This window comes from Athene noctua, chromosome 12 (assembly GCF_965140245.1).
Source record: "Athene noctua chromosome 12, bAthNoc1.hap1.1, whole genome shotgun sequence".
NCBI classification, from domain to species: Eukaryota; Metazoa; Chordata; class Aves; order Strigiformes; family Strigidae; genus Athene; species Athene noctua.
Window position 1 is genome coordinate 17,921,550 of NC_134048.1, and position 101,501 is coordinate 18,023,050.

General features: G+C 55.8%; 4 protein-coding genes across 5 annotated transcripts; 2 read left to right on the forward strand and 2 right to left on the reverse strand.

Annotated features, from left to right (window-relative positions):
• Positions 1-19,389: 19,389 nt before the first annotated feature.
• On the forward strand, positions 19,390-22,256 carry ARSI (arylsulfatase family member I). The gene is made up of 2 exons (XM_074916182.1): positions 19,390-19,709; positions 20,855-22,256. The coding sequence occupies exons 1-2, from the start codon at positions 19,390-19,392 to the stop codon at positions 22,254-22,256; spliced, it is 1,722 nt and encodes a 573-aa protein (XP_074772283.1).
• A 6,796-nt stretch (positions 22,257-29,052) lies between these two features.
• On the forward strand, positions 29,053-65,076 carry CAMK2A (calcium/calmodulin dependent protein kinase II alpha). Of its 2 annotated transcripts, XM_074916153.1 has the most exons (19): positions 29,053-29,320; positions 34,961-35,055; positions 39,299-39,358; positions 43,293-43,347; positions 43,672-43,737; positions 45,231-45,303; positions 45,669-45,771; positions 46,079-46,162; positions 46,717-46,811; positions 47,229-47,351; positions 48,143-48,226; positions 49,604-49,646; positions 51,468-51,508; positions 55,791-55,823; positions 56,913-56,961; positions 58,269-58,344; positions 59,171-59,265; positions 59,632-59,869; positions 60,081-65,076. In XM_074916153.1, the coding sequence occupies exons 1-18, from the start codon at positions 29,259-29,261 to the stop codon at positions 59,862-59,864; spliced, it is 1,470 nt and encodes a 489-aa protein (XP_074772254.1). In that variant the 5' UTR covers positions 29,053-29,258; the 3' UTR covers positions 59,865-59,869; positions 60,081-65,076. The 2 variants fall into 2 exon arrangements, with proteins under 2 accessions (XP_074772254.1, XP_074772255.1); XM_074916154.1 differs by lacking the exon at positions 55,791-55,823.
• Positions 65,077-67,482: 2,406 nt separating this feature from the next.
• Positions 67,483-81,755, reverse strand: SLC6A7 (solute carrier family 6 member 7). The gene is made up of 14 exons (XM_074915778.1): positions 81,619-81,755; positions 75,848-76,028; positions 75,012-75,143; positions 74,210-74,444; positions 73,537-73,675; positions 73,113-73,247; positions 72,329-72,432; positions 71,646-71,770; positions 71,143-71,255; positions 70,932-71,063; positions 70,469-70,568; positions 70,012-70,112; positions 69,636-69,803; positions 67,483-68,739 (listed from the first exon to the last, which is right to left on the reverse strand). The coding sequence occupies exons 1-14, from the start codon at positions 81,649-81,651 to the stop codon at positions 68,524-68,526; spliced, it is 1,914 nt and encodes a 637-aa protein (XP_074771879.1). The 5' UTR covers positions 81,652-81,755; the 3' UTR covers positions 67,483-68,523.
• A 6,572-nt stretch (positions 81,756-88,327) lies between these two features.
• CDX1 (caudal type homeobox 1) lies at positions 88,328-100,953 on the reverse strand. The gene is made up of 3 exons (XM_074916208.1): positions 100,527-100,953; positions 88,740-88,885; positions 88,328-88,534 (listed from the first exon to the last, which is right to left on the reverse strand). Exons 1-3 carry the CDS (start codon positions 100,951-100,953, stop codon positions 88,328-88,330), a joined length of 780 nt encoding a protein of 259 aa, XP_074772309.1.
• Positions 100,954-101,501: the final 548 nt, after the last annotated feature.

Consider the following 101,501-nt stretch of genomic DNA (forward strand, 5'->3'; position numbering starts at 1 on the left):
ATCAGCTGGCGGCCTGGTTTGGAGACCTGGTTCTCCTAACTGGAGAGGAAGAGCCAGGTGAAACATCTCGGGGCAGAGAGTGGTGAAGGGTGTTTCCTCGTGAGGCTGCAGACCAGGGCTGAGTGGACAAAGTCAGCCGGGGGCAGAACCTGGGGAAGATGACTTCATGGGCCTCTGCCTGCTGCAGATATATTGATGAAAATATTTGGACCTATTTGACATGGCCTGGAATGGTTTTATATGTCCAGGAACTGTTCTGTTTGCTTTCTTCATCAAAAAATCCCAAATCTTAACACCATACCAAACCTCCTCTGACCCTACCCCTACCTCTACCAGGAATCTGGTGATTACCAGAGGAGCTGCCCTGGCCTCAGGCAGAAAGAAGCAGAGGATCCCTCCTGGGCAAAGAACTTCTCCAAACAAATTTGGAACCATTAAAGGAGCCCTATGTAGTGCAGGGAATTGGAATAGATTTAGATTGTTTAGACTGGTCTGAAGGATGTCGATGCGACGTTTAGCACTGGCGCAGGAGGGATTGGAGGATGGCAAATAACCAGATTAGTGAATCATCAAGATGCCATCAGAAAGACAAAGGGGGTGAGCACAATACAGGTGGACCTCAGTTACAGGCAGGACAGGGCAGCAAAGCCCTGCAGGGCATGGTGGCAGTGTGCTGGGCTGGGTTGGAGGTGTATGGCCAGCTTTTCCACAGCTCTCAGTTCTCTCTGTGCTTTGGGGAAACCAGATGTATTCATTTTCCCTGGTGTCCGGGTACCAAGAGTCCAACAAGCCTCTGCTCAGTTGGGTTGTAAGGCCTCTCCTCTCCCATGACTAAGAACTCACATACTATGGCAAACATAAAGAGTTTGGCTTTGACCAACTTTGGGGGAGCTTGGAGGGGAAGAAGGTAGATGAGCATAGATGGGAGGAAACACATTCAGGAGAGACTGCTCTCAAGAAAGGCAGATAGAGTATGTTAAAGGCCTGAGTGCCCATGGACAAATGGCTTGAAAAAATTACTCCATTTTTTCCCCCAAGTTTCTCTTCACAGGTCCTCTACAGTTCAGGGTCACTTGAGTCCAAAGCTTCATAGCCTCAAATCATGAATACCCTTAGCAAAATGCAGCGTGGGGCTTGGGAGTAACACAACCCACTTGAATGAAGAAATCTGAAAAAAAATAATATGTACGCTGCACCACAATTACAGGTAGAGAAGGTATTTGAGGCGGTTAGTAAACATGCCAAATAATAAATAGAGCTATTCAGTCGGCAAACAGCTGCATGATTATAAATAGGAAAATCTACCCCAGCCCAAAGCCAGCTGAGACCCAACAACATACACTTATTAAGGAGTGATTTTTTGTGTGTGTGCATTTTTTGGAGGGAGGTTGAAAATATTTTGCCCACTCTTTATTTTAGGAAGGTGAAATGTCCCTGGTGGATTTCAAAAGCTAACCTCTTGGGTATGCAATCTCCATGCCAAGACACTGAGTCACGAAGAGATTGGAGGAAGCTGTTTCAAATCCAGACAGGGGATAAAACAGCTGTAATTGAGTAGCCAGATCAGCTCAGTCTGCTAATAACCGCACAGCCCTGTCCCTGCCCTCAGCTGTACAAGCCGAGAGCTTTGCTCGCTGCCACTTTCACATGCTCTTTGGTTATTGCTCGGGGTCAAACTTGTCCACACCTATTCCGTTCTGAATGACTGCTTGTGTCTGGGCCAAACCCAGGTTCAGGGAGCGTGCTTGCAGGCTGGAGAGCACTGTCCTTCCTCCGTTGTGCCCGATGGGAGCTGACAGCCTCTAAGAATGTCTGCTGGACCCTTGGGCTTGCAAGGACACCTTGCTGCTCTGCAAGCTTCAATTCAATGTATTTTTCCACCCACATGTTTTTGGCGTATAGTGCGTTGTAGCAGTGGGGGACACATCTTCCATCGTGGTCTGACCTTTTTGTTTGGTGCATGTGGGGTTACTTATGTCTGTTTGGGGTAGCAGAAGGAGGGACTTTGTGATCCACAGGGATGCCAGGGTGGTACGTAAAACCTGTGGGGCCCAGATACTGGGGGATCACAAGCTGTTTGCCCAAGGGAGTTTCTGTCTCTGGCTCCTGGTCTTTACATCGTGGTGGTGGAGCAGAGACAACAGAAAAGGTGTTCTGCCTGTTTCTCAGCTGGTGTAGCTCCTCGCCTGACCCATTTCATGGCTGCTAATAGCAGCCAGAGTGTGAGCTGCAGGCACATTGCTCAGCTCCAGGGCAGGATCCTCCAGCCAAGGGGTGGGGTGGGGTGGCCAGGGACAGGCCTGTTACTCCTACCAGGTAACTCCAGTGTGTCTCATGACTCAGACCATTGGCTGAAAGTGCAAGCCACATTTAGGAGGATGATTTTCATGGCCCAGTTCAGAAGCTGAGCTGAATTTCCCTGCTCTGAGTGCCCTGCCAAGAGGGCTTCAAGATCTCTCCCTCCTGGAAAGCGCCCCAAGGATGCCACCTGGGCTGAGCAGAAGAAGAGAGTATGGGAGAAGGTGGGGATGGGTCAAGGCAGGGGGAGTGCAAGAAAAAGATGGAAATTAAAGGTGTTAGGGGACAGTGAAGAGAGGAGGTGGGAGCACAGGCAGAGAGGGGGAGCAGTGAAGGGAGACATAGGGACAGAAGAATGGGTTCTCATTTCCAAGGGAATATGAGGCAGGAAAGGGAGGAAGGAAACAAAAGAAAATCTGAGGAAGGATGGAGAAGAGGAAATGACCAAGGAGGAATAAAGCCACCCCCCAGTGTTTAGCTTGGGGGGATTTGTTTGCTGGTTTGACAGCTCTGGGGGTGCGGAGGGAGGGTTGCCAGGTGCCACTCTGCGGGGCTTTGAGTCACCACCAAGATCATCTCTCACCCCACGCCTAGGGATCGCATCCTGGGCTGCAGCCAGGCCCAGGCAGTGCTGGAGGCAAAATTGTCCACAGCCAGTTTCAGTGCCCTCTGCCCAGCAGGGTGGGCTTGGGCTTTGCAAGGACAAGGAGCTGCTTTAGGAACAGTCTGACTCAGGAATCCCGTTTTTTCCTCCCCGCTTTGTTTTGCTGTTCTCTCCCCCCTCCTCCTTTTTCTTTGTCTGCTAATGCACAGCAGATGGGAGGAAATGCCATTTTAAATGCCACAGCATCCTGATGAAATGAGATGGGTTATGGCAATCTCAGATGAATCATGGTATTGTTTTGTGTACATGGCCCGCTGTGGCTCAGCCTCGCTTGGGCAGCTTTCTGCCTCCAATTTTGCAAATACACTCAGAGTCATTTAGGCATCCATGCCAGCCTCGTGGCAGGTGCCCTCCAGGACCTGGGTGTTCAAGTCACATTAATTAATTAACCAGCCGCACTTGTGGAGGCAAAACCGAGCCCACAGTGCTTTACCAGTGGTGAAAACAACAGCTAGCTTTGAAACATCTGGTCCACACTGCCTCTGGGGGCGTGGGGGTTATAAATTACACTCAATTCCCATGTTACGTTCATAGGATTTCCACACAAGGTGGAAGAACAGGATGGAGAGAACCTGACTTGGCACAGCACAGCCCTCCCCATCACCACCATAGCCCTTGGACCTTCTGGAAAGCCGGGCTGTGTCCCCACACATGCCTCTTTCTTGGCCCCATGGCCGGGACAGATCCATGGAGCCAAGGCTGAGGGGGGCTTCTGTGGTGTGGCCACTTGCTGCTGGGGCTTTGCTTAGGGTGATCAGATTATTTCACCTAAACTATTAGGGAAGCATCAAATAATATTGATGCACTCGCTGGCAGTCTGCTGCCAGATGAAAAGGAGCAGCTCAGAAGTGAAAAAAAAAAAATTAAAAAATATATATACGCATATCCCAGCTCTATCACTGAAACTCATAGCAACCCAGCCCTGTTAGTTTTAAACTAATTAATTGTGGGGAAAAAAGTCACCCTTAAGTCTGCAAAATGTAAAGCAGTCTTTTAATTTTGGTAGCTGAAAGAACAGATTTGAGAACTCCAATGAGCAGAAGACGTGACATTAAAATTTGGTTGCAATATGCTTAATTTTAACAGTCTAGATTGGAAGTGTATCGCTGGCTATGTCTAACTGCCTGTGTGTCTACTGGCGTGGCAGTTATTCAGCACTGGCACTGAAGAACTAGTAGCATTGAGCCATTTAATTTCTCATTTTTTTGGTAGTAGATCTAATATACATCAGTGCAGCAAGCAGAAGGGCTGTAATTATTAATCAACCCCCATCCCAGCCCTGCTTTCCCCCAGGCTCTTGCTCTCTCGTTTGTAAGCATATCCCTGTTAAAAGGCCTGGCAGCCTCACGGTGCAGCATGGCCAACACCAACAGCCACAACAGCTCCACTGTGTTTATCCAGATTTCAGCAGCTCTACCTGGGAGGAGAGGGGAAGGGGGCTGTGTTTGCATTCATGAAGCCAGAGGTCTGGGGTATTATTTTTCTCCCGTTGGGCATCCTTTGCTGCTTTAACTTCAGTCGAAAACTGCGGCAGAAAAAGGAGGGGAAGGAGGGAGCGGGGAGAGATGGGGAGTGCTAGTGCTGGGGTCGTGCTACGGCCCTGCACCACGGCTTCTGCCTTTCCAGCATCCTGAGATTTCTCAGCTCAATTCTGACCAGAGCAAAACTCTTGCTCCTGGCTAAGTGGCCCAATATGAGCCTGAGAGAGGAGGAACAACCCCTTGTTCTTCAGCAGTGAGCTGCCCCTCTAGTATAGTTGTGTCCTATGACTTAACGCTGGGAGGCTCCTGCTTGTGCTCCCACGCAAACCAGGAGCATCTTCCCCCCAGCCCTGGGGTCTCTGCCCCACAGTCCCAGGCCGTAACCACCACCTGCAGCCATTTGTTTTTCCCTGAAATCCCACTCTGTGTTGTGTCTGGGAGGCTGGGAAGGAGAGGAAACCTTGGCTGGGCAGGGTGGCTGTGCAGAATGGGTCACCCAGGAGAGGGTACACCATGAGGAGCATCGCTGTGTGGCAGCGTGTCCCGCTGCCCTCTTCTGCTGGTGCTGTCCTGGCATGGGCACAGCCGCGTGCTGATGGTGGAGATGCAGCAATCTGAAAATGGGGAAAAAAAAGCAGAAAAAATAGGTAAAAATTCAGCCCTCTCTTTCCGGGAGTTTCTGCTTTGTACATTAGCATCCCTTCCTGGTCCCCCTCGTGCCTGACCGTGGCTGCTGGGCATGAGGAGAGAACCATTAATGGGCTCTTGATGTGTGTTTATTTCGTTTAGCACATCCTGAGTGCTGTGGTGAGAGCTTTAGAGACATTCGTTATGGTGATTGCTTTCCCTGCTTATGAAGATGGAAAAAGCCACAGTGGTTAAGCGAGGGGAGTGGACAGACGCCAGATGCGTTAGTGCTCTGGGCAGTCCCTGAGGGCCCGTTCGTTAGGTGTTTTGCCTCAGAAGGAGGAGGGTTGTGAAGAGAAGAGCTTCGCTGTGACCTGCACCCCTTGTCCAAGAGGCTGTGGGTTGAGGGTAGACCCTGCAAAGGACATGAGACCCTGCAAGGGTCTACTCTTGTTTGGCGGGGTGCAGTCTGAAGGCAGGGGATACTCGAGTGAGTATCCAACACGAGCCTTGACTCATGCTGCAGTGGTGCCAGCCCTTCCTGATGCTCGCAGCGTGAGCAGACGAGGCTGGGGTGATGGTCCTGCTTACAGCATCCTTGTCCTCCAAAAGCACGAGGCAGCTGCAGACCGAATGCCCTGGCCCTGCCCGGGACAGGCAGCTGCATCAAGGGAGGTGGTTCGCCCAGTGCAGGCAGATGCCTGCTGGTGCCTGCAGTGACATCTCTCCCTCTGGGTCCATTTCAAGGTGGCTTTCCCTCTCATGATGGGGGATTTTTCTGTGAGGTGGTACAAGTGTGAGGTGTGGGAGCCCACTCAAGCAGACCAGTGGGTGTTGCCCCACTCCTTCCAGCACAAGGAGGTCCTTCTCAGAGTGGTCACTCAGTGAAGCACCCTCAAGCCATTGCCTGACCACTCTGCCGGCTCCTGCCAGACAAGGGAGTGGACAGGACAGAAAGCTTGTGCTCCTGGTACCAAAACCTGTCACCTCCTGGGCTTCCCAGGTGGGCTGTGGAGCTTTCTGCCTCTGCTCGGGTGGGACTCAGCCCTACGCTGGCTCCAGCTACATTCTCTAGATTGATGTGACTCTGAAGTACCAGAAAAGCTCAAGTTTCATGCAGGAACAACACGTGCACATGTGCTTGTGTAGAAGTAACATGGGAGAGGACCAGGCTTGGACTTGTGCCAATGTGGACAGCAGAGATGGGATCCTGGAACAAAATTAGTCCCTGCCCTCCCTGAGGAGATAGCACGGCCAGAGATGCCCGTTTATCTGCATACGACAACAATACACAGGAATTGCAAGCAGATTCTTGCCTTATCTTGCTCGAGGGTTATTGCAGTAAAGGGATTTATTTTGGCTTTTCTGCCAAAAAAATGTACGGAGAGATTCCACCAAAGCACATATATATGTTTCCCTTGGAAACAGAAAAAACCCATTATCCAAAAAAGCCCTGCACTGTTATTAATCTCTGGGGTTTTATCCAAGTTTCATTAGGAATCTGGACATACTTGAAATGGCTTTCAGATAAAGCTGAATGAATCTCCTTCTGTCTTAGAGGCTGGTGTGGCCTGATTTCCTAGCTGAGATTTGGGTGGGTTGGGAATTGGGTAGGAGATTTCCAGCCACCTAAACTGGGAAGGAAGGAGTGCCTTAAAGCAACCCAATCTGAATGACTCGCAGACGCTTTCTGTGGCTTGCCGGGAGCGTGGGGGGAGCAGGGCTGTCCCAGTCGAGGGAAGCTCTTCCTTGGTCGATATTTATCCGGATGGGCAAGGAATTGCTCTCAAGACGCGTGTCCCATAGGGCAGGAGAGCTGAGAGAGCCGATCCTCAGGGGGTGAAGAGCTTCCCTGAAGCTCCTGGGAGCAAAAAGCCAAAGCAAGGATGCTGGAGCAAGGAGCAGGCTGAAGTCACTCCCCTGCCTTCCCTGGAGCAGGGGTCCTGGATGTGGCCACCTCAAAGCCACAGCAAGCCTGCCAGCCCTCGTAAGCCACAAGAGGGTGACAAAGTCCCATCCTGTGCTGTGGTGGTCCTGGGCAAACCCAGAGATGTCCCCTGTTAGCAGAGGACAGCAGTCCCCCTTGGAGACTAACCTGGGCTGGGCAACCAGAGGCTTTTGGAAAGACCTTGCTGAAGTCCTAGATGGGAGAGAGCACTGACTGGAAATGTGATCCTGGTGCTGAGAAGCCAGGGACTTTTTTTCTGCCTGGCTTTAGTTAGCATCAGTGTTGGCATCAGCAAAACATTCCTGTTGCCAAAAGAGGGGGGAACTCCCCAAAATTGCTGTAACAGGCAGGGAAAGAAATCTTGCCCTTGCTCCCTGTTGGTGGTCTAATGTGAAACCCACATTTTACAGTAATTTTGGAAAAATTGAGATTTTCTCTGTAACTGTCCCTTGTGCTCACTGGGGAGCTGTGTGGCCAGCTGGCCGCGCACCTCCTGGTACTCCAAAGATGCTGGGGCTTGGGGACATGGTGGAGGAGCCCCCCAAACTCAGACAAGGCTGGGATGGAGGCAGGTCAATGCCACTCCAGGAGCAGCTGCACCACCTGGGATGCAGGGATCCTCCAGCCATTCTCCAGATGCCCAAGATGTCCCCACAGTGCTGGCAGGTGGTGGCCCTGGGCATGTCACACCACACAGGTTGGAGCCTCCTTCATGCCCACGCACTTGGGCTGCCGGTTGTCTTTTGGCCCCTCGGGGAATCTGTGGCCTTCCCTGGGTAAAAGCAGTGGTCCCGGCTGCCTCTTCCCTCTCCTGCCTGACTCCCAGGCTGCAGCATCCCTCCTGCGACGTTGTGTGGGCAGGGAGCACAGGGCTTGTCGCAAGACGATCTTTGCAATTCCGCTGCTAGAGGGACAACCCACGTTTCTGAACAGCAGCCTGAGGCACTATCCAAGACAGAAATTAAAGTGCTCTGGGAGGTTTCCAAGCCGGAGTCTCATCCTCCCCCTGTCCCAGGAGGCCAGGGCAGCGGGTGTGGGCTTGACGGCATCTCCGGCCATGAGCTCCAGCCAGTTCCCTTGTAACTTCATCTGTCGCTGGGATGGGAAGAGCCTGCAGTGCACCAGACAGGAGGGTGGCTCTGCCAACCTCTGATCTTATCTGCCGATGAGAGCAGCTGTCGGGCTGGGAGCTGGCGGAGCCTCCCTGGGAAGGACAGGCAGCCTGGCTGGAGAGCTGGGTCCTCTTTTCCCACGGAGTGTGGCTTCATTTTACGCCTCATTCTGCTGCAGAAGTGTGTGTGTGTGCACCAGTGCATGTACGGATATGGGATATTGGGATGTATTTTTGCCAGTCCCTGCCTCCCATCTGTTTCTTATACTGTTATTGATAGAAAGATGAAGGGAGAAGGGTGCGATTGCACCCTGGGTGCTTCGGGGGGTACCTGTGGGCCAGGGATGTGGGGTGCTGGGGTGCGGCTGTGCAGCATAATGTGAAGGAGAGTGTGTGTCTGGGTAACACAGGCTCTCTTCTTGCAGCTGCAGCTTCTTCACTGAGTTTATACTCCAAGGAGATTCTTCTGTTTTCTCTTTAAATACTAGAAGTAATTAGATGCTGCTTATGAGTAATTGCTTGGACTAAACAGTCTGGTTTCATTTAAGTGGTCAGTATGAAATGCCTCATGATTTTGTAGGGAAAAAAGTAAGAAAGACTCCTTCTCTCTCAGGCTCCCAGGAGCTGCCATGGGGTTAAACCCCACCTTTCCTCACCCACCTGTGACTTTGCTCTGAAGATCTCCCCTAGAGAGGAGGGAGGAAACATCACCTCCCTCTGGAAGGGCGGTGAAGATGGAAGAGGGGCTGGTTTTGCTGAAACCAAGGGAGCCGTGGGGTTCGGTGGGGAACAGCAGATCCTACGCTTACCTACAGTTCCACAGCAACATGCAGAAAGGTTTGCTGGCACTTCCCAAGCCAGAGCTGTGGAAGCCTAAAGCCAATGTTAATGACTGGCTTGCAACACGCTGAATTTTACAGTCCTCAGTGAAAATTGTGACAGTAAATCTGCCTTGGGCTTCAGTCGTTAAGTTGCTCTCAATACCACAAAAATCCCTGCAAATTTTGTGTTGACTTTGGCTGTGTGAACGCTGTGCTCTGTTGCAGTGTTAATGGCAAAGAGATTTTCGAGGCCTTGGACGCGGCGGTGCTGGTTTGGATGAGCCCGCGGTGGGGAGCGGATGGAGGGAACAGGCTCCGTTTGGTGCGTTCAGCACATTTTATCAGCTTATCCGATCCGTAGGCAGATGAAACAGTGCAAGTCAGGCGGGGTGAGAAGAGATTTCCCAACAGGGTAAGCAGGCATTTGGAGGCAGGAGGAGTGTGGGAACTGCAAGGGAGAGGAAGTTTTGAGACCTGGGGCTGGGGAAGGCTCTGTGCCCTCCCTGCCCGCAGACATCTCAGCCTGTGGGGCAGCATCACGCTGACCTGGCCAGGTTCTCCAGCCGTGCCCGGTGTCCCCCTGGACAGGCTCCATATTTGCTGTTCCTCACGCTGCTTCCCTGAATATGGAGTCACAATCTGATGCATCTCAGAGATGAGATGCTGAGGAGCTGGACCAGGGCTGACCTGCGTAACCATTTCCATGTTATCCTTGCAGCCCTGGGTTCTGGTCACCTAGCAACTGTGCATCGGATCGCACAGCAGCATTAAATAAATGGTGTTCGGCAGGACCGTGAACCCTGCCGGGCCCCGCATCCACATCCCCGCAGCTGGAGGCTTGGCTCTGGCAGCTCTGTGGTTGCCAGCCCGCAGCCTATCATGTGCCACCAGGGCAGCTACATAATCTGTGTTCATGCTTCCCCCTTCCCAAATCCCCCCCGTCATCCCAGATTTAAGGCAGTCCTGTGGCACCCGGTGCATTGGGAGTCGCTTTCAGTCTGAGAATCAACTTCTCCCGCGGTGGGATCCCAACCCCACTTTGACTTGTATCCTGGGGCTGATCTACATCCCCTGCTTTCATTTAGCTCAGTGTTTAGGGGAGCTGAATATGGGTTATACCTTTCCATTTATAGTTTTAGCAAAGCAGGATTGGATTTTGTTCCAGTCATTTTTTATCTTGACTAAAATGTCGGTTTTGAAGACCTATTATTAGCAATTTTGTATAGCTTCTGGATTACTGCAGATAATCATGAATCACCCTCTGCAGTATTGATATAGGTACTTTAAGCCTCCCAACAACCACCCTGTAAGTTATGCCTGCGACTGAGAGCAGAAAACCCTCGATGGTAATGGGTGGGCTTGAAATACAGGGACGGCACTCCAGATCTGGCATCTGCAGAGCACATTTATCTGCTGTCCTTGCATGCAACAGGAGTCCTGGTGCACAGGCTGTGGCTCAGCTCCAGCTCCCACCACCAGCCTGGGACTTCGCTTCCAGCCCCTTCCAACCCCTTCCCCACATTTTTCCTGCTTGGTGCCCACATTTCCTTGCAGGATCCCCCAGCACCGGGTTTGGTGATTTCTGTTTGTGTAACCATGTTTCTTTGCTCGATCTGGTGGTTTTACTGGTGCCTGGTGGGCAGCTGCCTGTGCTGGGGTAAATGCAGCTTGCCCTGACCCACAGCTCTGGGAGGAGGCTGCTCCAGGCCTCTCTGCTTTGAAATGAAGTTATTTCCACATATCAATCTCACCCTTTAGAATTTAGCTGCAAATGCAATGTGCTGCCCCTGAAGAATCACTCCTGGAGTTTTCCATTTGAGTGAAATACTCCAGTATGCTCCCCAGTAAATTCAGCTGAGAGAATCTGGTTTTTCTTATTATTTGATTCCATCCGGGAGGGAGGAATCCGAGCTCCAATGTTTAATCCTAGATTTCTCCACTGATGGAGCTAGGAAAGGAACAGCTAGGAAAGGAACCTCTGGTAGGCTTTGGGCATGACCGATGCAGCAGCACAGTCATCCTGGACCTCTTCTCTGCTGGTTTAGGTACAGAAGTCAGAGCGGTCTCTGGGTTTAAACAAGGACCTTCTGGTTTGGGTCATCTTGGAAAGCAATAGCAGCCACAAGGCTGGTGCACTACAAACCCAGGGCAGAGGTGAATGTGAGTGCAGAGTGTTTGAAGCTTCATCCCTTTGTATTTTGCTTTCCACCCCAATAAAACGTCTGCGGGCACCCAGGGCCTTCGAAGAAACTTCAAGGGAGGCAGCACACCCTCTCCTGTTAGCAATGAAGGCTGATGAATAATAGAGTGGACCCACCCCCTCGTGCTTTAATCTGTCATGTTCTATGGAAATTAAGCCTTTCTCTTACAAGAAGGCAATTTGTGCTCTTGGCATCCTCGGCGAGAAAGAGCTCTCATTTCTCCTGCTGGATTATTGATATCTTCTGTATTAAGTAATACAATGTCTAATTGGGCTCTTTGCCTGTTCTGAACCTCTCCCCAGCCAGCACTCAACAGAACAGAGATCTTTGGAGATGGTGGGAGTGGGTGCTGCCAGCACCTGTGCCCAGGGCTTACTGCTGCCTGTGGAGATGGGCTGGGCAGGGGAGAGCCGCAGGCGCCTGGGGTCTGGCTGACTGCGCTCCCTGCCCTCTTCCAGCTCCAGCAGTGTGGTTGTGGCCAGCCTTGATGCAAAACCCTTTGAAATGCCCCTCCTGAGCTTTCTGCCTTTCTCTCCTGCCAAGAGGGAAAACAACCCTTGGTGCTGGGGGAGAAGAAGCCCCTCCATGCCAGCCCCCCCGGAGTGCTGAGGATACACATCCCGGGTAAACAGGCGGCTGTTCGCCCTAATGGGTCACAGGTGTGAGCCCGGCTGGCGCGGGCAGGTGTGTTTTCCTTGTGCTGAGCCGGGGTTATAAACAAGCAGGGTGCTCAGGCTATCCTGCCCTGCCCTGCCCTGCGCTCCCCTGGTGAGAAAGGGCTCCTTGTCCTGGGCAGGCACTCGAGCCAAGCTGGGGAGCACTGGGCTTCATCCTCTTCCTCCTCCTCCATGCCTTGGCTCAGAGCAGCGAGCAGAGCTCCAGGCAGGCATCCTGCCCACTGGCCGTCCCATCTCCTGCCAGCCAAAACCCACCGGCTGCCTTTGAAGAGGTTGCACCTGAAAGGGGAGATGAAATCTAAGGGCAAACAGGATCCATGAGGCTGCCCAGCCTTGGGGAGCGGGTGGCCAGTCCCCAGCTGTGCTGTGGCTTGGGAGGGGAGTCAGCACCCCGGTGGGGCATTAGGAGGAGGTGGAGGGGCTGGGGCTGCTCCCATGGACCCAGGAGCATGCCGGGTCCCGGGGTACCTGCTGGCCACGGCTGCTCCCAGGAGAAGAGCAGCAGCCTTCCCAGGGGCAGTGATGGTGCTTGTCTCATGGGGAGGGGGGAATGGCCCTTGCCTGTCTGAGGGCTCTGCCGAAGGCGCCAGGGTGCAGCCCAGTGTGGCTGTGGGATGGAGGGACATTTGCCAGGTGGGTGCTGGGAAGAATTGCTCTTTCTTCCCCAGCCTGGGTGAGGCTGGAGGTGATGCCAGCATCTTGCATACTTTGAGGATTGAGGAGTTCTGTGTATCCCATGATAAATTGTGTCAGGAATGAAGGTGGGGGAGTCCAAAACCAATAGGCTGGGGAAGCCAATGTCAGGGTCACATGGCAGCACTGCCAGAAACCAGCTATGTTAAATGCTTAAATCCTTCCTTCCGCCACCTTGGGACCTTCTCTGCTTCAAAGAGAGCCCTTGGAGGCCAGGGAACTGCTGACTTTTTTTATATATATATTTTTTTATTAAAGGTCAGTCCTTCTCGAAGGGGTGTGTGTGTGTTGAGGGCAGAGCAGTGCCCACTTCAGGAGCTTGAGCCATGAGAGCCTGATGGGACCTGGCACAAACCCACCCACCCAGCTTTCCATCAAATGCTGCTGCATGCAGGCAGGTTCCTCGCCTCCAGCCTGTCCTGCCTGTGAGACCAGACTCGAGTTACTTCCCCTGACATCCTTCCCAAATCCTGTGGGGATCCATGCCCCAACGCATCCCTGGTTCACATCAACTGGGAACTCTCCAGCCAGACTGCCAGCCATCACGAGAGCCCCAGGGCTCCGTTGGGAAGCTGCAACGGGGAGCGCCTCAATTCCAGGGAGGGGGGGTGGATTTTGGGCTTGGGAAGGGGGGGCAGGACGAGGAGGGGGAGCACCCAGGCGATGTGGAAAGCTTGCCATAAGGCATGGGAAGAAAGGAGCGGTGCCAAACCCATGGGCTCCTCTCCAGCTCTTCAAAGCAAGCACGCCAGTCGTTAGAGAGAGGAGAGGAGAGGAGAAGGCGGCGAGCTGCAGTTTCCCGGGAGGTGGGGAAAGGCAAGGGGAGGAATATTACATGAAGTAGGGGAGCCGATGGACTGAAGTCTCCTGAATGAAGGGGAAGGAAGAAAACAAACGCGAGCAGGAAGGCGTAGAAGTCGTTTCACAGGAGAATTTGCAGAATCATTGAGATGTATCATCGGTGACCAAAAACGGAAGAAAAATTCCTTAGCCTAAGAGATGAACTGCTCTTATTTAGGGTTTTTATTTTGTGTTTTGCTGGTGCTGGGCAATCGGGAGAGGAGGAAGGGGAGCAGCAGTGTTTTGATCAGGAACAAACCCAGGCCAAGCTCAACATGTGTTGTTAGAGGCTATGGTTTACATTAGAAAAGACTCTAATATTGTGCTACGGCTTCTAAGTGCGTTTTGATGATGATTATTATTTTCAACTGCGCAAATGGCATGAAATTCGGGCAGGGTATTGAAAAAAAAAGGCCATTTGGCTCCAAGAACAACATTCACCAGTGCTGCCGAGCCCTTGTCAGAGGGATGGCTGATGCTCTCCTCTCTGCCCCCATAACGTGCTACCCCCCGTGGCTTTGGCATCCTACGTCATGGCTGCTGCTGTCACAGTCCTCATTCCTTTAATGATGATGAGGGTTGCATAAGCAGGAACTGATGTGGATTTGCTGTCTTCTCCTTCCCAGCTTCCAGAGAGTGAATTATGGTGTGTTCAAAAACCTCCAAGTTCCCCCAAATCATGCCCCATCCCTGTAATCTGGTTGGAGGTCTTGCCGCAGTGGTTGCCACTAGAAAATCGGCTTCTATCCGCAGGATCCATGTGGCTGGATGCAGGGAGGTGCTGTGCTTGGGGTGGGGAAAATGAGGTCCTGGAGTGGGAAAATGTGATTTTGGGGACTGGTGGGGAGGAGGCGGGTCTCAGCATTGCCTGGCAGAAATGCTGCCTGCCTGCTGTGCACCAGAGAGGGGAGATGATCCCTGGGAATATCCCTGGAGGATAAGACACCAGGAGAGCAAAGAAAGCTCATGGCAGAGAGAAGACCAGGATAGGACCATGGTCCAGGCCAAGGGCATGATGGCTGAGACCTCTTGGAGGCTACCAAAGTGAGGTGTTTGCCTCGAGCCCCATCCTCTACCAGGCTTGGGACTGGCGATGCCTCCAGCCTCCTTCCTTCCCGTGAATTGCCTGGCTGCCCCCTCCTCTCAGCCTTTTTTCCCCCCTTCTAGACAAAATAACATGCTCTCTCCATTCCTGGGACTGCTCCCTTCTTTTCCAGACTTGCCTAGGCCCTTTCATCATGCCAATAAAACAGTAAATGCATCACACGTTGGCCAGGGAGAGCGGAAACCCTTAAACATCTAAGAGGCGAGAGCGACGTGCTGTGTTTTTTCGAGGCCAGGCTCAGCTCCCCGATGCCCTGTTAGGTCAAATGTCTTGCTCTGAAGAAGGAGAGAAGGGACTTATTAAAAACCTTTCATATTTCTTGTTTTTAAGGTCCCATTTCAGCAGGCCGGAGGCCGAGGCGTGAGTGGGGCTGCCGAGGGGGAAGGGCACCGAGCCGGCGGCGTGCAAACAGATTGTGCAATATTTGCCTTGCACAGAGCTCCCATTGTAAAGCCTGGGAGTTCTGCTTTCAATAATTCCCCTGCCATAATGCCCCATTGATGGTGAGAGAAAGGCAGTATTGAGGGCTGAAGGGTCTCTGACCCCGGGAAGGGTTAAAAAATAAAGAAAAGGAGAGAAAAAAAAAAAGATTTGAGGCTTAGTTTTAAACTTTGCTGTGTGGCCCTCATGGCAGATCGCAGGCGCTGAGAAATATGTGGAGCCTGTTTGCATAACCCCATTTGCAGTGAGTGCTTTCAGAGCCAAAACGCAAGTGCGGCCAGAGCCGGGGGGCGGTGGGGAGAAAAAAGCAGGAAGGGCTGTGATTATTTTCATTCTTGCCCCAGGCCACATAAAATTAATAAATCAAAAAAAAAAAAGAAAAAAAAAAGGTAATATTCAAATATTTGGTTAGACAACCAGCTGTGCAAATGCAAGGAGTTGTGCCGGCTGCAGGGACACGGAGGGACCTGGCACTGGTCAGGGTTTGCTGCCTCACAGGTCATGCCACCAGGTCAAAAAGCACCAAAAAGGAGTATATGATGGTTTTACCCTGGCTGCTTTGTGATTTCTCAGTGTGTGGGGCTTGGTCCCAACTGGAAAGGGTCCGCAGGCTGGACTGGCATCCATGTGGGTGATGCTCTGGGTTGGGGAAGCTCTGTTGGAGTGCAGGTGGGTGATGCTCTGCGCACAGAGCCGCTGCCGGCCCCACAGCCAGCACCCGACTCACCCGACGGGGCTCCCCATCACCTTGAACTGGTAAAACCACTGTGTATCAGACTGGGAGGGAGATTCAGTGTCTTTTGTTGCAACAACTGATGTGACAGGGAGGAGCGGGGCTGTCCTCCCCTGGGCAGAGGCAGGACCGAAGCAGGCAGGGTCCGCTGGCTGGCTCAGCATCCACGGCCAGGCCGGCTGCCAGGGGAAACCTCCCCGTTGTGCAACGTGCTGGAGCTCTCCAAGGAAGCTCTTGGCTCTTGAGACATCTTTGAGCAAGGCTGGATGAGTGACTGCCTTGAATTAGGAGTGGCTGGGGGGGGGGGGATCTGCAGGCCCTGAGTACTTTTTCCATCCCTAGACCTTGTGATGTATTAATCACCCTCAGAGCAGCCGTGCAGCCAGCTTGAATCCTCCTGACCCTGAAAACTCCAGAGTTGTCATTTCTTCCTCCCTTTCCTCCTCCCTCTAAGCCGCTCCCACCTCCTGCCTCCCTGTCAGATGATTTCAGTGGGTCTGGTTTGAGGATTCCATCGCACCCCATTTCTGCTGGGATCTAGAACACTTTGGTGTACCCCTCACTGCTTTTCACCTTTTTATCATTTCTTGGAGGAGAACACAGGCTGAGCCTCCCCCTTCCCTGGGAGGTGTCCCCAGCCAGCTGTCCCCAGACCTTCAGAGCAGGGTCACTGCCAACAAATTCACTATTTATTCACCCTTTGGCTCTTGGAAAAGCTCCCTGAGCTGAGTTAACCCCGCTGTTTCCTCCCCAGACCTGGAGCCAGCTTGGACATGCCACTGATTTCCCTGAGCTGGCTGCCCTGGCCGGGCCACATAAGGTCCCCTCTCTGTGCCAGCATGTGCCCACGTCTCTGCTGTTGGCTCCTTCCCTCCTTTCAACCCTCTAAACTCTGTCCATCGACAGCAAATTAAATTCAGTGTGACTCTTCCAGCCTGTGCTTCCTCTGCCAAAGGTGTGAGCAGGATGCGACCCACCACATGGCTGCAGAAGCTGTTGGAGCAGCAAATCCATGCACTCGGGAAAAGCTCAGCTCTGGTTTTGCTCCTTAGAGGTGACCAATGCATCCCTTCTGCTGCCTCCTCCTGCTCCTCCCTCCCTGATCAATCCTCCAGCCCCAAACAAGACACAGTTTATCAGCAATCTGTGTTGCCTTAAACGTACTTTCTCTGCCGCATCTCAGCCCTGACATCTCCAGTTTCCTCTCTAATCTGTAATACTCATCCAAAGTGACTGTTATTTATTATTTGGAAAGAGCTGTGATTATAATCCCTGGTGATAACTTTGTCTCTGGTCCAAGGTGTGTATGGAGCCATGTTGGCTCCATGTCTCCCTGTGTGGGGCCGCATGCTGGGGAGCCCCAGGTAGCTCAAGGAGGTCACAGAGAGGTCTCCCAGGGCTGCAAGGGTCCATTGGGAACAGTGGAGGAGCACACAGGACCTAGGAGTTGGGGGTCATGCACCATTCCCCGCTTCTATTTTCCTTCAGTCAGGTCCAGATTTTTCCAAGAGGAGGGAATTGTTCAAAACTAAAGATGTCAGAGGAGAAGAGGGAGACATGCAGGAGGCAGGCGAGCAGTGGGAAGGAGCGAGGGGAAGGGAGAAGAGGAGCGGGTGGAAGAAATGAGTGATGAACCCCCGGGATTAATCAAACCTTGGGGAGGGCTCGACCCAGCCCTGCTGTGCTTCTTTGAGTGAGCAGGGGTTTCTGCCAGCAGGGAAAGGCATGGAAAACACCCATCCATCTCTGCCTCCTGCTTCTGTCCCTCCACACCCCTCCCTGTGCTCCTGCAAACCCCCTGAGCCCTGGCTGAAACGGGCTCTCTGCCTGTCCCTGTCCTTGTGCCTGTCCCCTCTGCCTGTGTCTAAAGCCAAGAGGGAGAACCCCACCCGCCCTTTGCCTTTCCTGGGCATCACCCCTGTCCCTGGGAGCCTCATGCTCCCTCCTGCCCACTCCTCCACAGTGCCCGGGGTCCCATGGGGCAGGCTGGCGTGGGGCAGTGGGGAGATATGGGGTGCAGGGGGGCTGGAGGCATCAGGGGGAGGGCAGTACCTGGGGCAGAGTGTGGGGGGAGCCCAGGAAGGGGACCCAGAGAGGGGGATCCAGGAGAGGAGACATGGAGGGGACCTGGCAGAGGGAAGCCTGGGGATGGGGACAATGGGAGGGGGGCCCAGGGCAGGGAGCTGGGAGCCATCTGCCTCGGCTGCTTCTTTGAGCCAGCCCCTGCCTGAGTGCAGGCAGAGACCTCCCAAAGCCCCCAGCGAGCCCCCACCACTGCAGCCCTGCGGTCCAGAAGGCAGGCAGGGTGCACGGGCTGGGGGGTCTGGTGGGGTGCACTGTCTGCTGGGACCCCTTGGCTCCCCATCGGTATGGTGCAAAGAGCCATGGGGCTCAGGTCCTGGCTCTGCCAGGGGTGGATGAACACAGGTGGGTTTGGGCTACCAAAATCCCCCCTCCTGGGCCATGTCCTGCCTTGGGGAAAGTCGAGGGGGTGAGATGCATGCTGGGCATGATGGCTTCCTGATGCCTGAATGGGCCTGTGAAAGGAATTACACAGGAGCATCGTTCATCTCTCCCAAAAGCTCCCCTGAAGCAACAGCACCTGGCCCCTTGTCCCAGTACCCCGCACTCAGACCAGTACCCCTGCATTGGCAGATGTCTCTAGCTCACACCAAACCTTGCCCCTGGCTGGCTGTGGCCACTCCCTGCCTCAGTTTCTCCACCTGGAAAATGAGTGCAGCAGCACCCACCCCACTCTGTAATGCTCTGTGTGCACCTGGGTGGTTTTATTCAACACTGGGGGTGTCCTGACAAGTTTTTGCAGCTTCTGCTTGCCCAGAATTTATTTGGATGGTGATTATGGCAGTGGGGGCAGCTGGCCCCAGCTGGCCCTTTCAGGGACCCAGCCCTCCCTGCTGCTCTCCCCAGCTGGATGCTGCAGGGGCTTCAGCTGAGCATCCCACCAGGCCCCTGGCCCACGTGTCACATGTCTCAGGACAAGCGGGGAGGGAAGAATTGGTGGCTCAGGCAATGCCACGCTTAGGACCCTGCACGCTCTGGGGCTTCCCAGCTTTTTCCTGGAGCTGCTGAGCTGGGAGGGGCCGAGCCTGCGGCTCCCCATAAACCTGGTGGCTTAGCCCACGTCCCAGGCAGATGTTGGGACTCTCTGCCTTGGAGAGGAGGGTGGGAAAAGGAGAGAGAAGTGAAGAGAAGAGCTCGGCACCCCTGGGCTTGAACTTTAGCACCCTCTTCTGCAGGAGTTTGAAGAAAAGGTTCGTCGTTTCCCGAGCGAGCCGTCCAGATAGCTGGGCAGGCGCAGGGCTGGAGTGGAGAAGCCAGCTACTTTCTCCGGCAAGGTTTTTATGGGGTTCTTCATAAAGAACACCGGCGAGAAAACGCCAAGAATCCAGGAAGTGTTTCTAGCACTCGGGACGCTTGGTGAGCGGCTCTGGGGCTGCCGTTAATCACTGCGAGGAGCCCGTCCTGCCGTGCAGATGTGTTTGATTGGAGCGGCGCGAGGGTTATTTTCTTTTAACTGAAGGCAACCCAGCCCCGGAGGATTAAGCTCTTTGTGTGCGCACTAGTGTGCCTTCATGGGAGCTGCTCCCGCAAAACTGGCTGCAGAGGTTTGGGGGACCATCCCCTAGGTCGGGGGACTGTCCTGGAGGAGGGGAGACCTCCTGTTTCTGTGGCTTTGAGACGATGCCGGGACAGTAGCTCCCTTCGCAGGCAGCACAGTGTGCTCCGGGATGGCTGTCTATGCCCTCACGGGCTTCTCGCTCGTCAGCCTGCTCAGCTTTGGCTATTTATCCTGGGACTGGATGAAGCCCAGTTTGGTGGCCGACGTAGCCACGGACCCCATGGAGAAATCGCTGCCTCCCGCCTTCACCAGGCCACCCCACATCATCTTCATTCTGACTGATGACCAGGGCTACCACGACGTTGGGTATCATGGCTCGGATATCCAGACGCCAACGCTGGACAGGCTAGCAGCGGAGGGCGTTAAGCTGGAGAACTACTACATTCAGCCCATCTGCACCCCGTCCCGGAGCCAGCTGATAACTGGCAGGTAAGCCAGAGCCTGCTCACAACCCCACTCATGTTCCTTCTTCTATCCCTTCCTTAGCTCTGAGGGGTTTAACCCCAGCTTGCCACTAGACAGATGCCCCAGTGTATTGGCAGATGGTGGAGGGCCTCCAGAGAAAGGTGTTTTGCTGGCTTTCTCTAGAAGGCTTCCTGGGTAAATGGTTGATTTTCTCATGGGATAAATAATGGCACATAGTAACTACAAAAATGTGGATTCCATTGGGTAATAGATGCCACTTTGGGAGAGGGTGGTCTCTGGCCATGAGGTCCTTCGGTACCAGGCAAGGAGCTGTGTCCCCAGGCAGTCCCGTCACACTGGCCCTTGGGGATTTGCTGCTGGGCTGGGGGGTTGAAGGATCATTCTGCCCTGCGACCTATGAGTCTCTTGGACTGTGCTTTTCCTGCTTGTGTGTTCAGTGCTGCGCTGGCCAGGGCAGGCTGGATGCTGGTCCATCACCCTCTCCCATGGTGGCACAGTCATGTGTCCCATTATCCTGGGCCCTTCTGCCTCTTGGGACAGATGGGGCTGTCCCTGGAGTGGCACTGGGAGGCCAGCACCCACTGTAGGAGACAGATCCCATCAGATCATCTCCTGCTGAGGAGTGGGCCCCAGGGAGGTGCCTGTGGATGTGGTCACCTGCTGCTTGGGGGTGGTGGACCCTGCTGGGGTCCAGGCAAAGGCCTCTCTTTTCTCCTGACAGCTCTGGGGGGGTCCCAGACATCTCCAGGGTATGCAGATCAGGGGAGGACAGGGATGTGTGTGCACCCAGGCGGGGCACTACAAAACCACAAGGATTTCTATGCAACTCTTGCTTGTGCTGCTCAGCCCTGACAGAGCCCAGCCACCTCCTCTGGGTTGGCAATAGTGGGGACAACTGCTGGGGGCATCCTGGGAGAGCAGACCAGGGTTATTTTCAGATGTCTGCTGAGCTCCCTCTCTTTTTTTGTATCTGATTTTGGTGCTTTCGGATGGATGAGGATCTCCGTGTCTCTGTCGTGGAGCTTGCTCCATGGGCTTGGGTGACATGGAGATCTGCATTTGGGGTCTCCAGCACATAAAGTGCTGTCATGTCCTCACCCAGCACTACTTCCCATCACCACTGACTCCTCCTGGCTCTTTCCCAACAGGTACCAGATCCACACAGGGCTGCAGCACTCCATCATCCGCCCTCGGCAGCCCAACTGCCTGCCCCTCGATCAGGTCACCCTGCCACAGAAGCTGCAGGAAGCTGGCTACTCCACGCACATGGTGGGAAAGTGGCACCTTGGCTTCTACAAGAAGGAGTGCCTGCCCACCCGCCGGGGCTTTGACACCTTCCTGGGCTCCCTGACAGGCAACGTGGACTACTACACCTATGACAACTGTGATGGGCCGGGTGTCTGCGGCTACGACCTGCACGAAGGGGAGGACGTGGCTTGGGACCAGAGTGGGAAATACTCCACCTTCCTCTACGCCCAGCGTGTCAGCAAGATCCTGGCATCCCACAGCCCCAAGGAGCCCATCTTCATCTATGTGGCCTTCCAAGCGGTCCACACGCCTCTGCAGTCACCCAAGGAGTACATCTACCGCTACCGCTCCATGGGCAACGTCGCTCGCCGCAAGTATGCCGCCATGGTGACGTGCATGGACGAGGCGGTGAAGAACATCACCTGGGCCCTCAAGAAGTATGGTTATTATGACAACAGTGTGATCGTGTTTTCCACTGACAACGGCGGGCAGACCTTTTCCGGGGGAAGCAACTGGCCACTACGGGGCCGCAAAGGGACGTACTGGGAAGGGGGAGTCCGTGGTATTGGTTTTGTCCACAGTCCCCTGATCAAGCGCAAGCGCCGGACCAGCTGGGCACTGGTTCACATCACAGACTGGTACCCGACTCTAGTCAGCCTGGCCAGGGGCAACCTGAGCAACGTCCCAGGCTTGGATGGCTACAACGTCTGGTCTGCCATCAGCGAGGGCAAGGAGTCGCCGCGAACCGAAATCCTGCACAACATTGACCCGCTGTACAACCACGCCAAGTATGGCTCCTTGGAGGATGGCTTCGGCATCTGGAACACAGCCGTGCAAGCCTCCATCCGGGTTGGGGAGTGGAAGCTCCTCACTGGTGACCCGGGGTACAGTGACTGGATCCCCCCGCAGACCCTGACCAACTTCCCAGGGAGCTGGTGGAACCTGGAGCGTCTCACCGACGGCCTGAGGAAGTCTGTGTGGCTCTTCAACATCACCGCCGACCCCTACGAGCGCTACGACCTCTCAGACCAGCGCCCAGATGTGGTCAGGACCCTCCTGATGAGGTTGGTGCACTACAACCGGACAGCCATCCCGGTGCGGTATCCCGCAGAGAACCCCCGGGCTCACCCGGACTTCAACGGTGGTGCCTGGGGACCTTGGGCCAGCGAGGATGATGCAGAGGAGTGGGAGGGCCTCGGGGAGCCCCTGAAGAGTAGGAACAAGAAGAAGAAGTGCAAGATCTGCAAGCTGCGCTCTTTCTTCCGCAAGCTGAACACCAGGCTCATGTCCAACCGCATCTGATGGGAGATTCCCCCAGCATCGACCCAGCCTGGCCAGGGTGGAGCTCTGGACGGCAGTGCCGCAGGGTGGGAGAGAGGGAGAGGGACGGATGGGGAAGTGGCCATCATCCTCTTGTTTTTTTTGTGCCAGGGTTCACCCCAAAACACTTGTCCTCTCTGGCTGGACAGGAAGGTGGTCCCAATGGGTGAGGAAGGGCGATGTGGACTCAGCTGCGCTGCTTGGCAATGGTGTACAAGTCTGCTGAGCTGGGCTGGCCTGTGCACAGCCCCTTCCAAAGAGAGAGACCCTTTGCTCATGAACTCTGCAGGCAATCACAACCTTTAAGTGTTGGCCATTGCAATGGCAGGAGAAAGTGCAGGACCCTGGGGTGGTGGTGCAGAGGGACTGGCCAGCCTCAGCAGCTCTGCCTGCAGGTTATCCCTCATAATTTCCCTGCATATACATGCTCCTGACCTTCTGCCTGCTGTCAGGCAGCTGCCACCACTGGTCTTGCTCTGGGAACTTGAGGGCCTCCCCCGAACCCAAGACCACAGTGTTTTCCTATTATACCTCTTTGTGGAAGGATGGATTCCTGACCATGGATGTCAGACCTGAGATTGCCAAGTCTGGACTCAGCCTTGCTGCTACAGGGGCCTCATGTGGGGCCTTGGTTTCTCCTCTCCACTGGCTTGAGGGGCCAGGAGCAGCCCTGGTGAGGAACTATGGCCCACAGAGAAATGGTTGGATGCAGGTTTGCCCCAGGCTCTGATGGACTTCCCATGGGTCATTCACCCAGCAGACCCTTTCATCCATCGTTCTGCCTGACCCAACCCCACCTGTCCATGGCTGTAGACACCCATGTTCCTCCCCGTGCATCCTACGCATCCAACCAGCCAACCATCCCTGGCTGCCCCTTCCCAGTGCTGGGGCTGTCCCCGTCCCCACGTCCCTTCTGCTGAACCTGGGGCAGAAGGAAGATCTCAAGGTCTCTGCAGAGACTGCTGTGCTGCTCTGTAGCTGCAGGACTTCGAAGCTGTGGAGGGGGACGGGGACGACTCCTGCTTGCCAGCGCCGCGTCCCCTCGCCGCAGATGGGCACCGCTCTCCCAGCAGCGCACGCGTAGGGGGGGAAACACCTCCCCATCATCCGCCTGCCATGGGGAGCCAGCCCATGCGATTGCCGGGGACCAGCCAGCTCGGGAGCCGGGGCAGCCAGTAAAGCGCCGTGCCCCCACGCCTTCGGCGGGGTGCGAGCGTGCATACGTGTGCTCGAAGGAGAGCTGGCAAGGATGAAAGAGGGTAAATAGCTTTAAAAGCGTTTTGGATGCATGGTGCATTTCCATTTACACAATGTGTTTTACATTTCTCCCCACAGGTTTCTCTTGGTGCAGCGTGTGTAGGCGAAGGCCCTGCTGTGAATTTTGAAAATAGTTATTTTTGTCTCTGGAAAATGAGGCCCGTTAGGACTTGTCAGCTCTTGGATGAGCAGTGTGGGCTTTCTTTTTTTTTTCTTTTTTTTTTTTTTTCTCCTCTTTCTCTCTCTTGCAAAATAACATTCATTTAAAATCTGTCATTGAAAGATGTGACAATTGGCAGCGTGCACGCTGAATACCTTTCAGTGCGTTTTCAAGCCCTGTGTGAGAGAGGGACGGAACGGGAAGAGAATGCAATGACACGTTTGTATTTTTTTTTTCTTACTCTTAGCTGGATTATTTGGGGGAATTGGGATTTTCTATAGAAACAAAGAAAAAAAAAAGCTGACAGCAAGGCAGAATAGAGGAGGCCTCTTGTTGTAGAGATGGGAAAGAGTTTGCAAAGCCAGAGTGTGGCAGCATGTGCACCGGTCCCAGCTGCGCTGCGCACGCCCATCACCGTGCCATCCTGCTGGCCCCCTGCATCTCCACGGGCACGTCCCCTGCAGTGGCATCACAGACAGGTGGCAGAGGGGCACTCAGCTTCTGCATCAGCCCCATCTCCATCCCCAGATCCCTTAGCACGTCGCTCCATGGGGACAGGTCCCCACAGCATCACCCTGGCTGAGGTGAGCCCCAGGAGGATGCTGCACATCCTGGAACTACCTCAACCAGCCTGGTATCCCCGGGTGTGCCCGTTGACAACGGGGCTGCGGCACCAGCTGCCATTTGGCAAAGCCAACCGGTGGCTGAATATAAAGCAACATTTTGCTGAAGAAGAGGAGGCTGCTGCAGGCTGAGCCAGAGCCGGAGGAGGGCAGGGGGTGATGGCTGTGGGGGGCTCCAGCACGAGTCACAGCACAGGGGGAACCAGTGCTGGAGGGAGCGGGAGAGCAGGGCTGGCCATGGGGCGGTGACAAGGATCGGGAAACAGCTTTCATTTCCATATTTATATAAACGCATCCAAGATTAGTCCTTCTTTTATTTTTTTTCTTCAAAAATGGAAATTTCCATGAAAACATGTTTGATTTTTCTCCCTTTACTTTTACTAATATCCCCATGAAAAGGTTCATCTGGTCTTGCTTCATTTCCAGTTTCTGATCTGCTGGGCTGATGCCGGGTTGACGCAGTTAGATTAGCTGTAGTGTTGGATCTGCATTCTTCTTTTTTTTTAATTAAAAAAAGTTGCATTCTGAATTTTTACAAAAAGAAACTGTTGAAGGAAAGTCTTAGTCACCAAAAACAAAGAGGAAAAGTAGGCAGGAGCATCTCTGGGTACTTGGAGAGGGCAGAGCCTCCAGCCTGAGGACAGCAGTTGTCCTTCACCGCTGTTTCCAGTCCCGCTGTATCTAACGGTGGGCTGGGAAGGGCAGGCGGTGGCCCTGCGTGGGCTCCCCATCCTACCACTGCTCTTTAATGGTCTCTGTGGGGAAAAATGCACCAGCGTGTCAAAATCCTGTGTTTTCACACAGTTCAAGTCCCGTGGGAGTGCCTGTGTGCTCTGGCTGCCAAGGGGTTAATGCAGCTGGTGAGATGCTCAGGCGGTGGAGCTCCCTGCACAGCCCTGATGCTGCACCCAGCAGATGTGTTTGCACAGACACGGGCTGAGCGCTCCCCTCCTTCCCAACCACCCTTCAAAGAGCCGTGGCAAGCTGACGGCTGCTCCACACCCCGGGTGGGAGCTGGATGCAGGGTGGGGCCCTGCGGAGGGGATGGGGCAGGGGGGAGCGTCTGGGGCCATCTGGGCTGTGGGCTGGGAGGAGGCGAGAGCAGGGTGGGGTGGAGGGGTAGTGGCGGCCTCTCCTCCATCGGAATGGAGCGATGCCTCCACCCTGCCAGCTGGAGGGAGTCGTGATGGGATGGAGTTGAGATGGGATGGAGATGGGGAAGGGGATAGGATGAGGATGGGATGGGTCAGGCAGGATTGGGGATACCTCAGACCCTCTCTAGCCCCATAGGTTTCATCCTGAGGGAGTAAAAGGGAGAACTTCAGTAGCACGAAAGGGGATGGACATCTCAGCAAACCACCATGGTGGGAGGGTGGCAGGACACGCTGGGCACCTCATGCTGGGGAGAGGGTGCTCTGGACCAGGAGCTGTATCTCAAGACAGACAGTTGCATCCTTTCTCCTCCCAGGGGTCCGAGGATGTGTGGTTTTGCAGAGGTTTCTCCCCACCCAGAGCCAGCACACGATGGCCCCAGGGAGCCACATGGCACCTGCAGAGGGTCCCTAAGTATCCATGGCCACGTGTACAGGAGGGTCCCTGCCCATGAACCCTGGTGTTGGGGAAAGGGTGGCCCTGGGGACACCCTGTCCCAGCCAAAAGCCGTTTCATGTGGCCACACGAGTGAGTACTGGGGTCCGCAGGGACAGGGCACGTTTGCAAACACAACCCTACATGTAAATCAGCTCTGCTTACCATGGTATTTATAATCTTTATCTAAAAATAGCCCCAAATTCAGCTTCCCAGAGGACAGAAACTGAGCATCCCCCAGACCCCAGCTTGCGTGTGAAGCCGTCCCAGTAATTTTGGGATCTCTGCAATATGTAATTCGCAGCCCCACTGGTTGTGCATGCGAGGCACTGGTGAAAGCTCCCTGAGGCCCATGCAAGCCCTGTCCCATGGGAGGAGGGGGACCGTCTGCAGCCCCCTGGGGACACATGGGTCCTCCCCGAGCCCCGTGGAGCAGCTACTCATCCAGTGCATCTGGGGTTTGATGCCAGATCTTGGGTGCCTACGCTGGGGCAGTCCCATGCTGGGATGCAGAAACTAAATATCTGTAGGTAGAGCTGGAGCAGGCGTGGGGAGAGCAAGAGGCATTTCTGGAGAGGCAGGCGGGTGATGGAGAGGAGCTGCTGGGGATGAAGGTCTCCATCAGGCGGCCAGACCCGAGCACGGCAGCAGGAGAGCAGCTTGGCTCTCCAAAGCCCTGCAGGAACAAATCTTGGGGTGGCCAGGAACAGAGACGTTGGCAGAGGTGAGACACCTGAAGAGGATCCTGAGGCCTCTGGGAGAGGGCTGGGACTGCTCCCCTCCCCTGGGAGATGGTGGAAGAGCCCCCAGCCCAGAGAGGGAAGGTCCCGCCAGAGCTCCTGCTCCCCTTGGGTTGTCCCCAGGCACCGTGGAGCTGAGCCACGCAGCAGTTCCTGCTTGGGAAAACATCAGCAGCAAAGCAGAGCATGTTCAGCAACCAGAAGCCTGACACCCCCTCACCCTCCAAAAGGGAAAAATGCTGAGGAAAAAACTGAATAGAGAGGAGGGCAGGAAGGGAGGAACCCTTCCTGGAGAGCTGCGTCTCTGCCAGGCAGGAGAAACCTGGGGAGGGAGGGAGGGACCCCACGGCGGGGTTTGCCATCACCCCCTGCCCTGGGTGAGGGATTTGGAGTGCGGAGGTCAGGGGGGAAGGAAGGGATGGATCCCTCCTCCTGGCCACGGGAGCACTCAGAGTCATGCGTGTGGGGCTGAACACACTTGCCAGCATGGGGGTGGCCGTGGGAAGAGGGGGCAGGTCACATCGCAGCCCCCATGGGGACATGCACGTTAGCACAGGCAGGAGCGAGGTGGTTGCACACAGCTGCCCATGAGCGTTCATGGGTCTCCTGCTTGGCGGGGGCTCTTCCTTCCACCCTTCAGCTCCATGGGGCTGCTGGCGGCTGGCAGCAAAAAGCTGGAGGAGGAGAGAGCTCCTCCGAGCATCCGGCTGCACCAGCCCCCGCATCAGCCCCCCGCCTCCCGGCATGGCCCCGGGGGTGGTGAACGAAGCCCCCTTTCACGTGGGAGCAGGATGGGGAGGGGACATGCACAGGCAGGGAGGCGTTTTGGGGACCAGCGTATCCCCAGGGCACAGATCACGCACGTGCATCCCCCTCACCCCAAGTGAGGGGGCCTGGTGTGCTCTGCCCACGCTGTGGCATGGCCACAGTGGGTCTGGAGGCCATCAGCCCTCGGGGACCGTGGTCCTGTCTCCCCATCCACAGGTGGGAATTGGGTCCCTGCCCTGCTGGATGCAGGGACGCAGGGTGGGGATGAAGGTGGGTAATGGTGCAATTAATGGAAAAGCCATTAGACCTTTCTCCTCCTCCCCCTCTTCTTCCTCACTCCGCCACTTGCTGTCCTCCTCCACTTCCACCTCCTTTCTTCTCTCCCTCTCTCTGCTCCTCCTTCTCTCTCTTCTCTCAAAGATTTCTCCCTATTTTTGTCTGGTTAGAGCCTTTTATTTTCCTTTTAACCCTTCCATGGCAGCCTGAAAGGGAGCTCAATCCATCTCAGCTGTCAAAGGCAATGCCCTCCCAGCCGGCAGTGGGAGCCCCTTCTCCCGGGGTGGTGGTGGCTCCTTCTGCTGGAAAATCATCCAGAAATGGGACAAAAGCTTAGAAGAAAGCTATTGGGGGGGGGGGGGTGTCAGAAGGTGGGAAGGTGCACGGGATGGTGTAGATGAAGGAGAGGGTGCTGGTTCCCCAGTGGGTGCTGCCAGGGGTGCTGGCAGCAAGGTGGGCTTAGAGGGAAACCTCTCCCCTGAGGTCTTGGACCTCATTATTCCACTTCTATGGCCCTTTTTGGTGCTTTCTTATGTTAAACACTGCAGAGGGGCGACCCAGCAGCAAAAAGCCAGAGAAGGAGGGGGGCAGACCTTCCATCTATCCCCACTCTGAAATCCCCCTGCTTTCCACCCTGGTTTGGGCACTGCGGGGAAGCAGCAGGACAGAGCCTTTTTGCTCCCCCTCTAGCTGTACTTTAGGCCAAGCTGCTTGCCCCACAGTGGGGGGAACCCTCGGGTTCTGCTCCCCTAGCAGCCCCGGGGCCCACGGGGAGACCCATCGGACAAAGCAGGAGTGGGGAGCAGCTCCCAGGCACAGCCAGCCCTCCCCTGCAGAGTGATTGGGGCCAGCCCCCCCCCGGGGAGCCTGGCTGATGGCGGGCCAGTCTGGGGACCTGGGGACCTGCCATGGTTTCTCCAGCTTCTCCTGACACACTTCTGCTCCATCCTCCATCTGCTCCCATCCACTGAGACCTGCTGTAGCGCATCCCCTGTCCCACAGCCCCCCATGTCCCCGGAGAGATGCTTCTGTGGGCACCAGCAGGGCCTGTTTGTTTGTTTGTTTGTTTTTTGGGGGGGGGGGGGGGAGAAGGAGTTGCCGGGGTGACAGCATCCTCCTGCAACATGAAAATCATGGTTTCCATGGAAACCCTTTTTGCCCCAATTATTCTACCACTACCACGTCCTTTAATTTGCCTTTAATATTTGCATTTTAGACCTCCCCCACCCCGCAGCAGCCGGGTGACCCCCGGGCAGCCCCCGGGGCCAGGTCCCCAGCAGGGCCCTGGTCCCCATGGGCGGGCGACAGGTTTGGGAAGCAGTTGCCCCGGCAACAGAAACAGGGCGTTTCTGGCAGCGGTGGTCGCCATGGGGACGGGGATGCTGACGAAGGCTTGTGAAGCTGAGAAGACAAATTGCCCTCATCATTATCTCCGGGCTTGTCAATCAAACATATTCCCTTATTTACCTCGGCGAGGAGAGAGCCCCGGGAGCACACAGAGAGGGAGGGAGCAAGAGGAGAGCTACTTGCCCCAAACTCCGCACTGGGGAGGGAGCATTTCCAGCCCCTCGGGATGGCCACCATCACCTGCAATCGCTTCACCGAGGAGTACCAGCTCTTCGAGGAACTGGGCAAGTAAGTTGGAGATGGGGCTGGATGCTCGGAGTGGGGCTGTGCCCCAGCTGGGGAAGAGCTTCCGCAGCACTGGGAACCGCGAGAGACGGGGGAAAGGAGACCGGCATGGAGCAAACGTACTGGGGAGCAGTGAGGGGCACTTGGGTTAGGATGAGGGCTGCCAGTCCCAGCCCTGCCCGCTCTGTCCCTTCCCGAGTTTGGGTGGTGCTGACGGGTGCTCGGCTGGGGGCTCGGGTCACCCCAGGGGGCTGCCCGGGGAGGGGGAGGCTGTCCCCTTTACGGAAAAGCCGCTCCTGAAAGAGGATGCTACTGGCTCCCCCAGGAACTTCTCCAGCTGGGAGGAGGGACGGGACAGCCGAGGAGGGAAGCCAAAGTGGCGGGCGCCCCTCACATTTCTTTAGGGAATTTCTCTGTGCGGATTCACTGGGGTTTGGCTAGTCCTGCAAGAGACCCAGCCTGCCTGGCAGCCCCTGGAGAATCCCGGCGGCTCTTGGACAGACACGGGGTGTCTCCCACCCCTGTCTCTGTCCCAGCGTGAGTGCCCCCCGGGTGAGCCACTGCCTGACCCAGCTCTCCTGCCAGGGAGGGCTCAGCTCAGCAGGTCCAGGTGTCATCGCGTGTGCCTGGATCAGGGGGCATGTGTGTGTGCATATGTGTGCCAACAGAGATGCCTGTGCCCAGCGAGGTGATCTGGGGGGCACTGAACACCCCCGGGGTGCAGCAGGAGATTCCAGGTCCTCCGTGCGGGGCAGAGGGATGCTCTGTGTCTCGCCAAATGTGTGGCTGTGAAACGGGTGCGGAACTGAGCAGGCATGTGCCTGTGTTTTGGTTTCCATGCCTTTTTTTCAGAGCTGGTGTGTAAATGTGGGGCGTGCAGCCACGTTCCCCTCGGAGCGGCGCGGTGGCGGGCTGGGGGTGCCTGTGCTGGGTGGCTGGTGGCAGATGGGTGGCTGTCTCTGTCCGTAGGCACAGGCACTCACTCCAGCCCCGCAGCCCCCGGGCTGGGGGCAGCCTGTGCCTAAACGTGCGCCTGCACGCGTGTGGGTGTGCGAAACGGGGGCGAGGGAGAAAGGAGAGGACAAAAATGGAGAAATAAAGAAGCTGAAAGAGGGGAGGACTTTGTGCCAGGCTGAAAGCTGTTTATATTCCCCAGCCAAACAGGAGGGACTGGGTTGCTGCTCTAAAGTGCAGCTCCTTGGATGCAAGTGAACCCCCCCTGTCCCAGGACATGCGCATCTCATCCATCCCCTCGGCATCAGGGTGGCTGCGAGGGGCTGGCGGGGAGCAGTGGGTCCAGGGAGCAGGTCCCTGCAGCAGGGATGGTCCCAGCTGGCACTGCAGGCAGGGGGATAGGCACCCACCAGGGAGCTGGTGGTAAGGTGGGGTTTGGGACCTGCTTTTTCCAGAGGTTTCTTGGGTTTTCTGGGCTCTGAGGCTCTGTGGTGTTGGTAGGGGGTGGGCAGGAGAGGCAGCAGCTTCTGGGTGCCTGCAGGGAGGCTGCTGGGCCCTGGCTGGGTGGACATAGCTGCAGGGAAGTGGAGGGGAGCTTGCAGGCCAGGCGTGATGGGGGAGGACCAGGAGGGCTCCTGGAGGAGTTTGGGGTGCAAGGTTTTGCTAAGTGGGTGCTGACACAGAGAACTGAGCACCCAGACTTGGGGGCTACCCACACTGCCCAGCATCACAGTATAAAACCACCTCGATAGATGCATTTTAACACGTTCACAATTAAAGGAGCAAAGCTGGCGCAGTGACTTGCCAGCCCCCTGTGAGCATCGCACCTCAGCCCATCTGACCTCCGGGGGTGATGCAGGGGCAGCATGGCTTGGTCGGCAGCTTGGGGCAGCATCCCAGGCTTGGTGCATCCCAGAGCTTTCCCCTCCACTCCGGGGGGCAGGTACCACTTCAGCACTGAGGCATATTCCAGGGTTAGGGGCTTTACCAGGCTGGTCAAGGCACCATGGAGCTGGTTGGGGATTTTCCACCAGGTTGGTTTCCAGCACATCCTGGCACATTCAAAAATCAGCAGTTTCCCATGGGGAAATTTCCGCTTCGTGGGTTTAGAGAGGGAAATCAGGACGAAGCGCCGCACCTCTGCTCTGCTGCGGCAGCTGCTCGCGGTGGGAAGTGGCGTTCCTCCTCCAGAGAGATGCTCCCGGTGCTGGTCAGGGTGCAGGGTGGGCAGCACGGCTCCAACCCACCCCGATTCCGAAAGGGAGCAGCAGCCTGCAGGGGCTTGGAGCAGAAAGGCTCTGTCTTGGGTTTGCTGTCTCCAAAGGACTGGGACGGTCTGCTGGGGGGGACGTGGGGTGTCCCCAAGCCTGGCTGTCAGGAGGGAGGTGCTGGGTGCCAGGCTGCTGCTGCACCCACTGTGCTCCTTTGCCATCTCCTTGGCTGTCACCCATCTTGACACCCAGGCAAGCTGGGGGTTTAAGATGCCACCCACTTAATGGTAGCACCATGATGGGGCTTTGTGGGGGGGCAGAGATTGGGAGGGTGTTCTGCAGAGCCTGCCCCATGGGGCATGAGCCCTTGGTGCATCCCTGCACCTCCTGGGCACAGGGAGGGCATCTGTCCCGAGCTGAGGACACGGAGCTGGGGAAAACCTGCTCCGGTGGCAGCCCTGGCCAAGCCGAGCAAGTGAGGAGCTGCTCTGATCCCCCCCGCCGCCCCATGCTTGCAGGAAGGGACGGGACAAGGGCGGGGGGCAGCGTGAGGGGGGACGGGGAGAGGATCCTGCCCACGGCCCCCTGGAGTAGGACAAACATGAAGTGCAGCTCCATCGGCGCCTCCAAATCCGCCCCCGCGGCAGGTTCAGGGAGAGGCTGGAGACAATTACCGTGCCGAGCGGTACGATCAGCCCCTCCACTCCCAGAGCTGCAGGAGAGGGGTTTTATTAAAAAGGAAAAAAAAAAAAATTAAATATATGGAGGAACAAAAAATCCCCAGCCCACACTCTTCTCTCTAGAAAGGAGATAAAATGCCTTGGAGGAGGAGGAGGTGTTGAAGAGAGGGAGGGTGGCAGCAGCGCAGCCCGGCACTGGCAGGGAAGGTGTGAAAAAGGGAGAAGCGGAGCATCCCGGCGGCAGAGCTGCTGCTCGGGCTGGCGGGGAGAGGCCCTGGGGACAAGGCATGGGGTCATGTCTGGCCCAGGGGACTAAGGGACAGGGGCTGGAGGGCTGAGACACAGCAGTGCCAGGGCTTGGGGCTGGAGGGACAGGCCTGGCTGCAGGGCTGTGGGTCCAGCGTCACCCTAAAATGGCAGCCACTGGGGGGGACATGGACACGGTCCCTACCCATGGCCGTGTGGGACATGCTGTTTTGTCTGAGATGAATGCTCCACCTCTGAGCCAGGCAGAGATGGGGGTCCCCAGCTGCCACCAGGGTGAGGGTCGGACCCATTCAAAGAGCCCTGGGAGGGAGGGGACCCACACCACTGCCCCCAGCCAGGGAACAGGACACACATCTCCTCCCAGAGGGGTTTCTTGCACCAAGATGGGGCTGATCTCCCTGCCTGGCACCCCCTGCACTGCCCCACAAGCCCCTAGTGTTGGGGGAATGCCTGTGTTTGCAGGGCAGGAGATGCTGGATTTAGGTGGACCCAAGGGGGGATTTTTCCCCACATAGGGCTGGGAAGCACAGGAGCAGCCTGGTATGGGGAGCAGAGCCCAGCTGCTGTGAAATGCCCAGTGGGGTCAAACACCCAACATGGAAGGGTCCCAGCCAGTGCAGACCGAGACAGGGATGGGGCTGTGGCAACCATGCTGTACCCCTGGGTGTTCTGCACCCACACCCAGTGCCTTGTGGGCTCACAGGGTCTCGCCTGGGCTTCACGGAGCACAAACAGACATTTGGTTTCTGTTAAAAAAGGCCTGAAGGAGCCAAAAGCCGCGAATGCAGCTGGGGGTGTGAAACCCTGTGCTCCGTGGGTGCAGCGCCTCCCATCCTGCTTCCCACAGCTCCCCCTTCCATGCCGTTCAGTTTAGCTCGAATAAAGGGATGAGCAAGTGGCTATGGGCACTGGGACCAGGAGTGGCTGGGGGTTCCCATGCTCCAGGGGTCCAGGACACCTACGTCCCTCCAACCCCACGTCAGGTCCCGCAGCAAAACCCTGCAGCTGGGGTAGAATCCCCGAGCTGGGGCAGTGGGTGCAGGGGCTTCCCTGCTTGCTGCGCTCACTGCTGCAGATTCTCCTGGCACTGCAAAAGCAAGCACGTGTCTTTAGGAAAAAATTAGAAAAGATGGGTCACAGGGACTCACTGGAGCCCCCAAACCCGGGGCAGTGTGGGGTCCTGATGGGTTGGGGAGAGTGGCACTGCGGGGCTGGCAAAGGGTCCGGTCTCCCCCACCCATGGCAAGCTGGATATGAAGCATTTGGTCTCCTCTTTCCAATTAATCCGCCTCAGACTACAAGGATATTAACAGCTCAGCTCTCCCAGCAGCCAGGATTAAATGGCAGGATGGGGAGGCCGGGAAGCGCCGGGATGCTGTTCCTCAGCTCCTGCCCGGCACGTGCCGCGAGCGATGCTCTGCGCCGCGGCGCTGGGAGCGTGGGCTGCCGGCTCTGCTGGTGCTCCAGCCCCATCCCTCCGCACCCCGCCGCTCGCCTGTTCTCCTAAAGATCACATTCAAACCCAAATTGCCCGTCTCCACCCGCCCCCACCGGTAAAATCAATTATCTGCCGCAGCTCACCAGCCTGCGGCCTTTTATTCCTCAGCAGGGAGCGGGAGCGGGGCGCCAGGGAGCGGGGGGAAGGTGGGGTGGGAGGTGGGATTGCTTTTGATAGTTGTTATTTTAGCGATTGGAAGGGTTTGGCAGGAAAGGCAACCTGGTACAAAGGTTGTGCTCAGCAGGGCTGGAGCGTGAGTGTGTGCCTGTGTGTGTGTGCAGTGCCGCAGCTCCCAGCATCGCGCTGGTGCGCTGTCAGTGCAACAGGCTGCCAGGGCTCAGGGTATGGAGTACGGGGGCAGAGGGGGTTCTTTGGAGCCCCTCCCGTGCCTGTTTGCCTGCCAGACTCCAAGATACTGCTGCACGTTGGCTCACACGTGTGCGAGCCGCAGCAGCATCAGTCCCTGTCCAGCTCGGCTGCAGTGGTCCTTGCTCACAGGGTCCCCTGGGCTGTCCCTGCCTGTGTGACGGTTTCGCAGCTGGGGGGGGGGGGCACCTTGCACCACTCACCTGCACCCACAGCTGATGCTCACACCCGCTTCTGCAAAGTGCTGCTGAGATTGCCAGGGCCAGAGTACGCAAAGCCAGGCACACGCACTGAGGTGAAGTGGCCGAGGGCTGCGTGGCAGCTGCAGCCATCCTGGTGTCTCTCAGGAGCCAGAACCCCAGTAAATCCCGGCCGCTTTTCTCCCTGGGGACAGGCAGGGAGGGAGAGGAGGAAGGGTGCACGATGTGCGGGGTATCCCAGGGGAGCACGGAGAGGCAAATCCTGCACCCATCCCCAGGTCTACCTTTGCTTGTCCCCGTCATTCCCCAAGGACAGTGGTGGAGGGAGGGCAATGGAGAGCCCGCCAAGGCCCTTCCCCAGCCAGCACCCAGCCCCAGCCCCAGCCCTGTGGCTGCCCCTCGTCCCACAGGCACATCGGGGCTGAGCCATGCCCTTCACTTCTCCCTCTGGCTTCTTGTCTTCCCAGGGGCGCTTTCTCCATCGTCCGGAGATGCGTGAAGGTGTTGGCAGGACAAGAGTATGCGGCCAAGATCATCAACACCAAGAAGCTGTCTGCTCGAGGTAGGTGCTGGGGGTATTTTTTGGGGGGGTGAGAGGCGAGCAGGCTTTGCAGAGCGGGGAATTCGTCCCTTCTGCACAGTTCTGGGATGGTGCCTTTGATGTGCATCGACGTGGAGGGTATTTGATGTGCAGTGGGGGACACCCTTATCCCACCCTGTCTCCACTGCAGAACACACTTTGCTCCTTGATGGATGGGGCGAACGTCCAGAGGAGACGTCTTGGTGGCTGCTCACCACATCCCATCCGATTGCCGGGATGCACCCACAGCCCGGCTCTGCCAGGGCTCTGGGGGGATCCCAGACCCCAACCTGCCCAGGGAGCCGTAGGATCCCTTTTCTCTCCCTGAGACCCCCACCACCATCCTACACGCCATGTTGTGGCAAGCAAGTCAAACTGCTGCCAGCCTCAGGCACTGGGTAGCACGGTTATTTTTGGATCATCAACTTCTCTGAGAGGGCCCCCACTGACACCCCCCAACCCCACTTTCAGGGGCTGCAGGTTCCCTTACTTGTGTACTTCTATCAATGAGAAGGGAAGGTCCTTCAAGAGGGAGTTTGATTTCATTTCTACCTGGAGATGGGCTCTCACCCCTCGCTGCCATCTAATTAATTGCACCGGTGGAGCACGTTGGCTGCTTTGCTGCTGGAAGAGGTGCTGGCAGGTCTGTCCTGGCTGTTCCTCGAGGCAAGACTGAGCTGAGCCAGCCCAGAAAAGCTTCAGCCAGCCTTTGCCCTGAGGCAGGGACCCCTCTGCCCCCAGGCATCTGGCAGAGGAGCTGCAATGAGGAGGATGGAGAGGATGGGACAACAGCTGCTGTGTCCCCGGCTCCAGCTTCTCCTGGCTGGGTGCGTCAGGGAGCGCAGGATGGGTGCCAGGAGCGAGCACCCTGCCGGGAGGGTTTAATTAACTCCCTTCTTTGGTTTCTCTCCCTGATGCCACTGCTCACCTCTGAAGGCAAAACTGAAACGCAGAAAACGGTGACAAACTCCTTTCTGACCTCAGATTAAACCAGTGCTTTGCAATCTCCCTCCTGCAGCACTGCCAAAGCAGCACAGTACTGACGCTGAGCCCCCCCAGCTCCCCCCAGAGCCGGCTCCTGCCCCTCCTCAGGGATGTGGACCATTCGCTTCCTCCGAGGCTGAAGACTCCCAGGCTGGGGCAGGGTGTGGGGTGCTGGCTTCGGCACTCGGCTCCTGCCTGCTGGCAGCGAGGTGGGCAGCAAACACCTCCCGGTTTGCAGGGCTGCCCGGAGGAGCAGACTGAGAAGCCTTCCCTCTGCTCCCTCCTGCCTCTGCTCGCCTGCTCCTGCAGTTTGTCCCTCTCCATCCTCTCCTGGGGTTTGCTCTGTCCCTGCAGTGGCTGTGTCTGTCTGACCCCCAGAGAGACCCCACCGGGGTTATTTTCCCTGCTCTGCCAGCTGAAACCACCAGCTGCTTTTGCTAATGGTCTTGAAACCCCCATTTCTCCAATGCTAGCATGGGGGATGGCGTTTCCTCAGGCTGGGAGCAATCCCCAAAGGGGCACAAGGAGCCTCTGTCCCACGGGGATGTGCCACTGGCTGTCACCCGCTAAGGGCAGGAGGGCAGGTGTGCAGGGAGGAGAGGAGGAGGTGAGAGGAGTTGCAAAATCCCCACGGATGCCGAGACATCCTCCTGACTGCCGACATGGGGAACCAGCAGGAGAGAAACTGGTGTTTTTGGTGGACAAACGGGTTTTGGGTCCAGGCAGCAGCTGGGTTTGTGGGGTAGGCGAGGGGCTGCGGCCGTGGCTCACTGTCCCCAGAAGCACTTCGGTGCACGGTGGACGTGCTGTGCCATCCAGAGAGGGGGGACGCTCTGACCCACGGCATCTGCCCCCACAACTTCAGCAGGGCCCCTCTGCCTGAGGGACATCCCCCTGCCACTTTGTCCTTCTGTCCGTCTGCCCCTCGGCCCCACTGCTCTGGCACAGCTGTCCCACCCACACGCAAAGCCCCTGCAAGCCCTGTCAGGGAGATTTGCACAAGTGGGGGGGTCCCCTGCCGGCCTGCAGCCCCGTGCAGGGGTTGTACCCAAACGATGCTCAGAGGAAGCTGCAGACCCGGAGGTGTCTGGGTGCCCCCACGCCCAGCCTGTCCTTGCTGTGCATTCGTGGCTGGGAAGCTCTCCCGAGCAGGACCCACGCAGGCTTAGAAAGAGCAAAGCCCCCGGAGCACAGGCTGCCTTCGCTCCCTGGGCAGTGGGTGGCTCATTGCAGTCAGCTCTTCCCCTTGCATTTTGCAGCTGAGCCCGTGGTACCAGGGGGGCAATGGCTACGCACCCCCAGGACCTTTCCTACCAGGCACTCGCACCCATCTCTGCCCTCCCTTTAAACTCCCTCATCCATTTTCCATTTTGCCTCGTTTTTGCTGGCCTCCCACCCCCTCCCCATTCTGTTTGTGGTTTATCGAACCCCCCCAGCCTCCTGGCATTCCCCGCCAAGCTGCCTGTGCTGGGCTTTGCCTTCGCAGGCGTTTTGGTGGCAACAGATTGTGAGGGTACAAAGAGGGGGACAGCGGCTGGGGGAGCCGCACGATGCTGCTGCTGCAGTGGCTCAGCGGGGAGCTAGAGCTGAGTTGGGTTGCTCATGGCAGGGAAGGGATGGGGCAGCCTCCTGCTCCCCACCAGTGGCCACGCTCCCACCTGTGCAGCCAAAGGCTCAGCTGGCAGCAGCGTACAGACACACAGAGCGGTGTTGGGACTCACTCTGTGCTTGGGGTCGCATTCACTGCCCTTTCCTGTGATCTCTGGCCTCTTCTAAGCAAGCAAAGGAGCTTTACTGGACACCAGCAATTCTGGGCTTCCCCATGGGTCATTTGGCCCCAGCCACCAGGCTGCAGATGGGGAAACTGAGGCAGAGAGTGACAATCAGTGACTCAACTATGATCACTGTCAGGCAGGAGCAGAAGAGGGGGCAGAAAGTAGCTCCTCTGCTCCCCAGAGAAGTGCTTGCCCCACTGGTCACTCTGTTTCTCCATCCTGTCTCTGTCCTCCACTCCACAATGGATTTTGGTTGCAAAAAGCAACAGCCTAAACCCTGACCTCTCCCTGTTGCCCCATCCCACCCTGGGAAGATTGTCACCCATTGGGGAAATGCCGTGGGGAGCTGAATGAGGCCATTGAGACTGTCCCAGCCTTCAGCTCGCAGAGCCCAGCACAGGCTGCAAAACTCGCCCCAAGCCCTGGGGTGACTTGCCCACACCGAGCACCGCAGTCACTGGATGGGTGATACTGAGCCCTGGGGAAGGCTCCAGCCCCTGCAGGGAAGGGACTACATTGCCTTCACATCTCAGCGGTCGGAGACATCCAGGTTTGGTTTGATGCAGAGCGAGACTCTGGGGTGTGAACCAGCAAGGTAACAGTGATAGCGCTGAGAGACAAGCGGCCCTAATTATATCATCGCTTCTCCCGGCTGCTGGGTTCCTGCTAGCACAAAATGCCTCCAGACAAGGCACCTCCATGCAGGGTGGCTGGGCGAGGTATAAGGAAGCAGAAAAGTGCAGAGGCAAGGAAAAAAAAAATCACAATTATTTGAAAATTCATTCTTTTGGCTTAGCTCAACTCGCTTTGCCCAGAGCTACATTGTCTTGTATCCCCCAACCTGGGAAAATCTGAGGAGAGAGACCTGTGTCTCCTGTTGGAGATGGGCATTGGAGCAAAGCCAGGGTTTTGTGATGTTGGAGAGCAAAGACCTGATGTGAAATAGCTGGGAGTGGAGAGGGGGGTGGAGCAGACAGCAATGTTTCAGCTTGACATCTCGTTGCTGGTCAGCTCTGACTGTTCATATTGTACCATTCAGGGGCAGAAATGTCCTTGCTGATTGCCTGTACTTGGCTGAATAAGAGAAAACCAAGCAGGCGCTGCTGGCAGTAATAACTCAAGCAGCTCTGGGATTTCTGGGAGGTGATGGGGACTCGTTCAGCAAAGAGAAGGGAGAGAGGAGGGTGGGGGCTCATCCAGAGCCCAGGACTGCCCATGGCACTGGTGCCTTGGGGCTTGGCTGGGGGCTACATCCGTGCTGGGATAACATCCCTCAGGCCCCAGTGCTGAATGTGTTCCCAAACCCGATAATTCTTTAGCAAAAAAAAAGACAGGTTTGCTCCTTGCCAGCTGCTCTGTTCCCCCAGGTTTCCCATGCCAGCAGCTCCTCCAAGAGAGCATGGCAGGAGCTGAGAGCAGTTTATCCCCTTCTCCAGACCCTAATTTAGGGCTGTTGCCTCTTTCAGATCACCAAAAGCTGGAACGAGAAGCTCGGATCTGCCGCCTCCTGAAGCACCCCAACATCGGTAAGCGTGCCCCTCTCCCTGCTGTGTGCCAGGTGAAGGAAGAACCAGGCAAATCTGCCCGTGCTTCATCCCTGGCTCTGCTGCCCACCTGCCCTCCCATGGCCCGTTGGGGCTGGGGGGTCCCCATCAGTGATTCAGCTCTGCCTGCAGCAGCACTGGCTGTTTGTCCTTCCCTTGCATGCTGGCCACTATCTCGGAGATAGAGAAGGGGCTTGGCAACAGCCTGCCCTGTGTTGATCTGCAGAGCCGTCCCTCTTCTTCCTCACAGGAGGCAGCATCTTCATATGGGGTCATGGGAGGAAAGACCTCTACCGAGCGCGGGGGGATTGAAGTAGATCCTAGCTAACCCACTCGGCCATAGCTCCCTCGGGGGGAAGCAGGGCCCCAGTAGGCTGCAAGGGGCTATTTTTACTCCTCTCCCCCCACCCGGGTGCTGTATTCCTCTGCATGCTCCAAAAAGCGGCTGCAGCTCCGAGCAGCAGCAGCAGCGCAGGGCGTGTAGGAGGAGCGATGGCGGGGGGAAGCGAAGACTTTCCCACCGACCGTCCATCTGAAAGTAGCCTCCTTCGGAAAAGCTGTTTCAGGAAAACTCCCGAGCCCCTGCAAAAGACAAAAATAGGCCAGAAGGAGAGAGAGAGAGGAGGAGAAAAAACTGCAGTAAAAAAAAAAATCCCAAACCCCAGTCTTGAGAGTGATGTTGATGCAGGCTGCCAGTTCCCAGGGATGGTCCGGCAGCGGGAGCAGCGATGAATCCCCTCTCCCCTCCGCTGCACCCTGGGATGTGCCAACCCCGGTGGGATCCTGCAGCTTTTGGGAAAGCATCTGGGGGTAGGACAGGAGCTCTGCAGCCCTCTCATCCCTCAGCTGGCAGCTGGGAGGTTTCCTCTTTGGCTGAGCTCCTCCCTGGACCCCTGGCTGCTTCGGGTGGCCTGGATCCGTCCTTCCCCAGGGAACCGCTGCAGCAGATCCAGGGAGCCAGACCTGGCGCCACTGGGACCAGCCACACAGCTTCTGCCCCATAAATATTTCAGTTTGGAAAAAGCCTGTCAGCCTCCATCTGTTTCAGGCACATGGCTGTGTGACAGGTCTCCCCTGCATTGCCGGGGTGCTGAATGCTGCAGAATCTGGCCACCGTCCTTCCCTCTGCCTCTACTCTGGCAGCACCGATGCCTCACACGGGGGCTGCCCTGCTGGGGTTCCTGCGGGGAGTCCAGCCCCCCCTCCCCGGTCAGAGCGTCAGCTGGGGCCTTTCCTCTGCACCAAAATAGACGTGGGGATTGCTGACACCCGAAGGAAACACGCTGTAAGGTGTGTGAATAGCAAGAAATGCTAAAAACGGAGGAATCCACCCCAGGGTGACTTGCAGCACAGTAGCTGGGCCATGCAGCCAAAGCTCCCCAGGCCCCCAGCTGGGCTCCAGCTTTTCCCTACCTCTGTCTTCCTCCCTTCCCTGTCCATCACCTGCCCGTGGGGCTGGTGGGGTCTCAGGGGACAGAAAACACCTCGTCCTGCAGTCCAGCCTCCCTGTGCCTTTTCCCCCACCCCTGCACCACACCTCGCTGTTTGGCCGTGACCTGCAGAGATGGTGGGCTTCAAGCAACCCTGCCGCATAGGGCTGGAAAGGGTTAACGGCATGAGATCCTAATGAGCCCAATCTCGCTGCTATTTATACCCAGGAGGCTCTTCTCCACCCCCCCACCCCACACCCTCACCCCCCCACTGTTCCTGCTGCCTGGAAACTCGGGCTCGCAGCTTCCCTTGCATGCGGCACAAGCCGGCTAATTACCCACCCAGGCGCTGGAACGGGCTGTGCCGCTGCAGACCAGCCGCTGCCAGGGGCACGGGAAGGCGAAGCAGAAAACCCCTCTCCATCCCTCCCTGGGAGAAGCACCCCAGCTGCCCAGGGGCTTTGCTGGCCCCTCACTCGCTCCCTGTAGCCGGGTGGGTCATTCCCTCTCCCGTGGGAATGCCGTGCTGCGCTGCGATCCTGGAGGAACCAACCTGTGCTTTGCACCGTGCCTGCAGGAGAGGCTTGCCCAGAAAGCCACGCACGGGTAGTCGAGGGCAGGTCCAGGTCCCCACGGCCTTGCTGCACATCCACGGCACCGGGCAATGTATGAGGGAGAGCTGACATTTCCCAGAGTTGTGAGTCCCTGCAGGGAAGTCTTGCTTTATTGGGGAAACTTTGGCTACACCCAGCCCTGGAGTTTTAACGCCAGGTACCCATCATCTTCTGACCCTCCGTCCCAAAGCTGTGTCCCGGTCCTGCCTGGGCTCTTGGCACCGAGATGGAGTGGTTTGGCTGGTGCAGCTCTTTCTGACTATGGTCAGTAACAGATACTTGCAGAACCAGACTATATTTGGAACGGCTGATCCTTCTTATACCTTCTCGGCTCCTGGCAGCCACAGGCACTGGGACTTCCCCAAGCAGGGGATGTATCCGGACCATCTGCTTATAGTTACGCTGGCCCTATCCACACCGAACTCGCCTAATCCCCCTTTGAACAGAGTGGCTTCTGCAGAGTCCCATGCACAATACCCCCAATCCCTCTCGGGTGAGACGGAATGGGAGGAAATATGTTTCTTCCAGCAGAGGAAGGCAGAAAAGCCGGGATCATGTGTCAGAGAAAAACAGGGAGCAGATACTTCTGTCAGAGTGCAGGGATTGTCTATGGAGACCAGCAGTGGGGAAGGATAACCAGGGAGTGAGATGAGAAAATTGCATCACTAGACAAGACCACGAGAGAGACCGAGAGGAAAGGTGCCGTCCAGCTTAACACCCCCCCTCTGCCCCTTGCCCGAGCCAGGGTGAGGTGATGCTGCTGGCAGCTTGCTCTTAGCGGTGGCTGGATCTGCCCGCTGAGCTTGGAGGGAGGGGCAGGACCAGCGCAGTGATGTTTGCTGGCCTGGGAGATAAGAGCGATGCAGCGCGGCGTCTGCACTCAATGTTGGAGCTTGTTATCTCCTCCGGCTCAGACTCAAGGCTGGAGGATGTTTCCATACAGGGCTCAGCTGATTTAGCTGCAGCAAAATGGGTTGGAAGCAAAAACTCCCACAAAATCATTCACTTGAATGTTTCCTTTTCCTCCCTGGTTTCCAAAGATCTCAAAGATGTTGAAAGTTGTATTGAGATGAAAACAGGGGAGCAGAGAGGAAGGGTTAAATATTTACAGCCTCAAAGAAATTAGAGCAAAATGTGGGGGCCAGAGGATGCTGGACCAGTCTTTATTTACACATCCTACCTGTTTCTGTGCCTGTCCCTCGCTGCACATCTGCCTGCTAAGCTGTGAGCAGGGATCTGAGCTTCAGTAACTGGAGCCCAGCTGCAGGGGGGGCAGGTTTGCACCCGAGGGGAGCGGGTGCCCCTCGGCGTGATGAGCAGGGCGAGGTGCCAGCCCTGCAGGAGGAGACAGGGAGAGTGCTTCCTCTGAAGGAAACTCATCCGACAGTGATTCCTGGATATCCCCGACCCAAGACCTCCCAAGGAGAAAAGGAAGGTCACAAGCAGAAAAAAGCCCTGTCGGTGCCAGGGCTGGCAGCCCAGCACCCCAGCTGAGCTCTCCCTGTGCCCGGGCACCTCTCCTGATGGGGCAGAGGACTGGGGGCTCCCATCCCTGCAGCCTGCCCAGCGCCCAAGATAGGCCCAGCAGCTGCTCGGGACCCTGGCCAGGCATCAGCCCCGGGCAGTCCCTGATTTGGATCTGACCTTTGAGCCTTGCACCACTGCCCAAGGCTGGGGCCTTGGCTGCGGTCCCCTGTTGAGCAGGGACCCCCCCGCACCCAGCCAGCAGCAATAGCAAGAGGAGGAGGGAGGAGGAATAGCCCCGCTCTGCCCTTCCCCAGCTCCTGCCTCTGCCCAAAGGGGAGCAAAGGCGTTCCTGGGGAGCAGGGTGAGATCCAGGCATACCCCGTAACCCTTCTGTCTCTGCCGCAGTGAGGCTCCACGACAGCATCTCCGAAGAGGGCCACCACTACCTGATATTTGACCTGTGAGTAATGGTTAAATGCATCTCTTAATCCACCAGCAGCTGCATGCTTCCACCTCGGGGCGATGCACCCTGCACCCCCGCAGCCCCTCTGACCTTTTCCCCATCCTCCACCTCCCCAAGCCCTTCCCGCAGCCTGGGTTTGAACCAAGCGTGGGTCCTCCAAGCTGGGCAGAGGGCAGGTCCCTGCGCTGCACCCCCAATGCTCCCCACCCCGAGCATGACACAGCAGCGTTTTGCAGGGGTTTGCCAGGTCTGGGTGTGCGTAAATCAATCCAGCTCCCTTGCATGAGATGACAGAGCCTGATTCCCCCCATTTTCTTTCAGGGTCACTGGTGGGGAGCTGTTTGAGGACATTGTGGCCAGGGAGTACTACAGTGAAGCGGATGCCAGGTGAGCACAGACACACACCGGGCCATGGAGGGGTCAGCAGTTGTCCCCTTCATCCCTTGGGCTGCTCCCTCCCAGGGTCCTACGCATCTGGCTTTCTGCAGCATAAGCTTCTTCCATGCTGGGAGGTGTTTTACAGCCGCTCCGCAGCGCATACTCATAAAACATATGCACAGTGCAACAAAAACAAAACAAACAAACAAACAAAAAAAGCGCTCTTTTTAACTTTTTAACTCACTCAGCTCCTGTGCCAAGATGTGCCTATGTTACCAGAGGGTTGGTCCCCACCTCGAAGCAGGCAGCTGCCAGCCATCACTCGCAGCGTCCTCCTTCCCCGGGCTGATGGCATAGCCCACAGCTGACCTCTCTGTAAAAGAATTAGGCATCGGGGCTCCCTGGGCTGGCAGGGAGGATGCCCAGCAGCAGGCTGGTGCCCCAGCCAGGAGCGTGATAATACAGACACCCCACAGCCCTCACTCTTTCTTCCCCTTGCAGCTGCATTACAGTCATTTGCAAGCGTTTCTCTGGCATTTACCACTTGAAAGCACTAAGGAGGAGCAGTCAAGACAAGCTGGGTGGGAGGATGTGCTGGAGCTCCGCTCCCTCCCACGCTCCCGCTGGCACTTTCCAGGTACCCTGCAGCAGAGGCAGGGGACTGGGTACCGCTTCAGCCACCTCTTTGGTCCTTGCAGCTCAGCCAGGGGACAGCATTAGCCTCATTTTTTTTGAGGGGACATGATTTGGCTCCCTCCAGTCTCCAGATATCACTGTGCCTCTTGGCTTTGTCCCCAGGATAAGCATAGCCCGTACAAATGTCCAAGGGAGTGGTAAGCTCTAAGCAACCTCTGTCTGCATGGAAATATTCCTTATTTCTAGGCAGAAAACAAACTCATTTAATGGACTGCCTGCACTGAATCCACTTACAACCCATCCACTTACTAGTGTCATACAAATAAAATAAAATACATGTAAATAAAGACCTTCTGCCTTGCACACAGCTGTTTTGGAGCAGAAGTGATCATTGCCTCAGTCTTTTTCTCTTCCTTTCTCATGTATGTAGCTGAGCTGGGGTTTAATGAACTAGAGATAAAGCAAATAGACACAGCAAGAGTCACTTGTGTTAGAGGAGGCCAGGGAAATGGGGCCGAAGTGAAGGTTAGCTCTATGTCTGAGGAGCACATCTGCTCTGCCTGGGTTTGGAGACCAAATCTGGGCTGGCATTGTGACTCCACTGCTGCTCGCCAGCTCATCCCTCAGTGTTACTTCTGTGGGGACCTCATGGCCTCAGTCGTAGCCCCCATGCTCCTGCTCATTGAGACTGGTCTCCATGGGCGTGTGGATTTCGGTGCAGGGGGATGCTGAGCTGTGCTGTAGGGCTGCAGGTGGAAAGTGTGATGGAGAGAGGGGCAGGGAATGTGAAATGCACCTGAGTAGAAGTGTCTGAGGAAACTCTGCCTTGCTGGCCACTTCTGTGAGCTTTCTCCTCTCTCCTGCAGCCACTGCATCCAGCAGATCCTGGAGGCCGTCCTGCACTGCCACCAGATGGGGGTGGTCCACCGGGATCTGAAGGTAGGAGCTGCAGGGGAAGGGCCTGTAGGAGGACGTGGGGACCCCATCTGCGATGCAAAACCCTGTGGAGCAATGCCCAGTGTCCTCCAGGGCAGCTGAAACACAGCGGGGAGGAATGCCACGTAGGAGCTCTTGGGAAGCCACAGATCAAAGATCAGCTCTGGGGTGAAATGACACAAGGGAGAGGGTGTAGAGAGGTCCTTGTAGTCCGTGGTTCTCTAAGAAGCTGTGTGTAGCAGGATAAAACAGTTGGGGAGCACATCCAGAGCCCTGATCTTCCTCAGTGCTGTGCTGGGAAGCCCCCCCATGACAGCAGAGCCCCCAGAGGGCTTTTGCTCCTCTCCAAGCCCCGTCTCTTCCTGCAGCCCGAGAACCTGCTGCTGGCATCCAAGCTGAAGGGTGCTGCCGTCAAGCTGGCTGACTTTGGCCTTGCCATCGAGGTGGAGGGGGACCAACAAGCATGGTTTGGTGAGTAGGACTGGCGCCCTGGTAAGCTAGACAAGCCAGTGGCAGGAGCAGACCCAGGGGAGAAAAGCCTCTTCCAAGTGCTGGAGGTGCACAGCAGAGCACTCCAGCCTTCTGCACCATCCTGGGGTTTGACTGCTGTCACTGGCTCTTGCTCTTTGCTCTGCTCTTGGGAGATACAGAGGTTTCTGGAGGGAGGGTGCCTGTCCTGCCAGCTTGGTGTGTGCCAGGGCCAGGGCTCTCGTGGCAGCTGGCTGGGCACCAGGTGAGCTGTGCGGGGATGTGGTGTGTGATGGGCTATCTGTCCCAGGTTTCGCTGGCACCCCGGGATACCTCTCCCCCGAGGTGCTCCGGAAGGACCCCTATGGCAAAGCTGTGGACCTGTGGGCTTGCGGTAAGTCGGGGCTGAAATGCTGGGAATGGGCTGAGCTGGGCTGCATGGGATGAGCCAGGCTGTCCATGCAGCATGTCCCAAGTCGCAGTCACTGGACATGACTCCTTGAGGTCAGGGTGGAGGATTTACCTGAGAGGTGGCACATTACCCTGGGCCATACCCAGAGTAGTACCCTCCTTCCCAGTCCAGTGGCACCCTCCTCTGAAGGATCATCCCCCCCTGTTATGCATCCAACCCCCCCAGGAAGGGGAGATGCTCTTTCGCCCTGCAGTGCTGGTGGAGTCGGGCAGTGCCTCCGTGTATCTGCAGCTGCAGGGGAGCCCTGATGGGGCACCCGGTTGAGGCTGTGCACAGTGGCTGTCAGAGCCATGTATGTCCCCAGCATGGAGCTGGACCCACCAGCAAGCCTTTTGCTTTTTAACCAGGGAGCAAATCCTCCCATTTCCCTAATTTCTTAGTTTCTCTGCTTGAGTTGGGCCAGTCCCTGGGCTGGGTCTGCTCATACCTCCAGCAATGAACTCTCTCACTGATCACACTTCTCCTCTCCCGGGCAGGTGTCATCCTCTACATCCTGCTGGTCGGGTACCCGCCCTTTTGGGATGAAGACCAGCACAGACTCTACCAGCAGATCAAGGCTGGGGCTTATGATGTGAGTGGGTTTGTCTTGCTCCTCCCTTTCACAGTCTCCCCTCTCTCCTGCTGTCCCTGCCTTGCAGTCTGCTGCCCCAGAAGAGCAACCAGGACAAATTCAGGTAGATGGCAGCAAGTTTCTTTCCTCCGATCTGGTCACAGAGGGTTGGTCAAGCTGCCGTGCCCAGGTTCACACACTGGCATGTTTCAGGTCCACTTTGCAGGACAGATAGATCTTGTCCTGGGCCTCCCACCTTTCTCCCTCCACCCCTGCCCCCCAGTTTTGCAGCTGGCAGCTCTTTCCAGTTGCTACTGTCTCTTCAACCTGTCCTGTGGGCAGGAGCAAAAGGTTGCAGAACCAGCACAAGTGCAAAGAGGCTTCTGCTCCTTCTAATGCTCCCTGAAATCTCTCACCCTGATCCCTTTGCTTTGGCAGTTCCCCTCCCCTGAGTGGGACACAGTGACTCCTGAAGCAAAAGATCTCATCAACAAGATGTTGACCATAAACCCGTCCAAGCGCATCACGGCAGCGGAGGCTCTGAAGCACCCCTGGATATCGGTGAGTTTGGTGGCACTCACTGGTTGGGGTTGAAGGTCTGGAGATGTGGGGGTTTGCAAGGGGGGAACATCTCACTGGGGAGCATGTGTTATCAAACATGCTGTCTGGCTCTTTTCCCCATCCTGGGAAGATGGTTTTCTGGCATGGTTCCTCCCAGTGCTCTCAGAGCAGCCTCTCCCCTGAGGCTTTACAGCAGAGAAAAGCCCAGAGTGTGAATGCAAACACCATGTCCTAAGGGAGCTGGTGATGAGAGGAACACACATGTTCCCAGCCCTGGTGGGGACAGGCTGCTTTCTTGGTGTCACGCTGCGCTGAGGGAGGGTGTTCCTCAGGGATGGTGGGGGCAGGCTTGTGTTTATCCATCCATACACCCCACCAGCAATCCCCTCGCACCTACTGCTGCACCCTGCTGCTCCGGCTGCCGTTCTCACTCTGAATCGGCTCCTAAAGGCAGGAGGAGTCCACGGGCTTAACCCTGGGACCCCACGCCATGTGCAAACCCTGAGCACACTGCTACACACGGCTGGTCGGTCAGTCAAGGGGTTAACGCAGGGGGCAGCCAGCTCTCCCTGCAAACTCCCCCACTGCCAGAGCAGATCCTGCTGACTCCAGAGCAGCAATTTCCCGCTGCCTATTAAAGTTTTATCTGCTGCTGCTGCTGCTGCTGTAGGCAGCTCTGCCCCCTGCCATGGCTGCAGGAGTCCACACACGTGTGCCTGCGGGTGAGAGTGGGGCGGGGGGAGCCCTTTCCCCCTCGGTGCCTGCTCTGATCTGGGTCTCTCTCCTCCCAGCACCGTGCCACCGTGGCATCATGCATGCACAGGCAGGAGACGGTGGACTGTCTGAAGAAGTTCAATGCCCGGAGGAAGCTGAAGGTAACGCTCAAACTCTCCAAGCTGGCTGGAAAATGCATGATCAGGTCATTGGTGGCTTTGTTTCCCATGTGGCAAAGGACAGGGTTGTGTCTCTGGGTCAGTGGTATGGGCGTGACGGACATTTGGGGATCCCCGTTGTGAAGAAGGGAAAATAGACCAAGTTGGGTGGTGGCTGCATCTGCCTGGGGGGTTCCCAAGTGCTTAGAAGAAAGCCACGGTGAAGGAAAGCACTGAGTCACACAGCTGCCCTGGATGCTGGGGTGAGGACTGCCCCACTGGGAGTCAGTGTCAAGAAAGCTCCTCTTTGGGGCAGGTTGTGGATCTGAGTCACACGAGACCCTTTTGCCTGATGACCAAGCCACTTTGCAGCCAAGAGACAAAGCGATCCTTAGACAGGCAAAAAGCTCTGGCTCACTAACACCAGCAGCCCCAGAGGCTTTCCCTTCTTGGATGCTGCTGCGTGCTGCAGCCTGGACCTCCTCAGAAATCACCATCTCCCCAGGCTTCACTGTTAAGCTGGAGCACCTCCATGAAGCACCCATCTCCCGGATGCTGCTCAGCCTCAGCTGGCAGCGCAGCACGGGGAACGGGCTCTGGAAATCGCAATGCCTCCTCCAGAGCTGAGACAGAATGGGACGGTGCGGATCTGTGCCGCAGTCAGAGTCATCAGCGCTCCAGGCCTGAATGCAATGTAGCACAGAGCACTACAGCTGCAGGCTACTAACAAGATTATCAAAGAAAGAAACTGGATATGAACTATTATTACTTTTCAGCTAGACAAGTAATCAAATTAGTTCAGGCATACACTTCGAAATAGTAATCCATTACTGTAAGCAATTAGTCCAAAGTAATCTCATTACACGCTGAGCAACTAGTTAGTGGAGTCAGAGGGGAAGAATTTTTATGAATGTTATTTTGTGGTGGTGATCTTTGCGTGGCTCCCATGAAAAATCCCTGCCCTGCTACTCTTAGCTGGCACAGCTTTAATTGCCATTAAATCCAGTTCCGCTCCCGGTGGCTCCCCTTGCTGCCAGCTGCCGGCCCCGGTCAGTAGAGTCGTGCTACATGTAGGGCAGGGTAGAACGAGACCGAAATGTGCCTCGGGGATATTTAATATCCCTTTAATCTTGGAGGGAAAGGCAGTTTCAGAGAATGCAACCCAACGCCCTAGTGTTGGGGATATGGAGTCAGGTACCAAGGGCTTGCTTTTGATGGCAGGAGGAGAATATCAGCTTGTGGGCCAGTTTCCTTCCAGCGAGGTGGCTGGGGGACAGGTGATGAGCAGGGCTTTCCTTCCCCAGGGCTGGGGGGAGCAGCAGGGGTGCGGGGGGGCTGGGGCCCAGCATGCCCTTTCCTTCTGCCTTCTGTGTCTTTCAGGGAGCCATCCTCACCACCATGCTGGCCACCAGGAACTTCTCCGGTAGGTGCTGTTGCCGGGGCTCATCTCCATGTCTTATAGGGTGCCCAGGGCAAACACATAGTGTCCCTGGAGAGCCGTCTTTGCCTCGGGTGTCACAGGGGCCCGAAATTGCAGCCTGGTGCCTCTAGGGATGGGTGGCATTGGGTGGTGGTCCAGGCCGGGTCATCTGGCACCTCCAGGCTGGCTGCTGGCTTGGGATACAAGAGAAACAGCGTCTGGCTGAGGTGCAGCGGTCCCCAGAGTTTTAGGGCTTTGGGGTTTGTGTGCACCCAACCATCTGGCTTGTGCCAGCGTGGGGATGTGTGTGCTGGGGGCAGCCAGGGCTCAAGGCAGCTGGTTTTGTGTCGTCCTTGGAGATGTTTGTGGCTCAGGGAGAGCATCCTCTGCACCAGGAACATGTTGGAAAGTTCCCTGAGTGCCACTGCAGCCAGATTGCAGCAAGGTCCCTTGGGCATCTCCCTCAGCAGGAGGATGCTGATCCTTCATGGGGCCCCGCGCTCCTCTTGCCTCCCTACGTCCCGAGAGCTGCACAGAGACACAGGAGCATGGCCAGAGCATGACAGCCCAGGCAGTGCACAGGGAGAGGTCTTGCTGCAGCCACAAGCCCCACTGCCCCAGTGCCCTTGCCAAGAGCTGTCCTCTCTGGGGACACCCTGCTGCCTTGGAGCAAGCCTTGCACCTGGGATTTCACAGGCAGGGGTCAGCGGGTCCTGGTGATTCCCAGGCATGGAACCAAAAAGGTACTGGGTGACTGCAGAGCTCATCCACTTGCTCCAGCAGGAGATGGCCCCAGCAGAGGTGCTGCAAGGATGGGACAAGCCAGCCAAGCCCAGCATGCCAGTTCAGTGGGCTGGTGGCAGCTGTTTGGTGTTAGAAGGGTGTTTCGGGGTGCTTCACTGAGGCGCCCCAGGAGTCAGGTGTAGCAGGTGGGAAGGGGGGAGATGGGGGCTGCTGGCCCAGCCAGGTGCCAGGAGAGAGGCTGTGGCCAGGGTTAGTATCTGCATTTGTCGTGGGGGGATCGTGCTGACACTTTTAGCACTTGTGGGCACCGTGTGGCGGGGCTGGAGGAGTCCAACAGCTGGGGGGATCCGGTGTCAGGCCCTGCGCCGGGAGACGCAGCGGACACGAAGCATCAAAGGGCAGGAAATTCAAAAGCATCTCTTGTAGCTCTGCCCGTCCCACGCACAGCCCAGGGGCTCTCCGGAGCACAGTGGGGCTGGTGGGCGATGGGGTCCTGTGTGGGGCTGAGCCCCACTGATCCCACCCTGCTTTGGGTGTGCAGGGGGAGCGGGTTGGCTTGTGCAGCCTGGGGGGCTGGGGCAGTGCTGACGGCGATAGGTGGGCACTGGGGAAGGCGTCTGCTTTTCATCATTGTCAAAATGTGGGCTGCAGCTGTCGGGCCGGCGGGCCGGCAGCACATGATCCCGGCAGCATGGGGCTAAAATTAGAGGGTGGCAGGCGGGCAGCCCATTCCACCACACTGCTGTGCTGTGCTCGGTCGCCAGCACCCCCCAGCCGGAGCCTGCCTGCCGCCAAACAGCCCCGCCGGCCCCCTCCGAGCCACCCCAAGGACTCAGCGTGACGTTAGGCGACGAGTCATGCCCCCAGCTGAGAGCCGCCGGGGTAGGACTGGACAGTACCGGCAAGGTCGCCCCTGAGCTCCCAGGGACTGTACTGGGGGTCACTGGAGAGGGGACAAAACCCACCGGCTGGTCCCACGGGGTCTTGCCGCTCCACTGCCCTGCACCATGCTGCTGATCCTCGGCCTCCTGGTCTTGGTGCCCTGCCTGGCTCTCCTAACCTCCTTCCTCCTCTCTCCAGGAGGCAAAAGTGGTGGCAACAAGAAGAATGATGGCGTGAAGGTAAGCCCCCTCCCCGCCACCCCCTCCTGCCTGCCCCTTCGCTGCTGAGGTGGCGGTGGGGGTCTCCATGCCGTGCCGGCAGTCCCCGCGACACCCTGCGCTTTAAAGGGCAGCTGTTGGCCCGGCTGTCCCAGTGTGTCCCCGTGCCACCAGCTCGGCTCCTGCCAGGGCAGGCAGTGCAGAGGAGGCTTTGCAGGGCGGCGAGCAAAGGGAGTGGGCTGGTGCTGGAGGGGTGCGAGGGGGGAATTCACTGCTGTTTCATTGCCTAAAAAATGTGCTTGCCCCTTGCTGCATCCAGTGTGGGGGAGAGGCTGGACCAGGAGAGGGGACAGGGGACAAGGGGAGGCAGCTTTGCAGCCCAGAGCCATGGCTTCAGCCTGGCAGCAGCCGTCTGATAAGATAGGTGGCTGCATCTTCCACTTGCCCGAGCACACATCCTGCTGCAACTGGTGGGGCTGGTCTCATCCCCCAGCTCCTGTCCCATCCCATTCCCAAGGGCTGGTGTGCTGCTGGGTGGCACAGGGGTGCCTCTAACCCTCTTGGCAGCACTGCTGGCCCCCTGTGCCCAGTGCAGACAAAGCAAGGAAACTTGGTGATGCTTGACAGAGCAAATGGCTTGATGATGCTCTAAAAACAAGCTGGTGCTTGGAGGACCTTGTTTCTTGGACTGCAGAGCTCTCAAGTTCACCTGCCTCTCCGAGGTGGGGCCACAGCTCTTCTCCAGGACAGGGTGGCTCCTAAAAGCAGCAAAATCCTGCTGCCGAGCAGCTGCTTCTGATGATATGAAGATGTGGTGGTTAGCCATGGTTAGTGAGCTCTGTCAAACCCTTCCTGCAGGAGGGAATGGCCCATGTGAGGGTCTTTCTCTCCTTACCAGTTCCCTTCATGATCACTCAGCAGGGGAGAGCTGGTGTGATCACATCTCCCATCCCAGGGCAAGGTGCAAGGTGTCAGGCAGAGCTTTGGAAGCCTGACTGCAGCATGGCTACTCTTCTTCCTCTGGCCCTTTCATAGGGACCCAGCTGTCGGGCTGTGAGGGGCTCAGGGTTTTGGAAGAGCAGAGCCCTCAGCTGGCTTCTTCCCTCCTCAGTCCAAATGGTCAGAGGAGCCAGAGGTCTGGGGATGGCTTGTCTTTCTCCCACTTCTTCCAGACCCAGTGGCTGGGACAGGCCAAGCCTGCAAGTTTTGAGACCAGGCAAACCCTTCAAACCTGGGCTCAGCTACACAAAAGACCATTCTGGCCACACAGCATTATTCTGCAACATGAAGCTGATGGCCTGCATTGCAATGAGAGGACGTTGCTTTGGGCCATGGTGTCACGTGGATGTCACTGTGGATGTGATTGCTAGTTTTGGACAACAGTGCTGGCACAGAGGGGACAGGTCCCATGGGAGTCACAGCAACCCATCTGACAGCCACTGCTGGCCTGTCCTCTGCTGCTCTGAGGTCCCAGCTGCTTCTGGGAGTCACCTGAGAAGTGACACTGCACATAGAGCTGACCTGGTGTGACTTGCTGCAGCACAGGTGAGAGCCATCAGGAGATGTGGTTTTAAGCTGTAGAAGGTGAGACTGGAGGATGGAGAGGCTTCATCAGACACAGTCCTGAATCTGATTTTCTAGCCGAAAGGGTCAGCCTTGAATTTAATCTCTAGAATCACATGGATGGTGTGGTGGTAGAAGACCATTTGCAAGCCCAGGTTCCTAATGATGCTCCCTCTTGGTCTTCAAAGTAGCTTTGAGGGTCAACATTATGCTGGGAAGAGGGGCACTTGCTGTCATAGCAAAATAGCTAGTTTGGGTAAACAGCCTTCTGGCCTATCGCTGAAGCTCAGCAAGGAGTGTCTGGTTTCAGAACAGGATCAGAGAGGCTGGTTTGTATCCCCAGTCCTCAGCCCTTTGCTGGTGGGCCGGGAGCAGTGAGTGAGGCTTCATCCTGAGTGCAGTCTACCAGCCAACACTGAGCTCAAGAGGGTGTACGAGCTCTGGAAAGTGAGTTTGCTTTTCTATCACCCCCTTTCCAACAGGTGGAGGTAAGACAGCCTGGCTAGATGGCCAGGAAGGTAGAGGAGGAGAAGACAAAGTAGAGGAAGGCTCATTCCCAACAGGTTGCTTGTGTTGGCCACCATCAGCGTTACCATTCCCACCTCTCATTCCCCTTCTCAGCCTAGGGGCACTTGCAGCATAACCCTCTCACAGGGGCACAGGGAGGCTGGGTGCTCTGGGCAAAGCTTTAATGGCCACCATGGGCAGCTGGCAAGTGCCGGAGCATCACCAGGTGGCATTCATCTCTTTCCATCCTGCTGGAAAAGCGAGGCAGGAACCTGGAAACCTGCCTTGGGTGGGTGGGTGAGAAGGTGGGAAGGGAACAGTCCTGCCTGCTCAGAGCAGGGCTGCAAGTCAGGCCATGTGGTGTGGTTCATTGTCAGAAGAGTTGGGTCCCCATTTGGAGAATCCTGCTGGACTGACTGTCCCCATGAGAGCAGGAAGGTCCCTTGCACCCAGCCCTGCTGTTCCTGCCCAGAGCTATGCAGGCGGGCAGCAGGTAGCTGGTGTTGCCCTCCAGCCTGCCCGCACAGCCCTCCAGCATCAGGATGGTGCTAGCCCAGGCTCAGAGAGCTCAAAACTCACCTTCCTGAGGAAGTTCTTCCCCTACTAAAAGCATTTACAAGACCAAAAATCCCCCTCAAGCCCAGCTCTGGGGTCTGTGGGAGGTCTTCTGGTCCCAGCAACTGTAATACCTTCACTGCCCTGTGTAGTGTCACATCTCGTTGCATCGTAAACTAATGAAATCACTGCCCCATGTTGCATCCTGTCCCGTCCTAAATTAATGAGCTCACTGCCCCATGTTGCATCCTGTTACTGTATGTCCAGACTCGACGCGGTCACTGCTTTGTGTTGCATTCTGTTGCGTCTGAAATTTCTGCAGTTTTCTGCCCCGTCTCATGTCCTTGGGTAGCAGAAGCTGTCAGCCCTTCCTGCAGACAGCCCAGCTCCAACAGCTCCGTTTCCCATGAAGTTCCTTCTGAAATACCACAGCTCATTCTGCCCTTTAGGACATCTGTTGTTTCAGTGAAGGAGGGGTGAGGATTAACATAGGACCTAGTGAGGGAGGGGAGACCTGCACTGGCAGAGAGGGAAACTTAGTGGTGATGCTGGTGGGAGCCAGTTAGGATGTGAAAGGAGCTATGAGGAGGAATGGATATCAGCAGTTTTGACCTGCAGCCCACCCATGCACCCTCACGGGTCGCTCCATGGACTCTTCCAAGAGATTTGCACTGTGTGTGCGGCTTTTCCATCTGCAGGGCAGGCAGAGCCAGTGCCTCATTAAATACGCTGATAAAACACTTTGTAATTTGGCACTGCAGCTTCTGATTCCTGTGCAGTGGTGTTCCCTGTCGCCTGCTCTGATCCCCTGGGAGCTGGAGGTGGAGAAAGGGCAGGAGGCCAGCATGCACATCCCCCTGTCTCCTGGCTAGATTAAAGATGGAGACAGGGAGAAGAGCACAACAAGGAAGGAGAGTCCAGAAGTAGTTTGGGATTGCAAGCAGAAAAGTGGCTATGGGGTCATCCAACCCAAAAGCCTTAAAGCATAGTGGTAGATGTCAAGGATGGAGATAAATATGTGAATGCGTAAGGTCTTCTCTTTGGAGGAGACTTGTCCTGATTTAAAGCACTGGAGCTGTTCTCAAGACAGCTTCCCACATGGTGTGCCTGCCTTGAGGGGTCCAGTAGCAATAGCCATGCTGGCTTTAAACAAGCCAGCTTAGTACTGGTCTAGGTTCAAAGCTAACTGAGTGCCTCTGCACTAGTCAGCAACATGGCCAGATGCACCCAGAACAACTCCAGAGTCTGTAAACGTCACTATGGCATTCACATCGGGCGCAGGGCTATACAGATGATGGAGCTGCCTTAGCTTTTCAGTTTCTAGCTCTTCCTATGAGCTTGCTGGCCTGGTCACAAAGCTGCCAGAGTGGTCACTGACTCCTAGAGGAGTCCCTTTTGGACTAGCCAGGTCCTTGGGATGAGCAACACCAGAGATTGTGGCAGGTCAGGAGAGAAAGGTGCCAGCAGGAAGGAGGGGAGGGAGCTGGCACGGCACCACCAGCACCGCAGCCAGCGGCATGTCCCTACAGGAGCACCAGGTTGCCGCCCTGCACCTTTCGTTTGCCCCTCCATGAGGACCACGAAGGGTGTCTCAGGAGCTGCTGCCTCTCACGTGCCGCTCTCAGCCTTTCTCACTCTGTGTCTCTTCCTGTTCCATCTCTTCTCCTTGTTTTTCCAGAAAAGAAAGTCCAGTTCCAGCGTTCAGTTAATGGTGAGTGTCCTTCGTCTTCCTCAATGCCGATATTGCTGGGCCTCTCCACATGTTCCAGCTTTCCCCGTTTTTGGAAGTTACCTCGGGGTAGGGAAGAAGGGACACCGGGGTTGGAGGGAACATCCTCAAAGCCGTATCACCCACAAACCCCATTAGCAGGGTTGGTGCAGGCACTTGCTGGCCACCAGCTAGTGGGAAGCCAGCCCTGGTTCTTGCTGATGGGTTCTCATGCCGTTTCTCCCAGTTCTCCTGACTCAGGTCTGCAGGCTGCATCGGTCCAAGGAGCCTTGGAGAAACACCTTCCATGCCTCTGCGGGGACTGTATGGTCATGGGACACCTTGCCAACCTACATCGGGGTATTATGGGTAATACATAAGCAAGGCTCTGCTGGGAAGAGCTAGCAGAGCCATTGCTCTAGCTCCGCTAGCAGAGTCGCCTTGATGGGGCTCCTGGAGAGAGACAGGGGGTCAGTACCCCCCTCCCCCCCAAATCTGTGTAGTGCTCAGCTGTTTCTTGAAAGAGCTGTGTCTCAGCCTTCGGTGGTCCATGTGGGTCTTGGAAGCACTCTGTTTTATTGTACATTTCTCTCCCTACTCTGCGGTCAGTGTGGTCTCTCTCACTCCTGCACAGTCCCCTCTTTCTCATCCCAGCTCCTCCTCGCTGTTTAATTTGTACATCTCTCTCTTTATCGTACAGTCAACATGGTGTCTTCCACCCCTGCACAGCCCCTCTCCCTGCCCCTCCGGCAACGCTCCTAGGAACCCACCAAAACCCCTGGACCTGCCCCCATCTCTGTCCCCACAGGTGTCGGTAGGAAAGGCAGCGCCGTTCCTACGAGACCCTCCACAGCCCAGCTCTTGTGCCCTTGGCTACAAGGAGTGGAGGTCAGGGAGGGCTCTGCCAGTGCTGCCCTAGAGCTGTGGTTGAGGACGGGTTGGACCTGCTGGCGTTTTCCTTGGTTTCTGTCCGTTGGCACAGTCAAGCGCTGTGGGGTCGGACTCGGGGGGCTGTCGATCACACAAGCTCCGTCTGGCACCGGGCAAAGACCCCTCTCACCGTCCCGTCTCTCCTTTCTGTTCTTTGCTCAGGAATCGTCGGAGAGCACCAACACCACCATCGAGGATGAAGACACCAAAGGTACCAGCAGGGGCACGTGGGGAGGTGGGCAGGCTGTTTCGGAGGGGTGACGTGGGGTTGTTAGTCTGGCCACCCCTAATGAGATACTGGCTACGGCAAAACCCACCACCATCGAGCTGCCTCAGGGCCCTTCAGAAGTTGCTTTAACTCCTTAGGTGGTTTCACTGCTAGGTCACTGCCACAAGCAGCTTGGGCACTGTTGGTGAGGAATGGGGGGGCTCCCAAAACCAGGGATGTTCCCTGAAAGCAGGCATGGAAATGGCAGAAATCTGCAGACATAGTAGCCCAGCTGCTCCCTCCTCCAAAATAAATAGCCCTTTGGGAAAAGCCTCCGGAGGAAATCCCTGCCTCCCTCCCGCCTGCCTGCCAGAGCCAGCTTTCTAAGAATAACCCAGGGAATAATTTATCAGTGCTAATTTGTAAAGTCTCTCGACGAAGCGATCTCAGCACAAAGCAAGATGGACTTTGGCCTGATGTGAGAGTTAATGGGAGACTTGTCCTCCTGATGAAGGGCTCCCTGAGAGCAGATGCAGAGGCAGGTGACGCTCAGCAAGTGATGGGGGTCCCTCTCCTCCTTTCTGAATGACTCTCAGGAATGTGATCCCTCTCCTTTTATTAGCCACAATACAAAATAAAAATTAAGTCAAACCAATTTGCATTTGAAGCAGAGCCTTGTTAATAAGCCTGGGGTTACCTCTGACAGCTCCTTCTGCATCCCAGGGAGCCAAACCTGCTCTTACAGCTCAGTCCCTTCTCAGATTATCTGGCAGTGCCCAGAGTCCCTGGCAGCACCTGCACAGTGCCATGCCCTTCACGGGGTCCCTCCTTGTCCCTCCTGGGAAGGCTGCCCACATCACCCACCTGTCCTCCCAGCTGAGACCCTCTTCTCCCATCTCAGAGCAAGGTGAGACCATCTTTGGTCCAGTTTGCTCTGGCTGGCGACTGCTGTGAGTTCATGGGGTAGAAGGTCCCAGCTTGGCAAGGCTTTGCAACCAAGATCAACCTGTGTCAACTTTTGGGACCAGGGCAGCTCACCACTCGGTGATTAACCCTTTTGCTCTTTAGGAAAATACAGGGTTTTTCAGTTTTGCCCTGCCTTTGGGGGTCTTTCCTCTGTGGAGGTGAAGAGCCCTTCCCCACATCTCTCTCCCAAGTTGCTCTTCTGCTTTTTCCCTGGACAGTTTCCAATGTCCCCCAATGTCCTGTGTTCTGTTTCTAATGAGAAAAATATATCTCACCAATATTGCAACACCAGCACTTCTGGTTTGTTTTCTCCTTTTATTTTCTTTTTCTCTTTAAACCAACAGTACGGAAGCAAGAAATCATTAAAGTCACAGAGCAGCTGATCGAAGCAATAAGCAATGGCGACTTTGAGTCCTACACGTGAGTGTCCCCAGCGAGGGTTTGGGCCAGGGTGGGGGCTCAGCCTCCTGGAGCAGGTGCCCTCACTGTGACAATGCATTCTCAGGCGTTTTACTGCTGCTCGGGGCAGGGTGACCAGGTTGACATGGTGGTGGGGCATGGAGACCATCCAAGAGAAGCTAAGGACATCAGTTTCCAAACCTGATGCTTCTTTCACACTAAGATGACTACATATCTCTGGTCTCATTATCATGGATGAGGCCATTTTCTGGTTTGCAGAAAGATGAATAACTGTAAAAGTGATTTATGGTGGAAGAAGGAACATTGCATCCATGGTATCCATTATATCCAGATTGCCACAGGCTGCTTGGAAGCTTTCTACTCACGGTGCTGTTGCTCTTCAGAGTACACTTCTTCTGTGTCTGGGGCCTATTTAATTAGTGATATCTGAGCAAGTGCAGGTCTTCATCCTTGCCTCGGAGAATTGCAACAGGGATATTTTGATCCAGAGCAGAGAATATGAATTTTTCCCTGCTGTTTTTCTCTCTTACGAAGAAGATGGCAGTGTTTTGGGAGGTTTAATTGGAGATGGTGACTGATGGAGAATTCAGCCTGACTCATTGGAGTCCTGGCTGCAGTCAGTGAGCTGGAGGCGAGGTAGGGTGGGCTTCATGCAGAGTGCAGGGATGAGGTCAGATTTCTGCTTGAATTACTTGCTGTTGCAGAGGCTCCTCAGGCTCGGGCTGAGGGAGTTATCCTGAGCATGATCCATTTGGGTTTTGCAGGCTCTCATGCTGGAAGCAGTGAGATAACCTCTCCATTCTGTCTCCCCTTTCTGCCTCCCCAGGAAGATGTGCGACCCTGGGATGACTGCCTTCGAGCCTGAGGCTCTGGGCAACCTTGTGGAAGGCCTGGATTTCCACCGATTCTACTTTGAAAACCGTAAGCAGCCCCCTTGCCTGCCGAGGGACCCTTTCTACCTCCCATGGGCCCGGCTGTGTCTTGATCTCCATCAGCTTGCTGGAGAGAGGAGGGTAAGGGTGGCTTTGGGATTGTCCCTGGCTGATCTGGAAGATCCCAGGAGAAGGTGATTCAAGCCTGGGGCTGGGCTGTATGCAGAGGAGTTGTTTTGATTAGCTGCTTTCTAGGTGGATCCATCCTGAACCCACCCATGTAGCATTTACTCAGCCCCTCCAAGCAGAAAGCCTAACCCAAGCATCTCCCCTTCCCACGTTGCTGCCACCCTGGGCAAGAGCCACTCAAACTCCTTCCCCTGCTTAAAGCCACTTGTACTTGTCCCCTCCCCAGTGTGGTCCCGGAACAGCAAGCCCGTGCACACGACGATTCTGAACCCCCACATCCACCTCATGGGAGACGAGTCTGCCTGCATCGCCTACATCCGCATCACACAGTACGTGGACGCGGGAGGGATCCCTCGCACGGCCCAGTCCGAGGAGACCCGCATCTGGCACCGCCGGGATGGCAAATGGCAAATCGTCCACTTCCACAGATCCGGCGCGCCCTCCGTCCTACCGCAGTAAGCCCTGTGAGGCTCCGGGGATGGGGCAGGGCGGGCAGGGAGGGGACGGTGCGGGCTCCTCGCGGCACTGAGGCTGCAGAGCAGGTGGGATCCCGCCCTGAGGATTCATGGTGGGAAGGAGGTGGCTGATCGCTGTGGGGTGGCAATGGGGAGAGGGACACTCTGCCAAAGGGATGGTTGAAGCAAACTCCTCCTTTTCCCGGTTTGTGTTTTGCAGCTGAAGCGCGGTCCTGCCCGTGTTGGGTTTGTCACTGACTGACTACCAAGGGGAGACCTCCTCTGACATCTTCACCTACGGGACTTTGGCTGTTGGCTCTGCTGCTTGGTTCCTGCTGGAATAACCCCTCGCTTCTCACCGCACACACGCAACAGCCCCGCCGGTGCCACGCAAGCATCCCATCAAACCTCCCCACCCCGCTGGGGCCGTGGCACTGGGCCCCCTTCCTCTGCATGAACCAAGAAAAGAGAAACCATGAACCTAAACCCAAGCATCTGGCCGGTGAGATGACACGTGCCGGGGTAAAGGCCTCCCTCCTCGGCTGCATGGCGTTGGTGGGACTCCCCACTACCCGGCACGTCTCCTGAATTGGGCTCAGGCTCATCATCCGCCTCCATCCCCATCTCTGCTGGGAGCCCCCTGAGGAAGAGGAGGGCAGGGGGGCTATTTTGAGCTGCTCTGTGCTGCACCCCCTCTCTGTGCGCTGGTGGATTTTGCTCTGCTGCTATCAAGGTCCCCATCTGCTGCCGTGGCTCCTGCCTGCTGCCAACCTGAGCTCCCACTTCCCGGCAGCCTCGGCCGGGGAACCGCAATTTAAACCATTTGCAAAGTCCATTTTTGTGAGGAGGGCAGTGTTCGGATGGGTGAGTAAAGGCTATCTGTTTATTTTCCCTTCCCAGGAGCGTAGGCTGGCTCCTTCCCAGGAGAGTGAGTAGGTTCGCACCCTGGCTCCGGGCGGCTGCCACGCTGAGAGGGATGCTCTCCCTCCTTCCTCCCTTCTTTCTCCCTTCGGAGCAGGGACTGGCGAAGCTGGGAGAGGAGGAGAAAGACGACTGCTTCCTAGCCCCGCATCGGCACAGTCGGGAGCCGAGGATCTCCCAGCCATGCCATGGCGGTAGCATCACTCCCATGCACTCCTCCTCACCCACCACCCAGCCTGGATCCTTTGCTCCAGCACCCAGCCCCGCTGAGCACCCACCCCTGCCCCTCGCATGCAGCACCCAGAGCTCCCCTGCGCCCGACTCCCAGGCTGGGACGGGGGCAGCTGAGTTGGCCACTGATTTGGGGTGCAAATCTCCATCCATCACCCACACGACTCCTTCCAGCGACAACAAGGAATGCAAGCTTTATAAAGTAACAAAACTCTGCAGAATCTGATTGTGCTTTGAAGAAAACAAACAAGCCTTTAGCTGTCTTCTACTTTGAGCGCATGCCTTTTTATAGGGAAAAGAAAACAACCTACTGTGTATTTCGTAACTTGATTTTGAGTATTTGCTGAAATGGATCTTTATGTAATAACTAGAAACATTCAACTGTTTAGGGCAGGGAGGGCAGGGGGGATTTTCGGGATTGCTGTTTTTTGTTGCATTTACATTTGGAGAGGGGTTGCACCGCCATGATGCTCCTACCAGGGGTCCCGCGGCTGCCAGCCCCCACCCTGCACCGCGGCTGCTCATCCCATCCCATCCTACAGCACTGGGCGGGCGAAGGCACCCACCTCCAGGGGCTTCCCCCCTCCCTGGGGCACCTTCCCGCACCCCACGGGTCTTCCTGCAGGGCAAACCCAGGTGGTGGCTCTTGGGGAGCCGCTGGGATGTGGCTTTCAAGACAAGAAGACATGGCCGGGAAGGGGAATTTTGGTCTCACCTCTTTTCCGTCAGGTAGAGGTCCGAGAGTGGGTATTTTTCCGGCAATTCTTCCGTTTCTTGTTCCCTTTTTTCCAACTGGAACCTCTTTGCTTGTTGACATGAGACTCCTGCAGCGCTGCTGCCCTGGGGGACTTTCTAGCTGCACTCTCTTCATCTGCATGGCGTTTAACTTTCTATACGGTGCGTGTGTTGAAAAACAAAGAAATGAACAAAAAACCGCTCGTTTTGGACATAAAAAAAAGGAAAAAAAAAGAAAAAAAAAAAGGAAATGTTTTCTCCATGTAAATTCTGAGCGTGTATTTTGCCTTTTCTGTGGTTTTGAATGCTTTGCTCTCTGTCGAGGCAGGGACGGCTGCCGTATGAAATGCAGCTGCATCCTTGCAGACTGCAAAACTATTTTCCCACTGGATGGAGGGGAAGAAATCCAAACTGCTGGGGCATGGACAGGCCCTGAGAAGTGTTTCAGTGTGTTCCGCTGTGCCAGTGGCGCGATGGTTTCTGGCACTGTGTGTAGGAGATGCCTTTTTGGGGGCAAATCCCACAGGTCCTCCATGGGTGCAAATGGGTGTCGCCATGCCCTTGGTGAACCTCTGCTGTTTGACCATGGAGCTGCGTTGGCTTGCAAGAGTTGGCCCCAGAGCAGGAAAATCCATGCAGGGAGAGGATTAGCTTTTAAGGTAGAGTTTGGGTGTTTTTACAGATCTGTTTTTCTTCCTGTAGTCATGTAGTGCTGAAGTTTTTTTCATTTTTAAAAGGAAGGACTCAGCTCTTTCACGGTTCTCTCTCTCCCTCTCCAGAGCTGGCTCTAAAGCCAGCCACGGTGAGTGTCTCATCCACCTCCTGATGCTCAGGCTCTCCAGGTGCCAGGAGTATTTTTGGTGATTGGTATGAGATGGGTAAGGAAGGAGGAGGTCATGGCAGGGCTTTGCATGGGAGCTGTAGCGCAGACGCCATTTCAGTCTGGTTTTGGAGCTGCCACTAACTGTGGACCTCAGGTGGGCTGTGAGGGTGAAGCTGCCTCAGCAGCTGTTACTGGAGAAAAGACTGGGACAGGGGGTGCAGTGGGGTTTGCCAGGGATGACGGATGAGATGCTGGGGTAGATACAATCTCCTTTCATTGAGAGCCCACTTCGGACACTCACTGCTAGGGAGGAACATCTTGGTTTCCAGGAAGGCTTTGAGGTGTCCTCTTGGAGGTGGTTTCTCCTCTTCGAGGTTTCCCTATGGTTATCTCTCCAGGGACAGATTCCTCTGGAGGAAACTGGATGTCTTTGCAGCACCTAAAATGCTCCCAATCCTTTCCAGGGAAAGCAGAGTCTGGGGTTTCAACTCCTTCTAGTCTTCCAGTCAAGCTGAAGCCTGACCAAGGAAGACCCAGCTTCCCAACCTGCCCATGCTGGCAGCATTAAGCACCTGCACTTTAGGGGTCTATTCTGCCTGGTTTCTCTTCCCCACCTCACTCTGCTTCTCCAGAGCAGGTTCCTGTATCCCCAAAGCATCTCTGAGCAAGCACTGATATACCACCATCCTTTCTTTCAGTAGCCATGGTGAACAGCTTCTGTCTCTGTCTTCCTTCACATTTCCTGATTTCTCCTAAACTTGCAAGAAAATGAAAAGAATAATCAATGGCCACCGTCCTCCTTTGGTTCATAGAGCCAGGGATGCTGCTGTTACATCTGTACTTTGAAGCTGTTGGCACTGTCCCTGGCACGTGCTAATTGGCATCACCCCAACAATCCCACCATGGTTCTGGGGATGACAAGATTCAGGGCATGTTCCCAATAAGCAATATGGACAAGACCACCTTGTTGGGATGGAGTTTACCACCATGGACCTCCTGTCCCCATCAGCCTCAAGGCTGGAGAACAGGCTGCAGCACATTTCATTTCCTAGTACAGACAGAGCCTGGCTCACCTGGTTGCCTGGCCGTCTGGGTCAAACCGAACTCAGAAGTCCTCCAAACTGATCATCCCTTCCACCTCCCGCATACCACAGGGAATATCTGAGTGGAAGCACTTGCTGGGGTGGTCTCAGGCCTGCAGCTCCACAGGTGGGCTTGGGAGTCGCCTGTTTTCCCTGTCTGGCTGCCAGGATCCAGCTGCAACATCATAATTTCTCAGGTCTTGCTGGTGCATCTGCTCTGGAAGAAGAAGAGGCTGCTCCTGGGCCTCTGCTCTTTCTGGAGGAGCAGGTGCTCTGCTCCTTGCCCTGGCCGGGCACAGCCAGGAGAGCTGTCTTACCCCCAATTCCGAGTAAATGCCCCCCCTGCCAGGCACCAAACCCCTGTCTGACCCCAAACCTGCTTCGTCTCCCTTTGTCCTCCAGGAGTTGATGCCCCCATGGAGCCCTGGAGGCTGGAGGAGGCAGCAGCAGCCATCTGCTCTCACTTTGAGCTCACAGTCTGCTCTGCAGCCCACGGCAGGGGACTAGCAAACAGCAGTGTCGTGTTTGAGAGGGCAGCCACATAGCCCCATGGACCAAGAGATGTCTGTCAGCAAAAGATCCCATAACCAACTCCTCTGATCATCCCAGGACCTGAGCTAACCCTTCTTCCCCACTGCAAGACACATCTCATGGTGTACACCGCTCTCTTGATGCAAAAACCATCCTCCTGTTAGCAGGGTAGAGACCTGCCATCACCCATTTCCAGGGGTGTAGGTCCCAGCCCATCCGTACCAGACAGGGAAACCCAGACATGAACAGGCTGTGAGAACACTGGAGAAGGGGCTGGTGGCCCCTCTGCCATCCATCCCCCAAAGGCCACCCACCAGCTCCCTGCCCCTTGGCTGAATGTCCTTCCCACCTGCAGGTCGACAGGGAGTGGGAGAGGGGGCGGTGGAGGGGGCTGTGTCGAGCGGCTCCTTCCTTCTTTGGGTTGCTGTCCCTTTTTTCTAACTGTTGCACAATTTTAGGGCTTTTGTAACATTTTTTTGACAAGCAGGGAAAATATGTTAACAGTGGTTTAAGAAAAAAAAATGAGATATCTCTCTCTCTCTCTTATATATTATATATATAAAAAATATATATACTTACAGGAAATCTCTATGGAAATATTTATTTAAGATGATTGCAAAAAATATATTATAATCAAGACTATACCAAGCTTTGTCACATAAGAAAAAATCAGGCCCCGGGGAGGGGTAGCTGCCTGTCCCCTTGTGTCTGTCAGTCCGTACAGTTGCAGCTGAAGCCTTTCTCTTATCTTTTTGTAAGTGCACTCGAACTGTCGAGCAGTGTGACCGTGTTGGATTCAGTGGGAGCTTGATGGGGGGGGAGGGATTGATTTTGTTTCTTTTTCCTTTGTTTTTCTGGAACCTGTGGCTGTGAACAGAATGATCACTGCTCAAATCGGATGCTCTATTTGGGGAGGGCGGCGGGGGGACTGGGAGCGGGGTGGGTGTGGGAGGGAGGGCGAGTGTCAGTTTTATTCTTGGTGTTCAAGTGCAATAAATAGCTACCAACTTCTGAGCATGGAAACGGATGATTCTCCGTCACTGCAGTGACTCAGACCGTCTGCCACCCCCTTGTCCCTCCGTCACCACGCTCTTGTCCTCGAAAGCATCAATGCTGGGATCAAGCCTTGGGCGGTGGCAGCAGGCGCTTTCCTCCTGCCCATGGGATGCTGGTACCCTGGGTGCTGCCTGCCCCTGGCCACCAGCATCCCTGGGGCTTCAGGAGAGCTTGATGTCACCCCCAGACCTGGCTCCTCCCAACCCAGCCCTTTTTCCCAGGGAGAGGGCTCCGCGGGATGCAGGTGTGTGGGGTGCCCCAGGAGCTGCCCGGGGCTGGCTGGGACATGAGGGCTGAGCTGTCTCCCTTGCCCACTGGCCAGCAAGAACAGTTTTGGGGGAGCTGATGCTGCAGAGTGTGGGGCACAGAAACCCCCAGCCGAGCCCAGGATGGGTTTGGGGGGGGGGGCTCCCAGGGGCAGCTGTCACGCTTTGCCCATGTAGGCAGGCTGGTACCCTGGGGGCGGGTTGGGGATGGGCTGCGACAGGCCCTGTCCCTGCCCCGCACACCCCAAGCCCGACTGCTCGCCGGGGTGACCCCCACCACCCCGCCATGTGCCGCGGCCCCAGCAGGTGTCAGCACCGGACCGCTTCGGCCACCGCTGCCACCCCCTTCCCTAGCCCGGGAGGGACAGGACGAGGGGCAGAGACCCAGGCACCCGCAGGACTGCCCCCCTGCCCACCACCACCCGGCTGGGCCGAAGGGTCTTGAGAAAAGCCTGGGAGAAAGCCCTGGGCTCGCCGGGAGAGATGTGGGACACGTCGGGAGGTCAAAGCATCAGGAGTGGGGCTAGTGCCCGGGGGTGAGGGGTGGGTGGCATCGGACCCCAGGCCACATTGCGGGGTACCCACCAGTCCCAGGAGCAGGGTGTGATGCCATGAGTGAGTCCCACACCTCGCCGTGCACAGTCACACATGGCACAAGGGACGTGTCCTCTGGCTGTGCCACTGCCCCAGCACCCGAAAAGCTTTTGCCCTTGGTTTCCCCTCACCGCTGTCAGCTTTGCTCCCCACCACATCCCCGGCATAGTCTCCACTCCATCCTTCCCATTGCTCTGGAATGCAGGATTGTTGGCAGCTGCCAAGGGATGCCCAGAGGATCCCAGGATTACAGGGGGGATTTGGGGAACATGGCAGGACCCCATGCAGATAGGAAAAGGTCAGAGACATGCAGAGACCAGGCCAGCTTGGTCAGCCCAAGGCACCTCCACCTCCATGCCGCAGGAAGGCGTCAGGCTCTCCTGGTTGCTCTGGCACACTGTGGCTGGGTGTGACATCATGAAACTCCCGAGTCTGTCATCCGCTCCATCACACCGTGAAGAACCCCTGTGTGTGCCCCCCCTGAGGCCAGCCCAGCCCGGGCTCCCCGTCCAGCACCCACAGCGATGGCTGGGCAACACCGTGACCTCCCGAGGCCTCCTGCTGGGTAAATAGTGTCAAGGTTAGAGCGAGGGATTCATTGGGGCCATAAATGTTTATGGCAGGCCCTCCCCGTTCCCCAGCCGCCATGGCCTGAACTTTCCATCAGCGACACTTTTATGGTCGGCCTCTAATGATTAACCCGGGGGCTAGCGGCCGAAGGTGCTTTACAGAGTGGTCATGCTGCCAGAGCCTCATTCACCCTGAAAAACTGGGACTGGGGGACCCCTGTCATCCCCACAGGCTGCAGCCATGGTGGGGTATAGCAAGGGGGAGTGGAAAGCCATTGGTGGTCCTGCAGCGAGAAGGAAGATCAAAGCCAGATGGGGAGGGAGATCAGCATTCCTGGGCATGGGGAGGCAGGTGGGCAGAAGGAGAGGGTGTTGGAGCTGGGCCTATGTTCATGGAGGGGCAAAGGCAATAATTAAATGTCCTCCACCATAGGGAAGAGTTGTTAAGGAAAACCACAGCCTCATGCCTAGATTCACCCTGGAGGCTCAGCCTGCAGCACTGGACACAGGTCTGCATGGCCCATCGGGTTAAAATAGCCCAGTGCACCAGGGCTACATGCATAATCCAGATATAAACCCTAATTTTTCTGTTTATCCTGGGTTTTTGGCTTTTACCTGACCAGGACAGAGATATGCAAGACAAAGCCCAGGGGGCCTGTGCCTCCCATCCCTGGAAGCCCCCCTAGATGTGCCCTTCTTGCATGCTGAGGAACCCCCAAATAACCCACGCAGAGGCTGTGTCACACACCACTTTTTAATGGCGAGCTGATGGTACACGGGAGAAAGCGCACACAACACTGGGGTGATGGGGACTGGCAGCATCAGGTCCAAACAGCCCCGTCCCGGAGCTCAGCAGCACCCCCCAGACCGGCAGCACTGGCAGGAGATGAGGTCTCTGGGACATGGGCCCCAGGCTGAGCTACCCCAAAGTCACACGCAGGCACTGAAACCCAACCCTTCGCCTTTCTCTGGGAAAAGCAGCACCCAGGGCTAGGGACAGCCCTTGGATCCCCCTCGGGGATGGACACGGGTCCTCCTTTGGCGCTGGGTCCAGCTGAGACCTGTCCCTGACCTGCACACACGGAGAATGGGCCACCCAGTCTCTTCCCTTCCCTCAGCTTGTCCCAGCCCTGTCAGACACCATGAGGAAGAGCTGCCCTGACCCACTGAGGTCCCTGGAGGACCTACAGGCCTGGAAAGGCCCAAGCTTGTTTGTTTATAAAGCTTTTTTTTTCCACTTCTAATTGTTTTTAACTGCTCATTTCTGAGGTCAGATTTCTTTAGGACACTGATTTGTGCTGGTTGTGCTGGAATACCTCGTGTGCACAGAGCACACACTGATACACACTGTCCTCAGGGCACGGAGGATATTACAGTCCTTTCTTACACGTATTTGTGGATTACTACAGTCCTTTCTCACACGTATTTGTGGGTTATTGGAGTTAAATACACATGATCAGAGAACAGACCGACACCCAACACAGAGGATCTCCTCCTCCTCCCTGCCTCCCACAGCCTGAGCATCCCTGCAGCCCCAGCACCCCTGCGTGGGGAGGGCAGGGCTACAGCTGAGGGTCGGAGCGGTACAGCCCGGACACTTGCACCAGACACTGTCACACAAATGCATGGACTCGTCACACAGCTTGCCACACTGAACAGAAACACCTCGGGGGGACTGGGACGGGCAGTAGCTCCACCCTGGCAGGTCCAGGGCAGTGGTGAGGAGGATGGAAGGGTCAGCAGCCCCTGACTGCTCCCCTAAACCCACTCCCGAGTCGTCCTGAAGTGCTGCAGTGCAACCTGTGCAAATTGGAGGGCGGTGAAACCCCCCCAGCTCCTGGGGTGCTGGGTTCTCTCACATCATGGACTCTTCTTCTTCCTCCTCCTCCATCTCCCGGTCCACCTCGATAGCCGTGTTCTCGTAGCTGGTGATGCCCCCGTATTTCCGCATGTGGACCATCAGTGGCTTGGGGGACTGGCTGCCGGCCAGGCTCGCCACGTACATGCCAGTCCGGTTCTCCTCCAGCGATGGGCCCCAGTCCATGGCGGGCCGGCTGGCTTGCTGGACTCGCTGTGGGGAGACAGGAGGAGACAGCACGGGCACCCTGCACCAGCACCCTCTCTGCTCCCCACCCAGCAGCTCACCACCCCCCACCCCCGGGGGTCGGGGTGCTCTGCCAGCCCTGAGGGACTGAAAGAGCCCCCAGGGAAGATGGGATGGGGCCGAAAGCCCGTCCTGAAACTTTTTGGGAAGGCAGCTCTGTAGAAGTACCCTGCTGTGGTCTGGGGAGGTGTTATGCTCTGCGGGTGCTGGTGGGGTGGGCTTGCAGGAGCTAGGGGCTGTTGTATGTGGTTCCTGGCCATGTCACCATGCCCGTGGCTGTGCCAAGCCAGGTTGTGGCCAGTAAGTACTTCAGCTGGCAAGTTGCTGCCTGGGGAGGGCGGCAAGCTCTGCTGTCTGCTTTTAACAGCCTGGGGAGAGCAGCAAAGCCCAGCCAGGGCTGGGAAGGCTATGGGCAGCCAGCAGCTCCATAACCTGCTCCTGGGTGAAATCTTTCAGCAGAGAGATCCCACCCATGCTGCCTGGGGCTGCCTGCACGGTCCAGCAGCTGCCTTCTTTGCTCTGTCCTTGCTCCTGCAAGGTGCAAAGTCCCACGCACCCACACCTGCCCCACGCTAGGGACAACGTACTTCCCCCCAGGGCAGGGCGTAGCAGGCTTGTTTTGGAGGGGGGATGCCCACTGGGCTGTTCCTTGGGAAGGAGCGTGATGCAGTGGCTACCTGGATGGAAATGCCCTGGGACGTGCCGCTCTCACACCCCATGGGCAGCAAGGAGGGACAGGGACACACACATCCAGGAGAGAGGTTGCAGAAATTGTGGGAGGATACAGGCTCATCAGGGGCTCATGGTCACCCCACACATTTCTGGGGTGCTCCTCAGCAATGCTGGGCCCCAACACCTCCTACCTCCCACAGTGTTCCTTCTTCTCGGAGCACAGCCACCACCATGCCCAAGGGAATCATCAGGAAGGAGAGAACTCCCATGAGGATGCCCAAGACCTCGGCCCAGGTGGGGAAGCGGTAGCTGCCGTACTCGGAGGGCTGGTACTTGATGATATTGTACACCAGCAGAGCCTGTGGGGTGGGAAGAAAGTGAGGAGAGCCCAGAGCCCTCTGAAGGTCTCACACACAAAAAAGGCCTGGAGACCTCCCAGCAGAACCAGAATGGTTCCTAGGGCATGAGATGCCAGCAGAGTGACTTCTTGCAAGGGGAGGTCATCCAGGGATGCTGGCACCACTGTGGCTCTCCAGCACCATCCTGCACCTCAAGCTGAGCAGTTACCATCATCGTTGCCGGGGACAGGACCATCCAGCAGGCTCTGAAGTAGGGCCCTGGTTTGAAGCCCAGCATCATGTGGATATCTCGGCAGAACCTCTTCATCCCTGGAGGAGGGAGAGGGACTCAGAAGCCGTGATCTCTCCCCTAGAGCCAGGTGCTTGTACCAGGTTGCCCTGCACCAACCAAAAGCAGTGCTTTGCATCCTCTACAGCAAATAAGTGTCTTCCCTCCCAGCTGGGAGATGCAGCCTAGCTGGTGCTGTCTGAGAGACCAGACTCAGCACCCCAAGTATCTCTGGTGAGGTGAATCCAGTGATGGCCAAGAAGAAACAAGAGGTTGGAGCAGAAGTGTTCTATGCTCCATTGTGAGGCTGATGGCTCCCCTATGCTCCCTCTAAATCCCGTTCTTCATACAGACAGCCCACCCTTCCCCATGCCCCTGTGGGGATGGGCCCCCTTACCATAGACACGTGTCACCACAAGGCAGGTGGTGATCACCACCACCATGAGACCAAAGCCAGCACTGTAGTCATCCAGTAGGACCAGCCAGTACATCCCACCCTGTGGAGACAGCACAGTGGCCAGCATCCCTGGGACCAGCATCCCAACAAACCCCCACTCGTGTCCTCCTGCTTTTGGGGACATGTCCCCTTAGTCCCTCTGTGGGCACTGGGGAAGACAGCAGTCACGCACCCTCAGGGGACATCACTTTTCTTCTGGGGTTGGTACAGGGACAGGAATAACTCTGTGTTGCTTCCCTTGGACCTCACAACCCCAGGAAGCCCAGGCTCATTGATCGTCTCTCTTCCACCTTGTTTGCTGATGTGAATACACTTGTCTCTGCAAATTGGGCCCTGGCCCTAAGCTCTCCCTAAAACGAGGCCCTAGTTGGTCCCCACAATGCATCCAGCCCCACACTCTTACCTCTGTTGTGAGGATGAGCCCCATCAAGAAGAGAGCAATGCAGATGACAGCTGAGAAAGAAGCTTTCTTTGGCCGCAGGTAATAGGGAAATTCATCTGTCACTGCTGTAACAATGGTCTCCATAAAGGCAAACTGCACACAAAGAAGAGGGTCCCCTGAGCCTCCCGGGCTGCCTGGGCACCATGGCTGGCTTGATGGGCTCTGTCCTTACCTGGCTGTCCAGGCCCAAGGTTAACAGCATGAAGAAGAACAGGAAAGACCAGAATGGAGAAAGGGGGAGCATTGTCATGGCCTGGGGATACACCACAAAAGCTAGGCCAGGACCTAGGGGAGGCAAAGGACAGCAGGGTGAAAAGGGGGTGACAGCGCTGGGCACGGGGGGATGGAGGAGAGGAGAGCCCAGCACACTGGCACTGAGGCAGGGACCTGCCAGGGCTCTGCCAGGATGGGCAGGAGGGGACCTGCACCAGAGGGTGGAGAGGTGCAGGAGAACCAGCCTGGTCCTTGCTCAGGCCTTTGTTAGACATCACTCGGTGCTGTTCAAGATTTGCACAGCAGGAAGCCATCTCCCCCTTCCCCTCCCTCCGCCAGCCAGCTGAGCATACAGCTCCAGCCCTCACGCTGACATCCTCGGGTGTGTTCCATCCTGGAAGGGATGTTTCTCAGTGCATCCAGGCAGGCGGAGAAGGAGAAAGGGTCTTCATTTGGCCTCACCTGCTTTTGCCACCTGGTTAACAGGGACCCCAAGCTCCTGGGACATGTATCCCAAAACGGAGAAGATGGCAAACCCTGCAAGGATGCTGGTGATGGCATTGCCCAGGGTCACTATGAAGGTGTCCCTACAGAGGAGAAAGAAGATGTTTTGAACATGCCCACTCCTACCCACCCCACCCCAGTGCACAGGGGCATTACCAGCCCTCAGGTGCCACAATGAAGTGACCCAGTGTGATTCTCCTCCAGGACCTCTCTTGGCATGCGCTTTCCAGGGTCAAAAGGAGGATATGACACAGGTCCTTTTGTGAGGTTCCTCCCAAGCTTGCTTTCCCCGTAGCAGCCCCAATCAGCCCCAATATCCAACACCCAAACTCCCCTCTGGGAGATGCTGGGGACAAGACAAATGTGCATAACTCCAGCCTCAAATATCCTCAGCCTTCAGCGCCTACAGCCCAAAACTCCTGAGCCAGGTGATGTGCCTTGCTGCTTAGGAGAATTTTCTTCCATAGATCCCTCTGTCCCTCTTGAGCCTGTGCAAGCTGCCAGGTAACTGTAAGGGCAAGGAGCAGCACTGGGTGCCCATGTGTAGCACTGCGTGCTTTTGCTGACTTTGAACCCACCAGCTGAGGTTTTCCTGGCTTCCTTCAACTCACAATTTTTACAAGACAGCAGCTGGCTCCCACCTGTATATATTCTGATGGAAGGTGTTGTATGAGGCGAAGGTGAGGAGGCCCCCAAAGCCTACCCCAAGAGAGTAGAAAATCTGCAGGGCTGCCTCGATCCACACCTGGGGGAAGGAAACAGGCTTGAGGAGAGCAGGGGATTGGAAACCTTTCTCTGAGGAAGAGGGAGTTGGAAATACACTTCCCCAAAGCTCCATGCACATCTTCCCCAGCCCTCCAGGCATGCAAAGCCCACAAGGTCTTTGCCTTTCCTTGCTAACACACTCACCACTCGTGGATCAGCTGGGTAGTGGAAGGGTTGATAAGAGCATTTAGAGCCAGCTCAGCATGGCCTTAAACACCCTTGTAAAACTGGTGGTCTCTGCTACCAACACTGCTGATGCAAGGAAACTCCCAGCTCCACAAGCCAAGAAAAACACAGCAGCAAAATCCACCACAGGCACCCGTTGCCACCCCAAAGCCTGTCACAGGGGCGGGACTAATCCTGCCCAAGGCCCTGGTACCCAGGGGAGATGGTGAAAACACCATCTCCTGCATGGACAGCCAGGAGTGCAGGCACAGGGCTGGACCAGGTGGGAAGAGAGGTAAAGGCAAGGTGTGGAGCAAAGACAGACTGCTGAAAGGCAAATACTTTTGGTCTGGAAGCAACCAAGAGGGAGGACTTTGGGTTGGGGGGTGGTCAGAAAAGGCACCTGAGTAATGGAACCACCTCTGTTACATGCTGGAGGTGACAGGAGAAGGTTCATTTTTATATCTTGAAAAAATTGCACAAGAACCTGCTCACCTTGGAAGACAGCAAGTGATCAAACTGGGGTGTGAGGTAAAAGCGGATCCCCTTCCAGGCCCCCTCCAGGGTCACGCCACGAATGAGCAGCATTACCAGGATGAGGTACGGGAAGGTGGCAGTGAAGTACACAACCTGCAGGAGAGCAGAGCCAGCTGGGAGAGCCAGGAGCGAGAGCACAGCCGTCCCCCATAGCCCTTCCCCAGGGTGGGAGACCACATCACCCTGCAGTGCTGGGGTCCTTGGGATGCAGCAGGGCCGGTGGTGTCAGTCCTGCCAGGGTCTGGGTGCGCAAGCTGTCCCCAAAGCGACCTGCATCCAGCTGATGATGTTTATGGGTCTCACTTTCACAGGTGTGCAGAGACTCGCAGGCACTGGTGAGCATTGCTGTAGATCCCCCCAAAAGAGACTGTCCACCCCTTACCTTGCCAGAGGATTTGACTCCCTTTAGGATGCACAGATAGACGATAGTCCAAGAAAGGAGCAGGCACAGGCACAAGTTCCAGCGGATCCTCCCAGGATCCCCGATCCCAGAGCTCCCTTGGATGTGCAGGACGTACCGGCTAGGGAGAAAAGAGGACAACTGGCGAGCAGCCACGGGCACCCCTCACCTTCTTCCAGAGGCCCTCTGTGAACATAGCAATGCCTCTGCTGCAAAAATAACTTGGTCAAAAATCCCAGCAATGAGAGGGCAACAAGGCACTGTCAGCTATTTGCCAGGGAAAGAGGAGCAGTGGGTGTGATTTCTTCACCACACATTAAAGAGGCCAGAAGGGATGCCTGGCAGCTTGAGAGCAAATTCCCAGCCAGTCCAGGCATGGAATACATTTCAGTCTGACGTTATCTCCAGGCCAGTGAAGCAGCGCTAGATCATGCACAGCTCCCACATCCCAGGGACATGATCCCAACAGCTGAACTGAGGTATCACCCACAGCTGACCACGAGAGTCCATCTCTGCACCCACAATGCCAACCATGAAATGCCCACCATGCCATGAGATGTGCGGCACAGACCCTTCACCCCTCATCCCATCCCTACGCTCTCCCTGGCTGGATGCCCACCGCGTCCCCACGGCTGGGTCAGGCTGATCTCTTTACCTCCAGTACTCCTCGCTGGGGCTGACGGTGTTGGTGATGTTGACGGGGAAGGTGGTGTTCCCCGCCTTGATGACATGGTGGTCCAGGCACAGGTCAGTGTTCCACCAGTTGCCACAGTGCTGCCAGGGCAAGTCGCTTGTGAGGGATGCAAAGAGGTAGAAGAGAACGTAAGCAATGATCATATTGTAGTAAATGGCCACCAGGGAGACGATGAGGATCGTGCCCATGCCAATGCCTGGAGGAAGGAGAGGGTAAAGAAAGAGTGAGCCATCTCTGCAGAGCAGAGCACATCCAAAGCCAGGCTCAGACACTGGATCTCAGCAGCCAAATGTTTAACTAGTCAGAGGTTCACCTGGTGGGGGGAGCCTCTTATACCTCCCAGACATGCCTTCTCTGTATTGATCTATTGCATCATACAAATGATTTTACTCCACTTAATGTTGACAATAAAAGTATTTGATATGACCTTTTTTTTTGAACATTTTATTCTTACCTTTGTCTTTAACAGTCATTGTTTAGATCTGATGTTGTATATTGTGCACCAGCTGGCTTAATTATTTTTATACAATCTCTAGAGCTGGTCATGACATCCAGAGCCTCCAAAGACTGATAGATCTCATACATATCCTGCAGCCACTAAAACAGCTAACCCAGAAGTCGAGCCTGATCCACCTTCCGCTCAGAATTTAACCTTTGATTCTAACAAGAGCTTTGACGATCATGGGACGCAGCTGCTGGTCCATGTCCTCATCAACCAGCTCTTCCAGAGGCCCGGCAGAGGCTCTGGACTTTGCTCACGCACCTTTAAAGAGAGGGCTTATCTTCCAGACAGCGAGCGGCCCCAGGCTGGAGAACTGGCCAAGTGACAGCTCCATGAAGAAGATGGGGATCCCGCAGATGGCCAGCATGATGAAGTAAGGAACCAAGAAAGCTCCTGCAAAAAGCAAGAAAAATACCTTAAAAATAGCACAGAGCAAACACCTAAAGCCCATCTATGACAGGGAATAAAGTTCATTCAACATCTATGGCCCTGAGGGATCTACACCAAAATCTGGAAGACATCAAGGGGCAGCATCCCACCATTGGTGCAGGAGGAAGGGGCTGTGATTCACCCAGTTCCATGCTTCCACCCCACTCCCGACTCTTTTCTCGAATCTTTCACAAACACCGTGAAATTCTCCAGTTATTACTGCATGTGACAAGCAATTACTCTGGGAGTAGTTGAACAATCTGGGCACTTAGCACCATCACACTGGGCTCTTGTGTTGCAAAAGGCTCGCTCCCCTCCTTCCATAGCTGGGAAACATTTGATGACCCTGCAGAGTCCTGGAGGACACCAGGCCGAGATGCGATTGGAAAACCAAGAGGGATGCTGAGGTGGTATTCAGTCCAGCGTGGAGCTGGGGTTATCTCCAAGGCCATGAGTGCAGAGGTGGGCTGGTGAGTCCCTCCCACACAAGGGTACACATGGTTAATGCCCTAGGGCAAGCATGGGGGGGCAGAAGGAGGCTTCACCCCACAACAATGAACACTACTTCCCAGCCCTGAGAAGGGGAAGGGGCATCTCTTCAGAGGCAGGTCCCACCAGCCCAGCTCAGTGAGGGGAAGACGTGGCCACTCCAAAGGATGCTCAAATACCTCCTCCATTGGTGTAAGCCCTGTATGGGAACCTCCAGACGTTTCCGAGGCCCACGCAGTATCCGATGCAGGAGAGGAGGAAATCCAGACGACCTGTCCAGTTCCCTCTGTCTTCTGGGCACTCAGAGCCCAGTTCCCCGTCCTGGCTGCTGGGGCTCACCAGGAGCTCTGGTGTCACTGGCTGAGTGAGAGAGCAGGGGATGGGAGAGGGCAGCCGGGGGTCGAGGAAGGAATAAAAACAAAGGATGAATATTGGGAGAGGGGGAAGGAGTGCCAAGAGGTCAGGTGTGAATTTGTGACCCTGAGTTGCAGCACTGACACTTGTTCTTTGGGGACACCCCATCCCAGTGGCTCTCTGTGCATCGCTCCAGCGATGTCCTGCTCTGCTGCTGGGCAAGGAAAAGAGATAAATGCAATTTCACATGGCCAGAGCTCCCCTGGGAAAGGCAGGATGACCCCGCTTCACCCTGGGAGGCCAGGACACATCTTTTAACCCCAATAAATCCTTTCAAGGGGTCACAATAAACTTTCCTGATCACCTACAGTACATGGGTGTGAGGACAGCAGGGGAAGAACCACTGCCAGTGTGTCAGGGAGCGTGACATCCCAGCCCCATGTACCCCTGCCACACTGGGCACTCAGCTGCTGTTAAATGCTCTGCGCATTTTTTATGCTTTTCCAACTGCCAAAGACCGTGGGGATTTGGTGATGTGATCCCAGTTGTCCCTGCTGGGAGAGCTCCTTCCAGCTTTCCTGATCTGCCCTGGATCAGTGAAGCACAGGCAGCTCTTCAGCAGGCAGGAGATTAACCCGTTCCCATCCTCCCTGGCTGCCTCAGCTCTGCAAGAGGGAGGTGTGAGCCCTGCAAAGACATTTAGGTTGGTGTGATACACTGGCAGGGCTCCCTGGTGTTTGTGTGTTTACATCAGGTCTGCAGTGAGATGTTCGGTTTATCTGAACTCCCCCAGAATCCTGACCTGGGGGAGTGGGGAAAGCATCCCCACTGGCTCCCATCCCACCAGCCGTCACCAAAGCTGAAAGGCTCAGCCAGCAGCTGCTGGGTGAGATCCCATCATAGATATTCCCTTGGCAAGACCAGGCAGCAAAACAGGTGGGATGAGGATCCTGTCCCTGTGCCACTGTGTGTTGCTGTGCCCCTGCCTGGGAGTATGCTGAGTTCAGCCAGTGTTGAGGCACAGAGTCAGAAGAATGCTGGGGGCCCTGCTGACAAAGCACCAGGACCAGGGAAGTAGGAGTCCATTTGGGAACCTTCCCTTCTTCTTGGGCTCTCGAAAGAAAAAAGCAGCCATCTCCATGTCCCTGAGTTCATGGATTGTAGGGAGCAAGCCCAGGGGATGTGGTTAAGGGACAGGATGCTGGATTTGGAAGGATTAGCCAGAAGGAGTTGTGGCACCCCTACACCAGTGTGCACACACGCTCAGAGCCTGCAGCAGGCCTCCATCCCCTGGGACATCAGAGCTGACTGGGAAAAGAGGCCAACACTGCCTTGCCACAGCCCCCGGGGAAGGTGACAGCCTCTCTTCATCCTTCTCCTCTTCCTCTCTTGCTGGACCACAGGATGCTCTTGATGCTGGTTCCCATGGAGACAAGGAGCCGTGTTGCCGATGATGATGGCTGCAGGTTCCCACCCTTCACAGGGTGCACCCCACTCCTCCAGCCACCCAGCACTGCACATGTGCTGCTCACAGCCCAAAGGCACCAAACACAGAGGTGAACTTGTCCCCACCCGGCATGCAAATCCTTCGAGGGACAGGAGGAGACACCACAAACACTTCCCAAAGCCAACCTGAAGTGCACAGCCTGAGCAAAGCCGTTACACCATAACCCCCATTGAACACCTATCCCTGCTGGATGCCACCATCACAAGGCAAAGGCCAGAAGGAAAAGCTTCAGAAACACAGGCTGAAAAGGCAAAATATGACCCAAACATAATACTGTTGCTATTAAACTATTGCTACCTGGCAGCTCTCCAGCTTAGCAATTTCTCCAGACCGTGGCCATACCTGCTGATTAAGTCAGTGTGCACAGCAGCATCACTCAGGCATTTGCAGGTGATCGACAGACTGTTCTGCAACATCCCTCCCAAAAGTTTCAGTGACTGAAACCTGTATTCACAAAGGTCCCTGCCAGGTAAGGACAGGAGCTATGGGGCCATCACAATTTAGCCTTCTACAAAAAAAAAAAAAAAAAGACTTTCCAGTCTCTCACACTACCTGGAAGACTCTCACTTTCCAGGTTTACATCACAGAAAAATAGCAAGCAGGGATGCTGGGAGATCATTAAATCCTCTCACCTAATTCCTGCACCTCTGCCTGAATCCTAAACAGCTGCAAGAGGGCACCGGTGGAGCTGCGTGACCTGATTAAATGCAGGTGGCCATCCATCAGATGTAGCACGGAAATCAACACAGAGGCAACAAAAAGAAAGGAACCAGCAGGACCTGTTCCAAACCGCACAGAGCCTGGTCCCTCTCTCAGTCACCTGCTTTGGAGGTCATGGGATGTAGTTTGTCACCTGTGTCTCAGTGATGACTTCTCCCCTTATTAATATCTTTAGCTGCCGCTCTGCAGATAAATTTGAGACCCCAGGGCAGAAAGCAGAGACTGCTCAGGAGTCAGATAGACCCCAAGGACTGTGATGTTGTGGTCCCCACCGTGCAGGATGGGGAGGCACGGGTCAGGGATGCTGATGGAAAATCCACACAGAGGCTGCTCCATCGCTGCGATGCCCTAAAATGCCTCAAATCACAGCCTTTCCACAGAAATCACAGAAAACCTTGCCTAATTTGCCTGACTTGCAAAAATGCAAAATGCAGTATTTAAGTATTCCAGCCCATCTTTGTCCCAGATAGCGGAGAGATGCACACCTCTCTGCTTCAGGCTGCTAGAAATCTCACGCAGCGGCTCGATTCCAGCCCTTTTTTTTAGGATTAATGCTCCCTTTCAGCCTTTGTCATAACAGGAATTTTCTTTTTCAGTAGCAGCTGAAGTGCTCTAATGCTACAATATTGCTCTAGTGCTTTCCACTGTCAACTGCCATCGTTCAAACTGGGCTCCCATCTCGCGGTTATAAACAGACGGGGACTAACAGCTCCCTTGGCAACCACGTCCTCTTTGAACATGGCATCGCTTTCCATTATTCACCAGAAGATGCTCCCAAAGAAGTCAGCAAAGCAAAGGTCACTGAGAAGAAAAAGCACTTTAGTGTCTGCCAAGATAAGAGCTGGCTTCCATATGGGAATTGCTCTATGCTAATTATTTTCTGTAAATCAATTTACTTGAACCAGTGCAAGACTCGGCTGTATCCGTGAAAAGCCAGCCAGATTAAAGTTACTTTTTCATCATATTTTGTCTCCATCCAAACTGGCATTATGGGGTTATTTTGTCAGTGTTTCGGGTGTGGACCACAGCCTTTGATTGGGGGAAATGCCACCCAATGCCAGATTTCTCCCCTGTGGATCCGAGCCGCGTGTGAGCACAGTGCGTCTGTGAAGTGTGAGTCACTTCAGATTAGTTTGAATTGCTTGTTAATCTCTCAGAGAAAAAAACACACCACAGCATAAAAATTAATTCAAATGTAATATCGCTTAGGAAGTGAAGTAAATAAAGCATCTCTATGGTGCGAAAGAGCCCCTTGACGGGCTGAGCTAACCCGTCTCCCCCAGCCTGGGATCACAGCACATGCCAGGAGAGGGAGCAAGCGACGCTGGAGCCAGCACAGGGCTTTTGGGGGCTGAAGATTGCTGAGGCTGAAGCAAACTCATTACAGTGATGTCCAGAGCACAGGGAGCATGTACAGCTGCGAATTCTTATGCTCTTTCATCTGAAAACCCTGGGGAAGGAGCAGGGAAGGTTTAAGGCAGTTTGTGGCAGGCAGAGGAGGGCAGTGGCTCAGGCAGGAGGATGCTGCTCAGCAGCCTGGCTGGGCACGGGGAGGGGCAGCCCAAATCCTGGCTCCCACCACTGTCCTCCATGGGATTTAGCCCGTTCCTAGCAAATAATCCCCCAAAGCAAATAAGCAAACAAATAAAAATCATCCACTCAGCTCTTCTGGAAATACTTTTATGCAAAAGCCAACCTGAAATCCTTAGAGCCTGAGAAAGATCTCTATTAAATTTCCATATGTCTAAAACATGTCTGGTGAGAAGGCTTAAAAGTCCCGGCTCACCGATGGGAAGCAGATCATAATGAGAGGGAGAGGAGGCTGTCAGGGTCGCGGGTGGGCACTGGAGCCGGGGCTGTGCAAACTCCTCCATGGGACAAGCCTGATGCTGGTGTCAGACACGGTGGTCCCAAGGTGCTGGGTGGCTGCAAGCACCAGGTTTTCCATCTGGAGATCAGCAAGAGTATTTTTGGGTAATGAAGGACAGCAGGGCCCTAAGCAGCACTAAGAATGGGGAAAATAACTCCAGAGACATCTGCTTTCCATTCCAGTTGATCACTGTGGGACTAAATGAATTCTTGAATAAATGTTAAACAGGATCACCAGCAGCAGAGAAATTCAAGTATCTCAAAAAGCCTTTGAAAGGGACAAAGACAACTTTTAATGGATCTTGCAGTCACAAAGTCATCTGAAAAAGCAATTTGTAGGAAAGAGGAGGAGAATGAAGAGCCAGATGATGCCTCCAAACAACAGTGAAGAAAGGTAGGCAGCCCTGAGGCTGCCAGGGCCATCAGATAGCTGCTGGCTTTCACCAGGCCACTGCTGGCTTTTTTATGTCCTGTCCCAATATCCTAGGAATTTCCCGGCAGGGATGAAACTCTCCTGGGTTTTCATTCATCCGAAGACTGGTACAGGTTTGTGTTGCCCTGCCCCAGAGTTAGTGGCCATAGTTTTGGCAGAAGACAGAGCCAAAGGGGCTCACAGCCCTGGGTCACTGCCCTGGGTGCTCTGGACAGGGCTGACCCACCGGCAGCACCAGCGTGTCCCCACGGGGGAGCTGTGGCTGCCAGCCTCTGCCACCCCACTCCACCGTGTCCCCATGTGGGACAGGCATGAGAAGGGGCTTAGTCCCTGACGTGGGGGAAGAGGGGGACTGAGACAGCCTGGTAAGAGCAAAGCAACAGTGGAGGCGAGCATAGGATAGGAAAGCCTGAAGGCTGGGTTTGAAAAGGGTTTCCAGCAGGATATAAAAAGGGTTTCTAGCTTTGCCTGCTCTGCCCTGAACCCAGAGTTCAGGGTCCAGCACCACCCAGACCCCTTTAAATCCTACAGAGGAGGAGGAGGCAGCGGCACTCCAAGCTGCAGGTGGGAAAGGCACTGCCCAGCTCCCTGTGCTCATCCCGGCGGGGGGAACCCCTCACCACCCCCACCCCGAGACCAGGCGGTCCCCGGGGCTGGCGGGAGCAGTGTCCCTGGGGTGACACGCTGCAGGGAGCCAGCTCTGCCCCCGGGTGCCCACCCACAGCCGCCTGGCCAGACACAACATGAATCATCGCCGGCAGCACCTGCTCGCAGGGGAGGGATGAGAGGAGCATCCATCCAGCCGGAGCAGGCAGCAGGCAGCTCTGCCCACAGCTCAGGGCCTCTGGGGCTAGCTGCAGTGAGGCAGAAGTGGTGGTTATGAAATGCCCCCCATCCCTCTCCCCACGATCGTGCTTTGACCCCACGCACTCACACTATCCCCGTTTGCAATCCCTGCCAGAGGAGAGTCTGCCGGCTGCACACAGAGGCTCCCCGGGCAGGGAACAGTGGGGCGGTGGGCAATGCCTTGCCCCCCGCTCCCCAGCTCCCCGCTTCCCGGCTCTCACCTCCCGGAGATGCTGCTGCCGAATCTTCTTCATCACAGAATCCTGTTGCTATGCGCTCTCCGCTCTGACACTTTTTCCTCTCGTTTTCTCCGGCGATAGGGAGGGAGAAGGGGGAAGCGGGCGAAGCAATAACAAGGAAGGAGGGGTGCCACTTTCCTGCCGGCTGGGCTGGCGGGGCGGAGGGAGGCAGGGGGGACGGGGGGAGCAGGGCTGGAGTTGAGGATGGCTGCGTGCTGAGCAGGGAGGGAGGAGGGAATGGCTCTCGGCAGGCTGGAGAAGGGCTGTCTGTCAAACGCACCCCTCCCGGGGGTGTCCGGGACCTCAGCCCCCCGCCAGGGCAGCAAGGAGGAACGGCTGCTGCCTTACTCATGCCACGAATGCGTCAGGTCTCCCTAGGGATTGCAGGCACCCTACCACTGGGCACCCTGGGGGTCCCACGTGCCCCAGACAGTGGTGGCAGCAGTGAAAGTGCACATGCAAGAAGCTGCCAGCATGTTTCTGTCTGGCTCTGAGCTGATTTTCTTATGGCAGGACCGGGCTGGTGCCTGAGCAGGTCAGGAGTGGCTGCTCCTCATGCTGCCCGAGCCCAGTGCTCAGCCCAGGGAAGGGGCGTGCTCAATAGCCATCGGTCCCTTTGGGTAGGACCCCACCATGCTGGGGGCAAGAGCAATCCTTGGGCAGGCCCCAGGGTGAGTAGCAGAGTCCTGTGAATCACGGGCCCGGTGCTGGAGCACAGGTCACATCTCCAGGGTTCAGACGTTCCTGTTGAAGCAGCAGTGGGATCCTACAGCTCCAAAGCCCAGAGAGATGGGGACTTTTCTTCATCACACTCAGTCAAACCCCCAGTGAGGTGGCAGAGAGCTGGTATGTGGCTTCTTTTCCCACTTTCATAGTGGGAAATGTCTGCTGTGGGGCTGCAACCCCAGATGCCCCAGGGTCAGTGTGGTACCAGGAGAGCTGCTGTCTGCCTCAGGTCCCACAGTAATGCCTCTTTCCCTTGATAATATCCTCTTGTCTTTCGCTTTTTCCCCAGACTGTGCCCAGTCTATTGGGGGGGGGGGGGTGTCCCTTTTCCTTGGAAATGCCCTACGCTGCTCCAGCCTGTCCCAGAGCTGTCCCCAGCTGCTTTGCTCAGGTTTAAGTCTGAGCAGGCAGCACTGGGGATGTGGAGGGCAATGACAGGGCTGGGGCTGAGAGGACCCAGGCTGCCTGATGTAAGAACAAAACCTCCTGATATCTAATGGCAGTCGTGCTCCTACAGACCTCCAAGCACTTCTGAAAATTTTCCCCAAAGGGAAACAATCCTGAGCATAAAGACACATTTCTGCAGAATCCAACACAATGAAGTGGCTCAGCATTTGCACAGTGGGTCTTTCAGAGCTAACATTTACCCAGATTTCCCAGCAGGAAAGGAGGAAGGAGCAAACTATATAATCCAACAAATATCTTTTTTTCACACACTCACAGCTTCCTCAAAAAAAATGTCTTTGGGAGTTCACCCATCCAGGTTTTACTTGCCTTAGACTTACCCATCACTTCTCCCTTTCCCAGGATGCTGGTGGGGAATGCCGAGCCCAGAGCTGACCAGGCTGGGGGCTGGGGGCTGTGTCGGGCGTTGTGCCAGCCTCACCCTTTCTGCTTGGGGCAGGTATACTTTGTTTGCCGTTTGTGTCTGTGTGATCTGAATCACCCTTTGGCTCTTTCCCTCGGGATCCACCTAGAGGGAAGTGTCCCACAGCCACCGCTGTGGCAAAGGAGGGGAGAGGCTGGTGCCACCTTGTTACAGCTGCCCCAGCCCAGTGTCAGAAGCATGGACTGACCCTCCATCCACCTTCCCTGGGTGGACTTCAAGCGTCTGTCTTCTTGTCTCCAGGGTAATATTTACCAGCAGAGACATGCAGGGCTGACACTACCCTGAAATGTCCATGTTGATACCTCTGCCAGTGGGACACTCTGTGTCTGGAGCTCCTTTTCTGGTTTGTCTGGCACTGCTCTGGTAGCACCATCAGCTCTCCATCACCTGGGACCACCAGGGAGTAGACATCCCATCCCGGGCATCTGGGGTGCTCCAGCATCTCATTGCAGAACTTGCTTGAGTCTTGCATCACCCTGGAGCCAGCAAGAGACCCATTTCACGGAACAGCACCCACCAGAAGCAGTGGGAGCCAGAAAGGTGTTCACATGAGGAGCACTGCTGTCCAGGGACCACAAAAAACCCAGAACAGCTCAGGTGGAGGACAGCGGTGTCGCACAGCTGTCCCCATGCCCTGATCCCCAAGGGCTTGGCATTAGGGAGCACACATAGGGCTTGCAAGCATTTTCTAGCAAGCTCTGTTTTCTCCCACCCCACCCCTGAGCCACCCCTGGGACATCAAGTAAGCCTTTCCCTCCCCGTGGGCTGAAACACGGGTGCAGCAAAGTGCCTGGGCTGAAGGAAAGCAAACACGTGTCTCTCCATGCGGATGCAGTGTCCGACAGGCACCGGCACTGCCCGCGCTGCCTGCACTTGGTGGGAAAAGGGAAGGCAACACACAGGCTGGGGAACCACCCTTGTCCACACTGCTGGGGCAGCCCACCTGCATCCTGATGGCAGCCGCCCGGGAAGAGATGAGAAGGTGGCTGACAGCAAGATGGGACCGTGCCCAGATCCGCTCCGCGAGACACGAGGAAGGTGACAACGGCAGCGGCGTTCCAGTTAGTCACCACCGGGAAGCGTGCCATGCCGGAGGCTGCTGGCAGGCCGGCGGTGGTGTTGGCCACCTGGTGTGTGTGGCCTTATTTTGATGATGATTTCAAGATTTCTCCAAGGGGAGGTGCAGCTGGGCAGTGGGAGCTGGTGGGAAGTGCAGAGGAAGGAACAGAAAGAAATTGTGGAGGCTTGTTGGGGACAGTCCCCAGGGTCCCTGTCCATGGGGCCAGGTTGTCCCCGTAAGGAGCAGGGTCCACGTGGGGCAGTGTGACTCAGGAGGCAGGTGCTGCAGGTGTTAAAACCGGGTGCCTGTCACCTGCTGGGGGTGCAGCCGTCAAGGTGACATGTGTCCAGAAGGTTTGGACCAAAGTTCCCAAAGCTGGTGGGGACATGGGGTCCACTGGCCCCTTTCCTGGCATGGGTGGGACCCCACAGGGCTTGCCCATCCCTGCCCAAATGATGGCTGGAGGGAGGCAGGAGAGGACACAGGAGCAGAGATGCAGCAGCTGCATTTCGTCACCCGGCCAAGGGGCATGTGTATGTGTCGGGGGAAGGGGCGGCTGGGCGTGTGGGTGCATTTATTGCCTCTTCCCGCCAGCGCTGTCTCCCTGTGCACACACGGGCGGCAGGGACCCAAGGGCACAGCCCACAGCTCACTGGACTTTTACCCTGCTGTGCAAACAGGCAGGCGCCAGATTAGGGTATCAGTTGGAATTTCATCCTGTCAACGGCACCCGCAGCCTCTCTGGGCGGGCGGTGGAGCATCTTCCCTCTGGCCCAGCCCCTCACCCACCCACAGGTGCCCCAGTGCAGTGGGTGAATTTGGGAGATGAATATTTCATCCCCCCCAAGGACTCTGTTTCCCTTCAAGCTTCACCCTTGCACATGATGGTGATGCCCAGGGCTCGGCTGCCACCACCCACCCCATCCCCTGCCAGGGCAGGATCCCACTGGCCTGTCCCCACGTGGCAATGACAAAATGGGATGACAAAGGCAGGTAAAGCCTGGTGAGGGAGGAGGATGCGTGTGGAGGAGCCAGTCCACGGTGTGGGGACCGCACTGGAGTCTCCACACAGAAGTGGCCCCAGTTTCCCCGGTCCAGTGCAGCTCTTTGAGCAGGTGGCCCATCCCTTCTCTTTTCCCATACAGCACCAGTTCCATCGTCTTTGCCTCCCCCAGGCTGTTTTAGGTCCTGATGCCACATATCCCCTTGCAGGGGTGCAGGGAGAGGGTGGTGCCAAGGCATGGGCAGCCCAGGCACTGTGCCAGTGATCGTGGGGTCACTAGGGTGCAGCGGTAGGTGCAGCTGCTGTTGCAAGGTCAGGAAAAAACCCTCTGCTCTGTCTCTCTCCAATGCCACCTCATCCTGCCCCTGCTCCTCCATCTCCTCCACCCAGGAAGACTTTGTCCTGCATCAGGTATCCCTCCACAGCCACCTACACTGCCTAGTCACATCAGCACACATATCCCCACCTCTTCCCAGGCAACACTTGTCACGTTTTGGGGCTGGAGGAGCTGTTTTGAGCAGGGATTTAAGGGCAGCCCTTTGCTCAGCGCCCTGCAGGAGCAGGGAGATATGGCTGGGATGGAGACAAGAGAACGTTGGGCACTGATGCCAGCTGTTCCAGGCACTATCTCACATCCTCATTCTCTGTTTGCTCTTCTTGGACAAGGAGGATATTCAGCCCGTCAACAGCCATAAAATGAGATTAGAGGCCTGGTGGTGCCAATGGGAGGCAGCCACGTCCATGGGCAGCTGGCCTTGTTCTTTGGCCTCCACCAGCCCAAGCCCGGCCTCACCCTTTCCCCGGCTGCTCCTGGGACTGCGAGTTTGGAGCCACTGTGTCGCCTGGCACGACCAGCCCTCTTGGCAGCAAAGGGGTGGGATACAGCCATGCCACGCCGCAGTGTGAGCCATGCCACTGCCAGCAATGCTCCTGCAGGGTGAACACAGCAAATGCTACAGGGACAAGGCTGCTGCATCAAGACATCCATCTGCACCCTCTTCAGTGGGGCTGGGCAGGACCCCTCACTCCTGTCCCCACTTGTGCTCAGGGGCATCGGTGCTGCTGCAACCCCAGAACTGGCATCCCTTCCCTGCCACGGCACCATGGGCTGGGAGGAGACAGCAAGAAACCCGTGGCACACAGGATTCCTGCTTGCTTTTATTTTCACTGATGCCTAAAAAACAAAAAGGAAAACCAGTTCTGCCTTATATACACAAAAACTGAGCCAAAGTCCTGAGCCAATGCAAACATTTGTCCTCGCCACTGAGCGCAGCTGGCAGCTGTGGCCGAGGGAGGTGTCACCGGCCCCCATGGGAAGGAGACTCAAATCCTACGAGAGCTGGAGTGGGGCGGCGGGTGCAGTGGAATGGCAGGAACTCGCTTGTAAAATCCGCAGTGTGCCTGGACACCTTGTTTTCTGGGCCACAGGGAGCTGGGAGCGGTGCAAGGTTGGCAGTGGACAGGGAGGCCGAGGGATGCGATGCACAATCAGTGTCAGGTGCAATGCGAGGGCTCGGCCGTGGAGGACATGTCTGCTGCTCCACCTTTCTAGAGCTCAGAGAAATGCCACTGGGAAAGGCCATGCAAGTTGCCATGTGAGGCCCATGTACCTTCATCCCTGTCTTGGTACTGGAAAGCCACAGCTCAGGAGAACCCGGTGCAGCCCCAAGAAGGAGCCACAGACCCTCCTGTGTCCCAGCCGTGCCCCACTGGCCTTTGTGGCACCAGGGACCCAACACTGTGGTCAATCAGCAGGGTGAAAGGACACTTCAGCTGCAGTTCACCAGCAGGAAAAGGGGGGTATCAGTTACTGGCCTAGGCACATGTTTGGTGAGAGGTGGTGCAGTGCATGGAGGAGGGGGGAGATGGAGAGCAAAACCTGGAGTCCTTTGCATTTTGAATAAAATAGGAAAAACCCATTTTGTCTTTCTGAAAACTGCCTAACACCAGGGCACACACCAGCCCTTCCTATGCCTGAGACAGTCCCTGCCCACTCTGGCAGCAGTTCCCGGTGCCCACAGCAGCTGTGCTCCCTTTGAGCAACACCCCAAAGCTCTCCCAGTATCAGCCCTTCTGGATGGCCTGCAGCTGGCTCTTACACCCTGTCCTGATATCAAATCTTCTTGTTCTCCTCCTGTTCCCCACAGGAACGTGGTCTCAGGGCTCAACAGGGTGGTCTGCCTCCAGTGTGCCTGTGCCTGGCTCCCACTTCTCCTCTCCCTGTGCTCCAGGCAGAGGATGGCTGCAGTGCCACATTGCCACGGCACAGCCAGGGACACCAGGGATGCCAGACACATCTCCGTGTGGCTCCTGGTGGCCACAGGGACAGAGCTGGGGGCACAGGAGCAGGCGTTGCCAGGGTGGCTGGGGAATGTGGGTGGGGATGTGTGGGCACTCTCGCCAAGGACATGCTCTGGCTCGCCACCATCGCCAGGGTTTGAAGGAGTCCTTGCTCAGGTCCTATGGCCAAGGGTCCTGCCTCACTCCCACAGTCCACCTCGCTCTGCCTTCTGCACCCCCCCTTGCCAGCACAGCACATCCAGGAGACCAGCTCAGCAGAAATTTGTTTTTCCTTGAGTCCAGCCAGGTCTTTTTTCTAGTTCAGTCTTGTTCAAACTGCCCCAAAGGTGCCAGGCAGATGGGCTGCCAGAAGGACCAAAGGAAGAATCCTACCAGCTCCACCTTAAGCACCACAGAAAAGCCATCCTCCACCACCACCCCCTTCCTGCTGGAACCTTAGGACCTTGATTTGGGCTACAAATACTAGAGACCAGACCAGTGCGTGTTTCCTACAGGAGAGCAATACTACCTAACCTATGGTTTTTATGTAGGAGAGAGCCCACCAGCCCCTTGGGAAGGTCCCAGTGCCACCTTGCCCAGACTTGCTGGCCACCCCATTGGTTCAGCCAGGGACCATCATGTCTTTGGGAAGGGGCTGTCTTCAGAGCACACGGACCGGCTGGGCTCTGCTGCATAGTGCTTATTTTCTGGTGTCTATAGCTGGTGAAGAGGGTTAAGGCATGAATTCTTCCTTGATTGTCAGTGGAGACGAGGAGACGAGGTTCGGGGCACTGCTGCTGCAGAGGCCTCCGATGGGTCCCAGTGTGCCAACAGCTGGTGGGGTTGGTGTGGTGGTGCTGGTGGGCTGGCTTTGCTGCTGCATCTTCTTTTTGTTCACCTTCCTCTCCTTCGCCCTCCGATTTTGAAACCAGATTTTCACCTGCAGAAAGGCGTCAATGCAGAGATGGGGATGGATGCAGCCAAGGATGACATCCCTCAGGGTCCTCCCAGGGCAGAGTTTGGAAAAGAAGGGAGATCTGTGGAGCAAGCTGGGACCACTGCTGCCTGCTTGGGCTGCTGCCCTTCCCCTCCCCAGCCCAATATCCACCCAGGACACGGTTTTCCCAGGAGACCACAGCACTGACCTGCCGTTCGGTGAGCCCAAGGGCAGCAGCCAGCTCGGCTTTGCGGCGGATGGTGATGTAGCGGCTGTAGTGAAACTCCTTCTCCAGCTCCAGGCGCTGGTGGTCTGTGTACACCACCCGGTACTTGTCTTTCGTCCTGGTCTTACCTGGAAGAGAGAACAGAGTGGGGGTGAACTGAGAGGGGATGAAGAGGAGCAGTGGAGGGGTATGAGCATCCCCAAGGGCATGGAGGAGATATACAACCACCTGTGGAGAGCTCCGAAGAAACATGGCAGTGCCCTGGGGACCAGTGGAAAAGAGTCATGAGGCTCCTGCTGGATTTAATGCCCATCCTGGGTAGCACCAAGGTGTTTCTCCATGTTGGGAAGTACGTGGGCTTTGGGGAAATTGCTTGGTGGAAAGAGCAGGAGGGATTCAGAGGCATCCCAAGAAGATGGACCATAAATCAGTGCCATGACACACTGTCCCTGAGAGAAGCAGAGCTGGAAGCCCTGCAGTGGACTGAGGGCAAGCTGCTTGCAAAAATACAGCCTGGGAGGGCTGGGGAAGGCCCAGCTATTTGCCAGGAAGCCCAAACCCAAGGTGCCATCACTTGGAGGCACACAGATTAGGACAGGGGAAAGACATAAACCCAGGGTTGACAGCATTTCTCTGTCACCAAAAGGGTTATTTTCCTTCTCCCTTTACAGAGCTAAGATGGAGGGCAGTGTTTAGTCCTTTGGTGCAGTCTTTAAAGGTGCACTGGAGAAAGCCCACATGATGCCCAAGCACTACTGGGGATTGGCTCCACGGGCCAGCGGTGTTTGACCAAAGCCAGTCCGAATCTCACCTTGGGCCCCCCAGATATGGACAGAGCTCAGGGCCATCGAGCCCCTGTGCACACAAATTCACAGCCCACGGCAGTGCAAATGGCACCTGCTCCTTTCTAGCAGAAAAATACAGCCAAAAATAGTCCAGCCATTTTCTCTGTTAGCTCTTTCATTAACACACACACACACAGGGCGAGCTGCGGAGCAGGAGCCAACAGCCTGAACTCTGCCAGGGCTGGCAGGCGTGGTGGGTGCGGGTGGCACTTCGAGGAAGGATGCCTATGCCCGGCAGTTTGATGACAAGTCCCTGGTGTTTTCCTCTGCAGAAGAGCCCACGGGTGGGGAATAAACACAGCTGTGAATATTTGCTTCTCCACCCGAAATAACAAAATCCTGTTCCACAGCATTGAGGGAGACGGAGCTGTGCTTTCAGCTGAGCAGCCACTGTCCTTCCAACTAGGAACCTGGCTATTTTTTTTCCTGGCAGACATATTTGTCCATCTTCTCCTGAATTTCTGCTGCTGAGAGCTTCACTTTCTGGGGAAAGGGGTAGGAGCAAGCCCAGAACAGCTCCATGGATTTCCCAGGACAGGATACTGCCCATCACTGCTGCAGATGTGCAGGGAGGGATTTCTAATGGCCCAGGAACCCGAACCACCTCACTGACAGTCTGCTTCCCCCAGGGAAGGGGATCTTTGTGTGCCTGCCATCCTGTTCATCCATTCCCCCTCATGAGTCCTTGGCACATCAGTCAGTTTGGGCCAAAGTGGATGGACATTGAGAAGTCTCAGCAATATTATTAAATTCTGACCATGCTAGTGGAAGAAGGAGTTTGGGTCATGCAGAGCAAAACTGTGCTTCAGAGACTCCAGAGTGAACTCAACCTTAACCAGACATCATAAAATCTCCACAAAGCAAAACCCCAACCCCCAGGCTGCAAGTCTGTTTCTCAACCAACTCTTTTTTTTTTTTTTTTTTTTTTTAAGGGTGTGTCTCTCCTGCTTCCCCATTGCAAGGAGATGGGGACTTTCCCAAGACATTTCTTATGCTGAAAGATAAATGTAAAAGAGTGTCAGAGCCAGGACAACACAAGACCATGGTACGGTACTAGTGGAAGAGGGGCACGCTCAGGGTCCTTTCTCTCACAGCATCCCATGGGATGCTAAAAGGAAGCTGGTTTTCTACTAAATAAACAAGAGTCAGCAAAGGTCCAGCTCCTGCCATTGGTCACTGAGCACACCACGTGTGGAAGCACAGGGGTGTGTGTGCACCCCTGGGTGCACGTGGAACCAGGGTTGGGCACGGGAGGCATCTCGTCCTGCTGTGACTTGACCCCAGCACTCCCAGGAACAAAAGAAGCAGCCCTGCAACACAAGTTAGCACCCAATTTCCATGGCTACATCACTCTCTGTGTCCTTCTGCCATTGCTCCCTGAGGTGCTGGCACAGGCTCAGCACAATGTGATGGTTGAGGGCCCCAGCGCAGTCCCCAAGAGACACTGAAGCTCTCCAACAATCCACAGAGGAGGGTAGGAGCACAGCAAGGCTACAGCACGGTCAGGAATAGAAACCAGACCTCCCAGCACCAGGGCTGGGCTTTAGCCACTAATATTTGAGGGATGTGGTGAATTCAGTCACCATTTTAAAGAGCCCAGCTCCTTCCAGGGCTGTTTGGAAGTGGACTCCTAATCCCTCCTCACCACCACCGAGAGCAAACCTGCCTCTGGCCACACAGGGTGACTCTGCAGGTAAAAACAGGGTAAAAAAGTAATTAGATTGAGCAAGATGTGTATGGGGATGTCTGCAGACACACAGCTGAAACTCAGTGATTTAGTGTGTGAAGGTCTACGGAGCATTGCTGGGCGTTTGTCCCCACACATCGGGGGACACATTGGTTGTGGTAGCTCGAAACCAAACCGGCTGCGACACAGTGCTGGGCTGGAGCGAAGCAGGACCCCACGCTCTCCGCTCGCTCTCCTACAGGGCCCGTGTCCCTCCTGTGGAGTTGCTGCCACCTCTTGCTGCCCCATGGGTGAAGGGTTCATCGGTGTGAGAAGGACCTCTGCATCCCAGCCCAGGAGGGACCTGTGCTGAATTTGCAAACACAGCGATTCCTGGGGAGTTGCAGAATAAACCAGATGTGCTGGCGGAGATTTATGCGAGGTTTAGCAGCTCTGTGAGAAACCAGGCTCCCTCTGCCTGCTCCGGGCTCAGGAATTCCTACAAGTGTTTTTTCTTTCTCATATAAATTTATCTCTTTTTATTTTTCATTTGAAAGCAAAAACCTTTCTGAAAAGATAATGACTTAAAAGTGATCTTATTTGCAAAATTGCTATCTGAGTATCACTCCTTGGAGAAAAAAACAGCTGGGAAGCAAAGGAATTGACAGATGAAGTAAAAAAAATAAATTAAAGAATAAAAAAATAAGGCGGTTTGTGAATACCACATATGCCATGAATTTCAGGAGGAATTATTATTTCCTGCTGCAGCTGTAAAAAGATCCATCACAGCTTGTTCTTTGTTATTCCCTCTTCACCGTTCATCCTTGATGAAGCCTCTGCTTTGCTTCAGGTCTGGCAGCTACCCGGCTGTGTCGGCGAGCTGCCGCTGTGTGAGCTGGGCACCAGTCTCTTGCTGCCCAATATCAGGTAGCAAAGATTCAAAGCAGAGGACTCACCACCAAGCCAGAGATAGAAAGTTATTCATCTCGACTAATTGCTGGTTTCGTCGATGTTTGCTGAATTTGGGAAGGTATTATGGGTGATTCACAAGGAAAAGAAAAGGATTTGAAAGAAATACTATTGACAATGAATAATTCAGCTACCTTGAATATGAATGCTGGGTTACACTTAACTCTCTCCTGGAGGCTTTTTATGTCTCTGTGAAAGGAAAGAGGAAATTGCGGTCGAGTCACCCCAACTCCTTATGGGGAGCCCTTGTACCTACAGGGAAAGACCCCAGCACCGCAGCAGGGAGCATGACTGAGCAGAAGGATGGAGCCTCTCCTGCATTTCCAGGGAAGCCTGGAGGAGGTGGACTGGGCTGTCCCACGGCTGGGATAGCCCTGAGCTGCGGCTGCTGCACCGGGAGGGAGCAGGGATGGGGTGCAAAGGGGCTGCTGCTGATGTCTCCTAGCAAGCCACTAGCCCCTTCCAGCCCTGCTATGCATTTAAAGTCCTTCCTGCTTGTCCCCAAAAGACCAGGCAAAGGAACTGTTCGGGCAGCCCATGGAGCCATTCACGGGGCCAGTGGGAATGGTTTCGGCGTTGAGATCAAGGCAGGGCCAATGGCTGCATGGGGAGAGGGTATCGTTACTACTGTTAATGTATAACTCTAATAGCACTCACCTGAGCCATGATTAGATAAGGGAATAGCTTTAATGTGCTGTGCAAACCCCAAGGGACGCACTCCTGAGTGTGCACGCACACGCACTCGCACACACGTGGGGGACTGGGTCCTGACCCCCAACCCGGATCCACTCCCCACAGCAACCCTGTCCTGGGAACGGGGATGCTGGAGCTTCTGCCCTGGACTGGGTCAGGAGCCTCGCAGGGGAAGGGAAATTCAAACTAGATCCCTGTGCCCACCATCCTGGGCTCTACACCCTCATGGCCACAGCAGAGGCTGCCAGGGAGGTGGTAAATCACCCTCTCCAGCCCTGGCCTGCCCACAGGATGGCTTTCAGTAAGAAACTGTGCCCCAAACACCCTAACAGATAGGCAATACGGGGTGTTTTGAGGCTGGTGTTGACCAGCTCTAAGAACAGCTGGGAAGGGGCTGGTTCAAACCAGGGAGGAAAGAGACTGCAGGGTGGCAGTGGCACCCTGCGAGGAGGTGCAAAATAATGAAGGAGCAAGAGCTGGCATGTGTTATTTGGAATGTGTCCTTTCCCCAGTCCCACAGAGAGATACACAGAGCCCAGTGTGCCCAGCACAGCTAAGAGGGGTTCAGCCCAGCTCCGAACAGCAGATCCCCATCTGCGGGACATAGCCCTGCCCTCCGTGGCAGGAGCAGAAGCGAGGAGCATAAACCTGTGCATTTTCCTAAAGGTCTCTATTTCACAGGTCAAAGCAGCTCAAAATTGCAACAGCTGCAAACCCTGGTTCTGTGGGAAGCCGTTACACAGCCATCAGGGCTCCAATCAGGGAGGTCGGAGTACAGCAGCCCCATGCCCAAGGACACGGGCACATTGCAAGGTGCTTTGGCAGGGAGGTGCTGGCGTGGGAGACAGAGGCGTTGCTGCCAAGCCAGCTGGCCCTATGGCTGCTTGGTGGCTCTGCACACCCCATTGCGCTCCGGGTCCTCACTTGACTGGCATGAAGTCTCAGCAACGTGCTCCTGGAGCCATCCTGCGTGGTCTCACCTTCCTGGTGATGCTCTGGCCATGCACTGGCTCCATCTGTACAGCCCGATCTGCCCGTCTGTCTACTGGGTGCATAGTTCCATGCTCTCTGATGGTACTACAATATTTTAATGCTGAAAAACATCAGGTGTGAAAGTTCCATCACCAGTGAGAATCAGGGAAAGAACTTGTCTGCACTGGAGTTAAAGGGCAGCAACATGGGGTGCAAGGCTGTCCCCCCTGGGTGGGTTCTTTCTCTCCATGATAAAGATTGTTCATTCTGAATGAGTAGCATCTGATTTCAAAGAGGATAAAATCCTTCCATCCCAGAAGAATCAGCGCTTTATCAGGATTTGCCATTCCTTCCCAGGGAAAGCTTCAAGGAAACCTTCACCCCACTCCTGGCACAGCTTAGACAAAGCTACAGATGGAGAAACTGAGGCACAGAAGCAGCTCCAAACCAGAGTGGAGTGCCAGGGTCAGAGCCATGGGCTCTGACTGCTAGTGGGACTCCCTGGACAGCTGAACCCCGAGTCCTTCTGCAGCTCCATGCGGGGAAATCACACACACACTCTGCAAAGAGGGGGACAACCAGCAGAGTGATGCCCCATGACAGAGCCTCCAGGCCCAGGGGAGGGCTGGGGTCAGCTCCTAAAGTTCAGGAACCTCCAGGCTGGCTGAAGTCACCCTCATCTGGCAGCCAGATGTGCTCCAGCTGCCTCTGTGTGGAGGGGTCGATGCTCCCTCTGCCGAGCAGAGGCAATGGCAGCCACATTGCGCAGCAGTGATGCTGGTGCTGGGGACAGACACCCCAGCTCATTTCACTGTCCCTAAACGGAACCTCAAAGTTGCACTGACGCAGCAGGGGCTGAGTCCACCAACGCTCTCCCTCTGCCCCCCTCACCTCCCACTCACTTGCTCCCCTCATTTCCCCTTCAGCTCCAGCAGCCGCCCCAAAGCACCGACACTCCTCTGTGGCCACGAAGGGGGGATAAACCTGAACACCCCACCCTTCCCAAGTGGTGGGAAGTAGGAGGTCAGGGTTTTCACAAGCCTTTCCTTTCCCATGCATGTTTCAATATTGTCAGCTATTTTTCCTCCACTGCAGGAAGCAGAGGGGTGATGGATGGGACGACTGATGTGGGGCAAAGGACCAGAGCCATGTGGCTTGCTTTATCACCGCCAGCGAGAAAGGAGCCCCTCCACAGGGCAATCCTTCCCGAGATCTCTGCCTGAGGTCATTCCTCTGCCAGAGTGTTGAATTTAGACAACTGCCGAGTGTCAAAAACCGGGTGAGAGGAACCTCCCTGCCGTACACATTTAATGTTTCTGTACTGCGGAGGGAGGGAATGCTGGATGAATCCTCACCCAATGGACCCTGCCAGAGCTCTGCCAGCTCTACTCTGGATTGGAGAAATGGGCATTTCAAAGCTGCTGTGCTGAAGGCAGGACTCATCTGTGCCCCTGGGTGCTGGGGACCCCTCTGGGTCCTGTAGTAACCCTGCTGCCCCCAGGTAGCTCCTTGCATGGCTGTTCACCTGACATTGACCCCACCTGGGGACTTCTTCCTGGTGCCAAAGACTTCAGAGCCAACAGCAATGCTCCCGTGGGCACCCACTAGCAATAAAACCTGATTCAGCTTGGTACATCATGTACTGTAAATGTTTCACTTACAAAACGGTGCCACTTGTCCTGATGACTTTCTAGCCTTTTGTGCACAGAGGATTGAGCTCTATGCTTCCAAAAAAGCCCCATAGCTTTGCTATAAGTCAGTCTGAGTGACTGAGGATTGTTTTCCTGGAGGTTATGGGACTGGCAGAGCCAGGAAACACCTGGGCAAAGAGCTGAATTTGGAGAGCACAGACCGGTGCTCAGGAGCACAGGCTGGCTCCCGCTGGGTTCTGTGCTGCCAGCACAGCAGGACAGGGCCGGATCTGTACCCACACCCACACACGTGGGTGAAGGCACCTTTCCTGCAAGCCTCATCTTCCTCCCAGTAGGTGCAAACCCCAAAGGGTTGAGGAGCAGGTTGCCAGCGGTTGCAGTGAGCCGGTGGTTCCCAAACACAACCCCACATTCTTGGACATGGAGCAACACGACAGGAGATGCTTCCAACCCCAGGGTGCAGCAGCTTGAGGCTGGGACCTGGGGCAAGCATTTCCCAGCCCTGCAGTGATTCAACCCTTTATTTTGGCAACTGGCAGATTCCTTCAGTTGCTCCCATGGTTTTACGAGAGCCAAGACAAGCGCCGCCAGCCAGGCTCCAGCACCGGGTCAAAGACCACACCAGCACAGGAGGGCGAGGAGTGCCGGGGCGGTGCGTGGGCTGGACAACACACGTGGGTTGGAAACAGCCAGTTTCAGAGCATCAACTTCAAATCAGCCTCACGGCACTGAGCCCAGGCCCAGCTCATCCATATCTGTCACTTGGTTGGATTCGGCCCGGTTGCGGCAGGAGGAGGAGGAGGAGGAGGAGAGCAAGGTGATGTTGGTGCCAGCTGGGCACCAGGACTCCTTTCCCCCTTCACAGCTCCACAGGGCTTGGCCCATCCTTACTGTGGGGCAGCGTGGGGGAAGGATCCAGCCCTTATCCAGGCAATCGCAAAGCTAACAGTAGTGGAGTGGTCGTCCTTGAAGGGTCCCCTCGAGGAAACATCTGCCATTGGCCAGAGGTTTAAAGTGTCCCTTTACTAATCCTGGGGTATTAGCTAGACAAGCCCATCACGTAGGTACCGCCAGTGCTCCAGGGAAGCTCTTTTTGTTCAAAGAAAGTCAATTCTAGGAAAGTTTGAAAGGCCTGTACCTTGGCCAGCAGGCTGAGCAGTCAACAACTCCTAGCTGGGGCCAGGAGTAGGTTGTGGGTTAATAATTCAAGGGAAGAAGACCGATGAGTCCGATGCACGCACAAACCAAATGAACCAGGGGAGCAAAGGGTCTCACGGGAAGCAACCATGTCCTAAAGAGGCGTCCCCTATGCAGGGACTGACCAGGGAAATGCACCATCCTCCAGCCACCACCATCACCCCAAAACATACTGTGCACAGCATGAACCCCACCTGTCCAGGAGAAACATTTGTCTCATTATTGGGGTTTTACTCTTTTCCCCAGTTTCATGGACCTCACTAGGGCAACAAATAGAGCTGGAAAACTGAGCTGGAAATGGTGAAAACTGAGACGGAAAACTGCACACCCAGCAAATTACCACTCACCCATGCTTGGAGTATCACTATTTGCTCTCCATCACCCCAAAACCTGTCCAGGCACCATGGGCACTGATAGCACACAAAACCCCCAGCATATTCGACTCCCTGAGGGATGCCCCAATTGCACTTTCACTTGCAATATGGAGCACCTCGGCCTGGCTTGATTAGTGACCTAAAAGCCAGACCTGAGGCAGTATCTGAGGATTTGCATAACTAACGAGCAGAGGGTGAATTTCAAAGTTCAACCAGAAGCCGTTTCCAGCCACCTTCCTGAGCTTTTTATAGAGCTGGGTGCAATTCACAGGGAAGTTTGCAAATAATTGTGAATAAGGAGGAAGCATGAGGCTCTGACAGGCTGCTCATGAAGATTTTATGAGCAGAAAAAGAGGTGACATCGGAGAGAGAAATGAGGCCTGGGGACATCTTCTAGCTTGGTTCCCTTTAACTCCCGATTTCCAGCGACCATCTCTCTGGCATCACGATCCCTTCTGCAGCAGGTTTATCTTGGCTCAGATGGGTGAAGCACACATGTATTTAGCAACAGGTACATAAAATCATCCCTAGGAAAAGCCTGACTCTGCAATGACTCACTGGGAGATTTCTCATTGATTTTTCTCAGGCTCTGGATCACGTTTGCAGAAGCCCCCAACACACTTATATTCCCTGCATAACATTTTCTCTTAGCACTGCACAGCTTTTTCCCAAAAGCTTTCAAACTACAGCCAAGAGCTGTTTATACAAGGCAAGACAGAGAGGGAACCTTAATTTACAACTCTCTGAAGTATTATGATTTATATCAACAGTTGGTATTTATAGCAAAAAAGTCTGTGTATTCATTTCCTATTCCCACTGAGGTGAGATAGGTAGTTAATCAATCCAGACTGATTAAAGTCCAGTTTACTGATTTCAATAAAACGATTTATCTAAGAATTTCACTCTTATCTATGTCAAACCCATGTCTGCCCTGCTCTTTTTCAAGCTTAATGGAGAAAGCTGCTTTTTTTTTTTTAATAAAGGGCAGTCCTGGAAAACACAGACTGCATCCCACCATGGCCAAATCCTGTAGCCACTTGGCACCAGCAGCTTAAAAAGGGACCTCGCTGGCCATCCATCCAGAGGAAGCACCACAAGAAAGGGACTTTCACCCCAGCATCCATCCCCTCATCCCTGGGGCCGGGCTGCGGCAGCTCCTCCTCTGCGTGCAAGGGGAACGAGGTTGATATATTTCTCCCTTTGTATGCATTTAATCTAAGAGATACAAACTAAGCAACTAATGATTTTTTTCCAGAATTCAATCAACTCAATTGTCATCTAACTCAATCAGAGGCACTTTCAAGCCCCTGTTTTATCTCAGCCCCACTGCTGGGTGTAAAACTGTGCCCTTGATCCAGAGAAGAGGTGTGCTGATGTCTTTCTCCCCTCATTAATTTTCCCTCCCACCTCTCTCCTCAGAAGAAACCAAGATGTTCAGACTTACAAAACCTGCACGAGTGGTGGAGTCCCAGTTACATGGGGGGGGGGGGGGGCTGCAGGATCAACCTCCTTTACACCCTGGGGCAGAGGGAGGTCTTTAACCCCAGCACGCCTGTGGATCTCTGTCTGTGTACAGAGGAGAGGCATTTTTCCTAAATAGGTATATTCAGTGCTTAAAACAGGTCAGGAAATACCAGCCTGCCTCTCCCCTCCTCTTTCCAGACCGGGGCTGGTTTTTTCCATTTATTGGGATGTTCTGCCTGCTCCACCACAGCTACTGATCCTGCCGGGACAGCCCCAGCCCCATCCTACCATGTGGATCCAGCAAAGATGAGGAGCTATTTTCCGTGCTGAAAGACCCCAGGCACATCTGCACAAATCCCTCGCATGAGGGTCTCTGCATGCAACTGGGGCAGCCCCATGTGGGGACAGCAGGAGACCAGAAACAAGCCTAAAATTTTGTGAACAGGGCCCTGGCCCTGGTCGCTGGGGTATGGAGCAACCAAAACCAAACTTGCCCCCAAGAGATGCACGGAGCACTCCTCTAGGGAGTTTGGCCCCCGCAGAGCTCTGTGGAGCTCATGGTCATCACAGGAGAGGGAGAGGGGTGGCGGGTCCAGGCAAGCCCGGCAGGCAGAGGGTCCTGCTGCAGGCAGGATGGGTCCGGGCTGGGCTGGCAGCGGCGGTCGCAGCCTGAAGGGGAAGATGAAAGGGCGCAGGCAGGGCAGGACAAAGGGCCCCGCACCTCACCTCGCTGCCAAAGGAGCCGGCCACCATCTCCATGACAAAGCGAAGCCCTTGTCAATTTGGGCTGGCCCCAAGGGGGGATCTGCCCACCGCCTTTGAAGTGGGCAGCAGGGCTCCCAGCCCAGCTCGGGCAGGGGGCTGGGGTCACCCAGATGCTTCTCCCAGGTCAGGAGTTCAGCAGGGACAGGACCCCGGGGACACGGGGACAAGGGGACAGGACCCTGGGGACAGCACAGCCGCTTGGTGCCCAGGCCAGTGGTGGGCACAGGAGCAGGGACACACCTGCTCACACGGTGCACGGCACCCACAGGCTGTGCACACGCGCACGGGGCGTGCTGCACCCAGAGCGCCCACGTGCACCCTCCACATCGCTCCATCCCCAAACACACCACACTTAGCACACACCACACTTCGCACACGCGCCACACCTTGCACCGTCCTCAACAACAGCGCCTTGCACCCACACAGTGGATGTGCAGCATCCCCCGTACACACGCAATGATGGTACCTATACAGCAAGCACCATACACACGTTCTACTCAGGGTACCTGGCACAGGCACACAGAGCCTATAGCACCTCACACACACTGAATATACCTTTCACACAGCACATGCAGCACCTTTCCTCTGCATATATACATATGGTACCTTCCCTGCACACATACACACACACACACACTATACATGTATGCAGCATAAGGCACCTTGCACACACGTAGGCACAACACACATACATGGGCTCTCACACGCAGTTGCACGCCAGCTCACACTCTCATACAGGCCGCAGCCCTGCACGCTTATCCTTGCATATAGGAGACACCCTGTCTGACACCGCCTCAGGGCTCGCAGGACCCCAGGATCCTGGGAGTCTCTGGCACTGCCCATCCTACCCGGTGGTGGCAGGTGAGGGCAGGGGTGCAGGGGCAGAGACAGCCAGGGAAAAGGACTTTCTAACCATATAGCCCCGTCTGCCAGCAACGCGGAAGGATGGTATCGTCCCTGCCCATCCTCAGTCCCTGCCACCTCGGCACTGGGGTCCCCCTGCTCTTTGGGGACCAGGCGCCTTGCTGAGGGCAGGCCGGGTGTGCTGTCCCTCTGGGCAGTCCCCATGCAGGGAGAGCTGTGGAGTAGGATCTGGCCCCATAGGACTTCAAACCCAGGGATCCTCTGCACTGAGGAAGACACAGGGATGCAGGGCTGGGGGGTTTCCTTACCGCTGTTGCTGGTGCTGGGAATGCTGCGCCTCATCCACTCGTATGGGGTGCGTCTCTGGGCATTAGGGGAGAGCTGGGGGACCGAGCTGCTCATGGGTGGAGGCAGGAGTCCAGAGCCCGGGGGCTGGATGGGGTTGAAATCTGGGGGGCTGAATCCGAACTGCCCCGGGCTGGCGGTGGAAGGCGCAGCGGCGGTCCCGTAGGAATGCCAGTCCTCCTTGGCAGGGGTGTAGGGAGAGCCCCAGGCTGCCGCCGGCTGCCCGTGGTGCGGGTCGTTGTTAATCCCGGGCACATGGTGGTAGCTGGCGAAGTCCGAGTACTGGGGTGGCCCCGGCATGTAATTCTGAGGGTTGAGGTTGAGGCTGGGATGCCGGACGGGGCTGGGATACATGTTGGTGTCCTTATCCAAAAGATAACCTACATACATCTTCCCTGGCCGTCTCCGCGCACATGCTGCGCCGCCGTGCCGCCGGCTGCGGGCCGGGTTTGGTTTGGCGGGGAGGCGGCCGCCCCTCCTTCGCTGCTGCTCACCTGGGCGCCTTGGGGAGCTGTGTCCTGGGGCCAGGCACCTCCCTGCCCACAGGCTTTTATTGGGCCCAACCTCTCGCAACATTTGCATTGAAAGGCAGGTTTGCATTTCAAAGTGCAGGAACCCCGGCTGGTGAGGGGACTGAATTCAAACCTCCCACCCCGGCTGCTGTGGGGGTGAGGAGATGGGTGACCCCAGCGAGCATCAAGGACCCCTCGTCCTCTCTGCTGTCACCACCCCACAGTTGTCCCCATGCCACCAGCCATGGTCCCTTTGCAGCAGCCAGCTTTGGGGACACTAAGGCGTCACGGGTGTCACCCACGAGGATGCCCCCAGAGAGCCCACCCCGTGCCTGGAGCTATCCGTACCCCAGGAACAGGGTGCCTTGGGCTGAGCCCCTGTATTAAAGCCTGGCTGCAGGCAGGCGACAAACTGAGCTGTGCCTG

Bases quoted from the DNA above. Each gene is read 5' to 3' on its own strand.
- ARSI (XM_074916182.1), top strand. From the start codon at position 19,390: ATGGCTGTCTATGCCCTCACGGGCTTCTCGCTCGTCAGCCTGCTCAGC. The intron at 19,710-20,854 runs GTAAGCCAGAGC...CTTTCCCAACAG, and splicing joins AGCCAGCTGATAACTGGCAG to GTACCAGATCCACACAGGGC.
- CAMK2A (XM_074916153.1), top strand. From the start codon at position 29,259: ATGGCCACCATCACCTGCAATCGCTTCACCGAGGAGTACCAGCTCTTC. The intron at 35,056-39,298 runs GTAGGTGCTGGG...TGCCTCTTTCAG, and splicing joins CAAGAAGCTGTCTGCTCGAG to ATCACCAAAAGCTGGAACGA. The intron at 43,738-45,230 runs GTGAGCACAGAC...TCTCTCCTGCAG, and splicing joins TACAGTGAAGCGGATGCCAG to CCACTGCATCCAGCAGATCC.
- SLC6A7 (XM_074915778.1), bottom strand. From the start codon at position 81,651: ATGAAGAAGATTCGGCAGCAGCATCTCCGGGAG. The intron at 73,248-73,536 runs GTAAGGGGTGGA...GCTCTCCTGCAG, and splicing joins GAGTCAAATCCTCTGGCAAG to GTTGTGTACTTCACTGCCAC. The intron at 70,113-70,468 runs GTAAGGGGGCCC...TCCCTCCTCCAG, and splicing joins TGTGGTGACACGTGTCTATG to GGATGAAGAGGTTCTGCCGA.
- CDX1 (XM_074916208.1), bottom strand. From the start codon at position 100,953: ATGTATGTAGGTTATCTTTTGGATAAGGACACCAACATGTATCCCAGC. The intron at 88,886-100,526 runs GTAAGGAAACCC...TCTCTCTTCCAG, and splicing joins TCCCAGCACCAGCAACAGCG to GTAAGACCAGGACGAAAGAC. The intron at 88,535-88,739 runs GTCAGTGCTGTG...GCCTTTCTGCAG, and splicing joins TTGGGCTCACCGAACGGCAG to GTGAAAATCTGGTTTCAAAA.